The sequence below is a fragment of the Corvus kubaryi genome, unplaced genomic scaffold (genome assembly GCF_017639235.1).
Source record: "Corvus kubaryi isolate FWS band 111438036 unplaced genomic scaffold, C.kubaryi_AGA036_p1.0 65025, whole genome shotgun sequence".
NCBI classification, from domain to species: Eukaryota; Metazoa; Chordata; class Aves; order Passeriformes; family Corvidae; genus Corvus; species Corvus kubaryi.
Genome location: NW_024581702.1, coordinates 6706 through 135406, shown reverse-complemented (window position 1 = coordinate 135406; position 128701 = coordinate 6706). Strand labels below are relative to the sequence as shown.

Sequence of the window (128701 nt, the reverse complement as noted above, 5' to 3'; positions counted from 1 at the left end):
AAGAAAAGAAAAGAAAAGAAAAGAAAAGAAAAGAAAAGAAAAGAAAAGAAAAGAAAAGAAAAGAAAAGAAAAAAGAAAAGAAAAGAAAAGAGAAAAGAGAAAAGAAAAGAGAAGAAAGAAAAGAAGAGAGAAGAGAGAAGAAAAGAGAAGAAAGGGAAAGAAAGGGAAAGAAAGGGGAAGAAAAGGGAAGGAAAAGGGAAGGGGCAGGGGCAGGGGAAGGGAAAGGGGAAGGGAAGGGAAAAGGGAAAAGGGAAAAGGGAAGGGAAAAGGGAAAAGGGAAGGGAAAAGGGAAAAGAAAAGCCTCCCAGAACTGCTGTTAGTGGTCAGCAAAATCACAGGGCAAGTCTTTAGCCTAAAAACATGGCTAGGAGACCTTAGAAAGGTGTCCAACATATGACAGCAATGTCCAAACGTTCGGTTGTTACAGCAAGGTTTGGAAAGATGTAGCTCTTGGGTCCGCACCCTCTTCATTTAAATAAACACGAGTGCTGCTGTGGGTGGTTGGCAGTGGAACAAACAGTTGCTTTTTGGACAGTGTGAATGAATACCCTACAGTGGCATTACTCTAGGGCTAAGTTTATTTAGACTGTAGCACATTTGGTGACTTGAAACATGAAACTTTTACTCAGTTCCTTCTTAATCGCTGAGATCAGACTCCTCACCCTCCCTTCTTTTCTTGTAGGCTGTATGTGGTAAGAGTTACTCCTCAGGGAGAGATAACTGGTGTTTACCTATGTCAAAACTAAACACAAAGTTTTGTGCAAGTTTTATAAATAGTTTGAGTGTGTTTTTAAAATAATTCTTAATCGCTCTGTCTGTAGAAGCCATCTTAGCTACTACAGGGACTGATTTTGTAAGGGGCAATTTGTGTAATATGAGGTTGACTCATGATATGTGATTGTCAAATAGATGTCATCTAAAATAGAATGGAGTTTCTAAGAGATTTTACCTATATAATTAAGGTCTACATACCTCTAACTATTTTTTCTTGATACCACAGTGGAGTGGGTTGGAAAGGCAAAGATTTCTTGTTTTCCTTTTTTTTTTTTATTTTTAGGTTAAAAAAAAACAACCAACCAAACCAGACAAACTAAACTTAAATGTCACAGTTTTAGCTTTTGACCAATTTCCAAGCAGAAAGTTTTGGTTTTATTTTTAGAATAAAAAAAGTTGTACTGCAAGAGATCACATCCTACAACTTTTCATTTTAACAGCTGCTTCTAATCCTGTCTTCTTTTCTTTTTTCGGTGTTGACCTTTTCTGGATGTGACAAGATGGAGAAAACCAGGACTGAAATAGTATGGTCTACACCACTGAGAAGTGCTTTTCTTTCCCTCTTGACAATTCTGTTTAATTTCTTTGGGAGCAGATCCCTGCTCTGTCCTTCCTGGGACACATTCATCTCTAAAGGATTTTGGTCCCTTGACTCAAGAACACCCTCACAGATTTTTGCCAAGCTGCCTGGAGATCGCCTAGCCTGATCTCTATGTTATGGAATACAGAATTTCAGCAAGCTGACCCTCTATTTAGCCTCATTGTTTGGTTTAGACTTTTGAAAAGGCATTCAGGCTTAACTGGAAGACATAAAAAGAAGCAGAAACCACAGCTTTCCTGAGCAGTGTGTTCAGGAAAATAAACTCTGTTGACAGTATGTGCCTCTTCTCTAACTTGCATTTGATTGACTTTAATTGCCTGACCATTAGTTCCTTTTACACTTTCTACCATAGATCAGCACCTGGCATTTTCTTTCTATGAAAGAAAGAAGTGTCATGAAGGTAACTCTCAGTCTTCTCTGACTGGTGAATTAAAATACACAACTCTTTAGTCCGTTGTTTTAGGGCATTGTCTCCACATCTTGATTTACTTTTGTGTAAAATGTGGGAAATGAGTCTTGTCTACACTATGAATTGCTCTCAGGTGAGTCTGCTTTTGAAAGGAAGCTGCCTCTGCCTACAGGGATAACTGCTGTACTAACATCACCTTTTTTATGGGTACATGAATGCCATAAAAGCTATTACAGAAACACACATTCATTACAAAATCTGCCAGTTTTTATGTCCTTAATTTAAAGTGAAGTTACAGCGTATGAATGCACATACTCCAGAGTGCTGTGATGTACTAGTCTATGACATTATGGAAACACTGGGTTTAGAAGTTCCTTTTTAAAAACCTGTAATTGAAATTTACAGTTTAATTATAGGCTATAGTTTAAGATAATTAAATCCTCAGGGAATTTTTACCTTCTTTAAAATCAAATAGTGTTAATCCACACTAAATTATTTAATAAAAATAAGGTTTTTCTTGGCTATTTTGGCTTTATTTGCAACAAAGACGGGTTACACTGACCTTTTGAAAATCCTCAGAGGAAAGGGAATAAGGTCACTAAGGTAAAATGATTAATGGAGCTTGGTAAATCTCATTTCATCACATATAATTTTAAATAATACTGCCCTAGGAAAATAGATTTTTGAGGACAACCTGTCACCATTTATATAGGTTTTTAACTTCTCTCATTTTCACAGAAAGGACATGTTTGTACATGTTTTAACATGCCCCTACTGTATGGTTGAACATTTTACAATCAGAGAATAATTCTAAAATAAAATAATGGCATTACATGAGCTTGCTTTCTAAATGTTCTGCATGTATGTATTGGATAGGATGCAGTATATCACTCAAAGTTAAGGGGCTAAATACAGCAAATAATGAAAAAGCCCCTCAGTTCTTTATCAAAGTTACAGAGATTTGAGTGAGGTGGAGGATACAATTTTGAGTCCTGACCTTTCTAAAGGCAGTGATTTCAGTGCCACTGATTGCTATAAAGCCAAGAGTCTACTTTGAGGCTGCCTACAGTGGAAATTTGAAGCTACACATAAAATCCTATTACAACTATCCCGTTCACTCACACTTTGGAGGACCTTCTGCACATCAGCCATAAGAACATAGGGTCATTTCACAGTAATTCATTACAGTTCTGTGAGATTCATCAACTGCCGAGAGCTACTGTTCTGGGAAAAACAAGGGCCAAGGTCCTCATTTTCATTCCATTATGGTCCTTCTGCACTGCTTAGTTATTTCAAAAGGGCCAGGGAACTTGGTAATTGAGGATTATCTTTATTGATGAGGAATCCCTACGTGTATCACTTGTAGATTTGTTCCTCAGACTTTCACATTTCCCATTGTATAATTTTGTCGTTCCTTCTTTAATTCCCTTTTCTTTCCGAATCTCATTTTTAAAAGCGAATCTCTCAAAACTTCATGAAGTCTTAACCATGAGGTCCCTCATTTTGTTGGGGTTTTTCAAAGCCCGTATATAATACTACATATAATGCAATAATATAGTACTTGCTGATTTAATCACATATATTTTTATGGGTATGTTTAAAAAGTGTAAAGATATTTAAAAATTAAAATATTATGAAAATGTAAGTATATAATTCCAAGATCTTAAGATTTTTCTGTGCTTTTTTAATAAAGAAGAAGCTTTTCACCTTTTTGGACATAGCTTGCTGGTTCTTATGCCAGTCTTTGAACAAAATCTGATACCTTCAAACAGTGCCTGATCCAAAGCTTGTTAGAATTAATGTCTTTCTTTAGGTTAGGCGAATACTCAGTGAGGACTCTTAAGATACAGTCATCTTACATGCTCTGGAGATAACAAGATATTTCAACTACTTGTCTTGATTTCCTGTTTAGAAATGTAATAGAAGTTGGTCCTTTAAGAATGGGATTCACCTGATAGGTCTAGAAGGCTGCTTTTGAATGTCTGTTCATTCAAATGTTGGTATTTCAATGAGTCACACAAATCTGTTCTGAAAAGTGCCAACACCACTGTTCATCCAGTGAATGTAAATAACCAGTTATAGGCAATTGCACAGTCCATGTTTGATCAGGTAAATCCTACTACTCTGGGTGCAGTAACAGTTCAAGTTGGAAGAGAATTTACAAATAACATTTTTCACCAAGGGTGAAAATGTCTTCAGCTACTAGGAAAAAAAATTCTTAATTGTAGTGTACACCAGATTTTCATAAAGCTCCACCCTGATAGCTCAGGGCAAGTTTCAGTGCATGGCACACCCATTGACAGTGTAGTGTAAAACATTATGACACATTCCATCATCAGAAACAGCATCAAAGGTGTTCTGGGAGAGCTTTATAGCCTCTGCTCCTGTCAGTACTTTCCAGCAAATACAAATTCTTCAGGCTTACATCCAAGCAAGGAATGTGCCCGCCTACTACCACAAATGATCTTCCACACACTTATTTTTAGTATTCACTTTAATTCTTGTCCACTCACTATGAGTGATAAAACAGACTATTGCTTCCTTCCTAGTTCCACAAACTGCTGAATCACAATTTCTGCTAGGACCTCATCCAAAGCCTATTGAGACTGATAAAAATTTATCCATCCCCTAAATGAGCTCTGCTGCAGGCCTTGAGTTCAGTGATGCATAAGGCAACTGGCTAAGCTTTTGAAGAGAGAATATTATGCTGGAAGAGCCTGTAGTGATGTTCTGATTCAAATTTCCACATAACACAGCTCTTCAGATTTCCCTGAATTTGCCTCATTTCATGGAAACATATTGTTTTCACCACAATCTGGAGTGCCTGCTGAATCCAGTTGAATATCAGACCATCCAAGTTCACTGTCTAATGCTAAAAGCAGACACAGGGCATTGACCATTCTAGTACTCACTGCTGTAATTTTTGTGGAGATTTCCCCAATATTTTAAGTACTGTAGTGCTTAGGTTTTTACCCTTACCATAACAGTAGTTTTTTACACATGATATTAGCGAAGAAGAGACTTGCTGTGCATGTTTCCAGCCATCTTCATACAATTACTAGAGCTTGCTAGGTGCTGAGGTCCTTCTAATTGACCAAGGCAGAAGTTGCTTGCTGGACTCATTAAGAAACCATTCTGGTTTTCTGTATTTATTTAAACACATTTTTATTTAGACTATACTTAGGCTGCAACTCAGAGACGTGATTTCTGCTGGTACTGGTACAGATATTCTGGCTAGACTTAAAATCAAGTTGTATAGAAACAGGTAACAGTATAGTTGTTAGCACAGCCAGTGTTGTAGATAATGTTTGACAAACAGAGCCAGTAAAGTCTGCAAACACTATGAAGGATTAGAAAAATAAGGTTCCTGAGTAGCAGTGAAGGTGGTAAAAGTGGAATTTTCATAATGATGACATACCACAGATCGGTGTAAAACTTGAGTCTGGTAGTGTCTGTTTAACTCCAAAATGTGAACATTGAACAGAGAGGGAACTAGCTTCTCTGGTTGGTATGCTGAACACAAGAGCAACCTGTTTTACCTCCCAAATTGTGTCTCCACTGTATCCACTTGACTGGCTTGGAGCAGTTGAAGATTATTAAATCCTTCCAGGCTAGGTTATACTCCTTCAGATTTATTCCTAATATTCCAAAAAAAATTTTCCTTGCATGGTCATCTTTGTGCACAAATTAGTCTTTCAGGTGTTTGTCAGAAAGAGGCATTTAAAACATACTTAGGTCTGAGATGATGACAAATGGTTGTTTCTACAGGCTTGAATGTGTAGACCAGCTAAGGTCTTTTGTTTAGTTAAAACATGGATGTCCTAACAGTTAATTACTACTAATGTGATCTGTTCCTTCTGCTTGTTCTGGATGGACAGGAATTTTTTAGCTGAGAATATTGCGTGCTCTATAACAGAACCCAGTGGGTATGCAAAAGCTTGTCATAACTAAGTACCCCTAAGTTTAATTTTGACCAGTTTAGCACACACTGAAGCAGTGACTGTTTTTGTTTGAGTTACCAGTCTGACCTAAATCAAACAGTGACACATAACTGCATAACAAAACCCTAGCATAGACAACTGTCAGTGGAAATGAGCAGATTAACAGAGTGCTGGGGAATGTAACAGTCCTACAACCAGTAGGGTTGTGTGATCAGTTATGCTTACCTGAAACCCAAGTCAAATCCAACAGAACAAATAGCTTAGCACTTAGTGAGCATGAATGGGATACCAGTTTAGCTCAATTCTCTCCAACTGTGCTAATTTTCCAATTACACATGATCCAATTTTTTTCTTTGTGTGCAGAGAAAAGTGCAGAGTATGCTTGAGATACATGGTATAGTTATAGGCAGTCACTGGGTATAGGGCTGGAAGTTTTCTTTGTTTCTTATCTGCCCATGCTCCATAGTTTTTAATCTACATCCTATACTGATACACACTTCTGGGGCTGTGGGCCTGTGCTGCAAACAGGGCCACTGAAATGAGCTGCATTAGCTGTAAACCTCTCTCCAGAAAGAACTGTATAGAACAGGCTTTGAAGAATAGGGTTTGGAGGGCTGTGGATTGCAGAGCTGGGAGGTGCTGAATGGAGAATGGGAGAGGGAGCCATCACACAGTAAAACTGCTCCCTGTTCACGTACAGTAGTTAGTGTTTGGGCACCAAAGAAGGACCACATTTCATAAAAGAATGTAGGATTTAAAGTGGTGTTTTGGGGAAACCAGAACTTGTATTACAATGAAAATTAGCAGCTGCAGAGCACTTTTGAAAATCAAGACCTTGTTTAGATGCTGGTAAGACATGACTCTTGACATTATATTTGAATGGGCTAATATGTGTTTAAGTTTTCTGCCAACTGGGAACTTACCGAATCCTTACATACCACACGATTTCTAAATGGTATGTTTAACCATGAAAATCCTCTACATGTACCTATAGTGTAGTATATCCTGTTTGGAAATGAAATTATGAAAATATCCCTGAGTGAATGAATACATGTGTAAGAAATTGAGAGCTTATCTTATATGTTGTTATAGAATGGAATTTAACAATTTCTGTTCCTCCATTTTTTATCTGTTCTAAATCTATTCAGGACAGAAGGAACCCTAATACTGACAATCCATTTATTCTCTTACTTTCTGCTGTAGAATTCCTTTATTGGCATTTTTGTAGAAGAAGAGATCAAATACATATACCAAAGTATCTTGAACTAGTAAGCCCCTAGGACAAAATAGGGAAAATGGGAGTCCATAATACTGTTGCACAACTGGGCAAAATCTGTGACATTTGTAAGTATTTTCACTAATGAACTTTCAGGCTACATTCATGCTAATGAATTAAACAGTGCCAGCAAATGTTCTTGGGACTGGAAATTGATTGTCTCTACCCTCAAGTTGACCTTGGCATGGTTTTGCCCTGGCTACAGTGTTCTCTTGAACAATTTGTCCTGCTGTTTTGGGGTTAGCATGGACTATACCTGATAGGAAGTTTGGATGTGACCACCTTGTTTTGGAGACTGAGAGAGCTGATTAGTTTTGATAGGTACGGTGGAATGCCAGTTTGGCTCAGTGCCAGGGAATGGAGACATGTGTACTATGTGTAGCTTTGCCATCTGAGGCTGGGCTTCTTGCGATGCAGTGCTAGTTGTAAGCTCTTTTTCCCAATCTTCAATAAAAGGAGAGACAGTGACTGTTCATCTTGCCTGGCTATTTCTCACAAGTAACAAGGAATTACTAAAACCAACAGCAAACATCTCTCAAACTTTGCCTTATCACGCACCTTTTGCAGGTGAGGAGCTGCCAAGACTGATTTTGCAATCATCAGTTGGCTGCTGTTTGATCACCCCTTCCCAGGTCTACAAAGGTGGCACCCTCTCTTCTGTCTCCACAAAGAGTGGTGCTCCAAAAAGAATCAGCAGATGTATGAAAACCTAGAAAATCAAATGTAAAAGATGTGAAAAGACTGCATGACTGCCTGGCATACAATTAGAGCACAGTGTTTATGCACATTACTGTTTATATATGATTTTCATAAGAACATGCTTCTGTTTACGACTATAACTGACTGCATTTGGCTGTGTACCACAATGCAGAGGATGCCAGTCCAGCACTTCTGAAGAGGCACACATCAAGAATTGGGTATAATTTCTAAATGCGTTAGACTTGTGCAGGGATGAAAGAATTTGGGCAAATCAAACACTACACGTGTCTAGTCTACACAGTTACAATGAACATGCCAAAGGAACAGAATCTTACCCAAGCTGCTTTCAGTGCCCTTTTTGAACTCTAAAGATAAGTTACGATTTATAAGTAGGTACGACCTTATTTTGCATATATTGGGCACGGAGGACAGTCCAGCCAGAGCTGCACTACCAATCGATTCACATTTAATTAGCTACGAAGCTCCTTGAATTTCTGCCAGCATCCTTCTCCCTGTTCAGACCCAGACGTTCCCGACTCGCCTCGGAGCCCGAGCCCCAGGCCAACTTGCCTCAGTGGGCTCTCCGGGGCTCTCCAAGTCGCTAACCAGGCAGCTCCCCGTAACAGGCTGCCGCTCTGCTCCGAGCTGCAGGCAGAAAACATTGCTCTCGGTGTTGCTTTCGTAGCGCGTTGTGTTCTGAGAATCTCACCCGTTTCCCAGCTGCATCAGCCCCAGAATAGGGCAGCGCTGGCTGAGAGGAGGTGGGACGCACCCGTGGGTATCTCTGTGTAGAGAGATGTGTGCTGCCGCCGGGCCGCCCCCCCGCTCCCCCGGCCGGCCCCGGGAACGCCCTGCGGGCGCTCATGCGGCTGCCGCCGGCGGAGCGTGCCTGGCACAGGGGCAGCTGCCGCCTCTCCCTTCCCTCCCCCGCCCGCCGAGGCGCCTCCCGCCCGGCCACAGCCCCGGCCCCGGCCCTGCACACAGCGGCGGACTCACCGGGCAGCGCGCACGGAGAGCCATGGCGCGGTCCCGCGGCGATGTCCGCTTCTTCCTCCTCCTCCTCCTCTGCAGCTCCGCGGCGGCCGGGTACGTGGGGCCGGGACGGGCTGGGGCGCGGGACGCCTCACCCTCCTTCCCTCCCGCCCGGCGCGGGGGCTGCGCGGGGAGCGCAGCGCTTCCCGGGGCTCCCTGGCGCCCGCCTGGCAGCCGGTGCCGAGAGCGGGCAGAGCAGCGCTGCCCGTGCCCCGTCCTGCGCACCCGCAGCACGCGGGGGTGAGCATCACTTCCAGCCTCCGTAGCGGAGAGCAGCAGAGGACCTTGGTGACATGTGTCGTATGTCTTTACGTGGACGCGCTTACTTTTTTTGAGAGTGTGTTTCACTCCCTGCCCTTTCTCCCTCTGCCTGTTTGGACTTTCCAGACCTACGTTCCTTGTGGCAGTTCCCTGGAACATCAGGCCTGGAGCAAACCTTACTGTTGGGGTAGCTCTGCTGCCGGACAGCCCAGCACAGGTCACCGTAAAGGGAGAAGTGATCAGAGATAACGAGACTATCTTGAGCAGGGAAATGGTCTTCGAGAAAGGTAAGAAAAAGAATGGACTTGGTTTGGAAGTTTTTCAGTTTGCCTTCTCACAGAAATGTTTTCTTCCTCCCAAAATATCACAGCTTCTAAATGGTACTAAAATAGGGAATTTATTTTACCGAGTAGGAGTCGCTATGGGAAAACAGCCTTGCACACTGCTGGCTCTGTTTGGAGTTGGGCAACTGAGCTGGATATGAGTGATTGCCTCGGTGTGCTAACTCTCAGTAAATTCTGAAAATCATGGTATAGTAGCAAAGTGGGATGGATGTGGGATTTCTGAGGTACCAGCAAGTACTCTGGTCAGTGTAGTGGGGCCACTTTAGTAGTAGAGGAAGAGTTGCTTACTGGTAACTTGTTAAGGTGCGAAGTGGAAGCATGTGGGAGAATGGAATGGGTGGAAAAAACAAGGTAGTACAGCAACTGGAGCTGCTTCTTCATGCCGTAAGAAAAAAACAACCTGAGGACCATAGGAAAGTGAAGATGACTCTGCCAGACACTTGGAAGCTCTATGCATTTGAAGAAACAGGCATTTTTAAGGATCAGGAATTGAATCATGGAGAGGTTGGGAATTGAAGATAAGTAGACCTGAGAAGAGACTGATTTACTCTATGCCACCAAGCAGGGGTAGTGGATGTGGTGGGAGTTCTGAAGAGCTAAGATATCCTGGCCAATGTTCCTTTTCAGAAAGGTAGCTGGCAGCAGAAGCATACTGATGTCCTGCCTGAGATTTGTCGTCATGAGAAAGAAAATATTTTGTATGGATAGTCCAGCTTTCACACTGCTCTTAGTATGAGGCAATAAAAATGACATCTAAACTCTTGCTTTTTATTTGTTAAAAGTAGCAAGTCTGAGGGCAGCATGAGGTACTGAAAAATCTACCCTGCTATAAGACACTTTCTTTACTGCTTGTGTAATTCTTCTATTAATGTCTTAATGTAGATGCCTTAGTTGGAAGCATCACACCTTCATTTCAAAGCCTTCACAGCCTGTAGAGGAGATTGAGGCTTTGGGCGTGATGGAGTGCATTTGAGCAGATCAAAAAATTTTGATAGAGAACCAAAACAAACCTAAACCAACTAACTTTTGCTGTTTTCTTTTGAAAGCCAAAGTTTTAAAAAGAAAATAAATTGCCTTCTCCTTTTCTTCCACTAACTATACTGGCTGTTATTTCCTGCTTCTGTTCTGCTTTGACATAGAATTCAGTGAGCCTTGCATGAGTTTCAACCTGTCTGTTTTTGTCCTTCTCAACATTAAAAGCCAGACAAGCAACTGCTAATTCCAAGCTTCTGAAAGTATGTGGCTGTCTCTATCTTCTGAGCACACAGAATAGTACTTGACACTGGGAGCTGCTGAAGTCAGAGTGAATGGTGGGTTATCAGGAACAGGTATGATACTGTATCAGACTGGATACACTGAGGAAAAAGGACAAATGTGCTATAGTGCATTACTAACTTCTAATACTTTCCTGTCTTTTAAATATATCTTTAATTTTTCAATTCTTTTTTACTTGGTAAGTGAAACAGAAGAGAATGCTGAGCATACCGTGTATTTCCTCTTGCAAAATTCTTAACATTTAGTATGTGGCCATCAATTCTTTTCTAGTCAGGTTATATAATCTGTTAGTCATTTGTTTTCTGTGAACTAATATGTAAGCAAAACTGTTAAGGGCTAGGAGCAAGGGAACTGCCCTGTAAAAGAGGATGTGGGCTTGAAGACGTGTATCCAAAGGTGCTACAGGTGTGGATCAGTTCTGACTCAGAGCGAAAGCAAATTGTCAGAGAGAAGCAAAAGCAGCTTGTCAGAATAAGAACATAAATCTTTAAATTTTTCATTGAAGAACACAACAATCTTAAAATAAAGTATGAAGTGGTATTGTTACAGCTGAGCTTAGGCTGTGACTATTATGGCTTGTTAAAGCCTTTCAAGCCAGCTGTTGCAGTTGAAGGAAAAAACCCAAACATATCTCCAGGCACACAAAATCTTCTTTAAATTACATAATTGCTGCATATATTAGTGCCCAGAAAATGTTGCTTTATCTGTCACTGAATACCTACCTAGGTTAGGCTGCACATTCAGTGGCACTGTTGCCTAACCTGGCTCAATTATGCTCTGTAGTTTTCCTTGCATGGTGACAGCAAAAGCAGGGGATTAACTGCTCTGAGAAACTGATCTGACTGAAAAATAAAGTTTTTATTTTGTTTGGATGTTTTTTTAGGCAGACAGATTCCCTGGTTCGATGTGCAAATGTTTGTGCTGATGGAACTGAATTGGAAATCGGATGCTGGAGACATAGGACAGGCTGAGGACACAGTTTTTATTAGGGATGTTTAATCTGGCAGGCCAAGTTCATTCAAGTACCTAAGTGTAAGAGGTATTACATACCTGTCTGGCAAATGCTTCTGCAGTTGCCTTAAATTAATGATTCAGCCCGGTTCTCTAGCCAGTGGCTCAATATGATGCATATACTGGTCTAAGTTTCTGAGTTAGCTCCATGAGAAGACCTTGTTGTATTAGAGACATGGATGTTTTTAATTTCTATAATATAATTCTTGCTTTTTATAAGAAATAGAGTGTTTGCCCTCTGATGGTTGATAAAACATTTACTGTTCTAATATTGCTGGAAGTGAAATTTTTATATCTGAGTGATTCTTGGGAAATTGTTAGAGGAACACTTCAGCATTGGAGGTTGGTTCCCATCACTATTGTGCTTTTTATATAACAAAGGGAAAATAAATATTAATAACTGGCTAGAGGATATTTGGAGTGAAGGAGAAAGTGTGCATGCACGTACATTTAAAGATATTTTGAGCTTGGCTCGGTATTCCAGAATCCAAATGTACCGTATAGAAAAGGAGATTGTTTAGGACCAATATTTTGGTACAGATGTTAAGTTAATTACATTTAATATAGTGAAAACATACCAACTAAATGTTTGCAAGGGGGAGGTTGCTGCTACAGGTAAACTTTGTGTGAGCAAGCATAATCCAAAAAAAAGAATGCGTCACCGGGAGATAACAGGTTTCCATTGCCTAGAGCAGACTCCAGGAGAACACAAAGCACTAACTGAAGCTGTTTGTGTGCGCTGTACCAAGCCTTGACACACTTTCTGTGGAGATGCGGTATCAGAAAGATCCTCGCCCTGATTGAAAAGGAGGGTAACGATGGCTGGTGTGCAATTGGAGCTCTTGGGTTTTCTGTGTCAACAATAGCAAAAAAGAAATTATGGTGATAGCAGATGGATAAGTTAAATTCCCTGCATGAATAGCTTGATCTATAGTGATTGCAGTGAAGGGTGACTCTTGCCATGCATATTTATCCAGTCATTAACAATAAAGATGTAGTATGAATTGGCAGGAGGTGTTTTCTTACAGGGTTTGCTACCCAGACATTGCCGTGTGTGTTAGTGTATGAGCAACCTTATTTATACCTTAATTGCGAGAGGTTCTGAAAAGTATTTTTGGTGTTGGTGCTAGAATGGTTTGGAAAGAATAAGTAGCATATAAGTTGGAAAACAAAACTTGTTTTCATAAAAGCTTTCACGTGTGGTGAGGTGTCATCACTTGCCCAACAGTGTGAATGTTTTTAATCCTAAAGAATAAGATTAATTAGTTAGAGCTTTTTGGTATTTAAGGTACAACGTAATGTATTTAAGGCATGCTGAGTGAAAATTATGTGAACTTACTGAAGAATTTGGTTTACAGCAACGTGCACAGTTTGTAAATTACTTGTACGTGTTAATTAATTTATGCTGCTTTTCTGTATTTCTGGAGAGGAGTACATTTACTTGTTAACAGAGGTTACTGAGCTAGAGCATGGTAAATACTCAGCTAGGATTTATGAAGCATGATATTGAGAATGTCTGTCAAGCTCAGACATGTAGGGATCCTCCATATAGACAATGGAAAATCTCCTTTTACCAGAAGGCATGTTTTACACACTTAATAATATGATTCTGACCATGTCAGTGTGAGAAACAGTGAGAAACACTAGGAATAGTAAGTTGTAAAGTAACACCTAAATGGGAATGAATGGCCTAAAACCGCCAATCCCTGTTAGTAACCTTGAGTTGTCTCTGCACCTTATGTCAGGATAAACTTAGTTATTGGGGACTGTGCTGTCTGTGCTGATAATCTGTGGGGTGAAGGGTTTTGCTCGCAGTTTAGTGGAACATTTCCTTTCTGCCTAATTTTTCATCAATGCCTAAAAAGCCAAACAGTGAGAGAGTAGGAGTTGCAGCAGTGATCTTGCATCCATAACCTCCATATCCAAAAGTATGTGTAGCTGTGCCTCCTGAAAAATAAGTTGTTAAATAGTCAGCGCATGCACGTAACCTATGCAAAATCAGAATGAAGGAAAACTTTTTGGGAAGGAGGTGTTGGGGCTGGACCCAGAGATGACTCAGGTAGTAGAGAACAAGGTGCTCTCTTATGGGCTTTCAGATTGCTGGAGTACATAAAAGAACAAAACAAACCCAAGAACATAACAAAACCCAACAGGTTTCTGTGCCTGTTGTTGAATCCATCCTGCTGACAGGCCCATTAATTGTTTGCAGAAATATAGGAGTAGTGATCCCACCCAGTACTTGAGCTTTTTTTATTGTTTGGATGCTGTTTGAGATTTGAGGGAAAGAGTCCTTCTGTTACTCAAGGCTTACATGTTGGTACATGAGGCTTTTCTGGTCACCATGTTCTTTGTCGAGACCCAGCCAGGGAGGGTGTGGCAGATTGAGCACTACAGGCTGTTTCACAGTACCTTCAGAAGGGTAGGATAAAATAGAAATGGAGACAGTGGGGCAACTCATACAGACGAGGGAATACATGTCCTAGTGTGCGATTCCCTGTTGCTACTGTGAACTGGAGGGGCTTTGCAGCTTTTAGTAAAGGGAGGAGAGAGAAGAGCAAACTAAAGGCTGTGAATTAGGGAAAAAAGAAGTGATGACTATTAATAACAGGAATTGGTAGGTAACATGCTGTCAGAAACAAGAGAAGCAAAGGGTGAAAATTCCTGAGGGATTCATACTAAAAGGATAAGTACACATTAACAGAGCAGAAAGGAAAGAAATGAAGTAACTAAACATGATCTAAACTGGCCAAAAAAACAAAGAAGGAAAACCGTATGTAGAAACTGTAAATGAAATCAGTTTACAAAGGAACTTAAAGAAGTAACATGGGTAATTAAGAACAAAACTGGTAAGGCCAAACCTACAGTATGAAATCATGTGAAGGATAGTAAGGCAGGGTTTTTAAATAACATACTGGTAGCAACAAAGCTAGCAAAGGGTGTGGCTTGCTACTCTTATGAGAACTGTTGCTACTTCTGTGGCTTGCTACTCTGATGATTAATGATGCTGAGAGGCAGTAAGTTTTCAGGCTTCACTAAGAAGATCAACTGTCATGGAAAAGGCTTAAGAATTAAAATAACAGAAGGGGAGGAACAGTTTTAAGAGTACTTTGGTAAAGTAGGTGTTTAGGCCTGATAAAATTACTTGTAGAATATTTGGGGAATTGACTGAAATAATTTTAAATCTGCTAGTGAAGTTTTGAGAGCGTGAGTGAACAGAGAGGTTCTGGAAGATTGAAAACCTGCAAATAAAATGTATTGCACCATGGGTTGGCAAAGGTTGTACGTGGAGAAGAAGCAGGATTTTGTTAGATTTTGATTTTACTAAGGCTTTTGATAGTCTGGCCTGGCACTCTGACAAGCCAGCTGGGGAGGCAGGGACAGCATGAAATTCTTATTTAATATGTTTGTGGCTGGATGGAAAATAGTCTTCAAGTAAGTCTAAGTGGCTCACTCTCAAACAGGAAGTGAGTTGCCCTGAAACTGTATTGTTCAGTATGACTGACATGAATTAAAAAGGGAGAATATTTATTAGGTTAGTGAAGGGGTGGTAAGGACACTGGGAGAAAGGATTAGATTTTGAATGCATTTTGGCAATACCAGAAATGATTAGGGGAAAAACTGGAGTGTGATCACTAGAACTAGTGCATAATTCTGCTTTTGTTGACAAATAAAAGAACATGCATTTATTGGATGGGGAACAAGGTGCAGGAGCAGTCCTGCAGGAAAGGGGATGTGTGTATAGGGGGGGTGGTGGTTTAAAGGTAACAGAAGGTGAAGGCTTATAAATAATACTGTGGTGCTCAAAAAAGAAGGTGAATATTGTACTCAAAGGTATACACAGAAGTATTTTCTGTAAGCTATGAGAAATTATTCTAGTAATCTTCACAGCCTAATTAGGCATCGTGAGGAATGCTGTGCTTGATTTTTGGCACTCATCATCGAGCCTGTGAACCAACTGGAGAAATGCCAGGGAAAGCAGAGGGAAGGATCGGAGATCTCTCAGGAGACAAGTTCAAACCTGACAGAAGAAGATGGGCTTTCACGTGAGATGAAAATAAATTGTGAAACTCCATGTCCCAGTTGTTGTGGATGGAAAACACAATTGCACAAATTTACAAGACAAAAGTCCATGAAGGGTTGGCCCAGTATAAAGACACACACATTGCATAGGCTGGGAAGAGTACCCAGGAAGGGTCACTGTGTACTTGTTTGGTTTTTACGCTCTTCAGATGTCTGTCCTTGACTGTCGTGGTATCCCGCGGTGGTAGGGAGGAGAAGAGAGATCCAGCAGGCAGGCAATGTGCAGGAAGATTCCTTTATTTAATTATTTTACAACTCTTTTATGGACCTTTTTCTTCATAGTCTAATTGGTCAAAGGATCAGCCACCCCTTGGGGTGATTGGCTAAAATCCTAAAACATCCATTGTCAAAATATTTTCCTACTGTACCGTAAACAAAGCTTTGCAAGGTTGCAGGTGTTCATAGCTCATAGAACTCTACTAATATCTTCTGTGAGAGAGAAAAATATCTCACAGGACTGGAAAGAAGCAAGAAAGGTTCTTGCTAGCTGCATATTTGTATCCACACTTGACCATTGCTGGAAATGGGACCTTAAGCCAGACAGACTTTGGTTTGACCCTGGGAGTCTCTTATGCATTCTGGAAAGCATCTGAGGAGAGATGGGAGGAACTGGGGTGAAGTATCAAGAGAAGTGTGCTATACACCTGTTATGTACTATTAGGTACATTAAAAGTAGCTTCAAAGAGAAAAGAGTGGGAGCTAACAGTAGATGGGTCTAAGGTGATGTCCTTAGTGGTGTCTAGTTAGAAGGAGATCCAAGCTGAAGTACTGAGTTATAGAAGTACCTGCGGAGGCAGCAAGCAGTTGGGAAATTCAGGAGTTTCCAGTTATACAGAGGCAACCTCTCTTTTCATGAGACCCTCATGTCTGTCAGCACTGGCAGTGTTGCTGGTTTCCATGCTGTGCTATCCATGACTGCCTGTTTGTGAAGGCAGAGTTGAGATCCTGTCAGCAGAGACTGAATAGCAAGTGTCAAGAGGTGGTGCTGGTTCACCTACATTCACTGCAGTCTAAGTAAGTATGTGCGTAGAAAACATGGTTATAGTGACAGACCACTTTTTCAGCTTCCTGGAGGTATAGCTGTGAGGTCCAGGTGCTTATTTTGTATGGTTAGGGATTTATATTGCCTTTATTTACTGATGAAGGAAGTCTCTGGTAATACCTTTATATATTCAAATAATTTTGTTGCCTCAAGAAAGTTATGTGGCTTTGTCATCACTAACTTTGAATGTGTTCCAGAAAATGGAAGAAAACCAATATGAAAACAAACCTCTTCCTTTCACTCCCTCTAAGCAGAAATTTCAATAGATTCTGAATGCATTATTTGCAGTGAATGAGTTTGAGAAGTGACTTGACTTTGAAATTTTGCTCCAATTACAGCAGTTGATGTGATGAGGGTAGTACTAATACTGCTAAATGTGTAGCATGTACAGGCTTAGCCATATTTTGTCTTAATGTGATTTTCCTGTGTTTTAAGTTGGAATAAAAACTGCAGGTGCTTTAAATTGCCTTAATAGTGGCTTTGTCTGTGTTTATTTCATGGACATCAGAGTGGATAGTAATGGTGACCAGTAGTGCCTTGAAAGCAGGATGTGCAGATGCCTGTGTGTTTGTATATAGTCACCAAGGGGATGAAATGTATTTCACATTTAGTTGTGTAAAAGGCTTAAGTCTGAGATTATTCTGAATTGTCTGTGTAGTTTCATAGACTGGATCTGATATCAAGAACGTTTCCTGTGTAGTATCCAAGAATTGCCTTCCTAACAGCTGTGAATTTATTCATGGCAGTATAGTTGTTACGGTATGGTAGGCAGTGGTAACGTCATATGCATGACTAGAAGTCCATGGACGGCTCTTAGGTTTGTCTTGGGAAAAAGTTGAAAAGAGGCTGTACTTGAGTTTAAGCAATGGTAGTGCCTGGATAGCTCTCAGAAGGTCTCTGATTACAAAGATTATTTAGTTTTGCAAATATGAAGCTGTTCTGTTTTCCTACCCAGTGTGCAGTGTCTTGGATAAACCAGAGAATGTTTTCTAAATACCGTGTTCTTGCAACTGGCTGGTCTTTGTCTACTCAGCTGAAAGTGGTAATAATAGTATAACCCATGGAGTTGGTTGGTTGACTTTAGAAGATTGACTGAAGAATCACATGTCTGAATTGTGCTTTAGGTTTAAAAAGGGCCAGTTATCAGGAAACATGCTACTTGCTTGGGGAAGGGATCATGGATGTGGCAGGGCAAGGGAAGAGGTGCCCAGCCATAGGCAGTATCTGTTGGTCTGAGAGGGTGGGAGATGGTGGTTTTCCTCAAGGGTAGATCTGACAGTGCTGACAAGAGAAAAATGGCTGAATCAGTAGAAGGGACAAGCAGGGGGGTACCATGACTCCTTTGCCATGTAAGGTGGAAAGACACAGAGAATGCTGTGGTCAGGGGGCAGAGAAGAGGAAGGACAGCGCCTCTTCTGCTTTTCTTCTGTCCTCTAGGGCTGTGATGCCCAGTCGCTTGACCAGGCCCTCAGGTGATAAACTTTGGTCCAGTTTAGATTATTCCTCCTGTCCCTTTACATCTTTCTCCATAGGCAGCACGGCTACCTTGCCCCTCTCTCTCCCCCTTTACAATTTCGGAATGCTTTTAGCCTCCAGGTTTGCAAAAACGTTTGAAAAGGATAGGGGGTGGAGGAAATAGGAGGGTGGGAAGCGGCTGTGGAGGGAAATGTCTGTAGTGCTGGCAGACAGGCCTTAGGAGGCTTTTTGGAGCAAGTTATACCTCTTTGCTACAGGCCTGTTGGCCTCATTTGGCTTTGGATGTCAGCCTGAATGCTGACGTCCCCTGGCAATCCCTATTCCGTGTTTGAGTGCTGTATTGCCCCTCCGTCTGTCATCTGGGCCAAACTGAGCCATAACTTAACAGCAGTGGCTCAAGCTCTGTATTTGGGCTATTTGCATAGCTAATCAGTGCTAATTTGGGTGATAGATTTAGCATGATAGATGAGGAATATAATGTATTTAAAGCAAACTGCGAACTCAATAGATTTGCAGGTTGATTCTTCTTTGAAGAATAAGTGTTTTTTACTTCCTGGACAGCTTAGGCCTTGGCATTACTGCTTCCTTTTTTTTTTTTTTTTTTTAACCACAAAAAGAGTATATATTTTGGATAGGAAAAAAAATCTGGAAGGACATTGAAGAACACTAATTTTTATTTATATGATGTGAGTTTTTGAAATAGATTCAGCAGTAGAAAATAACTCCATTTGCCACTGCAAAGAAAATGTTTTTCTGTAAACATTTCCTAAGCATGGATAGATATATGAACACAGCTGCTGGAGCAAAGATGTGGCATCGTTTCAGTAAATCAATCTGAAGTGATTCCAGTTATAATTTTTCTGTTCTCACACATTACTAAGAAGGATTGAAGACATAGGTAGAAAAGTTTAAGTGAGAAAATTTGTTTGTAGCAATAACTGCCACATGAGCTAGAATATACAGTCAGTGCTGACTTTATGTAAATGAGAGACTGAAGTGCTACTTTACTGATGTATATTGGCACAAGCTCTAGTTCACTGTGCCAAGCCATACAGTCATTTTTCTCAAACCTCTGTCCTTTTTTAGGGGTGGAAGCTAGAACATTTATGAGTATTCCTAGTGGTGTCATCTCAAGAAGAGGTAGCATAAGTTTCTGTGTTTGGGTCAGGCCCATGAAGTGGGAAGAATTTAAGATACCATTGTTTGTGCAGCTCTCCATAAGTCTAAAAAAAACATGCATGTGTTTACATAGAATTTTTTCTATTTGCTTTATCGATAATAATACTGTTAGACTGACAAAAAATGGCAGGGTAGAAAAATACTTAAAAAAGACGACGATTTCCTCCTGCCATCTATACTGGTGACATGTCACTCCCATACTGTCTTTGATTCCTCTTCTACTGAAAAATCCTAAATGCCAAGGATTCTGAGGAAAAGGAGGCAAGAGAGAGTGGCATTTGTTTCCACTGTATTTCCATGTATTTTTCCAATGCAGTATTTATTGAAGAAATACAGTACAAGCCTTAGGAATTCTGTGAAAGAAATGGTTTTGCAAATGATGAGGAAAGAGATTTTTTTCTTGAAGGCTCATGTGGCTTCTGTTGGGATTTTTGGTAGTTTGTTTTTTAACCGTCTTCAAGATTAGTCCAGAACAGTCCACTGAATTTTTCCTGTCTCTCCCTAAAACCAAGTTGTGGTTTCCAGCTGGAAGTTTTCAGTAACTAATCTCTTGTAACAGGGACCTGTGCGCTTGCCTGGTCGTTCCCATTTGCTATGTCCCATTGCATTTGTGCTGGTGATTCTGCTGCTGCAGAGAGCAGATGGAATGAATCAGGAGGAAGTGTTTTGTGGTTTGCAGTGCTTGATGTAGGTGGCTTAGCTGTTCTGGGCTCCCTTCTAAACCTACTTCTTCTGCCTGGAGTTAGTTACCTGTATTTCATAACTGAAGGGATTCTTTGCAGGGATGTTGAAGAAGACAGAAGACTGTTGCCATTTCTGGGGACAGTAGACACCAGACTTGACTGATCTCATGTGGAAGTGTTACACACTGCGTGTGGGTAAAAGTCAGCTGCATGATAGCAGGGCTTGCAGCAGGGCAGTGCTGCATGCTAGCTGCTGGACCATGGTTAATTCCTTATAAACCTGAAATTGCTGTATGATTAAATACAACTTTAATCATCTCATCAAGTGATGAGAAAAATTGGTGAATTTCCGCTATTCAGCATTGGCATAAAGGAAACGTTTTGCCTATAGCTCTTGCTTGAGCATGTCCAAAGTCATCCCTAGGTGTAGTTGAGCAGAGCTCCAGGGAATTGACTGCAGCTTGATAGTCTCTGAGAACATGGGAAAATCTTGCATGACAGGGGGATCCACTGCAATGCTAAAGAATTTCAGATCTGCCCAGGCTGCTCAATTCCTAGCAAAATAATTACGTAGTGACATAAATTGGAAGATTACCTCATGCCCTGGAGCCTCTTTTATGATTTTCACTGGCTGGGAATTAGCGCTCTGGGCTTTATCACAGCAGCCAAGGAGGCTGTGGCTCCCTAGCACTGCCTCAGAAGGTAAATCCTTTCTGAGTTGCACAAATGCAACTGTGATATAAATCTCCCTCCCCCCCCAGCTCCTTCCCCATCTGCATCACAGCTGTACCCAGCTCAGACCTGATGTTAGATCTCCCAGCCTTGGGAACAGGAAAGAAACCTGCCATAAGATTTCTGGGTTTTTGCATGCCACTTGTGCTCAAAACAGGTGGAGGCAAGCAGGCACTACCCTGATGAAAAAGTTTTGAAGTGCCTGCCCTGTTAAGGTTGCTTTGCAAGCTGGAAGATGCTGTACAGGACACTGTGCAGCTGTTCCCCTTGTCACTCTGCCCTTGCAGTGTGTGGGTATGAGTGTGTTTGCACTGGTGGGGAAAAGATGGAAATAGAAACCCCGTGGGGTGGGCTATGGTACAAATACCAGATTTGTGGTTGGTGTCTCCCAGTGTACTGAAGTCACTCCTGTAGCCATTGCTGTAATTAGCTGTGTGGGTTACATTAAAGCTAGCGTAGCAGAACTTAACCATGTGATACATACATACAGAACTCAGACACATGTGATAAATGGTTTCTATTCCTTGTTAATAACCAGTTATCAGCAGTGACAAAGGTTTGTCTTTTTGGTTTTTTTTTTCTGGTGACACAGTGTTATGGGTTGTAGTTGTATAGACCCCGGCTTTAGCACAGCCTTACTTCACACATGGAAAGAAACAAGAGAAGGGTTGGAGTTTTAGTGTATAACTGAGAGAAATTTCAGGAGGTAACTTGGTACCATTTCTGTTGCTAGTTACTGTGCATCTTGCTCTTTTTACAGTGAAATATAATTCCCTAAGAAAAATTCTTCCTACTTAACAATAACTTACCCTCTCCTGAGTTAGGAAGCCGTAAGTTTCCTTTAACTAAAGTCATATATCTTAGTGCAGTTGTTTGGGCATGGAGTTGTTTGGGTAGATGTTGGGAATAAATATATCAGTGCACCTAGAGGTGTTTACATTGCCTATGGATCACGTACTCTGCAGGAGTTTGTATTTCCTCTCCTGTAGCTGATAGTTGTCCTGTAGCCCTGTGTGCCAAGCAACCTTGGCCAAGTGTGGGGGCTCCCTGCCACTGTGAATTGGGGCAGTCTCCACTGGCTACTTAGAAAAGTGTTTTGCTGGACACTTCTGTCTGGAAAACGTCAAAGGCCAGTGGGGTTCCTCAAGAGTTAATGACTGCATGGTTGCTTCTCAAGTGGAGAGAATGATGATACAAAAAAAAAAAAAATACAGGTTTAGCAGCAACCTAAACACGTTGTGGAAAGAACTGTGTTCCTTAGGCACAGTACTGCCCATGCCTTTGAAGCTTTTGAATACCAGAATGAAGTATTGCAGTGTGCTACCCACGAACATAATTTGTGGGATGTGAGTCATTTGGTTTAACCCAGTTTATAATTTGAATAGATGGTACATGCTGGATAGCATTTTTCATTTAGTGGTGTGGCAACAGTCAGAACAACCTGTATTCAGTTCATTGAGATTCTTCTGTTTGCCACTGTCAAAGGAAAGAATACATTGACTTCTAAAACTAACATTTATTGAAGTTCAGAGGTCAAGTGATTACTTCATCTTGGAATGCCTTTAGGTCCAGGATCAAGAAGGACATTAATAAATAAATAATTTTTTTTGCTTACTCTGTGAAACAGTTGAGTGAAAGATAGGTATAAACCCATTGCTTTTTAGGAGATATAAGAAGGTCTAACTGAATGGAATCAGCAGAAACATGTACAAGTCACCAGTGTGCCTTGGCAGTCAAAAGGGGGAACCACATACTTGAGGGGTGCATCAAGCACAGCATCCCTAGCTGATCGAGAGAGGTGATTATCCCACCGCGTTCAGTTTTGGTACTGCCTCACCTTTAGTACTCTCTGCAGTTCTGGGCCCCACAGTTCTAGAAAGTCCTTCAGTGCATCTAGAGGGCAGCGACAAAACTGGTGACAGGGCTCAAAGGCACATCCTGTGAGGAGCAGCTAAAGACTTTGGGTTTCTCTAATCTGGCTGAGGGGCACTCTCATTGTTATCTACAGCTTTCGGAGGAGGGGAAGTGGAGAGAGAGGTGTGATCTCTTCTCCGTGGTATCCAGTGGTAGGAGGTGTGGGAATGCTTGAGAGCTGCACCAGGGGAGGTTCAGACTGGACATTAGGAAGCATTTCTTTACTGAGAGCGTGGTCCACCACTGGAACAGGTTTCCTAGACATGAGGTTGATGTCTGGAACCTGTCAGTGTTTAAGAGGATTTTGGACAATGCCCTTAATAGCATGCTTTAACTTTTTGTGAGCCCTGAAGTGATCAGGCAGTCGGACCATAAGATCATTGTAGGTCCCTTCCAGCTGGCATGTTCTGTTTTATTCTGTTCTGTTCTATTCTATAATACATTATGTAATTAAGATAAGAGCTGTGGCACTAATGGCTTCATGATGTAATGAGTTTAACAGGACATTTACTTGGATTCTAAAAATATTTGAGGCCACATTACCTAAAAACACAGTTAAAGCAGTGTTATATTAACCCAAATATATTGATATGTTAGTTACTTTTTCCCATGGTGACGTAATGCAGTGAGGTTAATTCTGGGTGCTCCTTTGCTTAAGGGTGATAAATCCTGTGCATTGTTTTAAAAATGTTAGCCTTTACCTGGGCTGCAGAATCAATGGAAAATAACTTGGGTGGCATAGAGGGTTGAATGGATCGTAAAAGTGTTTCAGTCTCTGTGAATGTAAAGAAAAATGTTCAAGCAGTGAACATGGACAACAGCCCCCACCAAACAGAGAAGTAATGTTGCTGTATGCTGGTGTTTATACGTTTGCACAGTGCAAAAGGTATCTCACATCTTCCATCAGCTGTGTAGGGGGAGGAGCACTGCTCTTCTAAGATAATGTTGATGTTTTGGTAAGTTTATGGTAATTAATCTCACAGATTTCTGACAGTGTGGTATTTCTTCTTTTTTGTTCAGATACCTTTGGGACTCTTGTTCTTCCAGTAGTGAGTATTTTTTTCATTTCCTCCTTCCTTAGAAAATGTTGACTCCCTGTAACTTGCCATCCGTTGGTGCCGATGATATATTTTGCATGTGATCCCAGTTATTTTCACAGTCTCAGATGAATGTATTTACTGACCAAATCAAGGATTTTTCAGATCAAATGCTGTGCATCTTGTTTGAAGTAATTACAGAATTTGGGAGCTGATTTCCAGCATCAACACAAACTATCATAAAACTTGAACACAGAAATTTGATTTGTGGCTTTTTTTACTGGCTGATAAGCTACATCTGTATTTTAGACACACCATGAAGGCTAATTACAGCTGAAAAAATTGTACAGAGCAACAGTTGAGAAATACTAAAATAAAAATACATTTATGTACAGTCTTTGTAAAGGTTTGGAAATGCAAATTCAGTAAAAGTACATAAAAAAACCCCAAAAGTGTGTCTTGAATTGTGTGTTGTGTATGAATCCTGAATTTGTGATCCTGGACGTTCATCTTGAAAACCCAATCTAAAGAGTTATGTACTTATATCAGGAAAAAAGTTTTACCAAAGTCATCCTTAAGTCTGGGTATCCTTTAATCCTGGGATTAAGTTCTGATCTCAAATAAACTGTCTCTGATTAAATAATCTGGAACTATTTGATAGATAGATAATCAATGACAATGAGCAGCTCAACATTATGAAAATTACTAGGTTGAAATACATCTCTATGAACTACAGCAAATGTAGAAAATTCCATTCATTAAAAAAAAACCTAAACAAGTGCCTTAATATAATCTGGGCAGGTCTTAAAATGTTCAAGCACCTAAAACTAGGCAGGGTACTTTCCTCCCTCTCTTGCTGCTATCTGAAGGATGAACTGACTCATTTTTTAACAGTAAGATTTTTTACTCATTTGTGTAGCCACAGTAGACTTAGGTTTTGTCCAAAGTGTAATTTGCTGGTAGCAGAAGGTGCGTGATGCGTTTCTGGATTCAGCCTCATCTTTTCCAGAGGAAACAGTAGCTGCTTTGTCTGACGTACTTGTGATGGTGGTTGGTGTAGTCAGAAGTATGTGAGATGGCCTTTTTCTCTCTTGTTTTAGGAGTGCCAAAATGGGGATAGTAATACCATTCATTTGGGATGTTTTGACTAAGATAAACTATTTTCGCAGCAAGTTCCTACTACTTAGTGTTAAAAGCTGCCTTGCTCATATTTGGGTTGAGAAATATTAGAAAAGGAGTTGGTGGGGCTGAAGTAGTTACTATTATTGTAGCAATGACCTTGTGGAAGTGTTATATTAGTGCAGTTTCTGGTAGCATAGATGTGCGAAACAGAAGGTGGGTTACATTGCACCTCAGCTGTCCTAATCCACTGCCATGGCCATGCAAACGTCATTGTGTCTGACCTTTGCATCAAGAAAGGTACAATAGGCAGTTTTGTTATGGTGTTTTGGGAAGGAAAGATCTTTTGAGATACAAAAAGTGTAAAAATCTAGGGAGGAACCCACGCAATCTATCAATATTTGTGATAGGAAAGAGATACAGGAAAATAGATGAGGTCTCTAAATTGCATTTACAGATTTTTAAAGAAGAAATCAAAGACAATAATTGCAAGCATGTTAAAATAATGCCATAAGTTCAGTTCACTGCAATGATGAAACAAAACAAGGTTATTTTTCACCATTTTGATTTTGAGTGATTATAATGTGTCCTGGAATTCTTGTAGTGAATCCTACATGCTTTTTAGGGATTACAGCTTCTTTAAGAAATACTAACATTCATAAATGAATATTTGAGGTAATAATAAGCTAATATTTGACAGATGCAGTAGCTAAGGCTGTAACATACTGCAGAATATTTGGTGTGGAATCTGGAGGGTGTTGAAATATGTGAATCATATGTTCTTGGCAATGTGTGTACAAAAACCTGCAGCTGAACAAAATGCAAAATCCATTTCAGTGTGAAGCTTTGGATTTATAAAATTAAATTTTAGATGCAGATTTTAAAGGGGCAGTGTCTTCTTCCCATGTCATCATAGGCCTGCTCATGGGTGAAAAAGAGCCTTTTTATTTTTCCCCCTTCTTGATTTTTTTTTTCCTGGCTTGTTTTTAAAAACAGAAAGTCAGCAGAGAGGAATAGAATTGTAGTTGATTCCTCTGTAGAGGTAAACACACAGAGAAGGAAATGTGTTCTCTACAGACATTTGCATCTACTTCATTTGTCACCCAGTGACATTTTCCCATGTTTGTGAATGCCTGTTACCTCACTGTGCGCTGTTAAAATGAGCTTTGACAGCAATTCAGCCTTTCTTTATAGGACTTGGTAGGATACTTTTGAAGTGCTGTGCCTGGTGAGTTAACAGCTGTAATTTTCATTACAGTGCAAGAGGAGTGCTTCAGTTCCATATGTTATGCTGAAAAATGCTAGCCTGTCTGCTTTAGTTGTCTTAACTTCAGAGGTTTTACTCCAGATTTACAGTTTTAACTCCAAACAGAAGCATGTGACTCTTAAGCTTTTCAGCAGGGCTGCTTGTTGGAATTAGCTGTGTTAAAACCCTTTCCTTTCTTCAAAGAGACGTTCTGGCAGTACAGAAGCCAGCATCTGGGCTGGGATGTCCCTGGGGTCAGTGGTTGTCTGTGAAGGCTCTGCTCAACTAAAATTCCAATGCGCTGCAGCATCTCTGCTTTAAGCCTTTCAACCCCTGTGACTGAGATTCCTCCCAGCTAACTTTAGGAAATGAAGCGATGCATCTGAATGATAAGCTCTGGATTTCTGCTGTGCACTGGAAAGACACGGAGAGAGAGAGAGAAAAGAAACCTGTGCATGATTACTCTGATCTTAATGTGGTCTAAATTTCCTTGCCAGTGATATCTGTCTTTTCTGCCTGTACTGTAGAATCCTTCAATGTCTGTCCAAAATAAGTTAACCATATATAATTTCTGTTCCTTCATTTCTTAAGATTTTGGGAAGAATAATTATTTTACTTTCTAAATGAGTCACAGTATGTGCTGTAATTATGAATCATTAAACTGAAATGGGACAGAATCTGTGAAGTTGCTCTTGAAAAACAGTACCTCACCTCATGAGATATTAATTCTGTGTTTGATTTTTCTACCCCAAAGGATATAAAGCTAAAGACTGTAAAAAAAACAAGTGCAAAGTTCTCTTACAGTCCTGCTCATCTTGCTTACACATACCTTCTTCAGATCTTTTATTTTTGGAAAATTTATTGGCAAAAAAGTGATGAAGAAGAGTATTAGCCCGTTATATCAAACCCAGGAAATTTCTAAACAACTGAAAAGAGAGACCACAATGTATGTATGTGTGAGACTGTGAATGGCATATGAATGCATAGATACTTGTTGAAAACCTGGAAATCTGTTGAATTAGATGGAAGTCTGTTGAAAACATGCTTCTGATAACATATTTTCAGGTAATTGTTGAAATAACGCATTAAAGCCATGGAAAAAAATCCTTTCTCTTTTTGAGAATATACATAAATTGACAAGTTTAGGTATATATTAGTTCTTTTTGTCAAATGTTTTTTAAATAACAGTATCTTCAAGAATATTTTTGATACCTAACAGAGAGTCACTATTTCTTTTTAAGCTGCCTCTGAACATTGCTTCTGGGAATTACGAATTACTGGTGGAAGGCCATGCTGATGGCCGGCGCATCTTCTCTAACCGGACCAGCTTGATGTACATGTCAAAGAGCAGCTCTGTATTCATCCAGACTGATAAATCTATGTATAAACCAGGACAAGATGTGCTCTTCCGGATTGTCACTGTCTACCCTGATCTTAAACCTTACAAGGTGTCTCTGAATATATATATCCGAGTAAGTGTCCACAGGAACATAGTGACATGTTGGAATGTGTCATATGTTCCAAATTTGTGAAAAACACAGACCATATGTATTGCTACCTAAATCTTGCTAGCAAGGCAACTCATATTTAACATGCAGCTTGACTTTTCTCCTAGGATCCTCGGAGGAAATTGATTCAGCAGTGGTTGATGGAGGAGGGTGATTTGGGTGTAGTTTCCAAAAAATTTCAGTTATCAATGAACCCTCCACTAGGAGACTGGTCCATAGAGGTTGAAGTGAACGTGAGTATTAACATTGCCAAATCACAGAGAGATTTATTTCTTCTGCTAGATGTGTATAAAATTGTGCTTACGTTGCTGAAGACAGTTGTAAACATGGCTCATGAGATGACCAAATCCTTCCCTCATGTCAAATATTGTGCAATATACTATGCAAAGATAATATGCAAACCTCACAAGATTGTCAGTAGTATATGGTTTTGTAGAGAAGGATACAAAAACCCACATACATACTTTATCCTAAGGTCTGTGTTTTGATTCCAGAGTAAAAATGTTATTAAAATAGTGAGGTGTTGTAATACTAATATAAAAGAAAGATCTCATGGAGTATAATTTTTTTTCTTTTTAAGTGAAATGCTCTTACGTTTATTTTGAAAGCAAATAAACAGAAATTTGCTGTGCCAGCTGTGCAGCCAGTCAAGTGTCTCAAGGGTTGAAGAACAAGACTATTTACTGATCTTTAGGGGTGTTTCAGTGATTCACAATGACTGATGAGTTACTGAGGAAAAAATAACTTTGTAAAACAGAAGGGGTGACTAGTAATACAGAACTGTTGCGTAACAAAACTGGAAGAGTCTGTGTTGGACGTTGCTATTGGCAGTAGTTCTCTCAGGCCAATCCTTCAAGCTGTGGAAGGATACACCATGGAACATGTTTCAAAAATAGCTGGAGGTTTAGCTGCTCAAAACTCTTGTGTGTCAGGTTTATTCAGCCTGCTTTTAAATACCTATAATTTGGGAACTGCATTTCCTATTTGGCTTGCAGTGGCTGTTCAGAGACATTTAGCAAGTATAAACAGGACTGCTTAATGTTACATAATGAGGGAGATGATGGGTAGAAAGGAGAAAAACTCACGTGATCATGTATTACTTGGGAGTAATATTTAACAGTACTGGTTATGTGTTTGATAGATTTCTGTAGGCTTAGGTTTGTGAGGGTGGTGCTCAAGTGAGTGTCAGAACTGGATTTTTCAAATACGTTGTCATGTGGGTGTGGAGTTGTTGCTGTTGTCTGTGATGGGAAAAATGTATTAAGTTGTTCCTGCGCTCCTCCCTGTGCTCTGCCACTCCTTCCCATCCCCTGACTGCTGTTCAGCAGCCTCTCAGTCACGCTGAAGCAGCTGCCATCAGGCTGAGATCTAAAGTGCAGTGGGGAAGTGACCCAAATTGAAAAGCATCTGTGTTTTTCTTTGCCTAGACCAGACCAGTTCACTGATCCAGCTGTCAAGCCATCCCCACTCACAGCTATTGTAGGTGCTTTTCAGAAGTTGGGGAAGTGTGGCTCAGACAGGGAAACGAAGGTTGGTGACAGTGGTGGGCTCCTTCAACAGCTCACTTGCCAAGCAAAAAAGTGGGATGTGCTGCTTGGGCTTTCTGCAAAGGCTTGAGTAATGGTGAAATTAGGAGATAATTGATGAAGGAACAGTGGCAGCTGTTTTCAGTATCTGAATGAGTGCCACTCCCTCCTGAAACAAAACCAAAAAGAAAAACAAATTGGAGAGTTGAAAGAAAAATGCCTTGTAAATTCATCTGTGCTAATGAAACAGCTGTGAGACAAGTGAAGGGAACCTTAATAGACTGTAGTTGATGGTATTCTAAATTTTAGCTATGCTACAGAAGGTTAATGATCCTGGAAAATATATGTCAGAGTGGGAATGTTTCTCCAGTCACGAGTAACAAGGAGAAAGTAAATAGGGAACGTTTTGTTCCTGTCTATTTCAACACAGAGCTAAAGGGCATCAGGTAAAGGAGGTAAAGAGTGATTTCAAAATGACTAAAACATCATAACTGAACTGCAGAACACAGCACTAGCAGTTACTGTGAATACTGAAAATTCAGGTGGGATCAAAAAGTGCCTGGACAAATTCACAGTACTCTCCATCGAGAACTGATAACTAAAAAGGCCTTAGGTGTCAGCTCAAGACACAGGGTCACTCCTGGCTACTGTGGTTGATGCAGTTCTCTAGGTGTTCTCTAACAGTTCATGATTGCCTTTTTGGGAGATGCATTCTAACAGTGCAGATTTCTGGAGTAGCTGAATACAAAGGAACCAAACCTGGGATAAAAGGAGATCAGGCTAAATGGTTCCTTTTGACATTTAAACTCTTTAAAATTAAAATCAAAATAGAGGACAAAAAGAAGAGTATATTTTATTCTAAAAAAGTTTTAGACATTGGTGTCCAGACAAACCTGGCTATTTTACAGTGCTTATCCTCTGGGAATAGAACAGCAACCCCAAGTCCCGCACAGAAATACTTATGTTTACTTTCAGGCCCTTTTTTGTTTACACCTGCTCCGCTTTAATTGTCAAATTCCATGTTGAATATAATGACAAAGCATTATGCATTATTTCTATAGCATGTGCCTACACAGCATCTTCATTGGATAAGGATATCATATGCAAGATACATTAAATGACTATTGCAATATTCACACTATTACATTAAGGCTGCCTAGTGTATTGTCTCACAGACCTATTTTTCTGATACTGTGTCAGCTATTGGATTAATGAGACCTGCAAGACACTTTTCAGAATAAAAGAAAATAACTTTTCTAATGGGAAACTCTACTTTATTCTCTTGATTGCAAGGGAGTTTATGCAGTGAAATACAAGATCATACGGGATGGGATTCAGTTTGAACATTAAGCTGTGTAGGTGTCTCTATGTTGGTGATATAGTGGAGATTTAGTTGGTGTTCAGTGAAAGCTAGTGAGTGAGTAGATGACTCCTGGTGGATATTCCTAGCTGTTACCTGGTTATTCCTTTCTCTTCTGCAGCAGTTCTGTTTTTCAAGGGGACATCCAGGTTTTATTGTGTCACATATAAAATTGCATAGATTCACCAATCTCTTCGTGATAACAGAGGTCACTGATAACTTAGATTTACTGCTAAGGAAGACTTAGTGTATGACTGGGATTTTTAATAGGTATGTCTACCTATCCTTAACTAGTACTGCCAGCTCTGGCTCTGCTTGATATTCAGCACAGCTTATGGATCTGTTCAGGCTTTAGGAACATCTTCATATGGCAAACCCAGACTGATCTCTGCATGACTTAGCTATCCTGATGCCATGACCTGAACTTTCTACTTAAATAGCCAGGCTTTCTTTCTCAGATTTCCCTCTTGTCTTTAAAGAGTTGTTAAATGATGAAATAAAATTTCCCTTCTTGTGATTACAGATCAGTTTTCAAGTGTACTGAGTTTTGATTTTTGGAAGTGCTGCCTCTGAATCCTGTTTTAAATCAGGTTTTGGCTGCTTGCTGCTGTTAAACATCCTGTAGTATTTTTTAATAAAAGTTCAGGTGTAAGTACAGCTGTTCCAGGAAAACTCAAGACAGAGTAATTAAAGTCTGGTTTCCAAGTCTCTACCTTGTATTTTAGTTGGATATCTTATATTTCCTGTTGCCGAAAGACTTCTAGTTGCTGAGTTTTAGTAGCATACACCTCCAACCAGAAGTTGTTTCTAGTTAAACAGCATTTTGTAATCTAATTTATGGAAGTTGTTATGTATAAATTTATTATCAAATATTGAAGAGTAGTAATGGTTCAGGTGCAACAAGGGCTTTCCAAAATATTTTTAAGAGTATTACTTTTTTTTTTTTTAAAGCTTCAGCTATAAAGCAACTTTCAGAATCAACCGGGAATGTTTATATACTTTACATATTGAAGTTTTTAGCTTTTGAGGTTTAATATATATTGCAGTGTATCTACAGTGAATTCTGTCATGTTTTACTGCTAGGTCAGTTATGGATTTCACATCTGATGCATTAAGTTTAATGTTGTATATATAATTGCTTAAAAATGTGTCACACTTCTTCAAAATCAGACTGTACATAAAACTTTTGGCATTGGCTGACTATTCAGTAGTTTGCAAATGTGCACAGATATTCAGTCAGGATCTGCTAGTGTAAATAGTGGTGACACTGGTGGGACTCTGTTTAGTTTCTGGAGACTGTGCTATTGAGTTTGAACAGAATTTCATTTTGGAGTTTGTTTCCTGCATGCAAAAACAAAGCATGGAAGTGATCATGAAGTGCTTCTGTTAGTCCTGTGTAGACAAAAATCTGTTTTATTTAGCTGCAAAGCTAAGGCGGAAGAGTGCTCCTGACAGGGCCTGTGAGACAATGAGGTAGCCCCAGGAATGCAGCTGGTGCCAGCACTGCGCTTTTCCAGGGCAAAACCCTGGACCACACCCAGAGTCTTTACCCATGCTCTAACAGCGATGCGTGTCAATGTCAGAAAGAAATAAGAAAGTGGACCCAGATCCGATTCATTCCAGGGACTTTCAATTGCCAAAGAAGAGAAATCTGTGCAGAACAGTTCCTGTGACCTCACTTTTGTTGGATCAGACTTAATGAATTAAAGCAGGGCGGTTCATCACAGCAGAGCAGAATCTAGACTGTAGTTGTTAGGGATTCTTGGATGTCAGGATCCACAGCGTCTAAGGCTCTCCTGCAGAAAAGCTCATCCTTATCATCCCAGAACGCTTCTGTGGATCTCTTTTTTGGCACTTTTTTCTTACTCTGGGCGATGGACACAGAATGCAATAGGTGTTCTGCAGTTTAAGAAATGATGATTTAGGGCAAAATGTTAGTCTAGAAGGGCGAGTGTACTTAAGAAGCAGGAGAAGGCATGGAAGACAAAACCTGTACTAGAATAAAGCAGCTCTGCAAAAAAAATGGAATAGGCATGGTGTTGTTTTCCTATCTTAAAGAAAACTCCTAAAAATCTCTCTGGGGTTGTGCATATATAACTAACTGACTGCTTGTCTGAAAAGCCACTGTTCCTGGAAACTGGTTTAACAACTTCCATTTCAGTATATTTGAACAATGTTTGCCAGAGAGACAGCCTTGCCCCAATGAATTAAAATGATAGAGTGGTTGAAGTGCTGTTACTTGTCCTACTTCAGACCAGCTTGGCTGAAAAGTGTGTTAGTGGGAGATGTGGCTTGGTATTCAAATCATCAAGATGACCAAGTAGGGTCTTTGCCTTTCCCTGAACCATGAAGCATGGCTTCATTTCTGTCACAAAGCTTGTCATTTTAGAGAAGATGCAGCCAGGAGTGCTAGTCTCACTGTAATCTCTTGTTTTCTACTACTTAACAGTTCTTAGTTTTTAATTGTAGGTTTTGTTGGGTTTTTTTTTTACTTCTAAGATAATGTGAAACAAAATTTTATTTTCAAGGGAGATGCTTTTCTACCATGCTATCTGGGGTAACATTTTGTTCAGGGTTTGCTTTATGGCAAGGGTCACATATATACTTAATACTGGAAATAAAAGCTGTACAGAGAGCAAGATGTGAGATGAATTCACTACAGGTCATTTTCCTAAGATACATGTTCCTGAGGTTACCTGATAGTAATCTGACTGTAGGCTGATACATGCATGTCAACGCTGTAGCATTTTGTGTTGCACGTATTATGATTTGCACAAATGTTGTGAAAATAGCTGGTTCTGCATGTATATTTTCAAACCTAGGAATGTAAATATGGCAGTCATTTTGGTGATCAGTGACTTAATAATGAAATTGGCAGCAGTCTGATTTTTACTTTGACAGGAGTATTTTGCTAGGAAATGTGTAAATATAGATGTATAAAGGGCTTGGTCTGTGATGCTTAACTTGCAAAGTTGTTGATCAGGTAACCAAAGTTTATAGTTGTTTCTAGCTTAGGTCCTGATCCTAGGGTTTTTTACCACAGGAGTTCTCAGTTTATCTTCTCTTGCCAAAAACAGTCATTCCTATCTGATGCATCTTGATGTACCCTGACAATTGGTTATCCATATTCATTCTTCTTTTCCCTCTTCAAGAAAATCAGGAAATAAGTGAAAAAATTAGAAAAATAGGAAAATAGAACACAAGTAACAGCACATTCTATAGGGTTTTTTATTTCTTTCCTTGATTTTAAGTAATAAATAGCTGAGACAAGAAGATATAACACAGGAGTATCTGCTGAAGTAAGTATGACTGTTTGCAGCCCCCTTTTGAGTAAATGTAGAATCATAAGATTATATGTGCTTTTGAAGTAGTCTAGTCCACTAGATAGACACTGTAGTAGCCTCTTGTTTGTAGAAGTTAAGATACGCTAACAAAGGTACTGCTGGTATGTCAGTCGGTTTATCATGATGACTGTGACTACTTATGCTAGGTGGTTTTATGCTAGCTAGCTCAGGTATTCAGTTTTTTTAAATACAGAAACCAGGCATATGTAGATGTCTGCAGACTGGAAGCTGCGCAAGCTGTTCATTAGATACACTTACGGTCTGCTTCACATGAGCTTCTGCGTCCTTCTGTTTTGCAAATGTATACTACTGGTCTCTACAGGAGCTGATAGTGATTGAGACATGATTTAAAATCACACCATGTGAGAAATTGTAGTTTAACTTGAATATGGGTGGGATTTGGCCAAGAAGGTATGTTAAATTTACTAATTTAACCACAATTGTATGTATTTTCTCATATGAATTTTTTTCAATAGGGTCAAGTTCATTATCAAAGATTTAAAGTGATGGAATATGGTAAGTGTTATTTAAGGGCATTTAGTAGTGATCAGAATCAGTAGTGATCCTCTATTAATTTATACTAGCTTCCCTTGGCTGGCATGAACATTTTAAATACTCACAAAAACTTTTAATTTCCAAATCTTTGGCTTCTCTGAGACTGACAAAAAATACCTTCTTATCAGCTGCCCTGTTTATCTCTGGTGGTTTTAATGATCCCAGAATATCTGTATAGTATGTGGTTGTGAAGCTTGCTGATGATTCTGTCAAAGCTGAATAAGCTAAATGTTTTATATTTCAGACTTACAAGCTTATGTGCAGGCTGCTTTTATGATGCTTTGTTCTCCTTTCAACAAAAAGTCGTAGTCTGGGAATTGGGTTAAAAATGCATCTTACCTTATATTAGGAAACTTAGGAAACTAGAAGTCTTTATCAAATTACATGTTCTACCCTTATTACTTAAAAAAAAAATCCTTCTGTGAATTTAATCCTTTCTGTAATTTTTTTTTTAGTTTTGCCAAAATTTGATGTCATGATAACAACACCCTTATACTACTCTTTGAGAGATGAAGATGTAACTGGTGTTGTCTCTGCAAGGTAAGTAAATCACTGATACTGTTGTCACCCTCACTCTTAAGAAACTTACTGCGGGTCTCTAAGTGTCAAAGTAAAACTTATATTTAGAACGCTAACAGAGCCCCATCTATTCAGAATTAGTTGGTTAGTATCCAACAAAATCCAACTGGATTTTGTTGTAACAAGGTTCAGTAGATCTTCAGATTTCTAGTAAGTTCTTTTGGTCTGGTAAGCACTTCTTGAGTATAGCTATACATTTTCAGCTACCTTATTTGAAAATCTTAAGTTTTTTGCTTGTAATATGTATTTTGATACTTTTTGCTTGTTCTTATAGTTCTTTTATGGTACTTTCTAATTTACCACATTCAGGTCTGTAGGTAGAGTAGCTAATTTTTATTAGACTACTTGGAAGATTAGGCAAACTTCTGTGAACATCCTTCTTGTTCTAATAAATCAACATTGTGGATTTTGAGTATGGGTTTCTCCTATCAAAATACCTATACCTGTAAATGGGTAAAGAATTAAAAGCTCTTGAGAAATTCAGAAGAGGCTTCAGTGTAGACTCTTGTGTAAACAATATTTTATTTTTCAGCTGAGCAAATATCTACACAAAAATTTACCATGCATTAATCTCAAAGAGAAATTAGTTTTATTTTTGAAGATGAGAGTCAGGTAGACCTACTTGATATATCTATCCAAGACCAACATAAAGGGTCTTTTGTGGGTTATCTAATGCCTGAAAATACATACCTTCTGAAGAAGCACTCCATTTATAAGTGAAATGCAGAAATGATTGTGTAGCAAGCTATTTAAATTAAATGTTTGAACTTTTAGAAAACACTTTGTTTTGTAGAATCCATGCAACCTGATATTATAAACTATCAAGGCTAGGTTGGATGGGGCCCTGAGCAACCTGATCTAATGGGTGGCATCCCTGTCCACGGCAAGGACCTTTAAGATCCCTTTCATCTCAAACCATTCTATGATTCTGTGAATCTCCTAAGGGGGAATTTTAAAAAACCGTTTCCCTTGCCTTTTTTTTCCCCCATTCTGCTTTGCTTTTGGAATCCACTATATGCCAGGTAATATTTGGTTTCTTAAGTTGTTCCACAGGATCCTTCCACAGGATACTTGACTCTTTCATTTGGTATACTCATAAAGTATTTGAAAGTGTACCTGGCTGCTGCAATAAATTCATACTTAGACAGCAGTGAATCACCTGAGATTGAATCCCAGCAGTGACAAAGTTTTCCTGATTCATCGTAATTATTCATAGAGAATGACTTCATTCCTGGTGACTGTTTTTATAGACATAACGCTTATTTATACCAAGAGTTTTTACTCCCCTTACACTTGCAGATGTCATAAAACCCTTTTTCTTCTCTGGAGTATTATTAGATTAAGTACAGGGATGCCGCCCAATGGCAGTATCATTTCAAGGTTAATGGAAACTTATGACTATAATTAGGTCTGATTAGAAAGACTGAGTTCAAATACAAGACAGTGTTATCAGAGTTATTCCTGTAACTATGCTGTTTGATTTTTCTTTCTGTCTGCTTTTCAGCTTTGATATTACTTAAGTGGCTGCATAATGATTTAAAGTACTTTAAAGTTATCACACCTGCATGTATTACTGCTGAGGACTGGAATGATTGTAGGTGTCCTGTCTGTCCCTATGTCATTCCTCTCTGCCCTCACTTCTCTGTTGCAATGTGAAAATGTCATGGTTTCTCTTAAGTATGACTTGGAAACATTTATACAAAATTTTTATTTCATGGCTGCTCAGTGACTGCAGGTTGCTACTGTCATCCTAAGAAGGGAGTAAGTTACAGTTTTCAGATTTGCCCCAGCTGGACATTGTTTGCAATAATTTCTTGAGACTGTGACTACTAAATAATTAGTAATAATTATTAACAAATATCTGGAAATATCTCATTTCATGTTAGCAGTATCTGGTAAACAAAATACTTACACTTCCCACATCCCATTTTAACTCTACTGCATATTAGTTATGATGCTACATCAGTGTTCTATTCAATAACTTGCTTCCAGCTTTTAGCTTAGGATAGTTAACTTTTGTACATTGTACAGCCCATAATAATTTTAATAGGTTTGTACAGCTTGTGTGCAGGAAAGAGAAGCACTGTGTATCTTTTCCAGGTTTTGGGCTTCCATCTTTAGTGTTGATAAACTGGTCTCAGTGTTGCAAACTCCATGTTTCAAAGGAAAAATGTGTTCTAGCCATTTTTTGAGGCCAGAGATTAGTATTTTAGTAGGATCTTTTGCCTTGAGAGCTCTTCAGGAGCCCAGGCCCTGGAGGGTGGTGCAGTGTTGTTTGACTTTGCCTGTTGTGTTTCAGGTACACGTATGGAAAGCCAGTAAAGGGAACTGTAACAGTCACTTGCCTTTCTGTCTCTTACTGGACAAACAAGAGAAATATAACAACAACAATGGAGGTGAGTCATCTCTTAGCAGTTTGTTTAAATGTGTGTCCTGTTGTGGTTTAAGTGACACCTGGGACCATTCCTGAGTGCCAAGTTCAGCTGGCATGGTCTGTGGAGTGACTTGCATGGAGAGTGTTAAACTCTCTTTAATTTCCAGCCTAAAGCATGTACATTCAGACTGCTTGTTGAGAATGATTCTTGGCACCTGTGCTCCCTTTGCCTGTGCCTAGAAGTTATTTTGGAGAGTACCAGTTGACCCTGGTAAAAAAATTCTCCAGGAGCCACATAGGTGCTGGAGGACTCATACTAAGGATTGCTCCCTGGCCGTGTGCCGCCGCACACTGAGCTCTGTGTCACAAGGCCAGAGGAGAACGCTCCAAGTGTCTAGGTGGAGCTCTAGCATGGTAGAAACCAAAGCATTTTGCCTACTAATTGCCAGCAATTACATTTGAGCTGCTGCAGTAATTGTAACCTGAAGTGTGAAATTTAAAACGACATACAGTTTCAATCTGAGCACTTAAAAGAGGTGATAGATTAATTGCATTCTTTTTGAAAAATCAGATATTTTACTTTTGAGATGTGGACTGTGTTTAAAAAAGGTTAAAGTTTTGCTACATGAGGTGACTGTAATTTTCTGTTTGCTGACTTTAGCCGTTGTCTGACTTCCGTGCCTTCAGCAGCACTTAGTCTACAGAAACTCTGAGCTCAGATGCTGAATAGGGTGTACCCCTCTTCTCAGGCAGGAACTTGTTCATTGAATTTTTCTCTAAAGCTTAGGTACCATGGCGCTAGCCATGTAGAAATGGATAATTCTAGAAATTAGGAAAAAAAAATTAACTTTTTCCATAAAGTATTGTTGCCTCTAAAGAAGTAGTGAACTTCTACTGGATTCAATAAAAAGGTTGCTGACAGCAAAAAAATAAAGGGTCAGCATTCATAGTTTTCTGGTGTTGACACTCCAAAATTTGTATATGGAGAGAGCTACAGGGCTTAACCAGAAATAAGCTATTGTAGACAGAAGGGTGCCCCTTGGCTTTTCTGGCTCAACAATTATTTTTTCCAACATTGCAGATAAATGGATCTGTGAATGTAACCTGTAACAAGCTTATGTTGCAAAACTTGAATGCTGAGCAGTCGTGGCACCAAGGTGACAGCGATTACATAGAGCCGATAGAAATGATCGCAGTGGTGACTGAGTCACTCACAGGTATGTGGCTGTGTGAGGTCTGCTGAGGGAAATCCAGAGTAGGTGGGGCTGGAAGGCCTTACTGCTGTGTGGAAGAGCTTGGAGCACTAGAAAAGTATCACGTACTGATGTCAGCACAAACCATCCACATGCAGATATATTATCTGAGCATTGCTTGCCTAGAAATTAAATAGTTTAACCAGCTGTTAACTCAGTTGAATAGAGTTCTATGCTAAATGATTGATTAAATAGCCAAGAAATACATTCTGATGAGAGCTTAAAGTCAGTAACTGATCCTTTTTGATGAGAAGAGCAGGCATAAAGAATTGCTAGCATTAGCCTGAATTTTACAAATTTAGGTTTAATCATAAACTTGCCTGACTTTGGGTATTTGTAAGCCACATTAGTAGAAAGAGTTCCCTGGTCCTATGTTGTCCACAGTCTAATCCCTTCTAGATGGACTGATTTGCAAACTGAGGGGCTTTTGTGAGTTCATGTTCCACTGCACCTTGCACATTAGAAAAAAAAACCGTATACAAAATTTCTGCCTGTCCCTGAAACTAGATTTCATTACAGACTTTCTGTAGAAACTCTGGCAAGGTGAAGCTGGCTGATTTGGGATTTAGTAAGTTCCTTCCTTGTGTCATTCTGACATAGCCTTATAGTTCTAGCAGGCAGTACCAGAACATATACCACCTTTGTACTGATGTTCAGCTAGAAGGATGAAGAATGATAGGAGTGGAAATGGGGAAACATAGGATAGAATTATTTCAAACTCGGGGAATAAATTGTATTGCTGCTAAAGTAATATATGTGTTAAGTGCATGTTATCTAAACACATACAATTATTCTACAGGAATCTCCCAAAATTCAAGTACCATCATATTTCCAAAGCAAAGTGACTATTTTATTGAATTTCTAGACTACTCCAGAGTTATAAAGCCTTCTCTGAACTTCATAGCTACTGTAAGTTCTCTTGTTTATCATCTTGATTATCATCTGTGGATAAGAAAATGTGACTTCTCCTCTATGCTTATATGGCAAGGTTTGCCTTGGATTTTTAAGTGTAATTTACAGATTGGTTTTCAAATTCCTTCTTTTTTTCACAATACATATCAGCAAATAGTAAATTTGGAGGCATTTGCTCTAGAAAAGGGTAAAGTGGCAAGGAATGCTGTAGTCTTGGCAGGATATATGTGAGTATAGTTTCTCAGCATTCTCATGGAAGAGAAATCTTCCCTAGCTGGTTCTTTTCCATTAGGTGACTGTGCTTTGAAACAGCAGATTAGTTATTGAGTTCCAAACCTTTTTATGTCTAACTCTGTGTATGTTTATATATATACACACAGAGACACACAAATATATACTTTATATAGTGCATTTATCTACTTCAGCAGCTTTTACATAATTCAGTTAAAACTCGTCGAACCACATTGCTCTCAAGTGAAGGTGTTCTTTCTGCCTCCTGTCCCTTTTCATGCCAGCTGCAGTCCACTCATAGAAGTATTTCGTGTTCTTCATTCTGTCCCTCATCTGCATTCAATATTTGTACATTTTGCAGAGGTTGCAGATTGTATCACTGCATTTTGCTTGAAAATCCATTTTACAATTCTTGAGCTTTTACTGTATAGAAGTGAGACCTAAATAGCAGTGATTTAGGCTGAATATACTCTTCCAGAGTAGATTCAAGAGTAGGCTCAAGGTGTAGCTTTATGCTCACCTGATCATTTGGGCTTTTGGGTTTTGTGCTTTTCATTTTCCTTGACAGTATCCCAGTTTGAATCCACCTGTTTTTTTCTCCTCTTCCAAAGATTACTTGAGTGAGAGACAGCTGAGGCATCTGGCAAGTCTTGCAGCTGGCAGACAGGAAAGTATCAGTTATGCTCCCAAAGAAGTGTGAATGAGCAGCTGCTGCTGTTACTGATAAGTGGAGACCTGCATATGGTCTTCAGAGAGAGAATAGGAAAATCATGGCTGAGGAGGAGAGGTAGTGCAGTGACATCTATGGACTGAAAAGGGAAACATCAGTGCTTTTAAATGTAAAAGTTGATTTTTTTGGTGGTGTATAGTTCAGAATAAGAATGATTTTACTGGATGAAAATCTGCTTGAATGTGGGCATAAAGGTTGTAAGTTGCAGTGCTGATTGATGTATGATGAAGAGGTTGCACACTGTTGATTTTCGGCCTGGTTTCAGTCTTCAACTCATTTGATGAATTCATAAACACATCTGACGCAGCACCAGCTCTGCTCATCTGACTCCTTTTCCCACATGATGTAAATGTTAGGTTGCCCTTTCTTGTGGTGGTGATAAAGTTATGTATTCAGACTGTAGGTGGGATATGTATAATTTACCTGAGACACAAACATTTTCAACTACAAGAGTAATTGGGAGAGCTGAAGTGCGTCACGTCTCCTTTCAGTTCCATCTTACTCTTTATTCCCTGGGGTTATGAATAATTTTGTTCTTGCCTGACTTGCCTACTTGCAGTGTTTATAGGGAGCAAAAATAAAGCTATTGATGTGTGAGAAGTCTGAGGATACCTTATTTTTCTTGATATGATGTGAGTGCAAATATATTGTTATATGCTATGTGTTGTGCATTTTAGCTTTACCCTTTTTCGATGGGTTTGATAAGTGTTTTCTTTCTTTTTGTTTAGCTAAAGGTGTCACGTTCTGATAGCAACCAGCTGACAGCTGATGAGAGGCAGAATCTTGTAACAATCACTGCTCAACAGTCAGACCTGCTTTTCCATCACTCTTCACTTTCTCATCTGGAAAATGAGGCAACAGAGGAGAGAAATCTGACAGTCCATGTCCTGAACTACACAGTCCCAGAAAATGGAGTAATTGATGTTGAGTTTCCAATCCTGTCTGATACAAAAACTCTGAGAGTTCAGGTAATGCTTTGTAACATGCTGCTTTGGAGTGTTGCCACACTAAATTGTGTGAGCCAGGATCAGTGATATGCTGTCCTGGTATCTGCAATAGCTGACATGTCACCTATTGTTATTTTTGTTACTTCATATTTTATATATGTTACAGCTGGAAAGAGACTGATGGATCTTGTCAAATGGGAACTAAGATATCAAAAGAGAAAAACCCAGACACCCAAAGCAAGCATAAAGTGGTCTTTTACTATGGGTGCCGTGCTCTTGTAAACAGTACAACATACATGAACACCACGGATTTTGCTGTTTTGTTAAGAGGTTTTTTTTTTGCACTGTCTCACAGGCAGAGTTCCTCAGCAGTAAGACTGACATAGGTGTTTATGACGTGTTCAGTTCCCCCAGTCAGACTTATCTCCAGGTTAAAAAAAAGAGCCAGGATATAAAGGTACAGTCTGAGACAAAACTTGCCATGATAAAAACGAAGTTACTCATTGTTTTTCCATACTCATCCATATGAATAATGTGCTTTTCCTAGGCTGGGAAGCCTTTTGAGCTGAGTATTGCAAGCAACAAGCCAGTTAGAGAGTACCACTATCTGGTAAGTTACTGGTTTTACATATGGGGACAATCCAAGGTGACTTTTACCAACTTGAGAAATACTCCAGTGAGTGGAATGTGATTAAACATTAGAGAGATTCAGCATTTTTTAATTGTCCTTTGTGAAAGAGGAGGCTCAAAAAACTTCCTTTCCACTAGGATGGTACTTTATGAAAGAGAGCTCTATTTTTCTACCTAGGAGGAATGCCCCTGGCACTGTAAGGAGGTGCTTCTGGAAAAAGTGCTTCTCTGATCTGGGTGTTGGGTTATTTCTGCTTGCAGATGTGAGATAAGGCACAACTGTGAGAACAATACTGTTTCTGACTGTGCAGAGCACCTGCAGTGGGAGAAGGGACTAGGATGTCCCAGGAGCAGCCCAGACTGTGGCTTTGTCAGCAGATCCTGCAGATGCAGGTGGAAGCAGGGGCCTGGTGGAGCCCGTATGCAGATTCGGGGCTGTCAGGCTGAGCGTGTGGGTACAGGGTGAGAAGAGCTGCCTGCTGAGGAAACAGATGGTTGAGTGGAGATAGTGGCATTGTTAACAAGGGAAATTCACAGGAAGCATTTTAAAATAAATGTCTTGGGTAGTGGCCTGTTTAATTGCTCAGCTGCTCTACTGTATCTTCCAGTATCTGAATGGAAAGATTTATTACATATACCATCATAAGTTTCCTATCCTGTCTTTAACATGTGCCTGTCTTGTTCACAGTCTGCATCTTAGTGACCATGTTAGCTATATTCTTTTTCTTTCACAGACTTTAACAGTAAACTGAATTAGGAAAACCTATATACAAATACATGTAAAATTTGGGCATTCTGATGTATTTTCTAGAATAGAAACACTCTCTAGAAGGTTTAATATAAATCAGGTCTATGCAACCAAAGGCAAGGAACTGCCTTTCATCTCTCCGTCTTTATTAGTAAGTCTATGTAGGAACAAATTTAGAGTGAAAAATGGTTGCTGTGGATCTGAAATCCAGGTATTTTGAGGTAGCTTCATACTAGCTCTAATCTGATCTGTTAAAATGAATGCCTGCTTTTAACTGGAGCGATTACTAGACCCCAGTTCACACTCTCCGTGAGGCAAACCAAAGTGTTCTAAGTAGGATGTTTTGGAGGTTTGCTTTTAAAACTATATGTCTGATCCAAACTCAAATGCTGTTACAGATGACCCACATGAGCCAACCCTATTACTGTTGTATTTTTATGTTCTCATAGCATATGTGTACACTTGTTGTAGTTCTTTACTTGTCCGTAGTGATACAGGAATTAAAACACAGAAAAAGAATTATCATTATTAAAAGAAATCTATTATTTAAATATTATATTACCTACCATGCCCATTTTCACAGAACTGGTCTACCACTTAGTAAAAAAAACCCAATGAATCACAGCTATGTGTCTCCAGCAGCTACTTGTAGAAAGAATTGTTGAGCTTATGACATATTGAGGATACCAACAGTTTGAGTGTTACATTTTTTTCTCCTTCAGGTATTATCTAAGGAACAAATTATGGCTTTTGGCACAAAGGCTACAGAAACATTCTCTTTAACAGCAGAAAATTCCTGGGCTCCTTTGATATCTATACTTGTATTCTATGTAGATGAGCTTGGAGTTGTTGTAAATGATGCTCTCACTGTCCCTATCCAGCCTGCTTTGGATGACAAGGTAATTGTATTGAACTTGTGTCTGAGACCATGTTTTTGTCTGGGTGTTGTGTGGCAAACAGTATTTTAGATCATAGGATTGTAACTGTAAAAACTTTTTTCATTGAGGATCTAATCTGAGGTTTGTGCAAGTCTTTGGAAAGACTTTTGATAATACCAGTGCAGTTAGGGTCCAGTTTTTGCATATTTGCAAGTCGTTTCTACTGGTGCTGTGTTTTCCACATAAACAGATGCACAGCATCTCCTCGTATTTTTAATAGTTTGGTCAATTACTGAGCCAAAGATTCCTCTGGCTAATATAGTGACAAGGTATCGTGAGTGCTCTAAGGGCAGAATTGTAAATGTTTATGAAGACTTTGTTCTAGCCAATTAGTGGTCACATTGTGACCAGTGTTTGTGTTTCATGGGACTGTCAATGCTTTAACTCAAAAAAGTTTGAAGAAGAGTGGGAAAATGCCTAGTGCATCAATGAATTGATTTTTCAAGCTTATTTACTAGGATGAGATTTGGTCCTTTGTGCAAATAAAAGCCTCACTATAATTTTTTATAGGTGGCACCATCCAAAGCCTGGATAAGTTCAAATTCTTTCTCTCGTCTGTAGACTTTAACACTTATAACCAGACATCAGTAGGGAGCCTGTTTGTCTTGCTGCATGAAAAATGTCTCCATTTGCCTCACGATTTATCCAAGTTACCAAAAGTCCTAGGAAAAAGACTCTCAGAGGTCCCCAGTGTCCCAAATGTTCTAGGAAAAGCAAATCCAGGGTCTTAATTATAGCCAAATAATCTAAAAAAACTACTTTCTGAGAGTTGTTAACAGCTGTAATTATCACAGTAGAATTTAAATCAGTGCTGTGTTTCACTTTTTTCTAGATTAAAATCTCTTGGAGCAAAGATAAGGTCAAGCCATCTGAGAAAGTCTCCTTTAAAATCAGTACAACAGAGCCAGGATCAGTAATTGGACTTTCAGTTGTTGATAGAAGTGCAAAGCTTCTGGGAGAAGGTAGTGACATAACAGAAGAATCTGTAAGTATATGGGAAAAAAGGTTTTCATTATTGTGTGTATGAAATATGTATGTTTGTGGAAATGTTACAGATTATATGCTGAACAGGTAATGTTCTTTGAGCATGATTTTTAGGCTGTAATTATGCAAATGTTTTTTACTTTTGCAAGTAATATGAGCAGCAGTGACTGTAAGGCTTAAAAGGTAATAGACACAGCATTTTGAATTCCAGTCAATACTTCATTGTTTTTCATTTGATAAACTATTAAGACTTGGCAGTTTCTTCATTCAGAAAAGACAAAGAAGTTAGGAAAAAAAACCCCTAATGATTTGTGTTTTGTGTTATTTAAATTTAATAATATAAAATGAAGAATTTTTATTCTTGGGAGGGCAGAATAATTATTCATACTTTTAAATTACCTTTACTTGCAGAAGCTCTACTGCATCTACAGTTTGAAAGAGCTTGCAATATATATTATTCCTAAAGTGCTCGAAGTACGTAGCCTAAGTGCCATAAAATATCGATGGGCTGTAGGCTCTGTTCTAGGCGTATAGATGGTCTTGGTCACCCTTCCATTAATCGTAAAACCACTGCAACCTAACCCCCTTCATCCTGTCACAGACTCTTCTCTTTGGCATGAGAGCTAAGCAAGCTACAGCTTGTGGTACAGCTGTATGAATTAGCAACAGTGAAAGTTCTTAAAACTGTAGTTGGCATTCAGTCTTTGGATGATTTTTTATTTTTTTCTTAGGTCCTCCATGAGCTCAATTTATACAGCACAGTGGAGTATTTCCCCCTGGTCAGAGGTTCTTCTGGTGTATTTCAGGTACTTTATTTTTTCATAATTCTAGGCTGTTGGTTTTTTTACTGCTTAGTGATTTGCACATCACTTGCCAGAAAAAAGTGAACTTTCTAACTTTTGTAACTATAGACAATGTACTGTTTTCATGGCTTATATGAGTTTTGAAGTGTGAATTTAGTCAATATGTAATACTCTGAATGCCAAGGAATATATTTATACTTCCATAAATACAGGTTGCTTTATGCTTGATACAGTCTTCACTTTGAAAAGTTTTCAGTCATTATGGAAATACTCAGATTCATATCACCTCCATTTTGTATGGTTCCTGTATATTATTTGCTTTAGTTCTATGCTTGCTTTATGACTTTATTTACTTAAAAAGAAAGAAGAGAAAAAGAAAATAGATAAGCACTGTTGATGTCTTGAATGTCCTGTATTGAGATATACTGTATAAATTTTATCCAGAAATGCAGCCTTTGGGTATCAACTGATGCAGTTCTTGAGGAGGATAAGGAACATTTTCTTTGTAAGTAATACAACAAATGTAGTCAAATCTAGTTTACTGAGTGGGGAAGGAGGTCCATGGGATAGGGCCCCTATTATGTCTTCTTCCTGTGCTGCATATAGGTTGCATCCAGCCTTACAAACTATTACCATTTCAAAGGTTCCAGACATACAAAATTCATACCATCAGCATTTTAGAAATTTTCCTTTTTCACTGCAGTGACATTACCCCTTAAAAGCCTGAGGGTGAGTGGAGTTTTCATATGCAGTTCCAGCTGATACATGTTTTAGTGGTTTGTCATGTGTAGCCAAACTGCATGGCCTCTGTTTCATAAGCACTCCACAGAGGCCCTGTAGAAATTGGTGTGAAACTTTTTTATTCTTAAAATAAAAAAGCTCCTAGTGTCACACAGTAGTTTTACCATATGTAAAAAGCTATAGATTAGTCCAAACAGTATATTAATTTGAATTTTCTTAATTGCATTTATTAGAGTTTTCTAAATATAGATATTTGTAGGTAGGACAGTATTTTTTATTTTGTAGATGGTGGAATGATACCTATAGAGGATGGTTTCGGTGATATGCCGGTATCTAAAAATGGACCTCCTGATTTCAGCAATCTCTATGTGAGGACACATTTTCCAGAGACTTGGCTTTGGATCGACACTGAAATGAGGTATAATTTAGAAGCAAATGGAAACTGATTTGCATTTGCAGGTTTTTTTATTTTTTGTAGGTTTCAGTAGCATTCTGCACCAGTGCTGAAGAACACTGCTTTAAAATGTAGCATTATTTATATTCTGCTACCACCTAGAGGCCACAAGTGAGACTGAAAATCGGAAAAATGAGGAGTTGTACAACTGCACAAGAGAGGATTATGCTGACTGAAATCCTAGGAGTTTCAATATAAGCTAGATAAAAATCCTGGAGACAAAAGAAACTCTGGCTTTTACAGATGGGGACATAATAGATAGGGACACCTAGCGTTTTTCTCTACAGGACATGAAAAGATGGTGATTAGCCTAGAAAGGGAAATTATTGCTGTCTGCACCTAATTCAATGCATAGTTCAAACTGTCAAATGATGGTGAAACATGACCTGCATCGTGAAGCACAAATCTTGTATTCTTTTACAGCTGAGAAGTTCAGGAAGCAACCATCATCTGGGATTGTTTTAAAAGGACGTGTAAAAGTGGATTACATGTAATGTGATTCAGTGTAATTACCTTCAATTCATGTAATTTAAAATAATTTAAATTTTTAAAATAATTTTGATCCCATCACAGTATTTCTAAATGGTTAGAAGAAGAAAAATGATAATGAGCAGCTTTTCTTTCCAGGAATTTGGACTTAATTTTTCATGTATTTTAGACGTGTGTATCAGACAACTTACTGATGTCTGTAAATGGATGGTTTTGAAAGTCTGCTCTCCCCTTCTGCCATCAGATCTGACACAGAAACCACAATGGATGCCATTGTACCTGATACCATCACATCCTGGGTAGCCAGTGCTTTTGTGATCTCTGAAAACGGTGGGCTTGGAGTGACAACTGCCCCGGTGGAGGTACCATCTCACTAGAGTTCTCCTTTAAGGCTGGTAACACTGTAGGTTGTTGCTGGACTCTGATTTAGTTCTAACAGCAGCACCTCCTTATACTAATAAAGAGACTGAGAGGCCACGTGTATTCAAACTGTAAAGAAAACATCATCACTGAAGACATGTATGATACTATATCTGCCTTCCCTTCCGGCTCATGCACATATCTAAGACTTTACACAGATATTTGGATGCCTATTTCTGTTGGAGAAGAGTACTTCCTGGATGTGCCCATTTCAAAATCTTTGTATGTAGAAAGGGGGAATGACTATCTGGGAACAGTGTTGCATGTTTTCTTGGCTCTTCCCAGAGAGCATTCCATGAGTTGATAATGCAGGGAAGAGGTGGCTGGGATGTGAGAGGCATTTGTCTGCTGCTCTGCTAACACTTACGGCTAACACTTACCCCAGGGAGGGAGAACAGGAGAGCTGATTTAAGACTAAATTTATCTGTCAAAAGCAGTCCTGGAATACACAGGTACCCCTGATCTAGATAAACTTGCAGGGGGCTTGGACTACATGTTATCCAGAGGTCTCTCGCAACAGAACCATTCTGTGATCTGTGATAGGTGCTAAGTTTTGGATGACTTAGCTTGAGGAGCAGAGTGGACCCTGAGAGCTAGCCATGGGATGAGATTCTTCTTGCTCCCAAATTTCTGTGTCCTGAGGCTCTTTTCATGCTTCCAAGTGTTTGAGGAGTTTAGCAGTTTAAGCTAAATTCAGCACTCCTCAGGTTAGATCTCTAACCTGAGATTCCCAGTGTACAAGTTCAGTTGTCCTAGGATCACTCTGTATTCAAGGAAACCACTGCTTAAAGAGAGTTGTTTAGCCTGTTTAAAACAGGAATTAATGAAGTCTCATTTAGCTAGTATTTTATATACATAGAATAATCCTTCCATTCATTATGTAAAGATCCTAGAGAAGCTATGTTCCTATCAGAGACAATTCCACTCACATACCTAGGTTTAGAAAGGTTGAAACTGTAGCAGTGGGCCGTGGATTTCCACCTTGGTTCCTGGACTAGGGGAAGCATAGCTTGTAGACAGCTAGCTTATCCATTTAAGTTCTCATGCCCTCAAATTCTTGGGGAGGAAGAACTTTTGAGATCCAAACTGAGATCTAGGTCGAGATTTCGCAGTTGGCTTCTATACCAGACACAGAGCTTGTGCTTTGAACACCCTGATCTGAACCCCACTACAGAATTTGGAGCCCAGTCTGGATTTTGTGGCTAAGGCTCATTTGAGACTGGAATCCTTATTCTTGTTTCTTTTGGTTGGCTTGGCAGAGATGGGACAGAAAAAAGGATAGTTTTCTGATTAAAACTGTGTGGAAATACACACTTGGCCTCTCATCCTCAAATGTGAGAAGGCTGCAAGTAGAACAGATGTTGAGATAATAATTTAGCTATAATCACCCCCATGCACTGCTCAGTACTTCACTATTGTTGGGACATTTAGGTTGTGCTTTAGAGTTCCATATGGCTGAAACATGTTAATCAGTACCATACAGAGAGGCAATTAAAAGAAAGACATGAAAAATGTAATGGGGGAAGGAAGTAAGTGACATCTGCGTGCTTTATGTCATGTACTGCTTTGCATAATTTTTTTTTTTTTTGACTTCTCCTACACAGAGTGTCAATAATTTTACTCAGTTTTATTTTATTGTAATATACTGGCATATCCCTGAGTGTAAGACTTCAGTTTTTATTTAAAGTAAAAAGACAAAAAAAAATAGGTGCATAGGGAAAGCCTTTACTATGAACTAACCAAAAAAGTCTCCATCAGAACTTCTCTAATGTTTAATATCTAAAGAAGTTTATGACACTGAGAGCTTTAGCAAACAAATTTTTTTTTTACAGAAAGCATTGGAATATTTGCTAGCTAGAAAAGAAAAGCTGAGGGATTTTTGTTTCTGAAACTCAAAACACTTGGAAGATTTTTTTAAATGCAAACCAGATTAAAATAATTTTTAACTGACATTTCGCTTATAAAGGATATTATGTCCCAGCCATTCTTATTGTACAGCTGTTCATAAACAGTGAAATTTTGATCCCATTCAGCTTGATGAGACGTTAACACTGATTTCTTAGGGTAAAGATTTCTTTCAAAATGCTCTGTTCGCAGATAAAAGAAACTGCTTGCTGGTATATTTCTGCAGTTTTTATTTTAATTAATAAAGTACATATTTTTAGAAGTATAACTAAAGAACTTACGTTAAGATTAATCTTACTAAATAAAAAAAGCACTGTAAGGTGGTGTTGAGTTACAGAATTTGGGTGAGTTAGTTAGTTATTATTGTATTGACATGAAAATAGGTCAACTTACAGAGTCTTAATCATTCATTACTTGTGTACTCAAAGCAATTCAGTTACCTTAATGAGAGTTCAGGACAGTTCACAGCTTCCAAACTTGCAAGATGATAGACTCTTAGTCCTAATTCAGTTGCGTCTGTTGGGGCTGCCCTGTCAAAGCTGTCAGCAGCTCTTGTCTGAATGGTGTTTCTAAAGGTGCTTACGACCAGAAGCATCTTTGCCCTCTGCTTCAGCCCCGCAGTAATGTGTTTTGTCAGCTGTAGAGTACAACTAAACGTACTCTATCACTGAATTTAAAAGTGATCAGAAGACAAGTTGTATAGTAATTTTCTTTCTAGTTTCTAGTCTAGGTTGTAGGGGTTCATGACTGATTTTGTTTTGCAGCTAGAAGTTTTTCAACCTTTTTTCATTTTCCTGAACCTTCCATACTCCATCATCAGAGGAGAGCAGTTCATTTTGGAAGTGAACATCTTTAATTATTTGAAAGAAGAAGCTGAGGTAAAAAACAATCTCTTTATCTTTGAATGTTACTTGATACTGCAGGGTTTTCATCACTGAGGAAGACCATGCCTTTCTCTGTGAGAACTGGAGTATTTTCTTTAGTGGGCAGACCTACTTGTCTACACACAAAACAGGTGGCAGATTATGAAAGCAGCTTTTCAAAATTAACACTTTGTATTGCAAATATTACTGTATTTACAGGTTACTGTGATCCTGGATATGAATGATGCTTTTGAAATTATTCTAACATCCAATGAAATAAATGCTACAGCAAATCAACAGTCTATATCTGTACCAAGTGAAGATGGAAAAACTGTTCAATTTCCAATCAAGCCAAAACATCTGGGAGAGATTCCTATCAAAGTGACAGCAATATCATCTGTTGCTTCTGATGCTGTCATCCAGAAAATTTTAGTAAAGGTAAACAACCTGTAGCTTGGCTTGTTCTTGATGTAAATTGTTCCCGAAAACAGGCAACATAGTTCGGCAAAAAGGCAACCCAGTGTACTTGTCTGCCTCTTGCTTTGTGTGGTCAGTTTGGGGTCAGGTGGCTTTAAGTAGAAAACACTTCTTTTAAAATAATTTGTCCTTTAAAATTCTTTAGATCCCCTTCCAGGAATGAACACATAGATCTATTCAACTACAGATAGTTTGTCCAACGCTTCTTGAAAGCAAGATGAAACCTATTTGTGTATCACTGAACCCCTGGTGCTATAGCTAATTTAATAACCTGTGGAGAGTAGACCAGGTAACTGTTTGGATAAGTGCAATTGATTTTACCTTACACCTGGCTTTCATTCAAAGCCTATTTTAGATGAACATTTCTGTATTTTGCTACTGGTGCTGGAATTTTAGCCTCCAGGCTTTCTGGTAAACCAGACACGGATAAGACTTGCCTAGCTTTGGATGTCTGATTTGTGTTGGGCTCCATTTCAGTGGAAGGTGGTAGACAGTTGTACATCTCATCATACAATAAATGCTCAAGATCATAGAATCAGAGAATGGTTGAGGTTGGAAGGGAGTGGTACAACCTTCCTGCTCAGGGCAGGATCAACTACAGAAGGATACTCAGCCCCCCTGTCTTTATCTTCATAGGCTGAAGGATTGGAACAGACATATTCTCAGACAGTCCTTTTGGATTTGACTGGGAATAAACGACAAGCAGTGTCAAAAACTTTGGAATTCACTTTTCCTTTGGATGTTGTAAGTGACAGTGAGAGAGTGCAGGTCACTGCTGTTGGTAAGAATTATCTTACTCTGTTGCTATCATTAGGGAATTAATTATGGCATTAATTGTTATTTAACTGCAATATAAATAGGTTGATGCATTAAGTCACAGTAATTTACCATCATGCATTAGGATAAACATAGGGAGACCTTATGGATGGAGTGTTTTAATTCCTTTAATTTATTTAATTTGTGCTAATATGGTGTTTGTAAGGTATTTTCGGAGTTAGAGATTGGATTTTAGTCAAGAAGGTCCTGCAAAGTTTGCTGGTATTCTGTTGTAGTTATGCTGTCTGCAGAATGAAACCTGTAACCTGACTAACTGTTGTTTACTGTGACACCGGGGCTTTGATAACTGCAGGTGAGAGAAGAAATAAATGAAGTTTCAAATACATACCACTATTGAAACATTTTCCTGGATTAAATAGATTTTAGTTTTATGGGGTTTTGTTGGGTTGCTTTTGGTTTTTTGGTGTTGTGGGGTTTTTTTTGGTTTGTTTGTTTTGTTTTGTTTATTTTTTAATGGTAGCTGTTTGAAATTGCTCTGTGTTTGGAAAGGTCTGTAGGGAGTTGGGTCAGTGGGCATAAAGTTGATCAGTAGATGAAGTATCTTTTCTGCCTGCTTAGTGGTGTTTAGTAGAAACATTCCCAATATATCATATTTTCTCCCAGTTTAGAGTATACCACCCTTTATGTGTGAGGTATGCATTTATTTGCAATAAGCTTTAGTTTATTTTGATTAAATTTTATCTTTCAGGTGATTTACTTGGGCCTTCTATCCATGGTTTGTCATCATTGATTAAGATGCCTTATGGCTGTGGTGAACAGAATATGATCAATTTTGCTCCAAATGTGTATGTTTTGCAATACTTGACTAAAACCAGGCAGTTGAAAGAGGATATTAGATCAAAAGCTGTGTCGTTTCTGAGAAAAGGTCTGTATGCCTTAAAGAAAGATGTTAGATTTTTAAGAACTCTTCCTAGTAAAAAGATACCTATGACTCTTCATCTGGTGTTTGAAATGTTGTTCAATTTGTGTCAATGAGAACTGGAAGAAAAACCATTGTTTCTTTTTTTTCTCTTTATTCTGGGCTGACAGAATTAGACAGTAAATTATTTTGTTTACAAGGGCAAGTTTTCTCAGAAAAAAAATGTTGGTTTTGTACAATTACTTTTTTTCAGATGACAAATGCATTTTAGAAGATAATTCATATGGATTTACAAGATGGTTGTTACTTCTTGTTTGATAAAACCCCATGTGAGCAGACATTTCTGATCTCTGCCTGAGGCACAGAGCTTTAAAATGAGTCAGTGAGCAGAGTGAACCACATTCATCCCCTGTCTTCAATGACACCATCCTGACATGTCCTTGTAGAGCTCAAGGAGTGGCATTTGCTCTCATGGCTGGCTTTTTTACCCACAGAAATTTTAGACTTGGTCAGAAGTGAACTCTGTGCTAGAAATCAAAAGCTGGAAAATTTTAGTTGGAAATTGTTGTATATTGGAATGGGGAGATACTCCAGAACATCACAAAGTCTGGAGACCACAGCTGCACTCTGGCTTTTGGATCAGACAGTATCTAACTGTGGTGTCCCACACGCGCCACGTGTCAGTCTCCATGCTGAGAGCCTGGTTCTCAGACAGCACTGACACCAGCCCCGTGTGAACTACACCCCTGCTAAAGCATCGTGATGACATTTTCAATTTTTGTTTACTCTCTCTAAGTCTTTTTTGTTTGATTTTTTTAAAGTTGTTGACATTTCCCTTGGAAAAGGCACAGCTCAAAATTAATTTTCCTTTCATCAAGATTCCAGTTTTCTGTCAAAGCAGTTAAATGATTTTTTTTTATTATTATTTTTTAAACCCTTGCTACTACATGGTTTAGTTGAAAATTGCAGTGGGGAGGAAGAGATGTGTTATGTAAACAGCTACTCTGAAGTTTGTAAGCAATCTATCACTCTTTTAAGACTGAGCTTTGGTATCATAATTTTCTAAAGTTTTCCAATAGTGGATTTATTTAAGTTGTTTCAAATCAAATGAATGCTTTGAAATTTAAATGTTTAAATGTCACTTACATACAAAGTGTATTGTGTTCTTAACTTCTTTCTGAGGGTTTGAATTGAGGTACGTGTTTTTAACACTGTAGGTGCCAAAACAATAACTATGCTGAAATACTTGTAACGTTAAGATAGAAAATAACCGCAATCTAAAAAATATTCTGGTATTTTTGCTTTATTTTAATAATTATTTTCTGTTGTTGCTCGATTTTTTTAAGTGTAATCTTCAAGTTGAAATTTAGCTTAAGATATAATTTTTATAGACTCAGTTTTTGAAAGGATTGTTATGAAGTTTAATTTAAAACATACTTTATTTCCCATGTCGTAATTCACCAAGTATTTGAAAAAGTAACCTCAGAATCTGAAGTAAATATAATTAATTTATGGCTAAATGCTTGTGAGAAGAAGGGATCATATAGCTAGCAGAAACTGCTATATGATCCTTCTTTTAGCAGTTTTATTTACTTAGAACAAAGGCAAAGCCAAAGAAAAGTTGCCCTTTAAGCACATTTCTTAATTCTGGTAATGACAAATCCCATCTTTAAATCACTTTTTCTGAAATGAAAAACACCTGATACATCTGAAAGCTTTGTTGTTAGACCCAAAGAGGGAAAGATTTTGAGCAGAATTTCCAAGCTGTTTAAAATGTAAGATCCTTCAGTCTTGAACATCTTTCTGAAGTCCTTTCCATCTTTATACATTCCTCTTTCGGCTTTGTGAGCTCTTTTCAGTGAGCCTCCTACATCTCTTGGGTTCCAGCCAACCCTCTGGGAATAGTAGTGAACATCTTCATAATAGGATCCTTCTTTTCCTTGCCTTCCCACTTTTATGTGTTGACGTTTGAAGTATCATTTTTCACGTGTGATTGAGTGTCTGTTGGACCAAGTGCGGTGGTTTGCAGCCTCCAGGCCTCCTGTTCCAGCATTTCTGCAGGCGTTCCCATGTTAGATACGCTTGTGTTGGGAGACTTTTGCGTGACTGCAGCAGTGTTGGCGCTGAGACGAAAGCAAACAGAATGTAGGAAATAGCTGAATGATCTCTCTCTCTCTGGTTCTGCTCATCTTTCTGATCCCTCCCAGTCTTACATTCTGAGATGAATTTGTGCCTGTGTAAGGGCTGCTCAGCAGTCTTTGTTAAGCAGGCTGAAAGTTGTACTCTAGTGCTTTTACACTACCAGTAGGATGATGGTGATTATAATACTTATTGCTGTACATTGCCAGTTCTGCAAAGAAGCAGAAGACCTTGTTTTCAGACCTTGCAGTCAGATACTTTTGAAGAAGGAGCAGTATATTTGTATATATAGATGTGTTTGTGCTCCTCATAGAACATTATTTGGAGGCTTAAACTTTGACAGTGACTTTTGCTTTTCTTGGAGAGAAATGGCACTCGTTCCTCCTTTTTTTCCCCTTCCATTTAAGAGTGTTTTACTTAGTATCATTAACTGAGATGACAGGTATGTCTGTGTCTGAAAGACTCACCAGTTTTAGTGATGTAATTACCCACTATCATGCTAAATACATAATAAACCTATAGTAAAGCAAAAATTTAGATTGCAAACTCTTCTAAAGAAGACTCAAAAGCAAAATTTGTTGCTATTGGGGTTACATGGGAAGGTACCCAGTTATACTATAGTAACAGTTCAGATTCCCAGCTTTATATCTCATTCTCTTCTATTACAGAGAGACCTTAATTAGGAATTCATCTTACACTGGCACTTAGATTGAGGGACCAGGCCATTTGTTCCTCAGTAATTAGGGGGTATGGTTCACTCACTGTTTATGTACAGACAGGATAGTATGGAAGTGGGTGGTTAATGAAAGGAAGGAACATTTTACAGGGTTGTAGCTGGATGGACCTCACTGGATGTATTTGTGTGAATTCATTTGTGTAGGACTTACTGATGGTTGCCTGAAAGTTTTTCTGCCTGATTCTGTATTGTGTGCATATCTATCAGGTCTTTGATTAATGAGTATACTTTCTTAGTTATAATAGCTAAAATAGTAAAATTAAGGGAAAAGACAAAGTGGAGGGAAAGAAAAGATGCCGTTACTGTTCTGGATACACAAATGGCAGGCAAGATGTAAGGGAAGAAAGGCTTTAGACACCAGAAACTACTGTGATTAGCAAATCATAGGAAGCTCTTCATTTCTAACATTAATGAACCCCTGGTTCTGTGCTGAAGTCATCCACGAGTGAGAATGCTGCTGGTGGTTGCGAGCAGTCAGTGAGCCTTTGAGGCCCTTTTATTTTGGATGTCCTGTAGCCAGGAGAAAGCTGCACTTGTTCTGGATATTGAAAAATCTTAGGATAACATTTGAAATGGTTCTTCTCAGGATTTCAGGACCTTCAGGTCTTTTGAAAATTTTCTCTTGTTTCAGAACAGCCTCTTCCAACTTGCTTTTTCTGATAGCAAGACTGTTGATTTGACAAAAGCCACCTGAAGAAGAGGTCTGGTTTTCCAGCAGCACTTGTAGCCTTGCTCTTCCAGCTGGACAACAGTTTTTGCTTGTTGTTCCTTTTATGCTGTAAAGATAGAGCATTTCTGTAGGTACACAAGATCCCCAAAGTGATGAAAGCACTGAACTATAGCTGCATCTCTGCTCTACTCTCACTGCTCTGGTCCTGGAACCCCGGGTGTCTGGGGGCACATCTCTGCACTGCTTGAGTGGCTGATGAGCAGCAGCAGGAGTTTCTGGTTCTCCTTTTGTAGATGGATCCTTTGTGTTACTGCTGCCTGCTTCCTCATCATCTTCTGCATGGTCTTGTGTGTTCCTGCATATTTGTGAGGTGTTTTAAGAAATAGAAGCTTCAGTTCTGCCCTTCTCAGTCTTAGAAAGTGCCTTATTTCATATCATCAGTTTCAGTTCCAGTTTGTGTTGGAACCCGCATGAGAGGAATGTGTTCAATACCTGTCTCTACTTTTCCACTTCAGGCTACCAAAGAGAGCTGCTTTTCCAGAGGGATGATGGCTCTTTTAGTGCCTTTGGAAATGAAGATCCCTCTGGGAGCACATGGTGAGTAGTTCTGCCAGAATCATTGTGGAATTTTAGTATTTTAGATATTTTCCCTGCATCTGAAAAGTTTTTGTGAAGCTGGTTAAAGTTTCCAGCTGTATTAGCCTTCTGCCTGGTTTTCATTAGGTGTTTAGGCCAACTCTAAGGTCTTTCTTGCTGGATAACATATTGTCAAAGCCATTATTAGGGTGAGGCTTTTTAATTTTGCAAAAAAAAAAAAAAAAAAAAGATGAATTATTTTAACCAGGGAAATAGTTTAGTCTGAAAGTTTTTGCTGTTGCTTTCCTCAAAAGAATGAAGAATAACAATTGAATTAGTTATTCTTGCACTTGACTGAAACCATTTAGGGCTATGTGATCATCCCTGCTTCAAGCAGATTTTCAGTTATCTCTGTACTGGAGGCTGAAGACTGACTGAGACATTTTGTAGGGGGTGAGCAGAGTTACTGGTGGTAAAAATTTTGTTCTACTTGCCTCTCTCACATTTCCTTTTATTGAGACTATAAACACAGCTGAAAAAATCTTTACAGTGCTGTGTTTCACTCCAGGAAGCATACAGAGCATAGTTGTGGAAGCCAAATAGATAACGGAGACAGGTTCCACCACTTTGTTCAGCTAACCCTTGCTCACTTTAGATGTACTTATGTATTCCAGTACATGCTTCTGTCTTTGCTTAGAACCATCCCAGTTACTGTGCCACTGAAAGAGACTTTCTTCTGGAGTCAGTGGGCATCTTTCATTGATATCAGCAGGATTTGCCAGTACTGGCAACTCTAGTACTTAAATAGTTCAGTGACAAGTTACCTGAATGCACATTTGGAAAGACGGAGTCGAGAGATAATTTGGGATTATTAATAATAAAACAACAAAGGTTGTTTCAAGGATGTCATTACAGGGATAGTGGTGGTAATTAACATCACACTCATAACTGCATTACTTTGTAAACTATAACTTCTGTCTAGCAGCAGAAGGCAGGAGAGCAACCTTTGAATAAAGATATACATGTGCTGGCAGACTTAGAATCTATACTCTGTATTTATTTCTGAAGCACAGCAGCTGGAGAAGGGGTGATCTTCAGGAACAAGGATATATCTTCATTTTTTGGTGGATTAAGTTTAGTCTACTTGCTTATCTGGGTGAGGCATTCATTTTACTCTGCTTGGGAGGGGTGTGTAGAACACCTTATGCTTTACAGTATTCTTACATCATCTGAAACAGAGGAAGCTGTAATGCCTGGCTAATTTTGACTTACCTGATGAATCTTTTCCCCAAGGTTATCAGCTTTTGTATTGAGATGTTTCCTTCAAGCTCGTCCATTCTTAGATATTGACGAGGATGTACTCATGGATACAGCTAAATGGATTGTCCGTCATCAGAAATTAAATGGGGAGTTCCAGGAGCCTGGGAAAGTGTTACACAGTGATCTTCAAGGAGGCACCAGTAATCCAATTACTCTCACAGCTTACATCATGTCATCCCTCCTAGGGTTCCCAGATAAACAGGTATTGGAATTCATAAGTGTGATTCGTAGTTACAGGAATGCTTCATAAATTTTCATAGTACATGGCAAACACTTGGTAAAGAAATAGAGGGATATTTGAACACAGGCAAAATTTAACCTCATTTTGTTGAACATCCCTTAACTATTCAAAACAATGCAAAGTTGTGTTAAGCCCTTCAATTTTGTATTTGCAAAATCTAAAGGCAGTTTCTGTTAGCAAGAATATTGTCATGACTTTAGTCCAAGAACTTGCAAAGAAATTTCTTGGGGGAAACTAGTCTTAAAGATGTTAAGTAATTCCAGTTGATTTAATTGAAATTACTCATTTTCATAAAGACAGTGCCAGATCAAAAGGCTTGCCTTTGAGGTTCGTGTCTGTGACTCTCAAAGAGATTTCTCATTATTTTTTGGTCATAATTTTTCTGGTTCTATACGAATTTTTCTTTTACATTTACTATTCCAAGATCTATTTTATTCACTGTATATTCTTCAATATTATCTTCATTTCCAGCATGCTTATGCCATCAAGACTGCTACAAACTTTCTAGAAGATAAATTAGGTGAAGGCATTTCAGATAATTACACATTGGCACTTGTGACATATGCATTGTCCTGGGCAAAAAGTACAAAAGCAAAGGAAGCACTGAATATGCTGAACCAGAGAGCAGAACACCAAGGTACTGCACAAGTATCTTACTCAGTTGTACAGACAGATTTTTGTCAAATTGAAAAATGCCTATCATATATCTACAGCTGTATATTCAGAATTCAGATCTGTTCTGAGTATGATATAGAGAATTAGCTAAGAAGTTCTAAGACAGCCTTAATGAGAAGTGTCCATAAATGAATGACGATTCACAAGAAAGCTTGTGCTTTCAGTCTCAGTGTTCCTGATAGGAGTACTGTGATGCTGTTGAAGAACGACTTGTCAGTTTTCCTATTTTGTTATGCACACTCGTAAGATCAGCATGGTTAAAGAGGGGTAGATGGATGAAGTTAACTATTCCAGTGTAGTTTGGAGAGATCAGGAGGGTGTTGGGGGCTAATGAGTATTAGAATGAAGAGGTGAAGTGTTGGACTTCTGTAAGGCAATACAGAGGTCTGTTGCACTTTCCCTGAGGACCTGTCATCTCAGTATGTTTAATGTCTTTCAAGTTTAGCACAGCTGAATTCTTCTTCCTAATTGGGGGAGGAACAGACCATATGGAGTATAAGAAATGGAAGTTTTTGGCTCAAAATAGTAACTGTCCCTTGAAAAATCCAGAGGAATTCATGTTGTAGCCTAGCAACAGAGCCTCTTGAGTGTCCCTCTATGTTTACTGAATTAGGCCTTTTGGACAGTCACTTCTGGGACGAGAAGTCATTTTTTTGGGAAGGATCCACTCAAGAATGAGTCTAGTGAGCAGCTGTGCTGCCTGAGGTGCCTTCTCTAGTCCTGAGAGAAAGGAGCACTGTAACAAGGTGGCCTTTTCACAAGGGCTCTTTTATGTGAGCACTTCAGGCTGACAAGGAAAGGATCAATGTAAAGTTCACTGAAATCAATTGAGTGACTGTTTGGACTCCAGCTTTTTTAGTATCTAGAGTCAAACATTGCTAAGGAAGTACTTAAGTCAGTCCTTCATGGAACACATGCCTAAACTTTGATTTCATAGATCCTTGCTAGGGCCCACGTGTAAGCATTAATGAAGAGGTTTCCTCTAAGACTTTCCCAGAAATCCAAAGACTTCAGTCTGTGGATCTGAGGTTATTATTGGTTCTTTTTACAGGAGAATTTCGTTTCTGGGTAACACCTGCTTCTGAAATTTCTGACTCATGGCAGCCACGGTCCATTGATATTGAACTTGCAGCATACGCTCTGCTCTCTCACTTTCATCAAGACAGATTAGCTGAGGGGATCCCTATTATGAAATGGCTAAGTCATCAAAGAAATCACCTTGGGGGATTTTCATCTACTCAGGTAATATCTTGTCTTAAGGGGTTTTGCTATACTTTCTAAATGAGCAGTGTATATTTAAAAATAAAAAAAAAAGGACCATTTTTTACATAGTAATTACTGAGTTTTGTTTTGCTGTAGCTACCTTGGTTACGTACAAGCCTGCGTTATTGGCATCTTACTCCTGGACTGCCAGTTTTAGTATTTTTGGCAAGTCTAATAAAAAAGAGAATTAGAGGGAGACCTTCTTTACATAACGTATTAATAACAAAACAAATTAAGAAGAAATAGTGATGCCCATGGAAAAGTAATTAAACATATTTTTGAAATAAGTATGGTGAAACATCTATGCTTACTTTCTTTCCAAGGAGAGAAACCTCTTTTTATTCTTACCATGTGCGGGTCCTCAAACTCCTGAAAGGCTATTAACTTAGCGTTTAACTAAGGGGAGTAGGTTTTAGAAGAACAGCCTAACCTAATCCCTCTGTTGGCAGTTGGTCTTAACTTAATAATGTACTTTGTCCTTATTATTGCATAGATTTTTGATGGGCCGTGAAATTTGGAAGATCTTCACTATCTCCAGGAGGTTTCCATGTTATTAAAGCCACATCTTATAAGTTGTGCTGGCATCCAAAAAAATTAGATAGTACTTTGGATTGCACTGGTTCAAACTAGCTTTTAAATTAACTGCAAATGCTGGTCACAGTAAAATGCTGCTTGGTACCAAGGTGTACAGGCTATCCTTCATTATTTTCAGATGTTGGTTAGTATTAATCTGAGAGAAATATGTTCTGAGTAAAATGCAATTTAAGAACCAGGTGGGTTCCCCTGAGTTATTAGTGCTTTCCTAATGTGTTAATTCTTGCTTATTTTTGGAGAAGTTGATTGAAGCACTAAATGAGTTAACAAAATCTTATTGTTCAGAAACCTATTTTACGTAAAAGTTTGAAAATCTAGCAACATATCATTTACCCTTGAGGGTAAAATTAAGAAATTAACTTAATCATTTTGTTCTTCCATAGTCTAAACTGTTTTGATCTCAAAATTACTCCAGTGTCTTCCTAGATGCCTTTTTTAATTTGTGGAAATGACTCCATAGTTTTTTAGTTAACTTCTAAGATTGCTTTAAAAGAGTTTATTACATAAGAAACTTAATATATTGTTGAACAATAAGGAGGAAAGTATTACGTTGCATATGTGATGCTTTATGAGTTAGGGTGTGGTAATTCACCATAATCTGTATACATGGTGCAGTTTACTGGGAATTTGAGTTGCTAATCAGCTGATCTTTCTGGATTTTAAGAAATCAGTGAAGCAGGTCATCTCACACAAGGATGTGGCATGGGAAGGAGAGTGGGTTTGTTACCTGCTAGAGTAAAAAGTCAGCACATGCTGGCCCCTTAAGGTATGGTACCGTCACCATGTTGTAGGGAATGAATTCCTGTTATGTTAGAATTTTGTTACTAGAAGTGGCCTAATAGTAAATCAAGTATCTGTATGTCAAGCCTGAAAGGCCAATTTCTTCACTCTGACTGGTTAAAAGTAAGTGCAAAATGAACTGCATGAACAGCAAAAATCCCTGAGAAGATTAGAGACATTAATTTAATTACTGTATTTGTTCCCAGAAAATAGTGGATGTTAAAATTCTCATTCCCTAAACTGTGCTGGACCAAATGCTCAAACTCCACCTCTTGTGTTCAAAACCTGGAGAGCTAAGCCTACAATCACGCACAAAGGTGAAAAAAAAGAATTTTAGATACATATATGCCAGTGTGTTTGTAAGTATATTTTGCAGTGGTTAAACAATTGCACAAAACCTTTGGATCAAATACAGAGTGTAAACTGGGCTGAAACCCTTTGAAATTGTTGTTGAGTGTCTGATAAAATTAATTTCAGCCTTTTTTTAAAATAAATGTTAATAATTTTTCAGACCTGTAGCTTGTCAATGATGAACACACCCTGAACAACTCCTCTGCAGTACTGAATATTTAATGCATAGTCACTAAATAAATCTAGGAAGTAGCAGTATCGTTACTTTCCTCTGTGTTTTTCTCCATGGTTGGTGTGGTGTGTAATCTTGACTCTTGTGTTTTTCAGCTTGTCAGGTGTTCCAGGTACCTTGCACAAGAGGAAAACTTCCTTAGCTGGGTCCCACCTCATTTTCCATTTCCACTGTAGCTAACTTCTTGCCTTGTGTTGCTATCTCTCTTCTGTGCTGGGACCTTCCTGCCAGGGGAATCCAGAGATGTGGAGATGGCTGCATGAAGACTCCAGCATAATCAACAAATGGGTCTATGCAGGAACTACAAGCTCCCCAAGGCATAGTCTGTGTGCTGTGCCAGCTGCTTCTTTTCAATACTGAAGGGTTTCTTTCTCTCAACAGGACACAGTGGTGGCTCTACAAGCCTTGAGTCTATTTGCAGCTCTCACTGCAGCAAGCAAAACAGAAATGGATATAACAGTGACAGCCCCTTCTTTGGAAGTGCCAGAAACATTCTCAATTGATACTCGAAACCGTTTCCTGCTTCAGGCCAAGGAGGTACTGTAAAAAGTGAGGAATACTTTTGTAAAGTCTGCTGACCGAAAGTACTTTGAAAATACTGGTTTACTCATCTTTCTTCCAGATTCCCCCTGCACAACAAATGACAATTACAGTGTCAGCGGAGGGAATGGGATTTGCTGTTTTTCAGGTAGGCAATGCAGGCAATCAGGTAGGTATTCTTGCTAGAAATATGCTTTCTGCAAGGAAAGTGTATTTTGGAAGCTTTATAGAACATGTTAATAGGAACAGTCTTCCAAAATGTCTTAAAACAGTAGCAAAGCAGTTTACTAATTGAGGAATACTGTGAATGAAATATGGACATATTCACGTTATTATTCTGACAAGTGGTCTGGCCTTTTAAGTAATGCTGGATGACTGACAGTTTTGGGGCACTTCCATGGGCCAAAGCTGTATCAAAGCAATCCTCTCCTCCTGCGGAACTGCAATGTCCATTTGCAAGACAGGGGACTGCAGTGGTACGCTGGCAGGCACAGATTTCAGAGTAAAAGAGGTGTGTGGACTTGGCAGAAATGCCACATTGAGAACCTGTGGTAAACCATAGTAAAGCACAGATCAGTAGAGAACAAGATTGCACTGCTAGTTATAAGAGTTTTCCTTTTATTGAAATAGAATGCAAGAAAAACTAAAAATAAGAGATTATTACAGCCAGGTTCTCTAGCAATTTTTACAGTGTTCTGAAATAGCATGAAAAACAGAGTCAAGGGATCCTGCAAACTACAAATAATAACAGACACTTAGCATCGACCAAAAGTGAGGGCGTGGCCGAGAGTGGAAGGAGAAATACCATATCAGAAGAAAACAGTGTTGGATCTAACTTGATATGGCCAGCAGTGGATCTCACTTCCCTGGTGCCCTCTCCATGATAATGGGTTGGAACCACACAGGTGAAAGAGAAGGCCTTTGAAAAGCTACAAATAATGCAGAAATACTAGTCTCTGAGCATGAGAGACTCATTTTATTCAAAGTGCAAACTTAAAGTTGCCGACTGTGTCACAAAACCAGAGTTCCTACTGGACTCCTAGTCATACTTGAGAAAACTGATCTAAGGCCACCTTTAATTGTCTCCATGTTTTATGCCAGGTCAGATTCCATCTCAAGTTCCATCCAATCTGTCCTTCACTTTAGTGTTCTTATGCATCTGGGAAGCAAAAAATGCCTGATGATGGTTGGTAAATATCTTTATCTTTGGGATAAAGACCTTTTCAAAGAAGTCTTCACAGGTGCCTTTCAGCAGTGAACAGAAGCTGGACATACACCTCATTCATTCACCACCAGTCTGCAAAACACACAATGCCATAAATCACAACCCATGTTTATTAATTCCCAGAAGTACAAATGAAGTTTACAGCGAAGTTCAAAAGTTTCAGAGGATGATTTAGATTTAGGTTTGTAGGCCAAGATAGGAATGAACATCTCAGCAGGACTGCGTTACCACATCTATGGTTTCAGTGTGTGTGTGTGGAATGTAACAAAGTGGAGCTCCAGAACAGTTAAGACTACTTAACCCTAATAATTGTTGAGAACTACTCCCTAATACTAAGTCAGCTAATTTGTCAGGTGAGCTGATCAAAAACTTTTCAGCAAATTGTTTCTTGCTGGAAGACACTGATACATTGAAATTTCATACCTTTTTTGAAAACACCTTGGTTCCAATTACGTTATTTCCAGCAGGAAAATTTTACATTCAAACCAGCATGTCTGGTGAAGACTGGGCAGAAGTCTTCCACCAAGAATAGCCAGTTGACTGTGGTGGGAGCACTCCCTGGGGGTGTATAGCATCAGGGTTTAAGTTCCCGGTTCGTTGCATGAACGTGGAAGTGTGCTCACAAAGAACTGCTGTTCAGGAACCAAGGCTAATGAACCTTGTTCATTTAGGTCACTGTGCTGTCACCTCTTTTCCTGAAGCTTTGAGTCATAGATGCTGTGACTTGATTCCGAATAGTGCACTTCACACCCTGGAGTAGTTCCTCCAAAACCTTGTCTTTGCTGAGATCAGTTCTTTCCTTCTGCTTTCTTTGGCAGGTCTGGTATTCTAAAAGAAAGAGCACTGAGGACATTGAATGAGATTTCTCTTTTTCCCGGACGCAAGCTAGGTCTGGATCAGATTTAATAAATCAGATAGCATATGACATTGCAATCACATTTCTTCAGCTGTGTTTCATTGTATTGGGCCTGCCAGAGTACAGTGGTAAGAATCACTGTTCTGGGATTTGACTTTCTTGCCAAATGTAGCATGTCAAAACAGTAATTCATTTAAATATCACACAACACAAGATTAAATCCATTAATGGAAACGTCTGCTTTCCCAACAGAATGGATTCTTAGGAAAAACCTTTTTTTTTTTTTTTTTGGTGAAATCTCACTGTCTGTGTGTGCAAGTTGGCAGTGCATTCAGTCCTGATCGTTCAGGATCTCATGAAATGTATTTATTTTTGGATATTATGATTGCAAATGCAGACATTTATTTACAGCTTTTTGGTCCTGCTGTCAACCAAGTTTCCTAGCTCATCTCTCCATTATGTGAGTATATACCATGGGTGACCTAAGACACTGACTCTGCAAGAGAGAGGAGAGGATGGGTTGGGGTATTACGAGAGAGGCTCTAGAGAAAGGAGTCAAAAAAGCAATCTTCCCTAGCAGGCCTGCTGAAAATCTTGAAAGAAGCACCTCTCTGCTGTGTAGAATGACTGTGAACTGTTCTTGATGCATGACTAAAATAATTGGCATGGGCCCATGCCTTCTTGGAAGGAAGGAGAATGCTGCTGAAATCCAGAACTACCAACTAGGGGAGGGTGGACAGGCTCAAACAAGGGTGGGTATGGGAACCCCTACCCATACTGTATCCACCCACCTGTGGATAGGTGAACAAGATTTCCTTGATCTCCTGATCAGATGTAGAGAGGGAGTGAGGAAAAACCCTCGGAATCCCCTGTTACTCATTACTGGAAGCACTGACCATTTTTTCCACTCAGTGCGTTTTTACTAGGCTTATGCAGGGAACTGAATGTTATTTAGTGTGATGGTGCTGTAATAGGTACATGATGAAATGCACACTTATTTCTGCATTACCATTTGAATGGATGTTAAGTACTCAAAGAGGGACAAAAAATATTGGAGATGTTTTCATTGAATTCACATCCTCAGTCAAGCTCATTTATGCTGCTAGTTGAAGAAGGATAGGCATTGATTAGGGCACTATAAATGTACCATATTTTTAGAAGTGTAGGGTAGTTGATAGTGTCAGCTACTATTACAAGCATCACTAGCTTTTAATTTTCTCTCCTTGGGTCTCTCACCAGAACTGGTTGCACTATTCACAAGACTGGACCAGTTCTGCCTTCAGCTTTGGCAGTTGTGTTTTAAAAGTTAAGGAATGCAGTTGGTCATTTTGTTAATTTAATGTGAGTTTCTGTATAATAGCCTTCTGTCCTCAAAGTGAGTGTGTATATAAAAGAAGGCTTTAATTAAACTCTGTGTTGTGAAAACATTTTCCTTCATTGTCAGGAGAAATCGGGAAAAGAAATTCAGACCATAACAGCAATAACTTACTCCATGAAAATACTAGCTGATTGACCTGTTCAGTATGTGGTTTCAGAACATCCTGCCTTGGCAGTAAATTCTCATTCATTAGCTTTTTCTGGCAAAAGTTAAAACTGTTTTGTTTCTATGATGGCAGATTGTCGAGGCACTGCTTTTTGCATGCCTTTAACTGGCAGGCTTTCTAGGTTGGTTTCATCCTTGGTACTGCCTTCTCCTGTGGAGCAGTTGTACGTGATAAATCTTCACAGTCGCCCTGAGTGCCTGTACAGAATTGGCTCTACACTCACACAACGTGCTAAATTCAGCAGTGTTGGACAGGGCAATGGGAAGTATGTGTAGAGATTGAAAGAAGGAGCATAGTTTTTGTATCAAGAAGTGAGAGAGATGGCAGCAAAAGCAAAAATCAGAAATTAAAGACTCCTCTGTTTGCACAGACCTATAATTGACTAGCTAACCTATAACTTGGGACAAGCCTCTATCATGCCTTTAAATTTGGATTGACAGTTTTCCGTTTGCTACCTGAAACCATTGTAGAAGGACTGTGATTTTTCAGAAGCACTCTTCATTCCCTTTTCTTTAGCCAAGCAAAATGCATGTTGGGGTCTTGCAAGGGGATTTTTGCCTCTTTCTACTTATTTTTCTACCAAAATCAAAGAAGAACCCTCTCACCATGCTATGTGTTTTATCTGGATGACTGAGGGAATGGATAATGATTGTTGTCATGACAATCTGGTGAAGTTCTCACTGACTGGAAAAGGGAAAATATAAGACCCATTTTTAAAGAGGGGAAAAAATTAAGACCCCAGAAACTACAGGCCGGTGAGTCTTGCATTGGTGCCTGGCAAGATCATGGAGTGGATCCTCCTGGAAACTATGCTAAAGCACAAAGAAACTGAAGAGGTGATTTGTGACAGCTAACATGGCTTCACTAATGGCCAACTGTGCCTGACAAATTTTTTTTGCCTTCCACGACAGGGTTACAGTATTGGCAGAGGTGGGAAGAGCAACAGCCGTCATCTGTTTGGACCCGTACAAAGCATTTAACACTATTCTGCGCATCCTTGTCTCTAAACACAGGCTGAGAGCTCTGTCCTTTAGATAGACCAAATCTGTAGTTTTATCTTTGTACAGATGAACCAAATGATGAAACTATTTAACTGTAAGAAGGCTGTGGTATTCTGAGTTTGGAGTAACATGCTATTCCTCGTCTGGTTTGAGTGTGTGAATGCAGTGACATGAAGACCGATGACATATTCTGTACATACACTATGTATTTGCTCTTGCTCTGCTTTTATATACAGCCTCTCTTTTAACCTGGTTTTATTCATCCTTTTTCGCACTGTCAGGAAGTAACTCACTATAAACCAGCAGACAGCTACTAGGGAGAAAATTGTTGGTTGGCCTCCATCTCCCTTGTGTTTGCCTCAATTGTGTCCTGCTAATTCATTGGTTCTGCTGCATTTTGAAGTGTTCGAAAAGGATATTTTTTCCACAGAATTCCTATGGACCTGATGTGCAGCTGTCAGACTTGAGTCTGACTGTCAGACTCAGATTTGAGTCCACATGTGTTTTCTCATCTGAACACTTCTCTGGTGTTATACTGTTAGCAACTTAGTCTTTTAAACACTCTGATTTGCTTTACATGTCACCTCACGTCTGTACTTGAAATCCACAGCTCAATGTTGTGTACAACACAAAACACACCGATCAGAGGCTCAGATCTGTCCAAAATCAAGAAGCCTTTGACTTGAATGTTGATGTAAAGGATGATAGAGACGATAAAAACCATTTAACTTTGAATGTGTGCACAAGGTAGGTAAATCAGTTGGAGCATCTTATACACATCTTTGTATATACCAATTCTAGATTACTTTAAATAAACTAAATTATCCATTTGTTCATATGTATTTACTAATGTATGGGATGTAAATGTATAACTGAAGAGAATAAAACTTGCTTTGCACAAATGGTAGTAGTTAAACTAAGAAGCAATTCATAAGTCACTTTTTTCTGGCCAGGTGATATTTTTTTCCTGGTATGCATAAAGATGGAGGTATGTGGAAAAGTTTGTATGAAATACAAGAAAAAAACTCAAAGGTTTCTTTGGTGCAAGTACTTTTGGGCTATAGGGATGAGTGTGGACAGACTTGAAAATTGAACCAGTATCTTCCACATTCTAACTTGTAGTAGCAAACTGGACAAGTGCCTGTTACTCTTACCTTTCAAGAAAAGAATCCTTTGCTTTTGATATAGAGGTAGATAGGTTTTTTTGTAAAGAGAGAAGGAAGTTCTGAAGTGCTGAAAACACCATGAAGTAAAGCAATTATTCTTTGGTCATCTATATGATAAACTTTGCTCAGAACAATTTTAGCAGGAGTCAAAATCCATATTTACATACTGATAAACTCACATTGCCTTATTGTGCAACTAACTTTGTGGTCTTTCATTTACCAGTATTAAAGAACTTGGTAATAGAATACAATACATGATTCTAGATTTGAAAGAGGTGAAGAGTTTTCCACTCAGGCTAATTCTGTTCTTTTTGCTGAACAATGGGGAGGGGGGCAGGAGGATATGGGAGAGTGTGTGCGTCTGGGATGATGTTTCATGTTCAGTAATCAGCTACTAAGAATTGAGGTGAGACTGCTCAAGTATTATCTTGGGAACCATAGAACAGCCAGCTGGTGTTACCTGGATAGAATCTGGATCACGTGAGAATAGGCAGCATTGAACTGCATATTCCTAGGTCAGCCAGTCAACCAAGTTATTTCTTTGACTGCTTTGTGCCTCCATTTTGCTTGCTGTGGAAGTGTTCATACACATATTTAAAAGGAATATTTGAAGGTGTTTATTTTCTGGCAGTTTCTTCAGTATGCACGTCCTACTGAAGTTAAAGACCACTGCATATTTCATACGAAACCCTATAGGGCATTTTATCTCTCTCTATATGTTTATGGTTTTTATCTTCTATCTTTTATTATCAACAAGGATGTTGTTGAGATGACTGTATTTGTTGTATTTAAGGATTTCATCTGTTTGTGAATACTTCCTCTAGAAACACTGTTTTCTTGTGACATTATAATGGGTTCCTTGTAAGTGCAAGATTTGCAAAGTACCACCTAATCCACCATGATTACTGTTACATGCCTTTCATCCATGCCCTCTTTTTACTATTTATTTAAACTTTGTGCACTGTGTGCCTAGAACTATTCTTACACTCTGCCTACTACAACAGAGCTGTGACTGGAGATGGAGCCTCTAGGTGACACCATCATACAAATAATCAGCTATAGAGAATATGATTTCAGTACAGAGGATTGATTTAATTTAGGAAATAGCCAGCAGGCATAAAGCCAGAGCTCTGTTTGTATATGTTTCTGGTATCCAGTTCAGTGACGCAGATGGTGGGCAGAGACACTAGAATACATGAGAGCTCTTGAAACAGAAGGGGCTTGTTCTCTTTTAAACTTTTCTATGAAGTCAACAGTGTTCTAAAGTGTAGCACAAACTCCTGATATGTAAAGGGCTTACATGCTGGGTTTGGGGTAAGTCTTTTCTGAGCAATCTGACTTTCTAGCTACGACCTTTTACTTAAAAACATGGAGAAGAAGTGCTCCATTTCTCTGGGAAGTCTCTAGGGTGATGATGCTTTAATTGCAAAGTGTTCAAAGAATAGGGGGAAATCTAGTGACATTAAAAAGCTGCCTCAACTTGGAACATTTAGTTAGTTCCAACATTAGTTCCATCAACTCTTATTGTGGAAAGTGGACTGATACAACTTTGAGTAAGTCTGTTTAAATTGCTTAGGCTACGGCTTCATCTCTGATTGCTTAGCTTGATAGACTAGTCATCTTCCTCTTCTTTTCCCTATAAATTGTATATATAATATATGCGTTATCTATATTCCTAAATTAGTTTAAAGTTGGTCTACTTACGATCTTTTTAACATGATGTGGCTTTCTAGTAGAGAAACCAAAAGAGGTAAATACAGAAAGACTGCTGAAATCTCAACGAGTGGGTATGTATAGTCTAGCTATGGGTATGCATCTAGCTGTGGATGTACATAGTCAGGTACTGAAGGCTTCAACTTCACAATTCTTTTCTTTCTTTAATCTAGAGAATATCCACCTTCTCTCATCCAGCTTGGTAGTGGTTGGCTATGGTCATCTTAACTGGGTATAATTTATGACACTAGAGCAGGTGATGCCTCATTCAAATTGAAGTGGTTCTTGGTTAGAGGAGCTAGCTCACTCTCTGGGAGGCAGTGCCAGTTTTTTCTCAGTCTTACTGCCTGCATACCTTTTCCAGACATGGGAAATTGATTACTGATGGTTCCATTTACTCTCTCATTTCTGCTTTCTGCCTACACTAGCTTGGTGTTGTTTTCTCTTCTTTGCATCATCTGTGAGAGGGTCTCACCCTGATCTCATATTGCTGAAGAGCAGATACATAAAGTTCAACTGAAAACATTATGAGTTTTCTTCAGGCACAAGTTTCAAGTCTGTCTTACTGGTCATTCTTGCATGATGATTTTTTTTTTCTCCTTTTTTTTAAGAGACTGTGGAGTTGAAGAGATGGTACCACAACCCACCCCCAAGGCTGCCTCTCCTCCTTTTTGAGAGCCAGATCCTCCTCTTAACTTCTAGGGATATATCTAATTCACTTCTTGACAGTACCAAGGTAGTTTGGTTGCCTGTTGGTGTTTTAGTAGCACCCCAGGCTGGCTAGACAGCTTGGGTATTTTATTCCCCTCTTATTGGTAATTATGCAGAAATAATTACATCCAGTTCCAATTCAGTTACTTGTTTTCAATAGCAGCTACTTTGGCACAGCACATCATCGAACAGATGGTTTCATTTGTTTCTAATCTTAGGAGCCAGCTGAAGTCAGCAATTGTGCTGTATTTCTTTCAAAGTTGTATCTGCCTTGAATCAGCCAGGCTTAACAGCATTGCTTTGAAAGCAACTCTTCTCTTATATATTTTTTTAACTACCCAGCTCTACAAAGAAATAGTTTAATTACTTTCAATACTGCCAGGGTTTTGAAATGAGGATTGGAGACGCTTCTATTCTGGCAGAACAGTAACAATTTACCTGCCATGCTAAGGCCGGGGAAACTTCTCTGCTACCTGCTTTATTTAAAGCAGTAGAATCTTTTGCAGGTCATTTAGGTGACACTTGTAGCACAGAGCACCATAAATATATTTTGATGCATCTGTTAGGCACCATAGTGTGCAAGGCTTGCTCAATAGAGCAAACCTTTCTACTCCAGCATCTGGTTTTCACATTGGAAGAAGATGTAATAATAAGCGTTATTTAGGAAAAAAGAAGGGACTCGACTTATTAAATCTTTTTCCAAATATGCATTAATAACATGGCTATGCATTCTAAAAACTGAAACTTTGAGAAATAATTTGGTGATGCCTTTTTAATGGAACCATCAATCTCTATGAAGAAAATAGAAAAAGGTTTGGGAGACTTCTTTGGGGTATACACCTGTATTTTGGCCTCCAAAATGAATAAAAGCAAAACAAAGCATGCATAAGAGGAAATATATATATTTCAGTACAAGAATTCCTACAGCAGTTAGTTAATTGCCTCTTTAGAAACATGCTTAATTGAAATAATTTCTGCGTATTTGTAATATAAACTTGTAGTAATAGATGCCGATTGAAAGTTCCTCCTGATGTTGGTGTAGTCTCTCGTATGATTCATGTATTGCAGTTTTCTCAGTGCTAAACCAGCTTTTGCATATGTGGTTAAAATTAACAGGCAAAATAATTGAGAAATTAATTATTAGCTCTTTATTATTAGAAATTTCCTTGGTAGTACTTTGTTCCATTTGTTTCCTAAATATTCTTAAGCATTATTACTTCGTTAGTTGGGATTTAAAGATGATCAAACGTTTTCTTTGGAGAGTGGGCTACTGTATTTCTACTAAAAGTATCTTTGTCTCTGTGCTTTGAAAAGGTACTTTGGCTCTGGCACGGCTTCCAGAAGTGGTATGGTCCTCATGGAGGTTGGCTTACTCAGTGGTTTCTCTCTGTCACCAGATTTTGTTCCATTAGACAAGACAGTTAAGAAGACGGAAAAAGACAATGGAAAAGTCAACCTATACTTAGACTCTGTAAGTTGGAAGTAACAAAAAAAACCAAAAAAATGTGTTTGTGGTGATGTTAATCTTGATTCTAACATTGTTAGGCTTAAATTTGGAACGACGTTATGATTGTATTCTTCGGGGAAATCAACATCTGCTATTTATGTTGAATTAATAGTTCTTCTATTTTTTGGTGAGACTGCTTGGATAGGTGCGACTCAGTTGTATTTGTAAGGGGTTTCTGAATTAGGCCTCTTAAAAATCACACATAAGAAGGCAGACATTTCAAGAAGTCTGTAATTTGACCAAAAGACTGCAAATGAGATAAGCATCTTCCTATGCATCCTGACTCTTAAGCCTTTAGAAATGGACTACTGCTAAGCTAAAAGTCCTTACCTCTTCCATGAAGCCACCATCCCCAGGGTTCTCAGGGTGTTTCTCTTTTTTTCTAGCTAAACGAAACACAGGTTTGTGTGGATATTCCAGCTGTGAGAGACTTCAAGGTGGCAAATATCCAAGATGCTTCAGTGACTGTAGTGGATTACTATGAACCTAGTAAGTGTCAGTCATTTCAAATGGGACTTAATTATTCAGAAGTTTAAAAGAAAGTTTTTTCTTGTAGAAATAGGAGAAATTTTAGTGAAGAGAAAGCTGCATTGAACTGTAGTCTTTTTGGACATGAACATGCCCAATTTGCTAACAAGTAGTAGTGTTTTCCCATACCTGTTGTCCTAATGGGTTGGTTCCTCAGTTGTTCTAAACTCTGGCCCAGTGTGTTCCCAAAACTGTCAAAATGAAGCAGGAACTTCACTGTGATTCACTTACCAAGTTAATAATTAACCTCTCGAGTAGCTTTACCATCTGTTTCTTACTTAAACTAAGAGTTCTTCACTGGAGAAAATGCCAATGTTTTGACTTCTGTTGTTACCTAAAAAAGGTGTACATTGGAAAAACAGTTTCAAAGGGGTTTTTTTTGGGGGGGGGGGGGCCCCCCCCCGGGGGGGTTTGGGTTTTTTTTTTTGGGTTTTTTTTTTTTTTTTATTGGTTGTTGTTTTGTGTTTTTTTTTTTTTTTAGTTGGTATTTTGTATGTGTAGCATGTGTTTTAGAGATGGGCAACAGTGTACAAAGGTCTTTGGCAAAATTAAAAGCAAGAAAAAATTACAGGCTGCTGGAGAGGATACTAGGTTTTCATTGCATGAACCACCTGGTACATTATGAAGGATTTGGGCTTGGTTTGAGATAAGGCATAAGAAAGTTGTACATTTTTTTAGCACAATACAATTTTTTCATGTTTTTTTAGCACAGTACAAAAGACAACCAAATATGTGTGCTACTTTAGCTAGATGATCACATTTAATCTATATAGGCTGAAATTCTTGTTCATTCACAGAATTTTAAAGTAAAATAGGAAATTGGTCGTTGTAAGCACACTCACCATTAATTAGAGCATGTTTTAAGGGCTAGTGGCTTAAAAAATTACAGCAAGTTTTTATTTGAGAGAAACACATAAGATGTAGAATCTATGGCCGAAATGAATTTGCAGTTCCTAGGAGAAGAGCTCAGGGCCACATCTTGTATAAGAATGCTATTAGATAGGCTAATAAATATGTGTATTGTAAAGTCACAGGTAAGTTTTTATTGTATTTAAATAAATTCAGTCCATAAATTCTCAGTTAGCAATATTAATATTAAGGACCAAAATTCATGTTATGTAACTGGTGCTGCAGTTTCTTTAACTTCAAGGAAATTATTTGTGCAAGTATTAGTTTACAAGACCCCATTCCTATTACTATATAGCGTAGATACATTATTGGTCAACATATATACGTATGCCGTGACTGAGTTCTTCTGGGAGAACTCCATCCTGTCTAATACAGGCATGTGCTTTGATTTTAATTTATTGTTTTCCATCACTGTTGTCGTTGGTGACCCAAGCTACAGGGATATATTTTATGTGATGATGACAGTCAGATTCATGTCATATTGAGAGCTAGGAAATGTGTAGAGGTCTCCTGCTGTGGCATTTATTGATAAATGTGATTTCGTTGTGGCAGATAGCACAACTGGCATAGGTGTAAGAGCTGGCTTGGATGCCGGAACAGCAGTATTCTCTTACCTCACTTTTTAGAAGTAGTCAGGTGTCACTGTTGGGTAACCATTTTGGCCCATAAAATTACATATTTTTTAAATATCCTGAGGCTTGTAATGAAACTGAATATCATTTCAGTTTAAAAATGCTACTACTAAAAATAGAAGTTGCAAGGTCTCTAGTTGGAAGGAAGAAAAGAAAAAAAGCCACTGTAGGAAACTGCAAAAGCTTGTTCTGTGAGCAATTACCATGCAGTGATGTTTCTGAAATGAGTATGATTTGTCAGACTTCTAGTCTGGCTCTGTAGCAACCCTTTGGGGAACAGGAGAGTAAAATACACGAGCAGGACCTAGGTGAGGTAAGCAGTCCCAGATTCAGGAAGTGGAAGCTCCCAAACATGATAGCGAGAGAAAGCATCAGTTAGGAGAGAGCTCACTCTTATTGTTATAGCCAGCATACTGCCAGGTAAAGCATCTGAGTTCCTTTGTTATGTAGGTAGGGGCAAAATTCCTTTAAAAAGGTTTGTCCAAGGTTTGTGAACAGATGTGTCTAATAGCTGCGATTGAGTCTGTGAGAGTGTGCCTTTCATCAAGCATTGGTCCGAATACATTGAGGTGTTCTGGGTGAAGAAGAAAGTTTAATGACTGGGCCTAAATACCAACTCTGGGAAGTGTTTTGCAGAGTATGAGGAAGTCTGCATCAGAGTTTAGTGCATCCTTTAAAAGTGATTCCTTTTTGAAGCTGTGTTCTTGGTCAGTTTTCAAAGTTCATTAACTAACGTTAACTAACTTTTCTGAACAGGGAGAAGAGCAGTGAGAAGCTATAATTCAGAAGTAATGCAAAGTATAACCTCTTGTGACTTCTGTGAAAACGACTGCAACCTTTGCCACCGAGATGGTTCTGCAGCCTTGCTTCAGCACTCTTCATTGGCCTCCTTGTTCTGTGTGCTCTTTGTCCTTCATGTAAACTTCCTGTGCAGTTGGGTGCTGTAAAAGGAAACCGATTATGTTTCACATCTAAGGTTTCCATAAATTATCCAAAGAAAATTTTATGTTCAGATACCAGCCCATCTTTAGTGATTATCATGACCAAACTCCTGCTGTGTTCAGGGAGAACTGGGCTGGCCCATATGGTAAATTTCTGGCTGTGCCAGAAAACTTCTTTAAGTGTCTGCTGGGAAAACCTTTCCAAGTGGTAGTTTCATACTGAACTTATTTTCTGAAGAAGCACAGAATTACTGAGAAAGCAGTGTGATAAAATGTAAACTTAGCTCCATATTCCCACTTTGTTTTTACCCCAGCTGTGCTTGTTTTTTAGGGATGCATGTTAGTTTACCATGCTTTTCCAAAACACTATCTGCTTCTCCATTAGGGTATTGATAAGCAATGATAGGAGCTTGGTATCAGAGCTCACTTTGTTCTGTTCTGAAGATGTGACACTTAAAATTAATACTGAATTTCTCTGTGTGCTCTCATGGGACATAATATGAAAAAAAAAAAGGAGGAGCTGGCTTCAGAGCAGATCCAAGAGCCAAAAAGTACTGCATTTACAAACTGCTGAATGCTCCAGAAAGTTGTCAGTCTTCTTTTTTTTTAATAATTAGAGAGAAGGTGGATTTTTTTGTCAATTCCTAAGCTAATCCTGCTTGAAAATAAGGCCTCAGGATGTTCTCATGCATTTTACTCTGAAAGGCTTTTTACTGTAAATGCATCAAAGAGTGTTTTTCAGACTTCATTTTTCCAGGGTTATACAGAAACAAATGCAATTCTTCTTCCATATGAGAATGCTGGTGTCAGCTGGCATATATTTATGGCCAGATGAAGGAAGGTTGCTTTGAACGTGTTCTGGTTTTTGGATGTCTTCTAGAAATGTCACTCTGGGGCATCATTTTTGTCTTGCGCTTTCAGTGTCATCTTGTCAACAGTTCGAGTGGCATAAACCCAAACAGTTGTTTACTGCTCTCAGTGCCATGTGAGTTGGTGGCCCTGGATGTGCACCCTGTTGCTGGTGGTGGGAGAGGCTTTTAGGAGGCATGGGCTGCATAAGCATTCAGTCCAGCCAAACAATTCACATGCTTGCTTAACTTTAAGCGCATCTATGTGTGCTCAAGTGCTCTGCTGAAATGGAATGGAGGAGAGGGATGGTGAAAAGTAGCAGGCAGTTTTACACCCAAACCTGCTCTTTGCACATGGAGAGAATTAGAGATCTCTGTGGATACGGAAATGTGTGAGCTTGGGAGCTTATTGCCCCTGAGTGAGTGTATGAATGCCTTCCCTGTCTGGCAGCCAATCTGTCCTTCTTGAACACTACCTGTAATATCTAATGCTTACTTCTTTTTGATAAAGCAACCAAGCTGTTACACTCATAGTTACTAAAATGAAGTTAATAGCTGTCATGCTGACTAAAAGAGGTGGAAATTATAATTTCTATTGATTTCCTTTCTTTCATACTTTTTGAGACGGAGTGTGTTTTTGTGCACATGTAATAATATGGCAGCCACTTTCCTTGAGAAATTTCTAATTTTATTCAATTTTTGCTACTGCTTAAAATGTATATTTTTGTATTTATGCTCATCTATAATTGTTCACAAAGGAAAATTTGCATAGTAGCATGGGAAGAGGCCTGAACTTCCTGAACTGCGAGTGCCTTCTAATACCAATGTATAGATTTTAACTGCAGAACTAGTTTAGATGGGGTTATTTGTTTTACTTCACCTGTTTTTGGAATTTGCAATGTTTTTCACAAACTTGGGGTTCTGTCCTATTTCTGAGGCAGCGCTTAGGCCTGGTTATTCATGGCCCATTCAATGCGTTTTACTTGTCCTTGGTGTGTTTTGGATTTAGCCTTTTGAGTAGTTAATTAGTGCCTGAGCAGTGTGTGCTGCTCTAACCCACATGAAGTAATGTATTTATTGAAGCCAAACACACTGCTTCGTCAGTGAGCAGGGTCTCACCCTCTGTAAGCCATGTAACTTGGTTACGTGGGTCCAGAGCTAAGAGAAATGAAGATAACAGACTTAAAAAACATCTCTGCATCTCAAATCCTTTATTCATTTATGGGAGCCTAGATCAAACTGTGCCAAGTGTAAGATACGGAAAAAATTCTCATCTGAACTGGGATGTGTTTTGCTGTGGGTTTGATTTCTTGTGACCTATGAAAGTTGGTCTTCTCTTGTCTTTGAGAACAGCAGACTTGACACATCATTTGCCTCCCTTTAATATAATTTCAAGAGCCCAAAGCTCGCATACTTCCAGCAGAGCTTCTAATAGGCACATTGGTACCTGATTAATCGTAGGATAAAGGTGGAGATAAATTACTCCTTTGCAGTAGATAGTAGGAATAAATTAGTTCTGTTTTGCATGCAGTCCAATCGTCCTGAATATCCTCCAAGAAAAACGGATTTAAATTGCTTAGTTGAGTTTTGGACAGTGCAGCTTTTACTAGTATTCCCTTACATTTGTTTTTGAGACAAACAACACATGTTTTTAAACGACTTTTGGCTTCCTTGCACACTATATTAAGAGCTATCAGTCATAATGCACCATGTCAGGGAAATTGCTGGAGTCAGTGAATAAACATCCTCTTTTATTTTACTTTTTTCTCTACAGCAGGCATATTATAGCAGACATCCAAATCTGCATCTGTATCAAGCTATTTTAAAAGAACAATGTACATTGTATGACTTCAAACAAATGTTTACACCAGGTGGCCTTTAACATTCCTGCATCAGTGCCTTCAGTCACTTTGCAGTAGTGGCTGGTGCTTTGAGTTGCAGAAGATAAAATTTATGCTGTGTTGGCAGTGAATGGAGCAGCAGAAATGGAATATTATTTGGCATAGTGACTTCTTTTCTTTCCTCATCATTGTGTGGGAACCTTTACACAAATGCTCAGCATATTTATTATCCCCATTGCTTCATAACATCCGTTTTGGATGTTAGGGGGGCCATGCTCACAGCGAAGTTAATAGGAAATCTTGTAGCAAAAGATGTTTTTGAACTCTTTAGCAACAAGGTCTACAAGGAGCTTTAAGGAGTGATGCTAAAAACAGTCAGGTAAAGGTGTTTTGTGGTGAAGCCTTCATGTTGTATTGCCTGAACATTTCTGCTGTTTCATTGAAATCTGAATGTGCTCTGGTACTTCCCATGCCCTTTTCAGCCATGTCAGTGGACATGGTCTGTCCAGGGCTAGGACTGAGTCCAAAACTGAACTATAAAGCATTTTAAAGGTATTCCCCCCAAATTCTACTTCTGCTGTCATCCATGATCCTGGCTGAGATTTCCTCTACAGGTTTTAATGTGGGTGTCATTTAGAGTTCATCTATACTAGATGCTGTTTTACAGAACAGGGAATGAGTGTTACTTAACAGGTTTAGAGCACTTCACAGTCTGCATGCTGGGCCAGCTCTGTGGCTGGTTTAGTTCCCAGCATGGCACCACCATAGAATCATTTATGTTGGAAAAGACCTTTAAAATCATTGGGTCCAATCATTAAGCTAGCATTGCCAAGTCCACCACTAACTGTGTCTCCAAGCGCCACATCTACATGCCTTCTAAATACCTCCAGGGATGGTGACACCGCTTCTTCCATTGGCAGCCTGTTATGATGCTTAACAGTGAAGAAATTTTTCCTAATATTCAATCTAGAACTCCCCTGGCACTAGTGTCAAACACAAGCAGTGCAGGTATTCCCAGTTTGCTTCCATACCACATGCTCCTGTTCACATCACAAGCAGGAGCTTGTGGCTTGTGCACATCAGTGGCATGATAAAAGGGGGAAATGCCAGACTGGTGCAGGAGAAGCATGAGGGCCAGATCCAGTGTTTATAGAATCACAGAATGTGAAGGGGTTGGAATGGATGTTCCAGATCATCTAGTCCCAGCCCCTCTGCCATGGGCAGGGACATCTCCCACTAGACCAGGTTGCTCAAGGCCTTATCCAGCCTGGCCTTGAACACTGCCAGGGTTGGGGCATCCACGACCTCCCTGGGCAATCTGTTCCAGTGTCTCAATATCCTCACAGTAAAAAACTCCCTAATATCTAACCTAAGTTTCCCTTCTTTGTTTGAAGTCATTACTCCTTGTCCTGTTACTACAGTTTCTGACAAAAGAATCCCTCTCTTGCTTCCCTGTAGGGCCCCTCCAGACACTGGAAGGTTGCTATGAGATTGCCACACAACCTTCTCCAGGTGAACAGTCCCAACTTTCCCAGTCTGTCTTCACAGGGGAAGTGCTCCACTCCTCATCAGTTTCATGGCCCTCTGGACTTGCTCCAACAATTCCATGTCCTTCTGTTACAGGCCTCTCTTTTGCCTTGAAAATCACTGTTGACAATCAAACCTAAGAAGCAAAAGTCGGTTTTACTCAGTTTTCAAAATATTATCCTAGGAATATTACTGAATATGTTGTTCAAGTTGGTATGCATATTGACAATATTTGATTTTAGCTGAATCCTGCAGAAAGCATATGCGTATACATAGCCATTATAGGCTGCAGTGTGCTACAGTGTGCAATGTATGTGCATAAACCAAGATCTTCACAAAATGCCCAAACCAACAGCGCTGTGTAATGTTCTGTTTTTAGGAAAGAATATATTAGAAAGCAGCTAGTGCCTAATGGTGTAATTTTTCTATCTAAAACGCTAAGAAAGAGGATTCAATTTTAATTCTAATGACTAATACTATTTTTGTTATAACATTTCTTCTACCATAAGTCTGTATGCAGTGAACCATCTCTATGTGATTTGAAGATTTTGAAATTAGATGCCTAATTTATTTATAAAATACAACAGCAGTTGTTTCCTTTCCCCCTTATCAAAATATTTCACTTCCATGTTGTTTCTTATTCAGTTTATTGTATTTCTGTGTGCCAAATGGAAATGCCATTGCACTATTGCTATTCTAGGCAATAAAGGCTGATAGTGTGCTGTATTTGATTAATCTAATGATTGTTTTTCCTATAGATAGATTGTTTTCAGATAGGTATGAGCATTAATTCCTTATGTGCTGCATTTGAGTCACCAGTAGTCCAGTTTAAGATTTATCTCAAATAATTCATTGTATTTCTTAGTAGCTACCCAAAAACTTCATCAGCCTTGCTTAGATCCTATAATGTTTTTTATGAACTAGGTTTTTTTGTTGTGGTTTTTAGTTTTGTTAGGTTGTGTGGGATACTAAATACAAAGAAGAAGAAAAAAAAAAAAGCTGGCTCAGTGGAAGTACATAAGCAGGTGTAAGATCTTACTGACTGGCACATCTCTTTCCATGTCAAGCCTTAAACAATTAGAACTAAAATTCTTGACTGCCTTGAGACATAGTCAGATACCCAGTTTGATCTAAGTTAGGATCATCATTCACATTTCCACTTCTGATCAAATCAGAAATGGTAGAAAAAGAGAGCTTTTATGAGCTGTTTTGAGCAAACAGAGGTGAACTAACATGCCAGCTATGCAAATAGCTTCTCTTTTCAAGTAATAAAGCAAATGTTAAGGAAATTGACTGTTTCAAAGGACTTTAGAAGATAGTGAATTGTTTATTTTTCTTCAAATAAAGTTTGCAATAGCTATTTTTAAATGCTATTAAAGATGACTTTTAATAATATATGTCTAATGTTTGCTTGTTTAACAATGCAGCTACTTATAGTAGATCGCAGTTTCTGTGCACTGCTGACCACTACCCATCCTGAGCACTTTTTAGAGGTTGGCTCATCTGTGTTTTAAAGCTCAGAATTTAATAATATAAATAAAATTTTACAAAAGTTTTACAGCAGTGGCTTCCCTGGCCAGGCTGTAAACAGTGAATCTGCAGGTCACTGTTTGGGACTTGTGTGACTAAGGTCACTCATTTTAAAAGTCTATTATTTTGTTCAACATGGAGTTATTGCAAAGTTCTCTGGTATCTGTAACAGATGTAGCATAATCATGTTATGTGATGAGCTCAGTTCCGGTAGGCCCCTTGTGGTCATGGAGAATATCAGCAACTGTGCTCTTGTGTGAACAGGAGCAAATCCTTCAGACACAGCTAATTGCTGAAGTGGAAGTAAAAGAGCACCAAGAAATTTTTATGCCAAAATACTTTACACAAACGTAATTGAATTGATGTGCAGAACTTTTTTTCAGGTGATCTGCTATTTCCACAGCCGTTTTTCATGGTTTAGAATTTTGTCTCCATTACACTGTCTTTTCCTAATTTTCCTTACAATTCTCTTGCTGTTCCTCTTGCCTGCCCTTGAAAGAGCTTCCTGGCCCATTTCAACTCAGAAGTCAGGATCTGCTCAGCCTCACTTACCTCTTTTGCCCTGTCCCCTCACCATCTTGCCCGTAAGTTCAGTAGCCATTTCTGTTCCCACGTCTCACAGATCTACCGTTTCCTTCAGAGCCTTTATGGCCTGTAAAGACTAAAATCTTTGGTCTCATGGAGAATTAGCTATCAACTCAAACTCAGGATGAATAAAAACACTTAAGACTTGTCAGCACAGATTTATGAAGCTGAAATAATCCTTAACCAACCTAATAGCTTTCTATGGTAAGAGGATGGGCTGTGTGGATGAGGAGGAACAGTGGATAGACTGTAGTAAGGCTTTCTCTCATAATTTTTTTCTGTTTCAATATTGATAATAGTCCTAAATAAAGCAAATTTGGAACATGAGATGTTCTGATGATGGACCAGTCTCTAGTAGTGGTTTTGGAGCAAGCAACTAGGTAAAATGAAGAGGCAAGCAGAGCTTAAGTGTAAATACCGGTGCAGACATACCATCTCTTCCGACACATGAAGTGTCAGGCAGATGCATGTGTAAGTAGTGCATAAGTGGTGACTCATCTTTCTCCTGAGCCTTGGACACCTTTAGAAGAGCCGTGAGCAGAGGATGTGCTTGGTGGTGGTGCTCACGCTCAGACCGCAGTACCCTGCTCCCTGTGCTGTGGCAGCGCACGCCAGTCTGGCCCTAGCTGGGTGTCCATGTCTTGAAATCAGCCACGATCTTAGGCACGGCTACTTAGGTAAGTGAGGATTTTAATATGACTGAAGCAAAGGATGAGAAATCATATCCCTAATAAAGAGGAATAAAACGACATAAGAGCATCTTGATCTGATTTTCAACAGCTGCCTACCAGGGAGACTGTATGGATTTCCCTGAGGATTTTTCTGGCTCACACTGATGGAAAGGGAGGACTGAGCTGAGGGATATTTTAGGTAAGGGGATAGACATTCTGTTATATTTTTTTTTAGACAGGAATGCTCATTTAAAATGCTGGATCAAGGAGCAGGGATGGCAATATAAACACGTGGAAATAATATACTAACAAAGCTCTGTGTTTTCATGCGCAGAAAATAGATAGCAGCCAACTCTAGCTCAGTGGGCAGCTAATTAAGCCAGAGCTCTCTCTGTACTTTGCATTCTAAGTTCAGTACAAGAGCATGTATCAGAGAGGTGCCATATGATTTTTCCCTTATAGTTCACACTTTGATTTCAGGCATGAACTATGTATCATCCCCGTAGTGATTATTTAAGGGTGGGGTGGCTGGATGTTAGATGGGAGTCAATATGATAAATGTGTCTTGTTTGTGTGGATGATCATTGTCCTTGATCAGTTGTTCACATGCAGCTTAGGTCTTGTTTTTCTGTTCCTGATTTTAATAGAATCTTAGTTAGAATAATGAAAACATGAACACTTTTACTATTTAACAACATGAAGTTTTAGTGAGACAGTTGTAAGGAGTGATTTTCCCATTGCTACATACTCTGCTTGCTCCACTTAAGATTGAATGCTACAGCTTTCATGGTTCCTTTCTCAACTCCATCCACCATTTTTCCAATACACAGAGACCAACCACAGTCTGAAAGACTTTTATTACAGGATACAGGAGAAGCAAAAAAAAAAAAGGTGTGAATTCTTTGTGAGGAAGCTCAGCGTGTGGTCTCAAAGTGGTACCTCTCACCAAAGGAGTATGAGACTCCACATTATAGGGAAAACAAAGCCTGTTGTGACTGACACAGCTCTGCCTCAGCTGCTTCTCTGGTTTCATTCTTTTTCCACTCATTCATAATGACTTTATTCTTCTGCTTTTTCAAGAAGTAGAGCTGGGATAATGCTGCACAAGGTTGTATGCAGGAACACTCTCTAATGCAATCCTAAACTCCAAGTCCCTCTAGATTAAAAGATTTCACCTGGCAGCCAGTGGGGCACATCTGGCTTGCAGGAGGTTTGAACATAGCCATTTTCCTTGGAGGTGATTGAAAACAAGTTACGTGAACTGCTAGCAGAACTGGGAAGCATCAGGCACGAGGTCACAAGGAGAGGGGCAGTGAACAAAGGCAGCTGCCTGGAGCAGGAACTGCCTGGCAGAGAGCACTTGTTTGCACAGTCTCACCCCAACGCCCAGGGACGAGAGTGGCTGTCTCCCACCTGGGGAAGCAGCCAGCCTCTGTGCCTGGTCTCTGGCCAAAACATACCTTTGGCAGTGGGATGTGAGTCTGTCTGAGAGATACAAGGAAAGATGACTGTGTGGAAGAAGGAAGGCAAGAGCGGGAGAAGGAGCAAAACTTTATTGAGAATAATGTTGGACTGTTGGTGCTGGATCAATGTATAGATCAGTATTCTGTGCTAGGGGCAGCAAAACTGACTCTGCAGGCTGACAGTACACATCTTGTTTCACAGGTCACAAAACATTCCTATGTGTATTCAAGTTGCATTTTATTGGCCTGAACACAAACCTCTTGCTCCATGTCCCATGCAGTGTGGATGGCTCTGTGAGGGATGTTCAGGAGCAGAACACGCTGCTGTAAACAACTGCAGAGAGTCAATGACGACAGGCTGCAGTGCAAAAAGGCAAACAGAGTCTGATGCATAAACAAAGAGTACACTTGGGAGACATATGATGCCCTTCAAAGCTACTGGCTGTGCTTTGTTGAAGTCTGTGACAGGAAACCAGTGCTCTGGCTGTGGGGCTTCTGCGTGCAGAGAACAAGAATTGTCTAGGAAGCTCAGCCACCATGGGAAGATTGAATGAATTAGGGTTCCTTGAATCTTGGGGAGGTCGGGCTGTGGATAAGGTATTTCTCTCTCAGCTATGTCTAGCTATTTTGCAAACCCTTGAAAATTAAGGAGAATAATTATTTAATTGTGACCATAATAGGTAAGATTAGAACCAGGTGATTAAATTGCAGAAAGAAAGTTTCAGTTCAAACAACAGGGAGAACTTTTCTAATAGGAGAAACAAACTGTGGGGCAGGCTGCTGTGGGAGACAGCCTGCTTCTTTCTTCAGAAAGAAGAGCAAGTTAGCCAAACACCTTCTAATAATGACCCAGATCTGTGTGAGACTGTCTAGGTGGTGGAGATGGAATAAGTAATCTCTTGATGTCCTTCCTGGACCTGTTTTCTTATGAGCTGATGTCTGCAAGCTCTACTGCTATCACACAGCACTGGACAGTTTTTACAAGAGACTTACTGAAATGCACGAGGTGTAACTTTCTGCTGATGCTAAGGGAAGTGCTGAAAAACTTTGAATTTACTGGAGTTATAGAGGAGTTATGTGGTGATTATGAAAATCTAGGCCATAATTCCCTCCAAAAGTAACTGATTTGATTTCTGATTTATAATAAGGTTTATAGTATGTGCAGAATGAAAGTAATTCTTGAAAAGGCGTCATTAGAAAGTAGAGGATCAGGTGTCCTGTAAGAAGGGCTGACAGACACAGTGATCTGAATTTTTGAGTCTTTTAGGGGTTGTCTAGAAACAAATAATTGTGACCAGGTAACCTAAATAGAGATTGGAGTTGCATAAACGTGCTACAGGTGCTGTTCTCCCAGGCTGTTCCTAAGGTCAGTCCAAATAATATCTTAGGTTTCTAGATTTCAACACCCAGCTCCTCATCATTATAAAGAGATTTAAATGTTGTGTTTGTGACTGTGCTGGTTACAGCTGTGATGTTTGATTACACCTTGCAGATTCAATTTACAGAAATGCTCAGTGATGTATGTCTGATATCCTGGCAGTTCATCTCAGCATCTCCAAATAAATGTTGACAAGGTATGCACACTCATTTGATACTTTCTGTATTTCCATTCTTCTGGGGTGCTGATCCTCTGAAAGAAGCCATGATGCTGGGTCACAGCAAATACCATACAGCCAATGCTGCCCTTGAGTCATTTTAGCTTTACTGTCTGGGAAAACAGTTGATTGCATCAATTTAAAAAGTCAGCTGCTGTGCTATTAATTTTTTAAAAAATTTTTTGTTCTTGGTGAAGGCAGTAATCACTAGCACAAGTGAGTGCAAGCCTTGCAGCACACAGAGCACAGACAGAGTCAGGCATGGAATTTTCTTTGGAGGCCACCACGGAGTCTCAGCTGAGGCACCTTTTCAAAGTCCTGATGTAATGCTCGTCCACCAGCTGTACATATTTTGATTTTTTAGGCTGCCTTCAAGTATTTACATTGAATATTTCAGAATCAGAAATACAGATGAGTTTCAGTTCTTGGTTTCTGAAAATCCCTGAGATCCAGGGAGCTGTAAATGATCTGCTCCTTTGAAAATGAGCTCACTGATCTTTAGTGACCTAAGTATAAGAGCTTACTGGTAAGTTCAGATTAGAAAAAAATTTGCCAATAGGCAAAATGAAAAAAATTTGCACACACAGTATTGACATAACATTATTGACATAATGCCTAGTGGGTGAGCCTGGCAGGGTTTGAAAACAGGTGACAAAAGGTATTTTTAATCCTTTTTCTCCTGATGCCAACAAAGAGCTTGGTGTAATTCTAGTTGTTCTCCTCAGCCCTCAGCATGCCGTATTAGATTTTATCTGGTTTTATTAGAGCAGTCAGTTTTTGTGCAAGTCTTTTCATACATGAGTTAAGCAGAGAAAATAAAGGAGGTAGAAAAATTAAATTACTACACTGTTAGATTATTTTTTCTTTTGTTATTTACAGCAAAGCAAACAAAGCTTATGTACCACCATCTTTTATGAAGGAGGTTAATGCTCAGGCAGAAGAGGTTTTAATTTAATTTGTGATTTAAAATCCCATTTTTTTAGCTTATTTGGAAAATGCTAGCAGTTTGGAGAAAGTACATGTTTAGCCACTGTCTGTTTCCACTGGATCCTATGCCTAACCCGTCCTATTACAAGGTTCCAAAGCCGCAGGAACTTACCAAGTTTCCTTTCAATCTTCCAGATGATCTGCAAGTATTTCAGTAAGTCTTGTGTAGAATCCTAATACAAAATTATATCCCTTAATTAAATTAAGGACATGCAGTTCAGTACCCAAAGACTTTTTTAAACAGGTTTTTCTTTTAAATTTAATTATAGATAGAATTTATAACTGGTTTTAGGAAAGCATATCCAACAAAGTATACCAGATATATTTGTTAAAAGATTTTGCAAACAAAGAGAATATCTTCAAAAGCTCAGGAAACATTTTAGTCCCCAGATGCCACGAGGAACAAATTCCCCTTTTGAAAAATCTCCTGTATGTGATTGTAACTGATGTACTAATTTTCTAAACAGATTTTCTGAAAACAGGTTCCGCTTCAGATCAACCTTCTGGAAAACCTTTCAGGTGCTAAACTAATGTGAAACTTCAGGCATGGGCACAAAATGTCCAATTTCGAACAGTGTGGTGGAGAAGCGATTGTCACTTTAGCATGCTCAGCTAGGTCAGGACCTGGTGCACGTCCTCTTGCCACTGATTGCATTGAGTGCTAGCTGGGACACCTGAGAAGTCCTGCTCAGTGGTCCTGACCCACCTGTGCCAGGTGTCATTCAATCATGGAGAAAACGACTGTCCCTACTCCAGAAAACTCCCTGTCAACACATGGAACACGGAGGACACAGAAGGATCTGGACAGATGAAGGGACATGAGGAAATAGTGTGACAACTACAAAGCAGCAGGGAGATCAATCTTGATTCGTAGTATGTGTCTGGTAGAGCCCTGGTGAAGACAAAATTCTGAACCAAATCCTTGCATCTTGTCTTTGAATCTCATTAAAGCTACAAAGCATCCACAACTATGAACTGACTTTTACTGTGTAATTAATTGGGGCTTTTCCTGCTTTGCACGGCAGGTGCTTTAAAGGCATGTAAAGACCATTAGGACTACTTTGATTAGGACCTGTAGTGGTGTCATGATTGATTTTAAGGTTCAGTGGAAGGACTGTGATGGGATTTGAGTTCAGCCATAAAATTTTGAAGTAAATGCAAATTTGGGGATGAGAGATTGCTTCCTTGTAAATGTTTTAAAAAAGCCTTCCTTTGTTTTTATTTCTCCCCGATGTAACTAAATAGTTATTCTGGAAATATAATTAAAATGGATTTAAAAAGAAATACTATTCATAAAAGAAGTTTCATCATTACATTCTATTTTCTCCATGGAAAATAGTAGGGTTTTAATGTAGTTGAATGTCAAAGCCCTGCGGATGTAATTGTTGTGCTTTTGAAAGGAAAACATTAATTAAATGAATGTGTCACTACCCTGATTAGCTTTTCTCCCTTTTGGATAGTTGGTGTTCCATCTCCTTTGTGCAGAACCTGAGAGTGAAAAAGTCACACAAAAAAACCTGAGAAATGTAAGAAATTAAAAGCACCCTAAAATTTCTGGCTCCATCTCCTCTTTGACTAATACTGTCTTCACAAATATAATGGATGACCACAGTATTCTGGAACTGCCTTGCCATGCAGAAGGTGATTCAGAAATGGAGGAGGTCCAGAAGAATGATGGGGGTGGTAAGGAGACAGAAACAATCCAAAATTTAAGAACACTGGAAAATTTGAATCAAACCTGAACTTCATTGAAGTCACCAAGCTTCTTTTCTGAAATTTGGAAATATCAGAACAGTGCAATTTCTTCAGTGGTTTAGTACTTGACTTTTTGCAGCTTGAGAAGGGGTGATAAAGCAACTCAGTTTGGAGTTAGCTCCAGAGAGCTCCTGCACCTTAGGCATGTGTGTTGCCGAATACTGGAATAAAGCCAACAGTTGGATGCCTCCAAGAGACTGACCTCATTGCAAGGCCTTAGGAAGCAAAGTATTTCAGGACTGGGAAAATCTTTATCAGCCAACCATAGTGGGAAATGTTTGGGTCTGAGTTACGAGTTACGTACAATGGCGTCTCGCTAAAAACGATAGGTGCTTATCTGCTGTACTTCAGAATGCTTTATGTACCATTCTGTATGCGGTATGTGGTGTGTATGAACCTTTGGAATTAGCAGATAGTATTTTTGATAGTTCATGCTTTGATAATTTTGTACTTTTTCACAGCTGGGAGGTCTATTAAAAAGTGTTGCAAAAGCTGAGCATTTGTTTGAAAGGGTTGAATTTTGAAACAACAGGAAAATAAGGAAGATGTGAATGCACATTAGAAAGGATGTTTTATCTGCCAAGCAAAGCCACAAGCACAAGGGCCTCCTGAGCTTCCAGTGCTGAGAATTCAAGATGGCTCAGGAAGCTGTTTGGGCCCGAGGTTTATTATTGCCAGCACGTTGGGAGAAAAGAAGGAATATTGATCATGTTGATATAATTCTAGGAGATAGCTGCAGAAATTTCTCAGAACTTCTTGGTTTTGCCTTTCACTTCCTTTCAGTTTTGATGCTGAATGTGAACCTTCAAACTAAGATTTTCTTGAGAGATTTCTGTTTTGAGAGCGTTTTCTGATGAGTGCACTACATATCTTTGCAATGTGATAATTCAGCACTTTATGGCAATGATTTCACTCTGTAAAACTTGTAATTCAAAAAGCTAGGGAAAAGACCATAAAACTTTGCTGGAATTGTAGAAAAGTCTAACTCACCTAGCAGAAGATTGGAAATTTCAGTGAGCTGAGTTTCAGATTTGACTCAAATATTCCAGATTCACCGAGCTGTGATGGTTTTCCTTAAATGATCTTCCTGACCTCATTTAATAAAAATGTTTTAAGAAAAATAAAACTCATCACTGATTTAGTCTTTGATATTTCTGAACCTTGGTGGAGGGCAGAGGTGGAGGAGTGGTGTGTGTGGGGGGGGTGTGTGTATTTGTACTTCCCTGAACCCTTTTGATGATATTGAAAAAAATACTATTTTTCTCAATATATCACCTCAAAGAGTCCAGTTATGGTAGTGCATATTTCTCTTGTTATGAATTAGACAATGTCTGCTATGATGGAGACCTAAACACACCTGTTGGGTAAAAGATTGAATTTTAAGATTTACACCACATGAAATCTTCATCTTCCAATATATACTTAAAAATGCAGCTACAGTTATCCTCTTATGGAGTGATTTTCTATGGAACAGAAATTTGAATTGAGGATTAATGAAATTTTTTCACAAAAATGTTTTTTAAATTTCTGGACTCTGGGTCAAGAAACTATATAGTCCAAAGTCATGTCTTATGACAAACCAAAATTTTTGTTGTTGCTAAAAGCCTCAAATAGATCAAGATTTGCACCAAAGTCATAAAAAATTGTAAAAAGTGGCATTCAAACAAAAACCAAGCTTTGGATTCTGGTGAGAGGCAATATTGAGTTAGTTGCTTCAGAAAAAAGAGCTACTGAAAACCAAAACCTTAAGCCCAAAACCTCCCAAGGAGAAACAGCTGATTTTGGCTTAGTATGTGTTTATCAGTTCTTAAAATTCCGGTTTCAGGGCTCCAAACTCATAAAACAATGAAGAACACCTTTGATATTAGCAGATGCATATGTTGCTGTCAAAAAGCAGCTTCAGTCAAACTGTTGATGAACTGTATGTTAGAAACTGGTTTAAATTCTCATCTTGTATCAATATCACATAACACCATGATGTGACTTCTCGAGAGTGTGAATGAGGTAGTGTTAAATTAAGATTTCTAACTCCATTTAGTCCCTGCACAACAAAATGTTTCCATCCGTGCTAGTAATCACATGGATCGCATTGCAGGACTAATGTTATGGATTTGCTAAAGCAAACTGGATTTTCTTGCACACAGACTTTCTCACTGACTCCCACAATATGAATATACTTAAAGTGTGCTGAAAATCGGTTTGGCACTATGCACACTGTCTGGTAAAATAGTCCTTCACTTCAGCTGTCTGTAGACTGAAAAACAGACTGAGAAAAGTTTAACTGTTAAGAAGGGAGATAGCAAAAGAAACTTGAACACATTAGAAAAACTTAGCTGCAAGTGTTGTGATGAAAGGCAACTAATTTTTTTCAGGAGTCTTTATGTCTGTTGATCATAGCAATGACCCATTGCTTAGAATTGATAAACTGAATATACAGACTGATGTTACAGAATTTCTTTCTTTCTTCCTGAACTCATATGAAGTATCATCACTTACCTCGAAAAACAGCATTTTTGCTTCATAACATATTGAATGACTGAGTCTATTAATTTTTTCCAATGTTAAAGAATGCCTAGCAATAAAACTTGTTTAACACATTAAATGGTTCCAGCAAGCCAAATATCAGCCTTGGCCACTCAGTGGGAAGGGTGGTGTGTTCTCCAGATGACAGTGGATCAAATTGTCATGGTACACAGAGATTCATCCAGAGATTCTGGGCACCCTTAATTCCCAGGCATGCCAGAGGAGCTTAGGAGCACTCAGAAATTTTTAACTTCTGAGGCTTCTAGATGAGGTGCTGGCATAGTGGTTATTCAGACTGATGAGCTCTGTTCACAGTCTTCCTTTCAGGGAGGCATGAGACTTGCCATCTAGCTCATGAACCATGCTTCCCTCCTGGGCAACATTCTGCCAGTTACAATTCCAGAAAAATGAAATATATAGCCTCTTAGTAAGTTAAATTTTTTTTAGAAATTAGTATTTTTAACTTGCAAAGTTAGTGATGTTTTCTTTATTGCACTGGTCAGGTTCCAGTGCAAAATGAGGTGACCTGGAGACACTGCTGGGCTGAGAGCGTGATATAGAACCAGCAGGAGGGACTCTTTCCTCTATAACAGCCTTAGATCATTAAGTGTTGTTAGAGACCCTGAAAATTCAAAAATTCTATATTGTGGACCACAGGGCAGGTGACAACATTTTGGCCTGTCTTCTCCATCTCTATGAAAATCTCATATAGTTCAGATTACTCAAACCTTAACTAGACAAGAGTGAGTCAGCCTTCTCTAATGTCATCTATCCTAGAGAGGTGATCTCTAGTAAACACTTACCTGTTTTCTACTCCTTTTCCTTGTTGACGTTTTCCCACCCAGATCTTTACCTACTCAACTGTTGCTCTCTGCCAGGCTTTTCCATATCTCTTCCCTTCCAGTAGCAGGTCACTCTTGGGGTTGTCCTGAGGACTCCTGTGCAGATTTCCTCCTCCTCTCCTGCCTCGATTTTGTTGACTTCACTGTTGGGGTTTCCGTTTCTCTTGAGAGAGTTTATGACCATCCAGAAACTACCTCTGCTAGGAAATTATTTTTTTCCTTAAAGGAATGTGTTCTTAAAAACAACACTAACCTTTCAGGGTAGACTCAAGGGATGACTAATATTTTGGCATACTCTCAGCAGTTCATATTCTCTCCTCTTTCTCTTTCCTTTCAGTTCCATTGTGTGGATTTTCTAACTCTCTTTAGAGCATAATTGGAAAGCATATCTTTGTTTATTTCTTCCACCACACTGGTTTTTTCTCTCTAGCTCATTTTCCTGCTCTGGGAATACAAAGTACTGTGAACCAATAACAGTTCTTTAATGACGGTTGTCTTTAATTTCTCAAGGTTCTGTCAGATACAGTTTTTGTCTTCCTCATTTTTTTGCCATCTGTGGTGAAGATAATGCAAGTCTTAGGATTTTTCAGTAGACATCTGCAATAATTCTCCAGTTTCCTTCTTTCATCTGCAGAAATTGAGCTCAGTCTATCCTCTTCAGAATTGAAGAGTTTGGAAAGTATTGACAGTATGAATCTCTGTTCCTTTTCTCTCATCCAGCTGAAATGGTGTGGGCTTTGTTTCACCTTTGGTTTTTTTTTTTTTGTTTTTTTTTTTTTTTTGGTGTGAAGAGGGCCCGAGGATTACTGGGATGTCATCAGTCTCCTCTGCTAAGTTGCATAATTGCCAACTTGAAAAGGTTCCTGGATGTTCTCTTTCCCAGCACACGCTGTTCTACTGTTCACACCATTTATTCTAATACTTGTCAGGCATGCAGTGCTTTTTTTTTTTTTTAGTACTAATCAGCCTGAAGAACCCATGAGGATAAGTGTTAGTGCATTTTCAAGGAAGACATATTCAGAATGATTAATTTCTGAAGGACAAAGGGGTGAAAGCTATTGCACCTGCTGGCTTCCAGAGCAGTTGGAGTCACAGAGGTGACTTCAAGGCCAGGTTTCCAGCAGTGTTGACCTCCTGTATCTTCTGCTGCCTTTGGCTGGGGTGCGAGGATGTGGCCTGGTCCATGTCTGCTTGGGAACAACCATGTGGAGATTTGCACTAGAGTGAGGCATCCCTGTGACCTTGCTGAGGCCAAGAGGATGCTGGGGACACAGCCCTGTAGGAGGCTTTCCAGATAATTGACCCAAGGCCAGCTGCAGTAGATAATCCCTTCTGGCCGCTGACTGGACTCCTCCAAGAACAGTCTGAGAGCCTACTTTGCCACCATCTTCTCCATTTAGTCCCCATGTTGGGAATCTCACTTACATCCACATAATTCTGCTCATTAGAACAGATCTTTCTTCTGACATCTAGCCTCTATAATCTATCTTTTATGCATATGGGCTGGGCTGAAGAAGGCACAAAGAGGTGATGACCAACAGTGTGTTTTACTGGCTTTTTTTTTAAATGGTTCTTCAATGCTTAGTTTTTTACCAAACAATTAAACAGTGTTGTTTGTCATGATCACTTCTTTTCATTTCCATCCAGAAGTGAGTCTCCTCCTAGCATGCCACTTTGTCCCATCTCATCAGCTCAATGCTGTTGTAGGATGAATGAACACACTTTCTGTGGGACAGCTGCTCCTGGGAGCGCAGAAGCAAAAGTGGCTCAGAGACATGCTCCTAACATGGAGACTCCATCTAACTGCACTTCAGAGATAACAGTGGGGGAACAAATGAGCTCCAGAATAGTTTGGGTAGCTTGGAATCATTCAGTGATCCCACATGAAATACCACTGCTTCTTTTATTGCTCTGCTGTTGGGGATGTAAGCAGCACAGGCAGGTGGATGGGAGCCCCAGGGAAGTAAAAAGGAAAGGCATCAGGACCCTTTGACAGTGCCATTCTCCTCTGTGGTCCAAGATCAGTGAGGACAGACCTTTGGGGCACACTGTGGTGTGTCCCATAGCTGGCAGATGGGATCAGTAGCATGCTGTCCAGTTTTCCCTGCACCTGTTGTGAATGCCTTTCTGCTTGGATCACTTTCCTTTTCCTTGATCTGATGTAATTTTTACAGACGAGACGTTCATGGAGAGATTCCAACAGACCTCTAGTAATTTTTTCCATTGAATAATGCTTTATCCTTCTAAAACTGTTTCAAATAAATATGATAATTAATAGAGATAGGAAAAAAATTAGGAACATAAGGCATTTTTGGAGGATGAGGAAAGACCACCCGGTATATCACGTATTTCCCTTACCCACATATCTTCCCAGCCCAGCTCTAGCCAATTGCTGCACAAACAGCTCTAATATTAAAATCCTAACTGTTTTATTGGTTATGTCTAGATTTGCCACAGTCATAATTAAAAATTTTGCTGTACTTGTGACCAAAGAATCACAGAACATCCCAGGAATTACAGAAATCAGGGCTGCTGGGAACTTAAGCTGATCATTATTTCCATTGCTTTCATGCCCACTTGACATGCCTGATAGACATTTGTCTAACTTGTTCTTAGAAGTTTTGTATTTGCCATTGTGCTGCTTTTGTCTGCCAGCTAAACCAGTGTTGCACTTCAATAATCACCCCTCGACCACTGCTGTTGCCTAACAGCAGGAATTCTTGCTCCCAAAAGTTTCCATTCTGTTCCTTTAATGAAATTGGTGTTGGGATGACAGTTGGACTGGGGATATGTTTTACTCTTCATGGGTAAAAAAAGTCACCCCAAAGTTTCATTGCATAAACTGACACAAATTAGAGGTACAGTTTCTCACCTATGCATTCAGAAGCAGATTTTTTTTTGCCAATCGCAGTAGCAGCAAGGATAGCCTTGAGAATCTGCTTCTCCTTTCTTTCCATAGAAGGCTTTTTATTTATATAGGTGTTCATAAGAGAAAGTGCTCCCAGTGCTCTGGCACCTTTGCCAGACTCTAAGTGTATTAAAATGATCACTTTCCATTTCCTTGAGTGTAGCCCCGAAACAGCAAGATCAGAAGGAAGGAAATGAGTTCACCCCTCTGCCATCTGCAGTTTTATGTCCCTCTGTTTCCCACCCACCTCCTTGCAGGCAAGGAATACAATTCCCACTCAGAGACTAATAACTGCATGTAAATTTGGTGGGGGAGGGGGAGATTTTCCAAGATATTGAGCTCTAATAGAGAATTTCCTGCTATGCTTCTGCTCCTGCAGAAGTGGGTCTCAGCAACAGCACATTGCTAAGGCAGCTCTGACCAGATACTGTGAGGAAAAGAGGATGTCTCTTGGGAAATGCCTGGCTTACCAAGCCAGGTTTTATAAACCTGATCTGAAAGACAGCTCATTGCCAGTGCAAGTCTGTGGAGAGCCTTCATTTGGTATGTCCATGAAAGGAAATACCTCATCAGAGGTGAGACTGAGCTGATTAGCTGCAGCCTCTGAGCAGAACCAAACCACTGCCCTGTGCAGAGCACAGCACCATCACCTCATCTCCAGATGACACAGGCTGTTCCTGCATTCCAAAGTTCATATCCAAACAAAAAAATAAATACAAGAGTGCAATCCTTTAGCCATCTGGTAAATGGAAAATTCAAACTTTGCCATAGAGGTTGCTAATCTCCTCCTGGCAGCTGGGATGCTGACCAGACACCCTGATGCAAATCCAAGCAGCAAAAGGCAGGCACACACCTGTCAGGAAACGAGACAAAAGCGTGGCTCTTCCGACTGCTCGGCACAAGCAGCCAGAATCACCTCCCCAGAGCCAAACCCCTCATGTCTCAAAATGCTACGTAATGCAGCTGGCAGCTCCAGTCAGAGGAGTCAGTACTTTTAAATCAGACTGTCACTGGTGTATCGTCCTCGTCACATCCCATGGTTGTTCATTTATGTGGCCTGCGTGCCTTCCGAGTTGTGGATGCTACACAAATCTGAGAATAATGCTGGCAGGGCAACTTTTCATTCCCTCTTTTATGAGCATCCTATCCTCAGCAAGAGGACAGTGAGGTGGGAGAGGAGTAGAGGAGACAACTGGGTTTTATTTTTGCCATGTCTGCAGAGGGGCAGAGATGAGGAGTAGAAGGAAAGGCAGCAAGCAAGTGAACCGTTGCTCCTGTTTTAAAAAGAAATATTTAGGCTCCTGTCTCCAGGGACCTGGGTTATGAGTCCTGAAGGAATGGGGGAAAATCCTAAAATCTCAAGGCACAGAAGCAACATGGGAAGAGCACCACGCCCTGACCTGAAAGCCCTGGTGACATTTGTTGGTTTCCCACTCAGTGCTGTTTATTTTTGAAGCTCCTGCCAGCTCACCTCATGCACTGCATGGTGAACTGAAGTCAGACTCTTAAAACTTTTATCTTGTGAGGCTCAGTGCACTCTAGACCCTCTCTGGGCTTGATCCAGTACGCATCTGATGAGGAGTGGGTAGACCGGAGTGCCTGACAGCCACAATCCATGCCATCAATAAGAAAGCAGTGCTAGGCTGGTTTCAGTCCATGGTAACAGCAAAACCAGCCTACTTCAAAGTGCTCTGAGGGACACACCTGCCTTCAGAGCAAGGCTGGCAGGTGGGAGCTTGGGGCTCTCCTTGTTTTTCTTTGCTACATGGGGTGCAGCTCAGGGCGACAGGAGCACTCTGACAAGCCCTGAGGCTGGGTCTTGGGGGACCCTTTGGTTGCTGCTGCTGGCAAGGCAGGCAGGGCTGGAGCTGGCTTTTGGCCAGGGCTCTGCCATCTAGAACTGCATCCTGTGGGAAGCCAGGCCCAGGCAAGAGCTATGCAGCAGAAAAGACTCACCTTCTTGGCCTGGCTCTTTAATCAGGAAGGGATCATTTTCTGTGAAGAGCTGTGTCCCCAGGTAAAAGGAAATGTCAGAATGGATTGCCAGAAATAGGTGCCTGATTTGAGCCCAGCTCAGGTGGGGATGCTTTTTATTATCAGTAGTTAAATGCATTGGAAGCAAAAAAAGGTGAGTTTATCTCCTGTTTATAGACTTTCACTTTAGCAAAGTAAATTTGCTTTTTCTGGTTTTTGTTTCTTCCATGTCTCTCTAAATGGGGATTCTATCTGTAGCATTTTACAGATATGAAGGATGGAGAAACAGTTCAGAAACTGGCATTATGTTCCCTTGTTTTCCCATCCTATTCCCATGGAGATTTAGGGAGGAACTGCTCCAGACACAGCATTTGGCAGGGTTTGGTCTTTATTTTTTTCTGAGCCCAGAAAGCTGTTTCTGTTTGATCCTGATGAGACTGGTGTTGAGGAATTTGCCACCAGTAAAAAGTCCACTGAGCTTTCAGGGAGGATGAGACCGCAAACATTCACTGCTGCTCCTGGAAGAGAAAGGCTCTCAGCATGCACAGTAGCCTTATTTAACCTGCGTGCTGCCCCTCAGACATCCTGACATCAGAACCCGCCGCGATGGCAGAACAGCGCTGCTCTGAGTCTGCAAAAGCCATTAGGACATTCTGCTGCTGCAGGGACTGGGGCCAAGCAGCAAAGACAATCTGCCTTTGAATGCAATCAAACACGAGTTTCTGCTCTGAAGGCTGGAGAGGAATGCCAGGAGGACAATCTGAGTGCTAGCAGGACGTCTGGCCCCGGGGCCAGGCAGCATGCCAGCCTGTACCGACCTGCTCGGCCACCACTGCCTGCCTCTGTCCAAGAAAATGCTGGGTCATTTTAAGAAGATTTGTAAACCGAGACCTTTGGTCTTCCAATATTTAAAAGATATCCAAACTGTTACTGTGGCTACTATAGCTAAGGGCAAAAATCACATTAAAATCTAATGAATGTAATGGCTTACATTGAATTATCAGGATCAATGTCTAAGGAAAAAATGGCAGTGTTATCACATTTGTTTACGGTTTAAAGTACATCCAACATATATTCAGGGTATTTTCAGGCTGCAGGAAAGAAGGTTTACAAATTCTAACAGGCTGGGCACCTGTTAGACCTCTTGCTGGTCTCCATCCAAGCTTGGATCCAACTGCTTTTCACCATCAAGGTGAAATTCCAAGCTGCAGCAGTGCTGGAAATTTGCTCCTCATCCATTTTTCCTCTAGTTCCAGGAATGAAATAATACTATAAAAAATGCATCAAAACAAGCCTGGAAAAATATTTGCTGTATTGCAGAAACCAGAAGATAAGAAGACTCATGGACCACAGCAATTTCTGTGAATATGTAACCAAACTGAATCAAATTTAATTGGCAATTATTTCTTCCAGACTAATTTTTCTGCAACAGTTGAACTACTACGTTGTTTGCTCTAATGTCTGTGTGCTTCCCTCTAAGACAGATCTTATTTGTACTCTCCTCTATAGCAAAGGATGCTAATTCTTATACATGATATGATTTATTGTCTCAGCTACTCTTAAACAACACAAGCTTATAGTCAAATTGGTCTGCTGAACAAAATTATTAGTTGAATAAATCTGAGGAGTGCAAAAACTCAGTGACTCTTCTCACCAACATTTCCCAGTTTCCTGTCTGAATAAAGCTCTTTTGCTCAGACTTTTGAACAGCTGAGTCCATATATTTTACAACACCAGCATTACATACATTGTTTCTTTCAAGAAGAGATCCCAGTGAAATAAAGGCAAGTGAATCTGTACTTCTGGCATTTGCAGTGGGAAAAAGAATAAAGCAGCTGGTAAGAGCCCTCAGGGAGTTCGTGTCTCAGCAAGCAGTGCAGCCCTCACTGCGGCTGTGCCCGGAGCTCGCTGCCTGTGGCTCTGGCACAGGGCATGGCAGACAGCTCTCAGTCCCCACAGCCTTCCCCCTATTTTTACCCAGGCACTCAGGTCTTCTGCTTCATGCCCTGTGCTGTCAGAAACTGGCTTGCTGAGCCACCATCCCAGCTGGATATCGAGGGTGTCCTTTCCCTGGTACAGAGAAAGTCTTGCTGCTTTTTTAGTTATTCAGGGGTGACCAGCTGTTGTGGTTTAGGAATGGTACTCCCCAATTCAGGGCTCCCACTGAGGCTCTCCAAACCATGCAGCTCTCTCTCGCTGGTTTGACACAGTAAAATACTCACTGGGAAACAAGAACTCCCAAATCATTCCTGTTTGCAGATGTCAGGGAAGCTGAGCTTTGCCCCGACAGCACATGTTGATCTCCTATCCAGTGGTGGCTGTGGGGGTGGTCCAGCCTTGCCACACCAGGGCTGATGGGGGTTACAGCCAAGCCCCCCATCTTGCCTCAGAAAAGAGCTTTGAGAGGGAAAACCCTTTAGTAAGCAACAGGACTAATCACACCTGGGGTGGAAATGACAGATTGGAAGTGCAGAACAAAGGGAAAAGATGGCTTTTATTACAAGGGTTCATAAAGTCATCACTCAGAGAGAAACCCAGCACTTGGGGAAAGGCCACGTTGCTGGGAGAGGGAGAGTGACAGAGGCTTTCATTTTCATGTGTTTTTCTTGGTCCACAAAGCAGAGATCATACAGGGAATGCCATATCCCAGCACCACCTCGTCACAGGAGCTGCTGAGACGTGAGCTTCGTAGTCCTGCTGTGCCCATGGACGTCTCCCTGGGGGATAAATCCTCACCCTTTTCACAGATATTCAGGCTGGATGCTGTGTCCTTGGTCCAAACCAAAAGAATATTAACCAAGATGGCTTTTGTGGGTAAGAAAAGGCAAACAATCTGCTGTGCAACTGTGACGCCTTCATTCTGTTTCCCTGAACTGTAAGAAAAAGGAGGAGGATTTACATGGTAGAGCAGCAATGGATGTCTCACAGGGACAGAGACTGGAGAGGTAGCTGCTTGGAAAATTTCAGTGTGAAACTGAAAACATTAAACTTTATTAAAAAAACCAAGAAAACTTCAGTTTAGCTTTCAGCCAAAAATGGCAAATGATGGAAAAATTGTGGTTTCCTATGAAAAAGTAAGAGAAAAATTTCCAGGAAAGTCTTTGTCTAGTCAAAAATGTACTGTTCCATTATAACATAAATAAAAAAAAACCTATTAGATCAGACAATTTCTTCCCAGTCCTGGTTAGGCCCAGCATTCCTAAGAAGACCATACCCACTAGATGTCAGTCTATTGCCATGCAATAAAAACAAATGAGCCAGAAATGTCATCAGGAGTTTTTTGGGATGAGGATATTTCCACTGAGCTGTCTTCTGTCAAAAATGTTGCCAATAACTCCTTAATTTCTATAAAATTCCTAAGTTTTGTATTTCCAGAGTTTTTCAAGGCCGTTGCAACACATTCCATGCACTATGCCAGCCAGATATTTTTCCACTACCACATCTAACCCCCAACTGACCTTTGAGTCCCCAGATCTTAAAAAACTTTTAAGCAACATTTGAACAGCATACAAAAGGATACAAAAGTGTAATCCCCTCTGACTTCTCCACCACTCATGACTCCCCCTTCAGTTCATGGTATTGCAGATTTTCTAGAGACAGAGAAACAAGCACTTTATTTAGCTGAGGTATGGGTACACAGCAAAAAAATCCTTTCTGCAATATTTTAAATAGCTGAAGCAAACACCTCTCATCCTGATACCAACACATGAAGAAAAACAGAGTGCATTCTATGAAACATAGGTCCTAAAAAAATATTCTATGATTTTCCTGCTCTCAGCAATCGTTCACTTTGGGATTCAGGTATTCCAAACAAGGCCCATAAAAGCTCTTTGAGATAATGACCACAGAAAAGCTTATTCTTCCCACCCACCACCTATTACCCCAGGCCTGGGCCCTAGGATATATCACCATGTCCCGCAGCCATAGGAGGAGGAGGAGGAGAGAAGATACAGCAGGCAGGAATTGTGCAGCAAGATTGATTTATTTAATTATTTTACAAACTCTTTTATAGACTTTTTCCTTCATAGTCTAATTGGACAAAGGACCAGCCACCCCTTGGGGTGATTGGCTAAAATCCTAAAACATCCATTGTCAAAACATTTTTCTGCTATACCATAAACAAGACTTTTCAAGGTAGCAGGTGGCTTGGTTGTCTATAGAACTCTGCTACCTCTTCTATGAGAGAGAAAAGTCTCTCACGGACTTAGAAAATAGCAAGAAAATCCTTGCTAGCAGCATTTTTGTATCTACAACCACCTGTGACAAATGCTATGATACTGTAAACTGCTTTCATTGACTTTCATCCCTGAATTGACTTCAGTGGAATTTGTGACAGTTGTATCACAAGAAAATGTGGCCAATATTTTCTAAAAATTGTGGCCTGGGTGGTGGGCTGTTTCAATATATTTTGTTGCTTGTGTCTGCATCCATATTGTTTGCACCTTCTTCAGTATTTGTTCTCTTTCAAGAAAAATGTACAGCATTTACCTCTGGCATGGAATGCAATAGGAGAAATTGTTTAGCCCTTAGATCAGAATGGCACTTTCTTTCCTGGATACAAAACTTTAGTTTTAGGAGGCTTGCTCACATATTTCTGCTGCTGAATTAGAATTTGAATCTTCAGGAGATCAAAACTCCCTTTCACATACACATACAAATATAATAACAAGGGCAATTCAGTTTTGGAGTGTTTTGTATATTACAAGCCAGCTTTTTTGAATAGCACATGGAGACACCTGAGCAGAATTTTAAATACAGAATCTGTTAGAATATCTGGGTTGAAGACTTTTCTTGGTGATCAGCTGTGATTTCCTCATTCTCAGAAGAAACTCTGTGTCTTAAGAAAAGTAATTTTTTTTCTGAAGATTTTTTTTGGTAGGATTATTTTGCACCCAGTGGTTGCTGCTGAATTCCATGGGTTTACATAGCTCCTATGCTTTTTAACGCCAGATTATTGGGAGACAGTCAATTAGGAAAAGAAAAAAATGTGTGTATCAGATTTGTGTTTGCAAGACCAGACAAAACTGGAAAGAAAAGAAGAGCCCTCTTAGTCATAAAACTTCAAAGCCTCACTTTTCCTTACAAAATAGAGAATGCAGGAGTGAAAACTGAGAAACAGACCTCCTCGTGTTAAATACCCTCCTGCTCTGCTTAGTGGTGGGCATCAAGCCATGCTTCACAGTAATGCTTGTGGGAGAGACCAAGGGACAGTTTTGGCTGGCCACCATTCCTATGATGGTAATGAGAGGAACACATTTAATTAGAAATCCTGAAGTCTCATCTTCTGCCCAAGAAACTGCTGTGACTGAGCTATACAAATTAAACTTGTGGCTGGCATAAGAGAAGTGCAAAAAGGTAGTTAATAAGTTAAGTTTCTTGGTGTTTATTGGACCTTAGTGCCAAAAGAATTGTCAGTAACAAAACCCATACATGTACAACTCTCTCAAAAGGAGCCTGAAGAGATCAGCAGCAACAGTTTTGGGGAAAGCACCAGCTCTGACTGGTGCTTTCCCCAAACACATGTTCTGACTGGCAAGCACTATTTCCATCCACATTTGGCTTTCATTTACAAGTCATGCTTTGCACATGGGGTCTGTCTCACAGGTGTAGCATGTTCCAGACAGCAGATATCAAACGAAATTGGATAAATCTGCCTATCGAGACTTAACACATGATGTGTACTGGAAGATATGATACAACACCTTTGGTCCTCTGTAGTTATTCATAAGTTGGAACACCCTCCCATTTAAAGAGGTTCACTGTAAAACTCTTGTTTAATTTGTTCTAGCCTAACACCTTCAAATCGTCATTTGGGATTTTCCTAGTAACTGAAACAGCTTATGTGAGCTGTGACATCTCAGGTGGGTCTTAGTTTTTCCTCAGATCCAGGATGATTAGACTGTCTGCTGGTGACAATTATTTCTTCAGGTATTTGGGAACACACAGTAATCAAGCAGTTGAAACAACAAGGGAGACAACTTGCTTTATTCTTTCAATTTCTCTGTTGTACAAGCCCTAGCTTAGAGGGTCACCAGAAAGCTTTAACTCGTCTACTGATAGTCCAGATCTCTCTAGCAGATGGGAAATAATAATGCTTTTGGCATCAAAGTTTGTTCAACAAACTGTAACAACAAGAGAAAAAAAATCCAAGGCTGTTGTTTTTTAATTTTGTTTTGGTTTGATCACTTGTGGAAAGAATCTTCTAGGAAATGTATTGCAAGTAATCCTTCTACATGATAAATCCTATCTTTAGGGTTTATTCGAATAACCCTTGCCCTGAAAATGTCATTGAAATAATGTAAAGGCTTATATGTTCCCACAGACTTAGAAATTATGAGGTGTGGGTTTTTGCTCATGGTAAGGCTACCATAGCTTAGATAGTTGAAAGATTTAGGATCAGATAAAGATCCTTCTTTGAAGGACCCAGTGATCCTTCAAATTGTGAATAGAAATATTAACCATCATCATGTCCTTGTACAAAAACCCAAGAAGTGTTTCCTCCTGGGGATGTATGTTCTCCACAATTTATTTAGAAATTATTCTGTTGTGTGGGAATTCTGACACTAGGAAGCAGAGGAAAGACAGAGTAGCCTAAGAAAAAGCAAACTGTTTCAAATGAATAGGAATGGATCTCCAAAGTGTTAGTACAATGAAAACCAAGGTATAGTACTGCTCTTGCCCTGGAGAAAGGTGGCTGGTTGGAAGGTGATAATAAGTGACTAAAAATAAGAGAAGTTTCAGTCAATCTAGGGAGGCATCCATAAAGAAGAATATTAACTATGTCTTCTGAAAGAGAAATGTACTTCTACAGTGGAAGCCACTTAGCAGCAGATTGGTTTGCTCCCTTCTTAAAACCATTCTTGAAAATGACAGTTAGGAAATGTTACATACTGGCAGACAATGTGAATGAAGAGACTAGATCAGCAGCTAAAATGTTGATTTACAAAGCCCTAAAAAATGATATCTGCTCCACAGGAGAAGTTAGGGAGCAACTCCAATGCCCTGAGATGCTGCATCTTGACTTGGTGTGATAACCTGGGTGACCAAGAAGAGTCAAGAGGGCTCCTAAGTGAAAAGCTGCTGACCGCTGGACCCTCTTTTGGAGGCCAGGAAATTCTGAGTCAAAGTTCTCCTTACAGCACACAAAGGTGACTGAGTCTCATACTGAACTGAGACGCATGATCTTCATGTTGCTGCAATAGGTATTTCTGGGCAACTGGTAGACTTGTTTGGGCACTCTAGAGGAACCTGTAAGGGTGCCAGGACCCCACCTCCAGAATGTCACAATGGATCACCTGGGGACAGTAAATAAAATGACCAGAACTTTAAGGTCTGGTTGGACCATTGTTATGCTCCTGCAGCAAATGCTGGTTAAATCTAGAGTCTGAACAATCAAAGAGATGCATAGGTGTGGGAGAGAGGAAAGCAGTCATGAGGAGCAGCAGTTCTTCAGTTCAACTCCAGAAAGAAAGTCACTAAGAAGATTGCTTAAAACGTAGGACACAGCAAAAAGGTGAGAGATGGGCAGAAACACGGGGCTGATATTGCTGGAGAGCTGGAGCAGCTGCTGAAAGGGATGTAGTAAAAGACTCAATCAGCTCAAGGAGATCCTAAGTGCCAGGCTTGCACTGCTTGGCTCATTTGTGGCAACAGAGTGAGAGTGCAGAACACAGGGAAGGTGGGGGAATATGATGGCAGAGCACTGTCCAGAGGTGCTGGACAGACTAATACAACAAACTGGTGCTGCCTGAGGTTGGGGAAATGCCAGGTACCTGCAGGCAGACCCTGTGATACTGCAGACTGTGGAAACAGAAAGGAGAGGTGGGAGAGCGGAGTGGAACATTTTATGCAAAAGCAGTAATATGCTGCTAAGATACCAACTACAAAAAACTCTTTGAATCAATTTACTGAGAAAAGGATGTAGAAATATCTGGATAGATGTTTAAGAGTAAAACAAGCTGCTCTGCCAGGACAATCTGCCTTTAGACAGCTGGAAAGGAACATGAAAGGGGCTGACTAGCAGCAACCTTCTGTTGAAGTCAGGCTGAGAGGGAAAACTTTTGTGTCTGAACATCAAAGATGCCTAAAAGGCATAAGACAAAGTTGAGAGATTTTTTTCAAGCATTGTTCTTGCCCTAAGCAATGCTTGGCAGACAAAATATGATTCGTGTTCAAGGCATGAATTTAAATTGGTGTTAGGTCTGAGATATAGCCTGAAATGAGATGGTTAGTGTACATGTTAGTGATTGTCTATATTAATTATATGTAATAAGAATATAATTTGATAAGAGTGGTCTGGGGCAAAAAAATAGTTGAGGGATGAGTTTTTTGCTGCTGGGGCAAAGTTTAGCAAGGTTTTTTTTACAAACAATACTCCAGGAATCAGCTGTTCTTTCTGAGATTTTTCAGAATGGGGGATTGTGACACAAGCTCTAAGAAGGTCACAAAAAGAAATGAATGGAATTGTTTAGCCAATATAAAAATAACAGGGGAATGCCAAAATTCATCATTATTGGCAGCCTCGGGGCACATTGTGGCAAGTCAGTGTTGCTGGGACAGTGCAGAGAGGTTTGGACCAGGTCTGCTTGCACTTTGCCTAGTTCACATCATTGCTTATTCATTTCTCACGTTCCAAAATATGAAAGCCAACATTTTTCATATTTGGATGGCAAAGTCCAGCTGAGTTAATTAAATCAGAAGTGAGAAGGATACCAAGTGATTTCATAGACCATGTCAGTTGTGGTTTTTGTGCAGGGGATTTTCTCAGTAAGCTGTTTAGAACATGCAAGAAAAATCATAATGTTGTATTTTCCCCCAATTTTAGTTGCATGGTAAGTAATGCCCTTCTGATTGTGACATCTTTGTCAGGAGAGGTGTGGCAGCTCTTCACAAGCTTTGAGCCTGACTAGATAAGTAACAGCAGAACAACCTTAGGATTCAGACAACCATCCAAATTGGTGGAGTTTGACAAGTTATTACATGTTCACTGAGTAATTCTGTGGATATGATTTAAGCATGGGGAAAATTTAAGTTACTCTTGTGTAGCTTCAATCTCTTTTACAGCAGCCTGAGAGGTCTGCAGCATTCAAACTGAGAGCTATCTTCTGTACTTTGCTGGCAGAGTTACGATTGTAGACAATGGGGGTTTTATATCAGGGTTATACTTGTGACGGCTGAGCAATGGTAATGAAATATGGGTTCTACTGTTCAAGACTGAATATTGCATCAAGTTTCGCCATCAGCATGCTTTGACCTTTATTTGCCCAGAGAGCTAAATAGCCCAATTTTCACCTCTCAGCAGTCCTCCCCTCCACCTCCATTTGTTGTGGCTACTTTCCTCTCTCACATCTGTGTATAACCTTGCTTAGTCAGCCTTCAAATATGATTATATGAGGACTGACAGCAGCTGGTAAATAATTGTGATAAAGGGTTTTGTAGTACAGACATAACCCCCCCAGAAATTGCTGCAAGGGTGATGTGTTCACAAAGACTCTTAGCAGAACCAAGAAAAATAAGTTTATGGGCTTAGTACAAGGTCAGCAGGATTTGAACCCTACAAAATTAAATTTGATCTACCTTATATTTGTCTGTTTGCTGTTGTTGACAGCTTTTTCTTGTCAGGTCTCTACATTTTCAAAGTGATATTATTTAGTGATCTTACTATATAAAAAATGAAAAATACATTAGACTTTTATCTGAAACAGTGAGATGCACACCTTGGAAAAACTAAAATGTGTTTTTCTTGCCATTAGAGATATATGAAGTTATTTTATAGCTCTGTGTTCTCATTAAGTTTTGCGTGTAACTATTCATCAACAAACATATACTACGAGTAATTTCCATTAAGAACAGAATGTTAAAGTTTTAGTCTCTCACAGTACAAGTGCAGGAGATTCCAATGTAGTCATAACATAGTAAGCAGCTAACTGATTCCCACAGGTAGCATTAACGGAGAGGAAACTGTACTGCCCACATGCTTTAGACAGCTTTTCACTGATTTTCCATTAAGTGTTCTGTCAGTTTTCTTTGCTCGTTGAAAGAAGCCAAAAAAATATATGGAAAAGCAGAATTAGTTAGAGGTGAGAAAATAATAATCTGGGAGTTTCTTTCAGATTTGGGAAGTATCTCTTTAATTTTTTTCCATTTCTCCAGGAACCACAAGGCAAACTTATACCTGCCTTGTTGCTGCGTGCAGTGTTACAATGTCTTGCAGGACCAAGATAAAGGTTTTTGTGATGTGTTGAAAAACCCTTCTGGTGTTCTGGTTTTTTTGTCTTGAATCTATAAATTGTAAATATTATTAGAGGAATGAAGTCAGTGTGGGATCAGGTTAGAGAAAGGTTGCTACTGGTGTAAATACCAACCATCCAAAAGAGAGTGAGAATGAGTGGGGATGTCAAAAAACACGCAAAGGAAATATCTGAATATACACAGGAGTTATGTTATAAAATACACTTTTAATCTGTAGTCACTTGGTGATGCTCTTGAGTTGTATTTCAGCTTTGGGACTGATAATTTGCAGAAGGGAATGTGCTACTTAAATGTTCTTCCATTTTCCTTCCTATCTCTAAGCTGAATCCTGAATTTAGTAGGGTCCCATTGTACACTCCTGAGCTCTCTCCTAGGTCTCTCCTGCGCAGACTCAATAAGCAAAGCTGAAGTCATTGTGAATTCTGTGCCACAAATGATCAGTCCAAGTGGTGGGATGCATCTCACTATTTCCAATCATCTAAAAGTATCCACTGAAAATCAGTTGTCCAGACTCTTCATCGTTGCTAGAGACTCCAGAGAATACTTCATCTCAACTCACCATAAACCAGTTCTCTTTTGACCACACAAGAAGCCTAAATGAGTATTATGTAGAAGATTCCCATTTTTTTGGGAATCCTTCCTAAGTTTCTTTTCTGGCTGTTCTTGGCCTTGTGAGCTAACCCAGCCCAGTACAGCACAGCTGGGACCTACCTGAGACAGAGCAGAGCGCATGCCATGCTATAGAAACCATCGTGAGGCACGTGACCAAATGTTCAGAGATTTCTGCACTACCTCTGCTGTAATGGGAATCTAAGGACCAAACCCATATCTTGAAACAATGATAAAAAATAGTTCTATTAGCTCTGCACTGGTATTTCCAAGACTTCTTTTCATGCCAGCTTCCCATGGATGCACTAGGGAGCTGAGTCTTCTGAAACTGCAGTTGCTGAAGCCCAGGAGGTTGTGGAGTCACCATCCCAGGAGATGTTTAAGAGATGTCTGGATCTGGAGCTTGGTGACGTGGTTTGGTGGTTCAGGGATTACAGTGGCAGTGCTGGGTGGATGATCTGACTGGATGATCTTAAAGGTCTCTTCCAACCTTGATGATTCTATGATTCTATGATTCTCTCATCCTGGGATTGTTCTGACACATTGTTGCTCATCTAAAACAGACAGGGTTTTTAGACTGATAAAATGATATAGGAAATTCTGCCTTGTATACAAGGCCAGAGAACCTAGTCACATTTTATTTTTCATCATATTTATCTTTCTGTAGCATCTATTCCCTCAAATGGGTACGATCTTTAATGTATTGACTACTTAGATGAAAATATTATTGTAAAGCATAAATACTTACACATGCACTTTATATTCTGTGTTTTAAGAGGGTGTAACAAAGGAAGCTGCCTTTGTGATGCCAGAAAATATGCCTTAAATAAATGGTATTTAAAAGAAAATACCTGCAAGTTACACAATTGATGATTTTGTATTTATGAGAACTCAGTGGGAAGTGGGGGACTTTAAAACCAGACTCAAATATAGGTATTTTTCATTGGCAATGTCCTGTCTTTCCAAAGTGTATGCTTGAAAGCTGTGACTTAGATGTTTTTTTTTTGGCCTCATGATCTGACTAATCACAACCTTAGAGTTTGTAGATGTTTTATCAGTACCAATTTTCCTTAAACTCTGGGTATGCTGATGTGGCATTTGTCTAGGCACGATTTTTTTCAAAGTTTTTCTTGGTTGACAGCAATTTGCACAAGAGGCAGCAGACCCCGTCTGAGCTGGACATTGCATTTATTTCACTGTGATATCTCAAGTAAATACTATTTCGAAGTTTTATTATCGAATGTGAGCAGTGAAAACACCAGCAAGGAAAGTCAATTAATGCCAAACATTATTTTCACACTGTAACATCCTGGGGGTTGCTTAGACCTGGTCAGCTGTATGGGCATGTAGTGAAAGTAGGGTGCAGTAACCAAGCTAAGAAAGCTACTGAGGTACTGCAGATGTGCTGGCGCTCCATTGGCTGTACCAGAGGGATTTTGCTCTTATAGACACCGAGGGTGCTCTCAAGGCAGCTTGTAAGCCAAACATACCAGCTGAGCCATCACCTACCCTCAAGATGTCAGTGAGGCTCACATGAACTTGGACTTTAAAACTTTTTTTTCCCCTAATCTGCAGTGCATCGATTGACGTTGCTGGCAGATTTGGCAGCAGTTTCTGATCCCAGTGCCCAGAGAATTCCCTCTGCCCATGTAGAACAGAATGTTTTGTTGCTGCACCTAAAGGGCTGTGGCAATTTAAACCCTCACTCTAGGAACAAAAAGCAAAATGAGAAATCCAACTATAATTGTTTCTAACCTTTCAAAAACAAATTCCAGCTTTGCTTTTGGGTCAGAGTCCTTGTCCTGTGTGCTCCATCAATGGAAAGAAATAATTATCTGTTGAATCAGTGAATTCCTCTCCAGTAGATTTCTCAAGCACTATAAAAGAGTCTAATACATTGAACAAGACATCTGTGTTGAAAATTTGAAGGAATGCTTATTACTATTTTATCTCAATCAGCTTTTTTCTCTCTGTCTATTTTTCAAGAAAAGAAAACATTCTCTGTAGTCATCAGTCTGATATGTGTAAAGTATTCTGTTTATTTCTGAATGACCACAGGAAAAATTCTAAAGTTCTATTTTTACTGGAAATTGTATGAATTATGTGAATTATTAGTCATACAAACCCCTTATTTTTATAATACAAGGAAGATCATATGTTTCCAATTTGACGTAAAATAAGGTCATCTTACAGAGAGGCAGAAAACACTGAATTCCATATATCAGAAGAAATAGTAATTCATAATAGCTTTAAAGTATATTGCCACAGCCTGTGCCAGACACTGAAGATATTTCCACTCCTTCTTCCACCTGGGTTTTTTTTTTTGGTTTGTTTTGGTTTTTTTTCATACAAAACCACTCTTTGCAAGAAGAGGGATTCTATATCAGGATTTGATTGTTAACTGAATGTAAGTGATGTTTTTCAACTAACATGTTTGAATTTTCACTATTAGCCATTTCTGATAGAGTGGGTGCCCTTAAAATTTAAATGGTTGCTCTTGCAATAGTTACTAATTTTATTCACAGATTTCTCCATTTCAAATAGAGCTTATGCTGCAAATGACATAGTGAAACCAGCAGCTTTACTGACCTCAGAATATAAAGTTATTTGTAGCTCTTACATTGTTTCTAGGCTGACTGAAAAAAACAGACCCATTTTTACTGCATTCTAGACTATATCTATGTGATGTCTCAATATAATTTAAACAATTTATCTAGGTAGGGCAGAGCTGCTGGAAAGATATTTGAGTGATACTTTTTAGGTTGGACTTTCCAAAACTTGAGTGGCATTTTATAGCAACTTCTGGCTTATCATTGTTTTCTCCTGGAAATTCTTACACCACATGAAAGCGTTGATTGAAGCTTAATGAAAATAATTCACTGTTTCTGAGCATGTATCACTTTGCTCTACTCAGAATCAGAGAATATCCTGGGTTGGACTGGGCCCACAAGGATCATTGAAGTTTAACTCCTGACCCTGCACAGAACCTCAGAATCACACCATGTGCCTGAGAGCATTGTCCAGGCACTTCTTGAACTCTGGCAGGCTTGGTGCTAATTATCTTAAGAGTATGTGAATTGCACCCAGGTACAGTTGCACCTGACTTACAGGGTTCTTTAGTGATCTGAGAACTAAACTGTGTGTATTTCATTCCTGTCTTGCTTAGTGAGCCTTGGCATGCTCCTTGTTTACAAAAATGAAGGGTCACTGGGGCAACTGTGTTGCTCAGAGTACTTCATAGCTCTCAGCAGCAAGTAGACTGCTTGTAAGTAAGCAGCAAGTAAGAGCGTCTCTTGTGGTCCAACCTCATTTAGGGCTAGATCTGCTTGAACAGTATTGCTTCACTGGTCACCACAGAGATCAGTGCCTGTCCCTCCTCTTCCCCTCATGAGGGAAGTTGTAACTGCAGTGAGGACTCCCCTCAGTCTCCTCTTCTCCAGGCTGAACAGACCAAGTGCCCTCAGCTGCTCCTCACACGGCTTCCCCTCAAGGCCCTTCACCATCTTTGTTGCCCTCCTTTGGACACTCTCTAACAGTTTAATGTCTTTCTTACATTGTGGCACCCAAAACTGCCCCCAGCACTCGAGCTGAGGCCTCCCCAGTGCAGAGCAGAGCGGGACAATCCCCTCCCTTGCCCAGCTGGAAATGCTGTGCCTGAATGCACCCTGGGAGGTCAGCTCTTCATTTTGTGAAGATCCATCAGAATTCCCATTCTGCCTATCACAAACTTTATTTCAGCTCTTCCTGTTGGGGAAGATGGAACAGGAAAACCTTGGAAATATGATTGCCTGACAAAAGATTTTGGGAATATGAAAACTACAGGCAACATCGAAATGAAAGCCACTTTTGAAATACCAGGTCTTAGTTACTGAACAACTAGAAAACAATGGTATGGCCACTGAAGTAATCCCCTCTTGATGAAACAATACCCTCTGCTTGCAAACAGGTCCAAGGGTCAGAGCAGACCCTACTAGCTCAGCAGAAGGGGTCCAAAGAGTAGTTTTTAGAAGTTAAGATGTAACACTCTATGGTAATATAAGGACTCTTATAGGCTGTATGTAAATGCTATAGGATTTGTATCTTGTATTAGATTGGTTAGTGACAATTAGAATATTCAGTACAGAAGATGATTTATTGTATTGTAACCAGGACTTCAGACATTCTCACTTCTGATTCTGATTCTCTCTTCTCTATTCCTCTCTTCCACTTCTACTCTTACTTCCACTCTTGCTCTTACACCCTCTCTCTCTCTCTCACCTGCTTACTCTCTTGGGCCTGCTCAGAGCTGAGTCTAGCAGCTCTGAGCAGTGCCCCAATACCCACGCCCTTTACAATAAACCGACTGTGTCCCAAGACCTGCCTATAGAGATCTCTCCATCCGTCTACGTCCGGCCGTCCCGACTGGACCCAGAACCCCGAAACCCGTAACCTACACTTCCCTACTCCAGTATCACCTGCAGTTTCAGTGGCACTGCTCTATTCATCACTGAGATCACAAGGGCAACAACTGTTGATTCCTGTAGAATTCCTTGAGATTTCCAGTTTGGCAATTAATCTCTGATAAATCGTCTCAAGGCACAGTTATATGTGATGATTAAGCATGCCAAGGTATAATCTTGGTATCAAGAATCTCCATAATTTGTGAGATTTATGAACTGTTAAAACAGTCATGGTTGTGATTTTGGTCCAAGCTGGCTAACAATTTCTTAAGTGATGTTTGAGTATGGGCGGGGTTGATATGGACCAGAGATTGCACAGGCTGAATAAAAGGCACCTTAAATGTGGTCACCACATTATGGAGGGAAAGGAAGTTGAGCAACATGGATACAGGATGTTCTGTGCTAGATAATGGATCTAAGCATAGTTTAGTTCACTCTTAGTTTTGTATTGTCTCAGTTTTTCTTAGTGGTTGCATTTATTTATATTTGTGTATTATTTATTTATCTCCAAGTTATTTATGAAAATGTGCATGCAGACATGGCAAAGGACAGAGAAAATAAAATCATTTGTCAAAACCTGTGCTGAACAGTTTGAGATAGTGCTATGCAGAATTTCCTTTTTGGGGAGTGATATGAGTGACTAACTTGGTAATGGAGTTGGCAGAGACAGTGCTGGCTAAGTGCTTGGACCAAGAGATTTGATGTAATAAAGCTGCACTTTCAAGCCCTTTTCTGCAGTGTTTTGGACAGTCCAGAGATCCAGCGATTACTGCTCCATTATATCAGTCCCCGTGGGTATTGCCTGCTGATCCCCACCAAGCTGCTTAAGTGCATTAACTTCTGAGAACTCAGAATTTAACTAATACAATTTTTTTTTTGTTCTGGATTATATTTATTAATTAGTCTTGCATGGATTTAGAAATTCCATGTATTTCAGGTTTATTTCTGGTAGGAATGTAAGTGTTCTTTTGAGTTTTAATGGGAGTGGAAAACCACTTTAATCTCTTTTGTATCAATTTCATTTTGATTGAACCCTTTTGTTTTCATATGGACTGTAGTTAGGAGCATTCTGAATAGCACAGTTACTGGTAGAAACCTTAAAGAATTTTATCTCTGTCACAGGCACAGTCTGCCCACTGAGACATGATGTATTCATCATCTGTTTGTGTGTGTAGAACATATTTAATAAATCTTAAATTTCCTAAATTTTCTGACCTGATATTTTTGAATAATATATTTTGGGTATAATTAGAACTAAATACTGTCATTAGGAAATAACTATCAAATTTTCTGGCAATGTCCATCAATTTCTCCTAGACCTTTAGTCCCTAAACATTATGGTAATATTGGTGTTTCCACTCTATCAGTAAAGTGTTGAGCCATTTACCGACCTCTGTTATTAACATACACTAAAAAAGTAAATATTTTATCAGAAGGTAGCTCAAAGATACTTAAGAGATTGATCAATCTCTCAGGTGTGGCACTAGCTTAGCAAGTTATTAACAGCTGAAGGGAAAACTTGATCAGTACTAGAGTTTATAAATTCTAAATGAAGGTGGGGTGTTAAAGAATATTCAATGCTGACCTGATCATTCCACCACTGTGAAAAATTTCAGGATGATCAAGACTCCTACTAGGAGCAAATATAGCTTTGCTTGTAAAACATAAAATAATTTTAGTTTTTATTATCCTTTCCCTCCTTTAATTTCTTTGATAAATTGGTGGATACATGGAAAGATATAATAAAAGAATGAATGCAAATCCTTTGATTATCACAAGCCAGAAAATATTGGCACCAAGGTGGCATTTATGGGGGAATTAGCAGTTAGTAATTATCCAGACAGACTGAATCAGAATGAAGCAGGTGTCCTGTCAAACACCAAATTTAAACTCATGTTGCATTCCGGCAGAAATCTGTAATGTTCCTGGTATAAAACTATTTAAAATTATATAATATAATGTTTGCTATATGAAGTTTAAGAGGTTGTTAAAGTTGTGTTTGAAAAATAGAGGGATTTAGACTGTTGTCTGTGAATTTAATGGTAATTTTGGTACCATTAAAGTGTACTAAGCTTCATTATTGTACTTTAGAAACTGTTTGCATGAGGCTGCTGTGTGTACGTGTGTGAGTTCAGAATGTGTGCATGTGAAAGCCAGGGTACAATAAAGCATGTGTGGGTTAGCTTGGACACTGTTTCCATTCCACAGTTATAATCTAATGAAAGTACGTAGAAGTTTAATTTAAAAAGCAGCATTGAACTCTAAAACACTGTAGTGCTAGGACACAAGCTGTGTAGAAAACCACATGGGAAAGTGGTGATTACAATATTGCATTTTTCCTTGTGGGCTCTGTTGGGTTCACATGATGTGGTCTGCCAAAGTATGTCTGTTTTCCTTTCCTCAGCAGAACAAAAGTGCTATTGCTGCTTCCTCTGCACTAGCCATGGTGTTTTATTTTGCTCTGTGGACATGCCATCAGTCCTGTCATTTAGTTCTGTTTCAGCACAACATTTGGGTTCATGGGCGCCTCCATCGAGACAGGCAGCACTTCCCTCCATCCCCTGCTGAGTAGCACGCTGGCTGGGAAAGGTGACACAGAGGATCTCAATGGGTTCGTTATGTGTGATAGCTGAAAACACTTCCCTACATGAGTTATTAATAGATGATAACTGGTAGAGGCTGGGCTATGCAATGGGTTAGATTAGTCGGTCTCTTGTAAACAATAGCCTATTTCTAAAGGGAAGGCATTGAAGAATTACTGGTTGTAACCATGCAAATTGGCACCATTTCAGCAGTTTTGTTCAACTCATAAAGTTAACAGCTTCCAGGGGCAGTGCAAGCAGCACCTTCTATGTTTCAGCTTTTACCTCAGCCTGCTGCAACTGTAAAGAAATGCTATGAATGATTTTATTATGAATCACTGAGCTGATGCCAAGTAAAGATAGACCAGATCTCTCCTTCACCAAAGATCCTAAGGGTTTGCCTTAATTCTAGCCACTCACAGACTCAGCAATGGCCAAACTGATCTGTCTCTCTAGGAAAGAGCAGGAAAGTGAAGGGTCATATAAAATGAGGTACTTCACCACCCAACTTGCTCCTCTGATGAACTGAATTAAGCTCTTTTGGGGGTTATCAGAAGTACCTATTGGAGGGGCTCACAGCAGTGAGCTCCAGGGTGAGTTGAGGTCAAAGTCATGAATGGCAGAGAAGAGAGCCAAAGACAGGGAAGCCTTGTCAGTGCTGCTGAGAGCTCGAGCATGAGGAGCTCTCCCCCTGTGAGGCTGTGTTGACAGGGTCACTGATGGCTGCATTGGAAACGAAAGAGGCCACCACATGGGTGGCAAAAGAGGGCTTGTTTAAAGGATAGTGGGACACATGAATCCCTGCCTCAATGGGGGCGAATCTGACAGTGTTTCTCTGGTTATCAAAAAAGCATCCTGGCTCCTTCAAGATACAGCCCGTAATGCCTAGCTCTCCCCTACACACGGGAATTGGAGGGGGCTCACTTGCCTGGCCCATGAATTTCTTTTTGTGGGGCTTATAGACCCATGGTACATCAAAAGGTATTTTAAAACCAGTCCTGTCTCTCTTGCTAAAGAAATTATTGCTCAAGGGAAAAAAAAAAATCAGTGTAGGCTGACGTAAACCCATGCACTGCAATTTAGAGTTCTAAATTATGTGATGTAGTCATCACATAGATTACACTGCACTTACCCTGCGTAGCTATTAGTTGTTTCTCACTAAGATGTGTTTTGGTATGATAAAGTGTACACAAAGAAACAGACCTGCATTCTCTAATTTCCAAGATTCCTAGTCCATCTCATCAGGAGCCTAAAAATCATGAATGTGTTAAACAGAAAAGCCACAACATATGCAACTTTCTTGTAGATTTCTTATTTTACAAAATAATCAGAAAGTAATTTGGGCAACAGCATTTGACTTAAAAATTTGTCTGCAATTGAAGGACCTAATTTCATCCTGTTGTGTACATGTAAATTCAGAGTAGATTCAAATCCAGGAACTTCATTTTCAGCATGTATAAATGTAGAGACTAGAAATACTTTCTTTTTCTATGAAAATATTATTGTATTAATTAAAAAATAATTCAGATTTTTCATAAGTAAGATTTCTCACCACAGGAAAAAAAATTAGAACAAGTCTCATGAATTTTCTTTTATGGTTATAAAAAAAGAAGAAGGGAAAATCACATGTGCATTTGTACCACAGAGAAAACAAACCTACAGCTTTTAGGCAGAGTTCTAGATACTCTTTTTTTGTAGCTGTGCACATATATATCCTTTTTCTGGTTAACTGGTGAGATGAACACTGATTAATTTTCAAATCCTATCAAAATTAAACACTCCCCCACCCAAACCAACAACCTTATACTCTGCTCTATTTAAATACCACATATGCAACACATAGTGAGATACAAAATTACTGTTGCAATAATGTTCCCAAGTAAAGAGGTATTTTACTTCATGGCAAGAGAAAGTTAAAACGTTGGAGAAATCCTTACTGAAGAAGTGTGGTTATTTCTATTGCTGAACAACCAGAAAACAAGTCTCTCTAATGTTTTGACTGTAGAGAAATCACTTTAGCTGTGCTCTCCTTATGCCATGTCTCCTAGACGTGCTCTGTAGAGAACAGGTGGTTTCCCCTCTAAACCAAACATCCCTAAGTTCTCAAGTTGTGTTTTCTTAATTTTTTTTGGTAGACTTTTGCACATCTTCTCAGAATTCTTTCCACTTGCTTGAATGAAATGCCCAAAATGCACTTCATTGTGCCTAAAAGAAAATATAGTGAGGTATAGTTATTTTTAGCTAGCAACAGAAGTGGGAAAAAAGCACTTTTTTATGTTTTTAGCAAGGGTTTCCCTGAAATAAGGTTTAACAAGGTTCTCTTTGTCACTGTTTCATATTACATTTCCTCTTCCAGACAATAAAAATCAGTTTACATCTTGGATACTATAGTTGAGTAATCATAAAATAAAATGTATGATGTCAAGGTTAAAATAAACAAGCTGAGGGCAATCTGGCAATATAATAAAAGGACTGGTTTAATTGTGAGAAATGGCCAAACAGAAAAAAGGGGAAACCCAAGTATGGGAAAACACAGATGAAAGTTCTAGGAATGGAGTTTTTGTTAATTTTTTCACTAGACTAAGCCTTAGCTATGGCATAAATATTTTTAGATTATGTTTTCCAGAAAAAAATAATAGGAAAGTATTTATAAATTATTGGTTGATCAAATGACCACTGTAGAATTATAATTTCCTAGTTACTCCATATAAATTATAACAGAGAATCCAGTTTAACAGGTGTAATTAACTTTTTATTGTAACCTATTCCTTCAGAAATCACTAAACTTCACAGAGTCCAGAGAAAATAAAAATAATAAGATTTATATATCCTAGCCACTCTTTTGAGAAGTACCTACCTGTTTCTAGGCAGTTCTTGGGCAAATAGGCTTCCCCTCAAGTTTTGTGAATGATAGAACTTTTGCAGAATTCCAGGTGTCGGGATGCTCCATAGCCTGGAGGAGCAGTTTGATACCATCCCAGTCTTCTTTTTCTTTTCCCAAATCTTCTATCTGCTGTTGTGTATTTGTTGGCTGGAGACCACCTCTGCTGGATCAGAGAGCCCTGTTCTCAGCAATTCCATGTATCTCCCTACCTTCTCTTATGTCAGGGTGGATGCTCCACTGCTAAGCACTGACTTGCGGAACACTTCTGATAGAGGACATTTTTGCTGTCAGATGGAAACCTGAGAATCAGGAGAGGAAGGGAATTTCCCCATTTTCTCTGAGACTGAGCACATGCTGCTGCAGGTAGCAGATCAGGGGTGGACAGTCCTGGTGGGGCTCACAGAATATCTAACCCCCACACCACAAATCACAAGACAGCTTCACAATGTCCTCCAGCACTGTCAGCCTTGGATAGCTCAAACCAAAGGTGAGACTTAAGACTCTAAACGGTTCTAGCTGTGGGTGCCTGGTACAGCTACAGGCACACCCAAGCTCACATCACTGTACCCTCCATAAACTCTTATTTTCCACAGAAAGGGAGCTTGTGTAGGCCAAAAAGGTGCTGTGGAGACTGTGACTGCTTGTCCTGCCTGAAGGCTTGGAATATCTGGAACCTAGAGCACTACCATGCTTATAAATGGAGCCTCTGCTACAGGCTTGTATTGAAGGTCTTGATTTATTTTGTGAACCCTTCAGTTAGTATGTTTGCTGTAATTCTAAAAAACATCAGCAGCCAAAAATCACAAGAAGAATTACTTCATTAGGGCTTCTGCGGAGACCAAGGATTATGGTAATAACAAATCTCCTGTCTATTTTGATTTTGGCCCTTACATTGGATAAATGGCTGCTATTACTGCTCTAGTGGTTGTTTACTCAGCAAATGAGCTTCATCCCAATTCGCTTTATTGTACATCATAATTTATTTGCTTGGTGTTGTTTATAGTGTGACTAAGCAGATGAAGGCTTTATCATGTTTGCATTGAGAATGCTGTGAAGAAAGCCAGACTGATTGGTGTGTGCCCAGTGTGTAGAGAATGTTCCACTGTGGAAAGCCACTAAAAACTTGATACATATACATAAAAACCAGCACTACTCAAAACTGATGACCTTGCAAACTCACAATATCTATCCTACACTTTTTATTTTCTCAAAAGAAACCTTTCAGTAACAACTTCTATCTGTTTTTAGATATTTTTTCTGTCACTGTCACATGAGTTAATTCACAGTTCCAGGATGACTCCACCCTTTTCTAATACAACTGTCTACCTCTCTGTGCCATTATCTTGTTGTCCTCTATAAGCACAGATCTGGATGATACAATTTTCTGGGAAATTCTATGCAAGTGATGCAGGGCTGAATTCTCCAGGCTCTGCTCTTTTGCAAGTCCTCATCCACACACACTTTTCCAGTCTGCTATCACCTGGGAGAAGAGTTGGTCTGTACAAGTCAGGAAGGGAGGCTTGCACTCTTAAATCCAGTTACAACAATGAGTAGCACCAAGTTTTGCTCCACTCATCTGGAAAAAGCGCCTGCCTTCCTCCCATCAATAAGTTGTCATTGTCTGAAATGGCCAAGCATTCCAGAATAAATGCTTAGAGTTGGCATTTTTAAGGTTCAAACAGAATTTCATACTGATGTTAATATAGCTGGTTCTTGGATTAATTAAGGCCATAGATGCCTCTGTTAGGCTGGAGAATGTTTGTCAAATAACATAGTTTGAGTCTGGGAGTGTCTGTGCTATTTGACTTTTCACTCATTGAACTCTTTTTCTGCAATAATGATAAACACAGAGCAAATTGGAGCTGACCAGGCAACATGACCTGCAAGAGAAAAACATACTATAAAATACAGCAATTACTGGAAAATGTCAAAGCATTTTATGTGGAACCTTTTGGATTAATTTGGTGGCCATTTGGAGAGCTGAGTCAGTGTTGGAGCCAGCAGGCAGGGGCATGTACACATCAAGGATTAATCATGAATTATTGAAGCACGTGAAGAAAAAAAAAAAGGATGAGATTTACTTACTGTGGAGCTGTATTTTTATGGGCCTCATTATCCTGGAAAACCTGTTTAGCTGAATGCCATCCCATGCCACGTCTGTGGCTCCTGCTGACATTTCTCACAAGAGCCATGCTTTTAATATTCTCTATCTTTTACTGTTATTTACTATTGTGTTTGGGTCTGGTATTACTTGTTTGGAGAAAAATGTACATGTTAGTGCACTTAATATGTTTATTTAATATGTTTATTTAATTAATTTAAAGAATGGCTGATGTAAGAGCCCACAGCAGGCAAATTTGACTTTTTAAAAATAGAAGATGAACGTTAGAATCACTATATATTCAGACTATTGATTCAGTTTATTTTACATGCAAACTCGGATGACAGAAATTGCATTTTACCTAAACATGAGACATTTGCCTCTGTCTCATGGCATTTTTTGGGGTTGAGATACATAAACATTATAATTCTGAAAAGGGTGCTACGAGGAGTAAGTATGTTTGTCTTCACAGTACAAGTTATGCACTGGGTTTGTCTTACTTAGGGACTAAATCATGGAGTCGTTCAGGCTGAAAAAACCTTCAGGACCACCAAGTCCAACTGTAAGCCTAACACTACTGGGCCCACCACTAAACTATGTACCAAAGCATCACGTCTACATGTCTTTTAAATATCTCTGGGGCTGACGGCTCAACAGATCAACCACTGCCCTGGGCTTGTTCTACTGTTGAAATGAAGTTTTTCCTAGTATCCAGTCTAAACCTCCCCAGGCACAGCTTGAGGCCAGTTCCTCCGATCCTGTCACTGGCTGCCTGGAAGAAGAGGCCGACCAACCCCAGCTACAGCCTCCTTTCAGGTGACTGTAGAGAGCCATAAGGTCCCTCCTGAGCCTCCTTTTCTCCAGGATAAACTACCCCAGCTCCCTCAGCTGCTCCTCACAGGACTCGTGCTCCAGATCCTTCACCAGCTCCATTGCCTTTCTCTGGACATGCTCCAGCACCTCGATGTCCTTCCTGCAGTGAGGGGCCCAGAACTGGACACGGGATTTGAGGTTCAGCCTCACCAGTGCTGAGTACAGGAGGACAATCACTGCCTGGTCCTGCTGCCCACACTATTGCTGATACAGGCCAGCATGCCATTGGCCTTCTTGGCCACCTGGGCACACGCTGGCTCATACAAAACTAGACTTCTGCAGCTAAAGATTGTTAGTGCTGCATTTCACCATCCTTACTCTTTTCACTACGGTGTAATGTTATAATATTTCAAAAATAATGTACATTTTAGATTATAGTTCATAAATCACCCTTCAGTTGTTACGCAAACATTTGCTTATAAGGATATGTAATTCTTGGATCAACATCTGTCCAGTAATTTTTCAGCTTGTATCAGAAATACAAAATAGTTTCAGCAGAAATAAAATTTCAATTATTATTCGTAGTACAAAAAGGTGATTTTGGTGCATGCGTGTAAAATTTTCTGCTAACACAATCTCTATACTGACTATTAACAGCTCCATTGCTCAGGCCCATGACTTTGTTTCTTCAAGAGGTCCCTATCTCTCTGTTAATGTGTGCTGTTTTCCAAAGCCCAAATAGCTGATAAAGATAGTGGATGTCTGCAAGCAGAAGCACCTGCTCCACAAGGACCAGCAAAGACTCGTGTGTTATTGGTTTGTATGGACAGTCAGCACATCCTTAAAAAAATACATGATAGCAAAGAAATGCTTGGCATCTGACACCTCGATGGGGATCAAACAGCCCTGGAGTTGTTGGCTCTGCTGGTGTTTGTGATGGCAGACTGTCTTTCTGTGCCAACAGCAACCCAGCCCCTCTCAGTCTACTCCCCTGTGAGCTTTTAAAGGCAAGCACAGCTACAGTCGTAGTAAATGTGACTCTTGTGTCTGGTCATCTCAGAGCGCAGGCAGCTTCAGCCCACAGGGGCTCACAAAGGTGGTGTCAATAAACCATTTATTTCACCTGTCCTTAAGAATTACACATACACCATTATGCTAGAGAGAAAGGAAGCCTCCAGGCAGAATGAACTGGGAAGTTAAAGCCAGCTGTTTGCACCGAGAGTGGGATTAGTATATGCCCAAAGACTGAACCATTGAGTACTCACAAGATCACATTTATCATTTGTCTTTCGTGGGTAAATATGTGAACAGAGACACACACAGAAGCGGCCTAGCTCAAGCACTTGACACCTCAAGAAGGAGAATTCAGGCAGGCATGATCACATATTGCCAGCCCAAGGTCTCACTCAGCTGTTTGGATGCAGTAGGTACAAGGCAGGACTACTGCAGCCCAGTCTATCAGAAGGCATTCTGTACATGATTCTTCCTATGCACTTGTAGATGTTTCTGATGCTGGAGGCATACAGCTGGGCTTGAAACATCATGATGTTCAGCAGGTATATACCTAGTTTCACAAGACAGACATGACCTAAGGATGCTTGAGTATCAGGAATTCTAAAATATTCAGTGAAACATGGAGAGAAAAGAAATACAGAACAAATCCAAGCAACCTTTGAGAAGCTCCTGTGAATTTTAAAATCTGTTTTGTTTTCTTCCTATCTGATGTCAGTAAATTTGTATTTTGGACATGAAAGATAAATAGAAATGTACTGAACTTTCCAAAATACCTCAATATCTGTGCGAAGTCAACACACAAATTAATCACTTTAGCAATTTGTATTACAAATTATATGGATTCTGTGTTATAACAATGTTCCATTTGGTGCTGTACCCAGCCTTTGCCTGTGGTGCAGTAGGTGCTTGAGAGGTGAATAAAAATATCAGGCAGATAGTGACATTCCCTGCAGTTATCTTCTCTCCAGAAGTCTGGGACTACTTTGCTTGAGGCAGGTTCATAGTCCCTGACTAAAAGCTCTTACATGAATGTGTGCGATAGTTCTAGACTTTTGACATTGTGTTGAAATTAGTTTAAGAGGTTGAGTGAAGGTTGTGTGAAGACCTCCTCCTGTTCAATCACGGCTTATGATGTGCTGACTTGCTCTGGTAGTGCTCTATCTCCCGCTCAGAGAGGCCATGTGCTGGAACAGAAAAATAACCAAAGAAAGAATTTTATATTGATATACATCTCAATAACCCTTATGGAGCCTAAATAAAAGGCTAGTTACCTCTTTTGGCCAAACGTTAGAACACTCAAACCTGAAAGTGCTTGAATCCAGGGCTCAGCTTTTGTGTTTTGTACCCATTTCTAAAGAAAACACAGTCTCCAAGGCACATTTGTGATAGAGGAGCTGAAGCCTCTCTCTGAGTGGTTCCTGTGAACTGCTCTGAGGAGATGTGTTTCATGGTCATCCTCAATTAGCAGCGCAGAAAATGTGAAGAACAGCCAGAGCAAACCTGTGCTGTGTATTGGAGATCATTCCCCCCAAACATTTGAAATAGCAGACACAGCTGGGGACCATTTCCTTTTCCAAACAAACATCACAACCTGATCTGGCTCTTCAGACACTTTAAAATTCCATTTTCTTCAAAAATGCATCCAAAGCAACATATTAGGGAAAAGATCTTAAAAGCACTATGACTAAAAGGGCTCTAGGGAAACAAGATGAACTGATTAGACATATTTCTGTGCTTTGATAATTCTGCAACACTTATTCTTATATTTTTGGTTCATCCAAGAGTAAAGTATTCATTACTCTATAAATAGCTTGTCAGCTAGAGAAGCAGAGTGACAGACCATGTATTATATAATTTTGGGTTGGTTTGTTTTAAAAGATATGCTCTATTCTAACTCCTGCAGGGTATTCCTGTGTATGTGTATAGCTTTTGAGGAAAGGTCTAGTGACTGCCTCCATGTGTTAATCGCAATATTCCTCAAACAACAATTTTTATCCATGTGAAGGAATAGGTCCCAGAAGGTTGTGATGGGGATTAGCATGGCAATATGCCTTGTTTTATACTGAGCCTGTGGAGAGACAGCAAGGATGAAGAACAATAACTATAAGGTCAATGAGCCTTTGAAAGACAACCATGGCTAAAAGACATTGCTAATTCTATTTGTATCCTTAATGCTCCACTGCCTTGGAGGAATCTGTGAAATGAAGTTCTGATGTAGTACCTCTGAAATTGAGATTTTTGTAGCTGAGGTCTCAAATCTGTAAGTAGGGATGGTATGTGCTGTCTGCTCTGATCCACACAGATCAGAGATCTTCCAGCTTCACTCAATCTTAGATCACAGAAGTGGATATACATGTAAAATATGCTGCTCTCATCATGTACTAGGCAAACACTGTGAGAAGATGTTGTTTTTCAGTGGATTTGAAATCCAATTAAAACATTTCTGAGAACATTTTTCTTAGTTTTGTTGTCCTCAATAAGACTGATCAACAACTGGGAATATCTCTGAGCTACCATCTTGTAATCAACCTCTGCAGTTTTTGGAGTCGACCAAAATATTTTTGTTCTCAACTTAAGCAAGCCTATGGTATCCTTTTCTCCCAGCCTGTCTGTCCCCAGCCCATCTGTATAATTTACTGTCCCTATAGAGCAGAGTCAGTCTTCAGTCTCCTCCAGGTGCCTTCCGCCTTCTTGTCTCACAGCTCCCTAAAATTTACTAAATAAATTCATGTTTTTTACAACTTTATTATTTCCAAGCAATAATAAGACTTCTAGAGCTTGAAAGGAGCAAAAATTCTGCCATGGGATATTCCTGTGAAGAAAATCTCTTCTAGGGAGGGTATATACTGGTTTTGCTACAAGGTTAAAAATGTGAAATGTGACAATAAACTCTTACTTAAAGTGATAACCTTGTTAAAAAATTGTCTTCTGGACAGAAAGTTTGCTCCAGCACAAGCATTGCTTTGGGTTCCAGTAACATATCTGTACATCATCTACTCTGTAAAACAGCCTCTATATACACAATTTTAAAACAGGAGCTTTGTGGGAGCATAAGGACAGTGATAGTGAATGTGCTTTGTATTGGTATTTGCATACCTCAGCACCTTTTGTAGAAATGTTGTATAGAACTGTATGTGGCAGCCAAGGCGAGGCATTTCACTCTGCACAGTGTGTGAAAGGGAACTTTTAAATGGAATAACTGAGTTGATTTTTGCTGGAAGGAGATAGATGATTATATAGCACATAAAGGAGATGCTGAATCTGGTAGCCTGACAGAGGTGATGCTGCTGCACCTCCAAACCCTGGGTCCAGCAGGTAGTGAGGCGGAGCATGTATTCCCAGCAGGCACACAGACACAGGGGTCCCTGTAAGCAGCACATGGGTCACACAGATAGACACAGACATTCGTCACCTGCACAAACACAAAATCGTCAATGTCACCATCCTCTTCCCTTCTCTGGCTGATGAGGAGGATGTCTGTTAGTGTGGGTAGCCCAGCAGCTGGGCTTCTCCACTGGTCTGCCTGCTCTCCTCTGATGGGCCTGAGAGGAGCTGGGGCTGGGTGTTACTGGAGTTCCCTCCTTCGCCATTGCTCCCCTGTGCTCCTTTCCTCTGTGGAGGCGACCTCTTCACTGCGTAAGGTGAGGTGTAGTATAGAACTAAAAATTATCCACTTTGAAGTACTGGATAGAAGTGGACTAAACTGATATTTGAAGAGGTTAATAGAAATCCAGGGATGGCAGCTGCTGTAGAGTATAGGCAATCTGCAGCCGTTGTGAAATGTTAGCAGCCAGCATGCAGGCTACAAGGAAAATGTCTCCTTCACAGGATGAAATAAAAGTGCCAAACGAGTGATACTTGTTTTTATCTTTGCAAGCCTTATGTATATTGGATTTTTCAGCAGAGAAATAATGTGGGTTCTGAGTGTTCATTTTTCTTGCATCCCATCACTTTTGTTTAAATGGAGATTCAGAATTCAAAATACTGAGCAGAAAATCCTCATAAAATGGAATAAATTCAGAGCTTTTACTCGGATATTCTAGAACTTTGGCAAATTACATCTGCATATTTGATATTTATGTCTTCCTGTTTCCTATTCTGAATGTTGAAGACATGATTATAAGTAATAATGATAATACTAATAACAGTAATAATAACATAGGGTGTGGTCTCTGATTAAATAGCTGTGCTCATGAAGAATGGTGGCTGCCTAAATGCTTTTCCAGCAGTGTGAATCATAGAATAGCTTTGGTTGGAAGGGACCTTAAAGATCCCAGCAGTGCTTTTCCACTGGCTCCTCTCATAAGGCTTTGTGTTTCTTATAGAGGTGATGGATCTTGGAATTGTTTGGAGACATGAAAATAAGACTAATTCCATCAGATTTCACAGATTTTTTCACTTGCCTCCAATGGGTGGGTGAGACATGAAAGCTTAATGCATGCATCTGATGTCTGCTAAGACTGAAAAAGATGACTTTCCAAGACCTCTAAGCTTTTGGGCTTGGGAACGTGCTCATGAGCAGTGGAAGGTCACAGCTGACACTGAGCAGCTGGGCCTGTTTTGAAAGTTTGTGGTCTGGGAGCAGTAACATAAACAGCAGCTCATCAGACTCCTACTAAAAAATAAATAGAACATGTTATCCCCAACTTTTGAACAATTAGGAAAAAGTGCCATCGTATTGAGCATGGACTTTATTAATTATATCTTAAAAAAAAGTGTCCAGAAGGTCCTGATTTGTGGGAAATTGTTTTTGGTCCTGAGGAAGAGAACAATACTGTTCATAGTAGTTTGGCTGTTTAAGCCATGCAGTTGGCAAAAATCAGTGATTGGTCTTCATCTAAATCAGCTTATTTTTTGTACAGCTGATATTCCAAGTTCACTTCATGGAGCTGACTGTGTATTCCAGCTAATTATTCCTAAAGATTTTTTATGACTAAGTTTAAACATTTATTCTGCAATTTTCCTCCTTCTGTTTATAGTTTCACAAAAAAATAGCATCACAGAATGCTGGTCTCTGAGCTGAATATGAAGCTAATGGTCCTGAACTGGACTCACATAATTTTCCATATATTTGGGTCCTCTTCTTTTTTTTAAAAGCAAATGATGATAACATCTATTGGTTTTCATTTTAATGCACTAGAATTAGCCATAATAGAAGTTTTCCAAAGCAGAAGTATATAAAGTTTTGCCAAAAAGACTATGAATAATAGATCTGAAGAAAATCCTGGAAGTTCATGGGTTCCACTCTGAGACTGCATTAGGCAGAACTCATTTGGCAAATTTACTATGTTTAAGTGAGTATTTATTGTCATTTTTTTGTCACACTTTTTCCTCTGAGGAACCAGACATGGTATATAACAGCTGTTCGGTGAAAATTTTTAATGTTTAACAAAGGAAATAGATTAAAAATATCAATTGTGTTTTGGGTTTTTTTTTGTTTTTTTGTTTTTTTTTGGTTTTTTTTTTTGTTTGGTTTTTTTTAATAATAACTTGTCTGTTGCTTTGTTGAAATTGAAAAAAATCCTGGAGTAAAGAGCCTTGTTGGTTTTTTCTACACACACTCTATAAGTTTGTATCTTCAGACTGTCTCCACAAACCATCCCACCAGGTACCACAGTGCATAGGAGAGGGTGTACAGGGGACTTTAAAATGAACAGGGAGTCCAACCCTAAAATCCCATCACAGAATTGTTTGCTGGTAAAGCAGACACAACGTCATCTTGAGACCAGGAGTGTTTTGTGTAAGTAATTTCCATCTCCCCTCTTTAATTTCAAAACTACTAGAGATTATTATATTGACCCCAGATGATTGTGAGATAGAACTGATTTACAGCTCTGTTCCACTGAGTGGAAAATAGTGACTTCAGTTTCAATCAAAGTTGTGGTCATTTTTTTATTCATCCTTGTAAGTGTCCTTTTGTTTTACTTTCAACACATTGAGCAATCTATTTGCTCAATATATTACAAATATGATTGACTAGATATTTCTGATATGAAAGTGCTTCTGGAAAATGTGCACAGGTTAGTTTCCATAATATATTTCATATTACTGGTCTCTTAGTAGCTCTCAGAACGGAAACCATCACTTAAGCCATTTGTCCAATCTGGCTATAAATCAGTGGACACTACACTGCAGAAAATATTCCTTCATTGGCAGGGACTTCAATGAGATGACCTCATCAGTTTTTCCATCTCCAGTATAGAGGTGTCTAAGATTTATTACAATCTTAATATAAATTCAAGACTATGGATATGTTTTTATGACTTATTTTCATGACAATGACAAAAAAAAAAAAAAGGCCAACATAAGCACAAGATAGCTTTATAGTGTCAGGATATTAAAATATGTCTATCCAACTTTATGGTGAAATTTAAGTAGGAAGCATTTGAAAATTACTATTTTCTCATCTCTGTTCTTTTCTAGTATATAAAACTAATTAATTCTATTACAGAGAAGCAATGTTTTTCCTATCAATTCCATACATGACTTAAAAAGAAAATTTCAGTTTCAGGATTATTTTAAAGCAGTATGATTTGCTAATCTTTCCAAATCAGATGCCATATAATTGCTTCCCATATTATGACAGAGGTTTAAAGTAGGAGAGAGATCTAACAAGGAATCCAGGCCTGACTAAGACTTCCTGTCTCCTTTGTTCAGAGAAGAAATCTGCTTACCTGTTACCTAATAGTTCCCTTATCCTGAGACTTTTAGATGTCAGTAAGAATGCTTCTTTCATCCTGAAAACTCCCAACATATAACCTAATGACTAGATGCGAACCCTTCAGCTAACTGTCTCTGGAAAACAGAAGAAAACCAGGGAGAAATTTAGTATCCCAAATGACTTTTTTGATATTACTGGACAAGGCAAACCCCAAAAGACTTTCAGAGACTCTAGGTGCTAAGGTAACAGTAGCTAACACTGAAAGATTACTGAGATGGTTAGAGAAAAGCTTAGGAGCAATTGAGGAGCTAAGAGGGTAAGGAGAATATCTCAGTTTGGGAAAGGAGGTCAAAAGGACACTTCTTAGGAGTGAGAATGAAGTCTGGGCAGGACCACAAATTAAAGAATTATACCAGACAATGGAGGAAAAAAATGGAGTCTGGAAGCCAACTGGAAGCAAAAATGGGATTTACAGTACCATCTATATTCTATAGATCCTGACAAAGATGAGATGGTGAAACTTAACATTGTCATGCAAAGCCCAGTTGTTTTTCAGTACAAATCTGTGGAAGAAGACATGAACTGTGGCAAACAAGGGACTGCTGTGTCCTCATCTCAACTTTGCTCCAACTGTACGTACAAGTCATGTACCAAATGGGAATCAGGACTAATCTGGCCTTCCTGGAATCCAGACCTCTTCAGTGGGTGATAGATCAGACCAGTGAAACTATCCAGGCTACTGTCTACAGGATGTTGGACCAGTTCCTGAAGTCATAACTTCTCCCCTTTCTGACTTAATCACATTTTCTCTTGGTTTTGCCACACAACAAGGAAATAGTTTTAACTGTTG

General features: G+C 39.5%; 1 protein-coding gene and 1 long non-coding RNA gene across 4 annotated transcripts; both read left to right on the top strand.

Annotated features, from left to right (window-relative positions):
• Positions 1-8700: 8700 nt before the first annotated feature.
• On the top strand, positions 8701-79387 carry LOC121672882 (CD109 antigen-like). Of its 3 annotated transcripts, XM_042045781.1 has the most exons (33): positions 8701-8786; positions 9120-9280; positions 23750-23778; positions 27373-27603; positions 27747-27872; positions 34346-34385; positions 34880-34964; positions 37303-37399; positions 38459-38594; positions 39430-39539; positions 41232-41471; positions 41806-41907; positions 41998-42060; positions 43551-43727; positions 44599-44751; positions 45482-45556; positions 45998-46058; positions 46580-46712; positions 47482-47599; positions 50327-50440; positions 50645-50863; positions 51539-51683; positions 52428-52604; positions 56659-56740; positions 58013-58241; positions 58752-58917; positions 60007-60197; positions 62557-62712; positions 62798-62863; positions 67952-68088; positions 72246-72402; positions 72825-72927; positions 75264-79387. In XM_042045781.1, exons 1-33 carry the CDS (start codon positions 8719-8721, stop codon positions 75452-75454), a joined length of 4338 nt encoding a protein of 1445 aa, XP_041901715.1. In that variant the 5' UTR covers positions 8701-8718; the 3' UTR covers positions 75455-79387. The 3 variants fall into 3 exon arrangements, with proteins under 3 accessions (XP_041901715.1, XP_041901716.1, XP_041901717.1); XM_042045782.1 differs by lacking the exon at positions 50327-50440; XM_042045783.1 differs by lacking the exons at positions 8701-8786; positions 23750-23778 and having other exon boundaries at positions 9193-9280.
• Positions 79388-79437: 50 nt separating this feature from the next.
• On the top strand, positions 79438-88746 carry LOC121672883. Its single transcript, XR_006019072.1, has 2 exons — positions 79438-82456; positions 85406-88746. It is a non-coding gene; the product is annotated as an uncharacterized LOC121672883 (long non-coding RNA).
• The last annotated feature ends 39955 nt before the right edge of the window (positions 88747-128701 follow it).

What these genes read in the sequence shown, in the direction of transcription:
- LOC121672882 (XM_042045781.1), top strand. Translation starts at nt 8,719, where the DNA reads ATGGCGCGGTCCCGCGGCGATGTCCGCTTCTTCCTCCTCCTCCTCCTC. An exon ending in GGAAATGGTCTTCGAGAAAG is followed by an intron (nt 9,281 to 23,749) that starts GTAAGAAAAAGA and finishes TTTTTTGTTCAG; the next exon opens with ATACCTTTGGGACTCTTGTT. An exon ending in AAAAGAGCCAGGATATAAAG is followed by an intron (nt 41,908 to 41,997) that starts GTACAGTCTGAG and finishes TGCTTTTCCTAG; the next exon opens with GCTGGGAAGCCTTTTGAGCT.